The sequence below is a fragment of the Aquarana catesbeiana genome, linkage group LG03, assembly GCF_042186555.1.
Source record: "Aquarana catesbeiana isolate 2022-GZ linkage group LG03, ASM4218655v1, whole genome shotgun sequence".
NCBI classification, from domain to species: domain Eukaryota; kingdom Metazoa; phylum Chordata; class Amphibia; order Anura; family Ranidae; genus Aquarana; species Aquarana catesbeiana.
In genome coordinates, this window is record NC_133326.1 from 606,898,904 (window position 1) to 607,043,082 (window position 144,179).

General features: G+C 42.8%; 1 protein-coding gene across 1 annotated transcript; it reads left to right on the forward strand.

Annotated features, from left to right (window-relative positions):
- Positions 1 to 876: 876 nt before the first annotated feature.
- IDO2 (indoleamine 2,3-dioxygenase 2) lies at positions 877 to 88,142 on the forward strand (the record flags this gene model as incomplete). The annotated part of the gene is given in 8 exon segments (XM_073622205.1): positions 877 to 987; positions 8,263 to 8,381; positions 8,609 to 8,623; positions 44,072 to 44,171; positions 46,209 to 46,326; positions 48,961 to 49,012; positions 82,785 to 82,933; positions 87,160 to 88,142. Coding segments are annotated over 8 exon segments (1,020 nt in total), but the record flags the coding sequence as incomplete, so codon positions are not given.
- Positions 88,143 to 144,179: the final 56,037 nt, after the last annotated feature.

A 144,179-nucleotide genomic window follows, 5' to 3' on the forward strand; every position in this document is an offset into this window, starting at 1 on the left:
CCAAACCAGGTAACCAATGACCACTTGTGCATATACAAAGATTATATACTTTTTCAAACCATCTATCTAAATGACTGGGCTGGAGGTGGAAGCTTCCCCACTGGGGTTCCAAAGTTATGTAAAGGTATGTTGAGTACTGAACCTTGTCATGCTTCATTTAAACAATGGTTTGAAAACTGAGAGCAGAAACTAATTGGCTGCTATACCTCTTCCTTAGGCCCCCTCTCACACGGGCTTTCGGATCATGTCCACATGTCAGTTTTTCAGGCGAACCTGATCGGACACTCCATGCACTCCTGTGGAGCGGCGGATGTCAGCGGTGACATGTCTGCTGATATCCGATCCTGTCCGTGAAATCCGGACAGATGGAAACCCTATTTTCCATCTGTCTGGAGAATTGAACCGGATGGGATCAGATGAAAACGGACAGGTGGTCCGTTTTTATCCGATCTCCATAGAGGACAGTGGTGCTTTCACAGATCCATCTCCGCACAGTGAGCGGAGACAGACATGTCATCCACCTGCTCAGCGGGGGGATTGGTGGATCCTGTGTGAAAGGGGCCTAAGATTACATAAACTTGCAGAGTGTACATTGACAGTTAAATATGTTCTACCAGTTCCATCGTGTGTTAATTCCACAATGGTAGATATAAACTGATCTAAAAAATGTTTTCTTATTTTTCAAACAATGGTTTGAAAACTGAGCATAAAAAATGATTGGCTGCTGTAGACCACATTATTTTCTTCCTTCGATTATTTAAACGTGGTGAGTATAATATGAAAAGGACAGTTAAATATGTTCCCCTAATGTTTCACCAGTTCCATCTAGATATAATAACATTGGTTTCCCCTTCTTACCTTTTTTAGATGCCAGAGTTAGACATACAGCAACTGAAAGGACACCGGCAGAAGCGTCTGGCCAGGACAGTTCTTAGTCATATGGTCATGGCTTATGTCTGGCAGAATGGAGAGACTGGAGGAGTTAAGGTAAGAGTCTGTCTGCAGTAGGGATAGGCAACCTTTGAGAGGTGGAGATCTACCTAAACCACATGAAAAAGATCAAAGATCACTGGGTTTCGGCGCTTTTTTTTTTTTTTTTTTTTTCCTTTTAATAATTTACTTGCAGGACCTAACTAAATAGCAAAGAAAACTTATAAAAATACAATAAAGCAAATGTCATTGTAAAAATATAAACTTAGCCTTCCTTAAAGTGGGCAGTGTCAGTGGTATTTTTTTATTTATCTTTGCTTTTGTTATTACTTAGCAGCCCTAAATGGGCTGGTGGGCTTTGGTAAAATATCAGGGGTCTAAACAGACCTTTTGATGCCTCACTTTTGAGACCAAGAAAGGAAATTGAGTACACAATGACATATTTACTGGCTTACCCCCCCCCCCCCCCCCCCTATCGGCTCGCCATTCTGAAGATCTCCTGCAGCAGGCAGTGGGAGAGGAGAGAAGAGGAAGCCAGCAGCGCTACATGGGGGCACAAAATGATCCTAGAAAGTAGGGGTGTCAGGGCTGGCATTTACTGGATCTGATCCCTTGTATTTTCTTCCTGTGGCAGCTGAATGCCAGCAGGAGGGAGAGGAGGAGAAGCCGGATTTCAGCTGCCACAGAAGAAAAACACACAGGATCGGATCCAGTAAATGCCAGGTTCAGGGTTGGCAAGGAAAAGACGCAATCTAGCTGTCACGTGCCCATGATTGCGATCGCTGGTCCCTGTCACACAGAATACAGTTCCCTCTATCAGTCATGTGGTTGGAGGTTCTGGGGCTAGCTCCACCGCCTTGATGCAAACATATGACGCTTAACCTATACAGGGAACACTGATCAGCCTAATTATGCCATTTTTGGTTGATTTGGGGTTGTTGATAGTATGTGGTCAAACTTTTTTTTTTTTTTCTTTTTCAACTAAATCTGTCATGAGAAAAATACGGGAGGCTACCATTTCTGGCCTTCTTTATATTCTATTTGACTGGCTGTCTCTGGTTTAAATGCTTTCTGAATCTGCACCGAAAAAAGTATGCAACAATTCTGTTTTCAAGAAAGCTCATGGCTGCTACTGAAGCCAGCAAAGGACTTGTTGGCTTAACTTTATGATGGCAATTAAGTTAAAGGAAAAAAATATAAAAACTGTTAAATTTATAGCAGTCAACACCCTGGGGAAAAAAACTCCATACTCCATTGAGGTCCAAGCTTCAGATTCCAGCTTCTGGCTCCTCAAGACTTCTGGCGTCCTTCCCTGGTACTTTGATCTCCATATTACACAAACTAAGCCTCCAAGGCTTAGTCTAGTTGCATAGTCACCCTCTTAAGACATAGAAGAATATAGCTCTACTAAACACTGATTTACAGTAGTTGCACAAAATACAATTCTGTGTTAGAAACATTCACCCTCTATTTGTCCTAATTTACCATTATTACAAGGGGAAATCTTCCAATGGGGACACTATTTCTGGTGATGCTGGCGACCACCGACTCGCTTTGGAGGGATTTCTTCTCACTTTTTGTTTGGCTGTGTCACAAGAAGTGAAGAGGAAATCAACCAATGGGACAACGATAAAAAAAGATATTTGACAGGGGCTATAACCCTCCCTCATTCTACCCCAACTTTTTTCTTTTACTTCAATTACTTAGGCACTCACCTAGGTAGTTTGCCCTTTTTTTTTTTTTTCCATCTTTGCAGATATTCATACTATTTTCAAATCTAGCTTTTGACACGTGTGCCTACAGAGTTAATGTCATCAAACAGGTGAACGGTAGCAGGCTGTTTATCACTAATTAAAAATGAGAATAGCAAACAAAGACATGGTTAATTACAGTAAATCACAATTTATTTATATAGAGAAATTACTTTAACTAGATAGAGGCTTCATAATAAGGAACAAAGTGCCCATAGACCCGAATACCTGCCCGATTTTGGTCACATTGGGTGACTCCTTCAATTTCTATTGACACCAGAAGATGTCTGGCTGATCTCATTGGATAACCGTTTAGACAACCATTTTTTTTCCACTTCCGAATAGATGTTGCTGAAGATGTCGTCTCCCTATGGCACTTCTGTGACAATCTGACCTACCTCTATTGTTTATAATGAGCTTGGTTTGGGCACACACTGCAATCCAGCTACGCAATCTCTTATTTATTGGCTATTTTGTAGTACAAGTGAATATCTGCATTTAAATTAGACAAAGTGTTATGCCCTATACACACGGTCGGATTTTCTGACGGAAAAAGTGCGATCGGATTGTGTGTGGGCTCCATCGGAATTTCCGACACACAAAGTTTGAGAGCAGGATATAAAAATTTCCAACAACAAAATCCGATCGTTTAAATTCCAATCGTGTGTACACAAATCCGACGCACAAAGTGCCACGCATGCTCAGAATAAATTAAGAGATGAAAGCTATTGGCTACTGCCCCGTTTATAGTCCCGACGTACGTGTTTTACGTCACTGCGTTCAGAACGATCGGATTTTCCGACAACACTGTGTGACCATGTGCATGCAAGACAAGTTTGGCGAAAAATCCGACTGATTTTGTGGTCTGAATGTCCGATCGTGTGTACAGGGCATTAAGGGAAATTTTGCAATTGCTGCACGATCAGATTGTAATGATTGTAAGCCATCTTAGACACAAGGATCACATTACTACAGCTTGTATGAATAAAGTTTGATCTATGAATGAAGGGGTTGGACCCATCAATCATCCATCTGCATTCCTTTCATAGTTTCAATCATGGAAACTGTAGTAGTGGCATCTATGAATGGAGGAGCTGGGAGGAAAGGGTGGGTATAGTCTGTACTCTTGATGAATGTCTGTCACAACCCCTTAGTTCTATCAACCCCAGTCACAGGGGAAGATTACAGCAGCAGGGGTGGGGGGCATCATAGGAGGATTTCTTCAAAAGGGGAGGACGCAAAGGTAGGTAATGTCCCTTGTGCTGATGTTTGTTTTAGGTAAACAGAAGCATTTAAATACAGTTGTTAATGCATGTTACAAGTTTGACAGCTTACATTATTGTTCAATCATTTAATCATTTAAAAAAAGTTACTCCATTTGTGTGGAAGCCAAGCCATAGGTTAGGCCTAGATGCTTGGCCAGGCTGCAGTCATTATAACAAAAACCTCTGGTCCACTTCACAGGCTCGTTTCAAAACTAATGCTGCAACGGGTAGCTAGATGTTTTGCATTTGAGTGTCATTACCATTTTAGGACTGTTCATAATTCAGTTTCCAGTATTTGTTTTTTATATAAATCATTATCTGCATTATAAATGTATTCTTTTGGATGTCCGACTTAAATCTCTTTTGGTCCTTATATGATATAGTGCAGGGATATGCGATTAGCAGACCTCCAGCTGTTGCAGAACTACAAGTCCCATCATGCCTCTGCCTCTGGGTGTCATGCCTGTGGCTGTCAGTCTTGCTATGCCTCATGGGACTTGTAGTTCTGCAACAGCTGGAGGTCCGCTAATTGCATATCCCTGATATAGTGTGTTTTAATGAACTACCCATCAAAAATTGATATTTTTGTGCTTGTTAAAAACAGCCACCTGTTATGTTTGTCAGAGTCTCTGGTGCCAAGGCACATTGTGCAGACATACTCAGAACACCAAGGTCTGTGGCATAGTGGCTGAACCTATGGCACTGATCTCCTCTCCTCTGGGGTTCCAAATATATTCAAGGAGTCAGTGACTGAGTAATATAAGACTGAAACATAGTTTGATACACTGATCCTTTAATATCAGTCACCATTGTATTAAGGTTAATTTTGATCATGACCTGATCAACCATAAGCACAGTGAGGGGTGAGAGGCTTTCCCATCCTTGTATGAATCCCACTCTACTGGTCTGGAACCAGCTGTGATCTTGCCAATTTGGACAGACAGAATCAGCACAGGAGATGAAAGCTTTGTTTTCTACAAAAGATAGATTTTAAACCAAGCTAAGGATGATCTAAATTCCAAAATTATTAATATCTTTTGTATTTGCATTACCATGTATGCTTGCACCATAATTTATTTGAGAGGCACAAAACTAAGGTAGCCAGACACATTAGTGACATACTAAGAAAAGCCCTTCTATCCGGTTGCCGTAAAGCAGATTTCTTGCATTCTGGGCATTCATCCCTGGGTGCATACTGCCTTAAATGAAAGCGCTGCTGAGTACACTGTCCAGCTCCTTCCTGCTGAAGCAGCTGTCATCCTCTCAGTTTGACAAGCTGTTGGCAGCGGGGCCAGATGATATACCTGTGTCCTCAGCTCACCACTAAACACTGGAGCCCTGTGCACTTGGGCTAAACAAGCATCATCAGTTCAGTCACATTTTTTGCAAAAGAGAAGGATAACAAATAATTCTGTGCTGCCAAAAAAGAGGAATAAGCAGCTAACACGACCAGTATGATGAAGGCATATAGTAATAAAACAGAATATGTGTAGAGCTAAAAGTTCAACGTAAAAACAATGTCCAACTGATGTTGAAAGGTATCAAGGAAAACCCTGGAAGAGAAGTGCTCCATGCATATAGGACTCGTAAAATGGTCGATGTGACTTCGTGTGAGGAACAGATCAAATATGTGACATCTGGAGTGAACACAGAAGAGACACACCACCACCGACAACAGGGAGGCTTACCAGATCACGTAGACCCAAGAGGGCATATGCCCAACTGGGTCAAATCAGGCTTGGGTGGTGGGTGATGGTAGATGTTCCAGAAGAGTAGTAGGTATGAAAGTCCAAGGGCAGACAGGATGCTAGTGGGTCCCTGGCTGGTACAGGTCTTCCATTCTTTCTCATCCAAATCTGACAAGTCAGCAGTCCATTTCTGGTAGGTGCCCCAACGTGTTTTTAAATATACATGGATAATCTGGGAAGTTTACTACTCTTCTGGAACATCTACCATCACCCACCACCCAAGCCTGATTTGACCCAGTTGGGCATATGCCCTCTTGGGTCTACGTGATCTGGTAAGCCTCCCTATTGTCGGTGGTGTGTCTCTTCTGTGTTCACTCCAGATGTCACATATTTGATATGTTCCTCACACAAAGTCACTGAAATTATATCGACCATTTTACGAGTCCTATATGCATGGAGGACTTGTCTTCCAGGGTTTTCCTTGATACCTTTCAACATCGGTTGGACATTGTTTTTACGTTTGAACTTTTAGCGCTACACATTCTCTTTATTACATTTTTTGCAAAGTATAGCGCTCACCCCCGAAGGGGCCATGAAGAATGACCCAGGTATCCTCAGAGGCTTCTAAGCCCAGATACCAGTTCCAATCACATTGACAAACACGGGCTCAGTCTAGGGCAGTGATAGCGAACCTATTTGAGCCTGAGTGCCCAAACTGCAACACAATACCAACTTATTTCAAAGTGACAACACTGGTGATGATCGCCCACCCCAAGATGGTTTGCAGTCAGTTCAGCACTCCCCCGGATTCGGCGTCCAGTGTTGGTATGCCTGGCAGCAGCTTCTCCTTTTGTTGGTGCCTGTGATTGCCCTCCTCACTCTCGATTGTGTCCTCTTAGCTCCTCTCACTCCTCTCTAGCTGGTTCAACTCCAGGGGATGTTGTGGCTTGGGCTCTTTTCTGAACCACCTCAGCCTCCTTTCACTCTTGTCTCCACACCCTTGTTCTCCCTTTTCCCTCAGCCTTTATTTTTCCCGGGCTCCAGGCTGTCACTCCTCTTATTTTTGCAGGGCATGCTGGGGCTGTAGTTTTCCTTTAATTAAAATGGAGCCATAGTCTTCCGGGACTAAATGTCCCATGGTGCACTTGTCCTGGCTCCTCATTGGTCCTTGGCTGCAGGCAACCAGCAGTCCTCTTGTCAGCTCCTTCCTCTACTGCAGTGCAGAGGCTTGTATTAAGTTGCTATGGGCAACCTTTCCCCCACATTCCAAGCAGCCTTACTGGGCTCCAGCCAGAACTCTGGGAAACTTCTGCCCTGGCCTGATAGTGAACACCTGGGACATTCTCCCCACCTCCCCTCTGGCTGGCCGGCTTTGTTAATTTTGCTGCACAGCCCACTCACCGAGCCAACATAGAGCCGCGGATTGGCCCGGCTCCCATGACTGACACCTGTGCTGGCCAATTGCCTCCTTGAATGGGACCTGCCCAGCCCACCCACTGAGCCAACGCAGAGCCACAGATTGGCCGAAGCAGCGGATGCATGCATTGGCCTGGCTGCCATGACTAACACCTGCGTTGGCCAATTACCTCCTTGCACGGGACCTGGGCATCTCAGGGAGGCCAAAAGGCACGATGCATAGAGGGTGGGAGGGGGCAGGACTTCAAGAGGCCATGTGTGTGCTGCTGGTAAAGCCTGAGCTGAGTCAATAGACTGAGCACCAGCATATTTTTAAAAGGCAGTCTGGCACTTCTGTTAGAAACAAGAGAAAAGATGGTGGCCCTGCTTGCGTCCCCACAGAGAGGGCTCATCATGCCAGCTGTGGCACGTGTGCCATAAGTTCGCCATTACTGGTCTAGGGGATGTCTTTTTGTAGATTTATTGCAGTAAATAACAGAAGAGTGAGATGAGGGTGCAGGATACTCCAAAACACAAAACTAGGCCTACTCGCAATGTCCAAGGACAGCTGCTGTCCACTCAGCTTCCATGTGACACTCTTTGGTGACAAAATGGTCCTCCTCCAGCACAGTTCCCCTCCAGCAAATGTCTTTCAGTCCATGTTCCTCCAGGCCCTCAGCCAAGCCCATGCTAAGGCCTGACAGCTCTTCAGTACATAGTCTGCCTTCCAAAGGCAGCAGCCCCATAAGAATAATTTTCTTCTCCCCAACCAGCTTCTGGGTGCCTCCCCCTGAGATCAGATAAATATTCATAACTTCAGTGGCTGACGCTTCCCCTCAATTTCTGGAAGCTTCCTCCAGAAATGGACAAGAGCAACCTACTACCAAGCTTAGGGAAACCTGATCAGACTTAAAATTGTAATTGCTGCAGAGCCAAACATGAGATTAACCTAGCTAGTACAGGGAGCTACAAAAGCAATTTACATCAGTTTGTATGTCCATCTTCAGCTCCGCTCAATTCAGTTTGCAAAATGTTTGTTTGTGGACCTAAACTGACTCGGATGTATACGGATGCATGTTAGTTTATGCCTGCCCACACATAGACCTACAACGTGATTGTGAGTTTGGATCCATCTGAAAAACGGACAAACTAATTTAGACAGAACGCTGGTGTGAAGGGGCTCTATAGTTCCTTATTAGACCTGTTTATAATGAGGCTTTTCTATTCCATCAGGTGCTACCTAGAGCCCTGGCAGTACCCTATCATCATATCTCACTAGCTCTTGGTCTGCCGTTAATCATGGTTCATGCTGATCTTGTCTTGGCCAACTGGAAAAAGAAGGACCCACTGGGGTAAGATCACCTCTGACTCTTTGGTGTCATAAGGTTAATTTTAAGCACATAAGGAAGTCTTTATCCTTCTGTATTATTAGAACACATATGTTCTATTGTGAAATCTTACACAATAAACTCTTAAACACATTAAAAAGTTTATCATGCTGGGATAACCTCTGGAAAATGTCTGTCCATACTAATTGTTTGTTTCCTTCCTTCCCTTGCTCCTGGGGACTCTTGTGAAGGCCTCTGACAATAGAGTAAGTGAAACTAAATTACTTTTATTCAACTCTTTGAAGTACTTAAAGGTTTACTTTATTGGGGAACAGGGAATTTGGTACTGAATGCCATAGTCATCTGGGTGTATAAGATAAAATGCTGTGGGCACTAAAAAGTTAGTAGTATTTTGTACAGGTTCCTACCATGAAATTATTAATTAAAAGTTCCCATAGATATGAGGGTCACCTGTACCAGCCAATAAAAAATGGTTTGGGAAATCGCCACAAGTCTATGGAAAGGCTGCCGTTACTTCAAATAGCCCCTGGCAAACCAATCTTAAGAGAAAAAATTTTCATTGCTCAGTAAATTAACATGCGTTTTGTTAGCCATAGAAAAAACAAAAAAAAAAAAAACAAAACACTATCATGTGCAAAGAAACCCTTAGTGACCAGTGACTTCAAATTTTAGTGATGTCTATTAAGTTAAAGTGCAACTTCAACTAAAAATGAAAGTTCTTCATATAGTTTTCCTTTCCCCAGCCTCTGACTGACATGAATCCTTTTTGGGATAAGCATGTACTTTTTTTGTTTGTTTGTTTTTTTTATTTTTCCCCCTTTTTTGATAGGTACCTTCTCCCACCTCCCTAATTTTTGCCTAGTCGGGGGTAATGTCATACATCCCAGGAGACTGCAGAACTAGTCTTCTATTCTATGCGATCTTGCACATTTGTAGTTGGTAAACGGCTGTGAATCAGAAGTCAAAGCCAGCTCCAAATCCAAGATGGTGGTACTAATAAACAGTCATCAGAAGAATCTACAGGGAAAACAGCGCTGGACTCCATGGACTGGTAAGTATCTGTTTTTATAAAAGTCAGTAGCTACAGAATGTACCATTTTGGTTACAGTAGGGGAGGGTTAAAACCTCTGGTTTATGTGTGGGTTTTGTTTTTTTTTTTTTTTTTTTTTGTTTTTTTGCATCTGTGTCTCATTAGGAAGAATTCCCTTCACTTTCTGCCTTCTAGACTCAACAGGAATTAAGAGGATATCTTTACAATTTGAGGAGAACCCCCCCCCCCCCAGCCCTGGTTCACATGACTATTGTATACCAGATGTATCTAGTTTCCCTTTAATATCACACCCTTTAAACCTGCTACGTACCCCCATCCCTATTTACCCCAAATAATTGAGACCACACCCATCTGGAGTAAAATATTGGCCGTAGCAGCCAATTATCTTTATTAATAATAATCAATAAAATTAATTTCAATATCAACTTAACGTAACTGTATAAAAACACCTGACATATCAGTTAAATACTCCCGTTGGTCTTTGCAGGGAAAAACCCACCAATCTTAAACTCGATCCAATCAGGCACTGCGGTACCTTAACTAAAATAGGCCTCCAGCTGACATGCTAGCTCGGAGACAACAAACCAATTGACCGCAGTGCACCCAATAACCAATTCCAGCTAAAACCTCCGTTAGCTGGAATACCACCAACGGGCCTCATACTACTGATGGGTCCCAAACTTTACCATAACTCGGGTTTAATCCTTCACCCGCAAAGACCAACATCACGCCACTGCCACGACATTCCAACATTTGAAATTGTACCAACAAAATCCATATAGACCATACTTACCAATTTTAGGGAGGGAGGGTGGGAAGCTCTCTCTTCCAGACCAACTGAGCTGGGAAGGGACCTTGCCCCCTGTTCAGTTAATTTTTGCTCCACCCCTTCCTAATAACCTACCAATCCCAATTGTTCTAACATAAACATCCCTCAAACTATGTTCCACTGTTAACTCTGTCATGCCCGCCCTTTGCTTATTATTTTTATTTCTTTGCTCCGGGCTTTCTTGACTATTGTATACCAGATGTATCTAGTTTCCCTTTAATATCACACCCTTTAAACCTGCTACGTACCCCCATCCCTATTTACCCCAAATAATTGAGACCACACCCATCTGGAGTAAAATATTGGCCGTAGCAGCCAATTATCTTTATTAATAATAATCAATAAAATTAATTTCAATATCAACTTAACGTAACTGTATAAAAACACCTGACATATCAGTTAAATACTCCCGTTGGTCTTTGCAGGGAAAAACCCACCAATCTTAAACTCGATCCAATCAGGCACTGCGGTACCTTACCTAAAATAGGCCTCCAGCTGACATGCTAGCTCGGAGACAACAAACCAATTGACCGCAGTGCACCCAATAACCAATTCCAGCTAAAACCTCCGTTAGCTGGAATACCACCAACGGGCCTCATACTACTGATGGGTCCCAAACTTTACCATAACTCGGGTTTAATCCTTCACCCGCAAAGACCAACATCACGCCACAGCACACACCAGGGTAAAGCCTTACCCTTGTGTGCCCTGCCAAACCCTCAATGTTCGCTTTATCCCATCCTGTATTCCCAAAGCCCACATCGTTCAGGTGTACCCCATCTCTCCGCAAGTAACGCCATGTATCCACCTCTAACACCATGTGCCTGATAGCCAACCCACCATTCCTGACCACGAAACCACTGACTTCCTTGTTAACCATCTTACGGGCCCCGTTAACCTTGTCCACCGACCTCGCCAACCTCCATGTAGTACGTGCCACTATGTCCGACCACACAATCAACATGTGTGGAAAAGCCATCCTAAGTTGCCAAAATCAAACTTGATGTCTCGCACCAATTCTAACATTGACCTGAGCCCCAGATCATTGCTGCCAACATGTAACACCCACCCGTCAAGAGGCCTATCCATACGTGCAAATCTACACACCTACGACACCGTTCTACCCCATAGCATACCAGGCCCCCCAACCACCGGAGACAGGCTTCCTGTCTGGAAAAACCCCAACTGTCTCCCATCCCTTCTGGCATCACCTCTCCTCGCCCCCCAACACATATAGGGGTGGCCCACTGTCCAGACCAGGCACTGCATTTGACCTGAAAGAAAAGAACAAAAAAAAAAAAAACAAACCCCCCAATAAATCAGATAGACACCCCAACACATATAATCTTTTCAATGTACTCGTAGCCACCCTTATCCTAAAGGAATGGGATGAAAATTTTTTTTTTTTTTTTTTTTTTTTTTTTTGATCCCCCAAACCAAGTGCCTTAAACATTTATTGAAAATTTCAATGAATTGAAAAATGCGATAACGACAACCCATCCTGATGTACCAAAAGGGGGGACCACCCCACCCCCCCGGGCGTATGGCAAGAAACCCCCCGCACCAATTGTACTGGGCACAAGGGAGAACCTGGCAGTGAGAAAAAAAAAAAAACCTGCACCGTTATTCCCTTGCCCCGCTGATTCGTTTTAGATTTTGTAACCAATATGGACAATCTGTCCTCCCCACAACTGACATCCATTACACCCAATCCCCCATTTTTCTTTTTAGAGGGGCTGACTAATTCGCTAATTCGAAACGCCCCAAAAAACGCCAAGGCGAATGCCACCTTAAACAAAACTACCTCATAACCTGACGAACAAGTAACGTCTAACTGCGCCACTGTCCTACCTAATAGCTCGAACGAAACCGGGCGCCTAGCGTCCCTCCCCAACTTAGAACGCCAGTAAACCTTCAATGCCTGCCCAACCCAAAATTCCTTAGTAAAGTCAGATAAACCTTGAAGTTTTAACCAAAACGCCAGGCCTGCCAACTTCTTTTTCAACCCAGACACCGACACCCCCTCCTCCAGATTCCGGGAAACAAAATACAAAAAACCAACAACCAGAAATCTTGTTCCTCATGGCCTTCCACCACCTGTTGCAGCATTGATACCCAATCCTGCCATACACTGTTGTAAGCTGACCACGTCGCCTCGCTCACTGACTGTCTAATCCATCCCGCTACTCTTCCAAGGCCATCCTCCACAGCCGCTCGGGACAAGGGACCCCGTTCTGCTCCGCCCCTGGTACCAACTCCCGCAATCTGTCGCACTGAAAGCGAGATAGTGCATCAGCAATGACATTTTCCACACCAGAGAGGTGCACAGCATAGATGCACACATTCCGCTGCCAGACAGCGCAATACAAGGTGTCTGAGCAACCTTACCACCGGCGGTGATGCAGCTGAAACCTTGTTAATTACTTGTACCACCCCCAGGTTGTCCCCGTGAAATCTAACTTTCAAATTCCTGAAAGATTCCCCCCACAACTCCACTGCTAATACCACAGGGAACCGTTCAAACAGTAACATGTTCTTTACTAAACCTGCCTCCTTCCACGACTGAGGCCAAGGCCCTGCACTCCACTTACCTTGGAAGAAGGCTCCAAAAAAACGCAGAAACCACCGCATCTGTGTACAGCTCCCGATCCAAATTGCTAACTGGCCCTGACATCCACAACGCACTGCCATTAAAATTAGCCAGGAGCGTGTGCCGTACCTACAGGTCTTCTCTATGAGCCTTCACCAAGCGCACATAGTGCTTGGGGGACGTAACCCCTGCCGTACTTGCCGACAGCCGCCTGCAAAATACCCTTGCCATGGGCAAAATGCGACACGCCAAATGTAACTTACCAAATAAGGATTGCAGGGTGCGCAGCCGTACTTTGCGAAATCCCATTATTCCCTGAATCTCTGCTTGCAAAGCCGTCAGCTTATCTTCCGGCAGCCTGCCTCCATGTCTAACATGATGCCTAAGAAACTCGACACCGTCCGTGGACCTTCAGTCTTCTCTGGGGCCAATGGAATACCAAACTTATCTGCAACATGTTCCAGCGTAGCCAACAGGACCGCACAAAACTTCTGACTTGGGAGGGCCCACGCAAAGGAAATCGTCCAAATAGTGAATGATTGAATTTATTCCCGCGACGTCACTCACCACCTACTCTAGGAAGGAACTAAACTGTTCAAACAACGCGCAGGATATAGAACACCCCATAGGTAGCCAGCAATCTACGTAGTGTTCCTACTGCCAACAACAAACGAAAAACTCTCCGGGTGAACCGGTAGCAAACGAAAAGCCGATGCTATGTCAGCTATCGCCCTAAATGCCCCCCGCCCATACACCCAAACTACCGCTGCATCAAACGACGTATATGAGACCACGCAGACCTCTGGGTCGATGGCATCATTCCCCGAACCCCCTTTAGGGTAGGAAAAATTCTGAATAAGCCTAAATTTGTTAGGCTCTTTCTTCGGCACAACGCCTAGCGGTGCCATTACCAAATCCGATATTGGCAACGAAGGAAGGCCTAACAAAATTTTCTTCCCCAGTTTCTCCTAAACCATGTCAGCATGTTGTAAGGCTGACCGCAAATTGCATGACAGCGGGGGAGTATCCATTAAACGTGAAGGGATTCTAAAACCCTCCGCAAATCCCCGACCAAGTAACCGCGCTGCCTCCCTGTCTGGGTATCTATCTAGGAAAGGTTGCATCTTTGCCACTTTCACCGGCGTTCTCCCCTTTTTCCCCCAGGGTCGCCGGTACGGCCCTTTCCTTGTTTAAAAACCCCGGGACACCGTGTGTCCCCCTCCACAACCTGAACCTTCGTGCTTGTACTTGCACGACCCCCCAAATCTACAGGAACCCTTATTAAACTGCCACCCCTTGAAACAACAGAGCCGTCGGCCTAGCCGAGGTCATAAGGCGCATCCATAAGCTGATGTCCTTATGATCCCACTTCAAGGACAGGCGTATAGCCCTCCGCTGCCTAAAAACTGCTCGTCATACCGCAGCCAAGCTGTTCCCCTGTAACTCTGAATGCCACACCTATAGCGTCCAAATAGCCCAAACAATGACGAGCATTGCTCTGGGTTCTTTTCCCCAATAACACTTGCCAATACTGCAACGGCCTGCAGCCAATTCGCAAAAGTCCTGGGGATAAGCCTCTACCTCCTTTTCTCCTTGTCCTCCTTCTTGTTATCCTCCGGCTTAACCCTATCTAAGTTACATTTTACCAGCGGTAGGAGCGCCAAAATCTCCACGTATTCCCCTTTCCTAATTTTTCTGGAACTTCAGGTTTTAGGTGCGCTCCGATGGGCCCCTCAAAACCCACCTAAACCTCACATTTTTCTGCATCTGCCAGTCTCACCAAATCTTGTTTTTTCGCCCCTTCCCCTGTCCCCCCCCCCCCCCCCCGGCGGCTTAGGCACCACCTCCTGCACTGCCACCCCAGCGACCTCCGTCGCGGGCGCCGCTTGTTCCGTAGCAGGCACGGGGAGAGTCCCCGAGCCCGTTGACCACCCGACCCTTGCCCCCCGACCCCAGGATCCACCCACCGCCGCAGGAAACTGAATCCCAATTGTCCCCAGCTCAAATTTTTTACTAAATCCTTCAAACCTGCTCAGAATTCCTGCAACCCCAATTCCGCCGTAGCGCGGCCAACCGCCCACGCGGCCGGAGTGGGAGGCACAGTCGCATCCGACTGCCCCGCTGCTCCCTGACCCCCACTGTTAATCTCGCCCCCCTCCCCCACAAGATTACCAACAACACGTGAAGGAATAAACATGGACTTACCGAGATGCCTGGGAAGGGTCCCACCAGCCGAAAGTCCCGTCTCCACTGCAGCATGACGTCCCTGCTGCCCATCGTCATCCGACTGCGACAGCTCTCCTTCTGACCGGTCTTCTCCTATCTCCGCTTCAGTGGCCGACAGTCCTCCAGCAGACACCTCCCTGGCCGCCGGGGATCCGCGGTCCTACAGAGCTCCTCCTCCGAGCGCCGGATTCACCCACTGATTTGTGGGTCGCTTTTTTATGGGCCCAATGACATCTATCCCACAGTGCCGCACCAGGCCACTGCCCGCTTCTGTCCTCTCTCCCTCCCCTCTTACGTGCCCCCCAGCCCCAGCTTTGGGGTGCCTGGGTGCCGTTGCTGCCATTCTCCCATGCTGAAGCCCCCGCCCCTGCTGTGGAAACGCCAGGGGCCTGTCTCCCTGCTCCATCTTCGCTAGGCCCAGCATCCGCCTTGGAACTGCTGGCGCTACCCCTGGATGCTCCACGGACTGATGGCCTCTGCCCCCCCTTCTCCCCACCTCATGTGCCGCCGCGCGCTTCGCGGGAGGCCCAGAAACCGGCCTCCCTGCCCGAACCTGCTGTCTCTGCTCTCTGGGAGGGAGGGGGATAGAGGGATCTGGCTGGGAGCGAACCCCCCCTTTCCTGCGCCACCGCGCGCTTCGCGGGCGGCCCAGAAACCGGCCGACCCGCACGGAGCTTCTGACTCTGCACCCTGGGAGGGAGGAGTAGAGGGGGATCCGGGGAGAAACGAGCCTGGCGGCCTGGACCGCCGCGCTCGCACCGACTCACCCACCGCTGAAATGGCCGCTGAGGCACTGTCACCCAGCGCCGCATCCAGGCTGCTCTCAAGCCATCCAGGTCCCCTGGACGCAGTCCCGGCCTTCAATCTTGCAAACAGGGATTCACAGCGGCCATGCTGCAAGCTCTCTCTTCCAGACCAACTGAGCTGGGAAGGGACCTTGCCCCCTGTTCAGTTAATTTTTGCTCCACCCCTTCCTAATAACCTACCAATCCCAATTGTTCTAACATAAACATCCCTCAAACTATGTTCCACTGTTAACTCTGTCATGCCCGCCCTTTGCTTATTATTTTTATTTCTTTGCTCCGGGCTTTCTTTAATGCGATTTAGCATGTCAAATCACATGCCAAATCGGGGGCAATTTACAGTTATATATATATTTTTTTTTTTTTTTTCACTTTTACTTGCCTCTTCCCTTGCCAGTGCCACCATTCTCTGAGGGAGTGAAGAAAAACTGTCAGATGAAGAATTTGCAGAACCCAATACTTCAGAAGGTGTCCATTTCCTGGTGCTCTGCTGCACTTAGTAGTTCCTCCTGCTGGCCCCTACACTGCTACAGGACACAGGAATCAATGGATCAAACCACTAAGTGCAATGGGATGACCAGGAAATGAACACTTCTGAAAGTATTGGATTCTACAAATTCTTCAGCCAGCGGTTTCCCTGTACTACTGCAGAGAAAAGTGGCGTGGGCAAGGGAAGAGGTAAAATTAATTGTCGTTTTTGCACGGTACAGATTTTTTTTTATGCATTGAGTGTAACCACAGTTGTGTTAAAGCCCAGCTTCAGGGAAATTTGAAATTTAAATTGTGTATTGCGCATCCATTCCTTTACTCCTCAGTCTTGATCCCAAAACACCTGTCCTAAGCCATCCTGAAGTGTAATGGATCCGTCAGTTTCCTTTATGAGCCAAGCTAATTTCCTGATCTTGGGGACCAGACCTTTTTCCCCTGTAGGTCATCTTTTTGGGCTCTGGTCCCCTTACTGCCCTTGTGAGTTCTCCTGCCTTTGGAGCTTATAAGTAAGGACACCACCAAAAGTAGGTGTCCGCACGGATGGGACACCCAAAGAAAGACCCCAGGAAGTAAACAGAAGAATAGAGAAGGCTTTATCAAGGGGGTTTGGTGATATCTTAGAGTTGGACTTTAATACTTATGGAACCAACCTGTAATATGTATGGAGATAAGTCTCTGTAATCACTCTGACCTCACTGGCTGATTACTTGTTCTGGATCAGTAAGGGCCTGTGTCGAGGGGCTTTTGTTCACTTCATTCTGGTTTTGCATTCCCATACAAATCTATGGGAATGCCAAACACGCTTGAAGCAGATCAAATGCAGCTCAGAAGGAAGTCAGCTGCAGGTCGGGTGTACCTGTCAATAAATTCTGAATGATCTCAGAAGCTTGTCAAACTGATGCCAATGCCCCTAATTCTGAATGTATAGAAAAAAAATAGGCAAATGGCCGCTTGGGTTAGGAGGACAGCAGCAACAGCTTTCATAGTTCTCTCTGATCGTTTTCTCTAATAGCGTGTTTAAAGTCCAACAATGACCTACTAACCTTGTTTTTTCTCAGATAAACTCTTTTTTTTCCAGTAAATCTATATCTGAAGAACACACACACATTTCCCAGCACGATGAAAGATTACTGCATGCCGTTCTACAGATTTTTTTAGTTTCACACTACTCATTAGTCCATGTTTGTTTCCTATGCACAACACAGATTTTCTTTTAAGTGAAACATTTCTTTGTATTTTGGGGAAAAAATCTACATAGTTGATAAGAACACAGGATTTTTTTTATTTTTTTAACTTAAGGGAATATCAAAGACTTAGGTTTGTTAACTGATGTCCAAAAGAAGCAAAGTGTTACCAGCACATCGTTTAAAATGCACATTTATTGGGTACTCACCACAGCTAGAGGAAGAGAAAGGGTCCTTGGCAGTCCCACAAATGTTGCATAGTAAAGGTCCCTATGTGCATTTTAAATGGTTTGCTGGTAACACTTTGCTTCTGTGGACATTTCTGATGGCACAATCTGTCATTTTGTTCTCCTTGGCATCTATCATTGTTGATTTTTGTGGCTGCAAGGAGTGCATTGGATTCTGCAGACTTGTGATTTGACTGATGATTACCTAAAGCCACAGCTACCTTTTTTCCTTTTATCGCTTGCATTTTTTTTATTGTTTTCTTTTTTTTTTTTTTTTTTTTTTTTGTGCACTTGTGTTTTCATATGGTCCCCTTCCAAAGAGGAAGGACCATTCTCAGACCCCCTAGAGCACAGGACTCACTTAGGTCAAGGCACACTTGGGGACCTGGCGGACCCTGCTCTTCATTCACATCTGAAGCTGACCAATGAGTATGAGGTGAAGGGTTCTTCCAAAAAGAACCCCCACCCCCCAAAGCAGGGAAGGAAGGAAACTAAGGGCCACACTTCCTCCCCCTAGACTTCAGGGTGGGCCCGAAGACCCACACCCTACAATCCACTGAAAATATACATTCATAAAACAATAAAAAAAAAAAAAAAAATGTGCCAATGTAACGTGCAATATCTAGGCCTTGTGGCCTGGTAAAAAAAATGGCCCCTGTCTCAGTTAAAAAGCCTAGCCCATGAATCCTTGTGCAGACAAAAAAAATAGTGTGGCCTAGTGCCTTTTGTTTTCTTCCAACACATCCAATAATTTATCATCTGGCTCTGCAATTTTATATTATTTTGTGGAACATTTTCTTTAATTCCCTATTGAACTTCTTGATAGTTAAAAAAAAAAAAGGGGCACCAACGCTTTTGAGCTTCAGGTTTGTATGCGATTACCCACCTTGTACTATCCATGTTTCATAGAACCTACTAGGATGTATCAGTTAAGTTGGGTGTTTTTTTTTTTTTTTTTTTTTTTTTTTTGTGTCACCCCCCCTCCCAAAATATTGTAGTATGTTACACAACACATATTCACTCCCCCAAGACTATGGTATAAGCTGTTTAAGCAAACTGTATGTAAATTGGAATTGTTTTATGGGTTTTTGGATAGGGTACAGAAAGGTTGAAATCCCCTATCAGGTTATCTCTATGCTTCTGGTGACATACTGTATACCTGCACTTCCTCTTGAGGGCACACCAAGTTATGAGAACAAATTTCCCCAAAGTAGAAGGAATTCTCATCTCATGCTGTTCCCCCCCCCCCCCCCTGTAAGATGTAGAATTTTGATCTAATGTTCTGTCTGGGTGACATTGACAAGGACAAATAGAATGGTAAATTGTACTCAAAAGAAACTATCTTTGTCTATACCTATTTTATCCCAAGTGAGTGGTTAGCTGGATGTTAGATGGATGCTGGCTATTCAGAGCCTCTTCCTCATTTTATTGAGAACATGAAGGCAGCAAAAGGAACATATTGGTCATTGCTGATGTGATCTTTCACAGAGCAGGAGGGGATATGATTTCAATGTACAAATACCGTACTGGTGATCCCACAATGGGGATAAAACTTTTCTGCAAAAGGGCTTTTAAAAAGACTTGCGGTCTTTCACTAAAATAAGAGGAAAAGTGATTTAACTGGAAACTGCGTAGAGGATTCTTTACGGTAAGAGCAGTAAGAATGTGGAATTCTCTTCCACAAGCAGTGGCTTCAGCAGGGAGCATAGATAATTTCAAAAAACTATTTGGCACCTAAACGACCACAACATACATGGATATGCAATGTAATATAAAAGCTGCCCACACAGGTTGGGCTCAATAGACTTATGTTTTTTTTTTTTTTTTCAACCTTACCAACTATGTAAGCAGTATTGAATCTCTACCCTGGAAGGGAGTGGCTTTTGTAAATTTAGGTCATCTAAAGCTGAGCATAGATGTATTGCTGTGCTACCATGACCCACCGCAAAATATATTTCTGTTTCGAAAGTGATAGCGTAATTCTCCTTTCTCCATAGAAAAGAGACCCAAATCAAATAAAGATGTTGTAATATATTGGAAAAACTCATTGTATTATATGAAATTGTTTCAATTCTTGGAGGCACTTGGTTATCACTAAGTAGATAACTGCTACATAGATGCACAATCATCTATCTCTTATTACTCAGGTGCAGACACCCAGATGATGACAGTTTTGTATACAGAGATGATCAGATTCAAGTAGGGGGTGGCTTCAAGCCTGCAAATAACAAAGTCTTCAGGAGTGTGTAATTCATTTATATTAACAAGAAAAGAAAGCGCTGGTGTGAGATGAGTTTTATATGAGAATAAGTTTTATTGTGTGTGGTTTTTTTTTTTTTTTTTTTAATTCTTTATTTTTTGAATATTATGTATTACATGCCACATGAAACCATTCATTTAATCTTTGTGTCCACTCATATAACTCCTTTTTATCGTAATATAACAACATAACACATTTCCTTACAAAATGATTCTAAATCTCCTCTATTCCAAAGGCATGTATATTTTCCCTTTTCTTTTCCCGTACCCCCACCCTCAAACCCCCCAAAAAAAAAGAGCACTATCAAGGCGTACCCCTCCTCATTTCCATTCGATCCTACATAATCTACCTCTCCTGTTCTCTAATTCTATAATCCACTAGAGGGGACCATATCCTCCAATATTTCTCGTCTTGTTCTTTCAGCATCATAGTCAAGTTTTCCATTTGTTGAATTTCTATAATTCTGGCCCACCACTGGGTTTGGTCGGAGGGACTGTACTCTTCCATAGAGCTGGTATACAGGCCTTTGCAGCCGTGAGAAGATGTTTGAGCAGGGAGTTCTTATATTTTTCCACCGATAAGGGGACATCATTTAGTAAGAATGCAGCCGGGTTATTCCCAAGAGACACACCTGTGCTATTCTTAATCGTTTCCTCGACCATTTCCCAGAAACTCTTAATTTTCTCACAGTCCCAAAATATGTGTAGCATCGTGCCCTCCACCACTCTCTTACAACGCCAGCACCTATCTGAAGCCTGTGGGAAAATTTTTTGAAGAACTGATGGTGTTCTGTACCATCTAGTAAGGATTTTATATCCTCCCTCTTGGTATCTACTAGCAATCGATGTCTTATGTATAGATTTTAACATTTTAACCTTCTGTTTTTGAGAAAACGTTACCCCTAACTTTCTCTCCCATGAAATTGAGCTCCTGTGGGGCTTCCAGGCTCGTTAATATTTCATAAAAGTGTGATAGAGAGTGTCTCATACTTTCGCCGCTTAAGCATTTCTGCTCGAAATAGGATAACTCCCGTATCACTGGGTATGTTTTAATTTTTGCACGGATAAACGCTCCTAACTGCATGGCCATGAAATAATCCAGGTCCGATGCCACTTCTCCCTCTATCTCACCTCGTGTCATCAAATGGCTATCCCTAGAAAAGTCAAAGTTTTATTGTCTTATCAACACGAAATAAACAAAATAAATAAGGACGTGACCAGGTGCCAGTCAGAAGGCATTCTGGTTTCATAAGTTCAGATTGTACAAAAATTACAGTGCATTCTAGGTTTTATACATGGGTATCCTGAGGACAATTCATTACCGTATGGTTCTAGACATTATACATATATCAGTTCAAATGCAATTCCTGACGGCCCGGACCCCCCATCGGGCACACACTGTGTCCTCGGGCCGATGGAACCTATATGCCTAAGCTAATTGTCTGGTATTTCCAGTACAATGATGTCGATGTACATTCAAATCAATTAGATTGGCATTGAGTAGCACTTGTGCTCAGAATAAAGAGCTAGAATACTGGTGGTTCTATATTGAGAATTATGTGCAACCGAAATGGAGGTGTAGATAAGGGGGGAAAACGGGAAAGAAGAAGGCGAGTCATGAGAGGGGAGAGAAGAGTTTATGGGTAAGAGGGTGGGGGAGAGGGGGGTGGGGAGACAGCGAGCTCCGGTTGAGGGGTGAGAACGGAGTATTGTGGTTAGGCTTTCAGGAGGTTCTTGTCGCTGAGAGTCTGTTTCAGTTTCTCGGATGTGGAGTAATGCCTCCAGACAATAAGCTAAACATTAATAAATTGATAAATTTACATTAGTATAGGAAACATTTCCATGGGACCTAGATATACCATGAGGATAGTTGCCAATAGTCTAGGGCAGCTGTGCTGTGGGTCTCGGCGCGTTTTGCGAGAGATCTCGCTTCTTCGGGAGAAGCACAGGAAAGTGTCTGGAGATCAAAGGCATAAGTAAATGAATAAAGAAGCAACCATAAAAAATACCTTTTTTGTAATTAAATGTGTGAAATGTATATATCTTATGTGTTGTTCAACTTACAGTAGGTAAAATCCTGGCCTACTGGTACCCCATAGGCGGCTAGCTATGAAGTAGACAGGAAGTTGATATGTTCCATGAGTGTAGCCACACAAGGACAAAGGGACTTCAAAGAATAAAAAATGAAAATAAAATGCCACCAGTTTCACCAGTCTTCCCCCTGGAGCTGTCAAAGGGTGGGGAGATGAAACCCAGCGAGGAGCACATGGACCAGAGCCTGGGCAATGGATGTCAATCCATTGTAGGGAAATGCCCACACCTATACCAAATAAAGTCTTGCAAAACAAATGTGTGTGTGTGTGTGTGTGTGTGTGTATATATAAACCTATATACTGTAACTAGATCTAATAATACAGTATAATGTGACGAGAATGTGGGAAAAAAAAAAGGGGTTGCCTGTGTGCTATATAGGATTTAATTAAATAATCAAGTTTCTGGTCATTAAATCAGAAAGATAGTGTATGGTGCAAACGTGAATGAGATATTAGGCAATGTTGTGTGATAGCATAACTCATGTGCAAATGTAAGGAAGAAAGCAGTGCATAATAACGATGTATAAGAATCAATCTTTCATGTGTGTGAATGATAAATGAATAATGCAAAACAATCAATATCTATGTATGGATGGACCATGGTTGATGTGTCCGTGATAATAGAATTAAAAAAGGGTGACTCCTAAAAAGTGATGGCCCCATATAAGAAGGAACCACAAGAAGGAAGGTGCCCCCATCCCACGTGTCTATGCAAGTGGTCACAACACTCACTGCAACAGGGAGCAAAGACCAACCCAGCCATGGTGCTGGGTGGACATAAATATACCAAACACAGCCAGGAACATCAAATGTTAATATAAATGACCAAAACCCCAAATGGCTTGCCCTAGGAGTAAGACTGATATGCCTGGTGACCAGTTCAATGGCAGTCTGCACTGTGACCAAGCCAGGGTCTGGGCGTTATAGTCCAGACCGCGGTGCTGGCCCAGCCCATTCATTGTCATCATGATGGAATATCCACTAATAGGCTTGCACAGGGTGTGGAGAGGCAACACTGCTGATCCCCACCAAGTGCAGCCAGCTGGCACATCCCAGTTGCCTATTGCGATGCAGCTAGATCAGCTGCACTGCAACATCGCCGTGGTCATGCCCACACCCACTGGTGGTGAGTGAGCATGCGCGGCAATGCCAGCATGCTAACATCATTTATGGGATGCTGTGAACGTGGCGCTGGGTTTAGAAAAAGGTGACGACAATCCCGCTGGTCTCCAAGAAGCGAAAGGAGATCTAAGTGTCATGGTTCCTGCAGGGGACAATCCACACATCGCATCCCAGTGGTTGCGAATGTATAGGGTGCATAGGCAGGAAGCAGGAAACATAAGGGGGATTGCAGCTCCCAGGAAAGAACATGAAAAGGAACCAGTGGGAAGAAATAAAAAAAAAAAAAAAAAGTATTTTTGGCGGTTGCCTAAAATAAGGGAAAAGAAACACAAGTATATATACAGATCTCCAAACACTGTCATGTACCCAGAATAAAAGGCGATACCATACATGACAAATAACATGGGTCCCTTAGTGGAAGCATAGTAGACAGAAGATATGTAGAATAAATATATATCAAATCAAGACAACCCTAAATGGGTAAGAAGGACCTAAATGAGGTGACTTCATTCAAACCAGGGGCCTTGGTAGCAGCTAGTGAGAACCTCCACCTCATTTCTCTCTGGAGAATGGCCCTATCCAAGTCTCCTCCATGAGGATCCTGTGGGATATGTTCCAGGCATAAAAACTGCACTTTAGGGGAGCCATATGCATGATCATGGGCAGCATGCCTACCTATAGGGTAATAAAGATCACCTATCTCTATGGCATAAGTATGGTTGTGAATACGTCTCCAAAATTCCCTGAAAGTCTCCCCAACATAAAAGGCCCCACACTCGCACATCATGAGGTACACAATCCCCTGTGTTAGGTTTTTTCCAAAAAGTTTTGTAAATTGCCAATTTTCATTTGGTTAAGATGTGGTTTTTGCCCGTATTGATATACTTGCAGTATGGGCATCTACCACATTGGAAAGTGCCCTTGAATGAAAGCGTTTTGAGGCTTGGTCCAGCCAAATGGCTGTGCACCAACTTATCCTTCAAGGATGAAGCCCATCGATGCACTACTAGTGGTTGCAGGGGAACAAATTTGGAGATAACTGGATCGCTGGTGAGAAGGTACCAGTGTTTTTGAAGTATAGTTTTAAAAACATCATTATGAGAGCTATACCGGGTAATAAAACGAACATTCCTGTTCGTCTTAGCTGCCTTTTTTATGGAAAAGTAATGAGTCTCTAGTGTTACCCCTCACACAATTGTATGCTTTGGCCAAACATTTTTTACTATATCCTCTCACCCTAATGCCCCGTACACACGGTCGGATTTTCCGATGGAAAATGTCCGATCGGAGCGTGTTGTTGGAAATTCCAACCGTGTGTGGGCTCTATCGGACGTTTTCCATCGGATTTTCCGACACACAAAGTTGGAGAGCAGGAGATAAAATTTTCCGACAACAAAATCTGTTGTCAGAAATTCCGATCGTGTGTACACAAATCCGACGGACAAAGTGCCACGCATGCTCAGAATAAATAAAGAGATGAAAGCTATTGGCCACTGCCCCGTTTTATAGTCCCGACGTACGTGTTTTACGTCACCACGTTCAGAACGATCGGATTTTCCGACAACTTTGTGTGACTGTGTGTATGCAAGACGAGTTTGAGCCAACATCCGTCGGAAAAAATCCTAGGATTTTGTTGTCGGAATGTCCGAACAAAGTCCGACCGTGTGTACGCCCTATAAGTCTGTCTCTCAGCAAGCCTTCCTCAATCTCAAAAGCTTCAGTGGTGCTACAATTGCGCTTCAACCAAAGATACTGTCCATAGGGTATAGAATGTACTAGTGACACTGGATGGGCACTAGTGGTGTGCAGAATAGTATTGCCTGATGTAGGCTTGCAGTAAAGACCACCAGATGTCCATTGCCATCTTTTTGAACCATTATGTCAAGAAAAGGAATACTGTTCAGGTCATGTCACTGTAAACTGTAGATTCCAGTCATTTGAATTTAGTTTAGTAAGAAACTCAAGCAACAAATCGGGACTGCCATCCCAAACTATGAAAATATCGCCGATGTACCTGTGCCACAAAGAACGTGGCACGGGTACATCTCAAGACCATCGCTTGAGAATGCGTCGCTCCCACCCCCCCCAGGTACAGATTGGCGTACACCGGGGTACAACATGTGCCCATAGCGACGCTCTGCACCTGGAGGTAGTGGGAGCCCGCAAAACAAAAGACATTGTTGGACAAGATAAAGAACAGTAAATAAGCCACAAAATTGTGAAATTGTCCCTCTCGCCTATCCTTCTGATTTAAAAACGAGTTCATAACGTCAATACCCTGTTTGTGTGGAATACTGCAATACAATGCCTCAAAAATCGATTGTAACCAATAGTGCCGAGGCCGGGACTTGCATGTCATCAAGTATTTGTAAATGATGCAGGGTGTCTCGCAAGAAAGAGGGGATGGTCAACACAAAAGGACGTAAAATGGAATCGATACACAGGCTAGCATTCTCAGTTATACATCAATTTCCGGACACAATGGGACGACCTCGGGTCTTTCACAGTTTTGTGTGTCTTGGGCAGAGCATAGAAACATGCCTCCTGCAGAACTGGTGTACAAATGTATTCTCAAATCTGTTGCGAGATATGTTGATATGCAGTTTCAACTAATTGATAGAAATTGTTGCTTATCTTAGGGATCCTATCCCCACTGATTGGTTTGCCCCATTTTGTGTCTATAAAAATGTGTACGAAACTTTTGTCAGTGTTCAATATCCATCACTATGATGTTACCCTCTTATCGGAGGGTTTTATGACCAGATTTGTGTTATTGATTAAGTTAGTGCTTTTTGTTGTCCATATGATAAATTTAAATTTTGCCCGTTCCGAGGTTTTCATTTTTTCAATTTCTTGGGTAACTTGTTTAAGGAAGATTGTTAAACTGGGGTAGTTTTGTGTGGAAGGAAACATTTGAGATCTTCTTTTTAGATTGGTCTTAGGGTTAAAGGTTTCTTTATCAACCGTGTCCAATATCTCCTCGAGATCAATGATGTCAATAAGATCAAGCGGATGTCCTGTGCTGAGCTCCAAAGGGAATATCCTATATCCTATACTGGGGCAAGCCAGGCAGACCGGATCCATTCAAAGTGTCCTTTCTAGGCCGAATTGGATGGTACCCGGGCCTCGTGTCCGAAGAAACGAGATTTTACCTGTAACGCTTCCTCTTTTTAGAGAGCTGGACCCCGCATATTAGAAAATGGTTTTCTAGCCTAATTTCTAGCCGGGTGCTTTACGGGCCCAGAACTGCAGGATCTCCCTATTCGTAGGGGGCCCCAGTCTCTGACGTTTTTTTTAAACGGAGCCCACCGTGAGAGGTGAAGATTGGGTCTGTGTAAACTGAACCCTGCGGCTGGATAAGGTAAGAGGAGATTCCACAGAATTTTCTAATTCTAGTAGGTTTCTCCTTTAAGGTAAATGCATGCTATGCCTATTGTGACCACCGGGGGCTGCCAAGAGCACAAACCTTCACATGCTGGATTGTCTGTCTCAGTGTTTATGCTGCACATGTGTTTCACAGCGTCTAAGGCCGGCTGCAAAGGTAGGATGGAAAGGGGGATTTCTCATGTTTGAATGTTCCCCCCCCCAGGCTAGAGAGAGGCCACAGGGGTCTAGAAAGTGGTTATACCGCTCGGGCACCACTGCCTCAGGCCACCATTTCCGACCATTGCCGTTTAGGCAGGTCTTCACTACTAGCTTCTCTCCCCCCTCCCCCTCCCCCAGCCTTCCTCCATAGTATTACAGGAGAGTCGACCAGCGCGGGAAGTGCTCGTTTTTTTCAAAAATCGAGGGGGGGGCGGGACGTCAGCACAGGTGCTTAGATTCCCACTCAGGCCAGCTGCAGGCTATTAAAGGCACTCTGTACAGGTGCACACAGCCTTCTGAGAGACACAAGACTGAGCATTGGGTAGCAAGGCTTTTAGTCAGACTACATCGCTCAGCAGTCAGTGCTCATCTGTATACCTCACACCTTGTTGCTTTGCACTATGGGTAGAAGAGGTTCAAGCACCCCAAGAACCAGAGACCCTAGGGGATCTCATTCAGGTTCTGAGGGCCCCCTGTCAGCAGCATCCCCCCCCCCCCGATGGGCCAGGGACGGCTATCCAGGGAGAGCCGTTGGGGTCAGGAGCTACACCTGCTTCTGGCACTTCAGCCCCTGTATATATTACACAAGAGGTTTTTTTCTCAACCATTAATGGTTTAGAGGAAAGATTAATGGCCGTGATTACGTCTTCACTCAGTAGAAGAAAACGCACTAGGCCTTCCTCTGTTCCCCAAGACCCTCAGGAAGAGGAGCTCTGGGATAAAGGAGACTAATCTCTTTCAGAGGATCAGGATGGGATGGATGATTCCTCTTTGGAGGAATCAGGTGGAGAGGGACCCTCTGCGACTTCCCAAGAGGAGAAAGTCTTAGTCTTAGTGCAGATCCTTACTGGATTGGTCCGCTCCACATTTAAGTTGCCCCTATCTGAAACTGCTAAAGAATCCTCTTCTGCTTTGGGGTCACTGAAACCTTTCCAAGCAGCACAGACTTTTCCTGTTCATAATTTACTTGAAAAGCTCATTTATTCTGAGTGGGATCACCCAGACAAACGTTTTTTTCCGCCGAAAAAGTTTTCAACACTTTATCCGATGGAAGAAAAGTTTATTAAAATGTGGGGAATACCGGCCATTGATGCCGCCATTTCCTCTGTAAATAATAGTCTGACTTGTCAGACAATGCTCAGGGATCCTGTAGATAAAAAGATGGAATCCCTATTGAAGGATGTTTTCTCCTTAGCAGGTTCAGTGGCTCAACCTGCAGTAGCAGCGATTGGAGTCTGTCAATACTTAAGAGACCATGTTAAGCAGGTCATCAAAGTATTACCTGAACAGCAGGCCCAGGGGTTTGCTAACCTTCCAGCGGCCTTATGCTTTGTGGTTGACACCATTAGAGATTCTATCGTGCAAACCTCCCGTCTTTCACTGGGGTTGGTGCATATACGTAGAATCCTATGGTTGAAAAATTGGTCAGCCGAAGCACCATGTAAGAAGCTGCTGGCTGGGTTTCCATTTCGTGGTGCACGGTTGGATAACTATATCAAGAGAATCTCTTGTGGGAAAAGCACTCTCTTACCTGTTAAGAGTAAGCGTCCCTCTTTCAAACAAACTCTTTCCACAGTGCCGGGGGCTTCAGCCGCCAGGTAGTCTCGACGGACGCCTCCCATCTGGGTCCAGAGACAAGAGTCAACCCCAGGGACAAAAGAAGTCCTGGGGGAAGAAGCCTACTAGGCAAAACAGTAAGACCTCTGCATGAGGGGGCGCCCCCGTCACTCGAGTGGGGGGAAGACTGCGACAGTCCTCAGGGCTCTGGCAGGAGGATTTCCAGGACAGATGGGTAATCTCCACGGTAACCTTAGGGTACAAGCTGGAGTTTCAGGAATTTCCCTCTCCTCTGTTCCTCAGATCAAGTGTCCCCAGAGACCCAGAGAAGAAGCAGTCGCTCCTTCTAGCGATAGAGCGACTTTTGTCGCAGGAGGTCATTATGATTGTTCCCGCAAAGGACCAGGGATTGGACTTCTATTCCAACCTTTTTACGGTCCAAAAGCCAAATGGGGATGTCAGACCCATTCTGGATTTAAGGGATCTGAACCGATTCCTAAGGATTTAATCCTTCCGCATGGAATCAATTCAGACAGTAGTTCCCACCCTGCAGGGAGGAGAATTTCTGGCATCGATAGACATCAGAGATGCATATCTGCATGTGCCCATTTTTCCTGCTCATCAGAAGTTTCTGCGCTTCGAGATAGGAGGGCGCCATTTCCAGTTTGTGGCTCTGCCTTTCGGGATAGCCACTGCACCTCGAGTGTTCACAAAGATCTTGGCTCCTCCTCTGGCCATAAATGATCAAAGGTAGATAAAATGGATAGGGGGCGCTAGAAACTGAGATATAATATTTAAAGTGCAGACAAAATTATGCTTAATTTAAATACCGTAATTAATAAATTAAATGTATAAAAATATTGGCAGTAGAGTTAGTACATAACCAACCAAAAACAGTATATTGATAACAGTGCTAATGATAAATTTTCATAATACAGTGAATAATAATTCTAAAGTGACGTAATATCTTCCAATATGTGCCAATTTCTTGCCACTGCTATAAAAAGTTCCGTCACCAAAAGAAAGAAAATACACCTTGAAGTAATAGATATCTGCTTACCAGATACCAATGACCCCTTAAATTAAAGAGTCACTAGCGCTTATGCAGGATTGTGCCTGCTCACATGGACGGCTGGACAACTGGATGATGCTTTAGGCATGAACCCCTCCGGTCCCAAACGGTCTCCATAGTGTAAAACCATTTATTAAAATGTTACCTTAACATTAAAAAGCCAAATGGCCGCTTACATTTGTAGGTGCCTACCCGGCACTGGGGCTGCTCGTTTGTCAGGGTAAGGTTGGTGTCGGAGACCCATTGCATCGCATCAAGGACGGCGTGCGTTCCACCCGGCACGAGAGACAACCAGATAACCGGATGTAGGCGAACAATCATGTGACCACGTACCGCTCCGACGTACGTTTCGTTATGAACGTCCTCAGGGAAACGTATGTTGGTCACTAGGTTACGGGCTTATATCGAAAAAAAGGCGGGTAAATATGAACGTGACAGGAAGTCTTCCGTTCGTATCAATAAAGTTTTTCAATGGCATTAAATAAAAAAATGAAAAAAACGAAAGACATGCTCCCCCTGGTGGCTATAAACCATATGGATTTAATAGTCACTCTGGCTAAAAAGGTAATAGCTTAGCTAGCACTATTTCCTATTGCCATATGTTACTCCCCCTACTGGTTGTTTCCAAGTAGGCGGAAAAATGCCCCATATTGTCGATATTGTTATATTATGGATTTGCAATAAATAATGTGAAACTAATAAAAACATATTTAATTTTGGTTGGTCTAAGTTGAAATAGACAGATGGTTCAACCCTGTAATGCCGTGCAGCCAGTCTCGGTTTACATTAGCATGATAAATACCCATTAATGCAAGTTTGTACAGGGTAATCCCTAACACTAAATGGGTGCTTTATATAAAAAAAACACAAATAGAATCTAGTAAATCAAAATTATTAAAAGTAATATTAACCTGAACTCCCCATCAAAAGATTACTGATTTAGGCAGTTCATTAATAATGTACCTAACCATAGATAATAAAATTATAAAAGTTTGAATACATCACATTTGGCCACAAAAATAATGTATAATGAATGATTAATTGTGTTCGTAAATATTATCTTTAATGCCTACCCCTGGACTAGTCGTTAGTTAAAAAGCAGTTAAGGTCTAAATCTATATTCATTCCATGTGGTTGCATGGTTTGTAATTTGTAGAGCCAATATGTTTCGTTTTTGGATACAGCCCTTTTCATATGAGTACCCCTCCAATCTCTTGAAATTTTATCAATACCATAAAATGTACACAATGATGGATCACTATCATGACAGAGTTTTTGAAGTATCTAGAGACACTATGGTTGGGGTAACCATTTTTAATATTTGTGAGGTGCTCATTAATTCTTACTTTTAGTTGTCGTGTGGTTCTGCCCACGTATTGTAAGGAACATGGGCATTCCAAAACATAAGTAACGTGGTCAGAATCGCATGTAATGAGGGGTTTGATGTTAAATTCTTGTTGTGTTACTACAGATTTAAATTGGGATATCTTCTTCTTTGTACCCGGTTTCCTAGTCATTTTTCAAGCTTTGCACCTGGTACAATAATGGAAACCAGATCAGTTTAAAAACGTAAGTGATTTCTTTGGCGGGTCAGGTACATTGGGGGGCTATACGATTTCTAAGGCTGGGAGCCCTTCGATTAAATACATTTTTGTTTTTTTTAGGCAGGGAAGATTGAAGCTCTTTCTTTTAAGCAGAATAGGCCAAAATTTCTTAAAAATGCCTTCTACTGTTCTGTATTGTATAAATATGATGTATTCAAACCTTTTATAATTTTATTATCTATGGTTAGGTACATTATTAATGAACTGCCTAAATCAGTAATCTTTTGATGGGGAGTTCAGGTTATTAATATTACTTTTAATAATTTTAATTTACTAGATTCTATTTGTTTTTTTTTTTATATAAAGCACCCATTTAGTGTTAGGGATTACCCTGTACAAACTTGCATTAATGGGTATTTATCATGCTAATGTAAACCGAGACTGGCTGCACGGCATTACAGGGTTGAACCATCTGTCTATTTCAACTTAGACCAACCAAAATTAAATATGTTTTTTTTATTAGTTTTACATTATTTATTTATTGCAAATCAATAATATAACAATATCGACAATATGGGGCATTTTTCCGCCTACTTGGAAACAACCAGTAGGGGGAGTAACATATGGCAATAGGAAATAGTGCTAGCTAAGCTAACTATTACCTTTTTAGCCAAAGTGACTATTAAATCCATATGGTTTATAGCCACCAGGGGGAGCATGTCTTTCGTTTTTTTTTTTTTTCCTTTTTTTTTTATTTTTTTTTTTATTTAATGCCATTGAAACTTTATTGATCCGAACGGAAGACTTCCTGTCACGTTCGTATTTACCCGCCTTTTTTTTCGATATAAGCCCGTAAGCTAGTGACCAACGTACGCTTCCCCGAGGACGTTAATAACGAAACATACGTCGGAGCGGTACGTGGTCATGTGATTGTTTGCCTACATCCGGTTGTCTCTTGCGGCGGGTGGAACGCACGCCGTCCTTGATGCGATGCGATGGGTCTCTGACACCAACCTTACCCTGACAAACGAGCAGCCCCAGTGCCGGGTAGGCACCTACAAATGTAAGCGGCCATTTGGCTTTTTAATGTTACCTTAACATTTTAATAAATGGTTTTACACTATGGAGACTTTGTTTGTTTCCCATATATCCATTGCTTGAACGATTGGGACCGGAGGGGTTCATGCCTAAACCATCATCCAGTTGTCCAGCCGTCCATGTGAGCAGGCACAATCCTGCATAAGCGCTAGTGACTCTCTTTTTAATTTAAGGGGTCATTGGTATCTGGTAAGCAGATATCTATTACTTCCAGGTGTATTTTCTTCTTTCTTTTGGTGACGGAACTTTTTATAGCAGCGGCAAGAAATTGGCACATATTGGAAGATATTACTTCACTTTAGAATTATTATTCACTGTATTATGAAAATTTATCATTAGCACTGTTATGTACTAACGCTACTGCCAATATTTTTATATATTTTTATTTAATTTTTTATTAATTACAGTATTAAGCATAATTTTGTCTGCACTTTAAATATTATATCTCAGTTTCTAGCGCCCCCCCTATCCATTTTATCTACCTTTTGATCATTTATGTTCAAGTTGGGGAGCAGCTTGATTTATGTGTATTTATTATATATATTTTTTCACTGTTTGCATTTATGTATATAATTCACATTTTTTTTTTTTTTTTTTTTTTTTTTACCAAAATATTGACACCATTGGCGCGGAGGCAGTTGTTTTTCCTCCTCTGGCCAGATTAAGGGCTCAGGGTATAGCTGTCATAGCATACCTAGACGACCTGCTCTTGATAGACCGGTCGGTAGCCTCTTTTGAATGGAAACTTGAGGACCACAGTCGGGTATCTAGAACACCTGGGTTGGATCCTCAACCTAGAAAAGTCTTTCCTAAAACCAGTAAGAAGACTGGAGTATTTAGGTCTGATTATAGATACAAGCCAGGAGAAAATATTTCTACCCCAGGCAAAGATCGCTGCTTTAAGAGAGCTGATTCTGGCAGTCAGGACCAAGAAAGGTCCCTCTGTCCGCCTTTGTATGAGGCTACTAGGGAAGATGGTGTCTTCATTCAAAGCAGTTCCCTATGCTCAGTTTCATTCAAGAATGCTGCAACACAGTATTCTGTCGACCTGGAACAAGAAGGTTCAGGCATTAGACTTTCCGATGCACCTGTCGCATGCGGTGCTTCAGAGCCTCAATTGGTGGCTCATACCCAAAAACCTGCAGATGGGGAAATCCTTTCTACTGGTTACCTGGACGGTGGTAACAGATGCCAGTCTGTCAGGTTGGGGAGCAGTTCTGGAACAGTCTGCGGTTCAGGGGATATGGTCCAAGACCGAGAAGACCTTACCCATCAACATTCTGGAGATCCAGGCGATATATCTAGCCCTAAAAGCCTGGACTATCAGGCTACAGGGTTGTCCGGTCAGGATCCAGTCCGACAATGCCACAGCAGTGGCTTATGTCAATCATCAGGGAGGCACCCGGAGCCGAGCTGCTCAAAAGGAGGTGAACCAGATCTTAGTCTGGGCAGAGATGCATGTGCCATGCGTATCGGCAGTTTTTATCCCGGGAATAGAGAACTGGCAGGTGGACTATCTAAGTCGCCAGCAGTTACTTCCAGGGGAATGGTCTCTGCATCCCGACGTCTTTCGGGCCATATGCCAAAGATGGGGGTTCCAGATGTAGATCTCTTTGCATCCCGATTCAACAAAAAGATAGACAGATTTGTGGCAAGGACAAAAGATCCTCTTGCATGCGGGACGGATGCGTTGGTGATTCCATGGCATCAGTTCTCACTGCTTTACGCATTCCCGCCTATTCTGCTACTAGCACGACTCCTTCGCAGGATCAGGCAGGAAAGGAAGTCGGTACCTCTGGTGGCCCCCCCCGCTTGGCCCAGAAGGACTTTGTATGCAGAAATAGTAAGGATGACGGTGGGTTCCCTGTGGACCCTACCGGTACGCCCAGACCTGTTTATCTCAAGGTCCAGTGTTCCATCCTGCCTTACAAATGCTAAATTTGACGGTTTGGCTATTGAGACCCACATTCTGAAGAGTCGTGGGCTCTCAGGTTCTGTCATATCTACCTTGATTAATGCAAGGAAGCCAGCTTCCAGGATGATTTATCATAGTCTGGAAAGCTTATGTATCCTGGTGTGAATCCAGAGGTTGGCATCCCAGGAAATATAAAATAAAACGAAAAAAACTGCGCTTGGAAAAGAAAAAAGGAAAGAACAAACAAGCTGCGGTCTTAAGTGTGGCCCACCAAAATAAATCAAAAAAGGAAAAAACCGCGCTATAAAATGATATAAACAATGATCCAAATATAAAGTCTCACAAAAAATGTAATGAATAGCCCAGTTACAGTCCAGACAAAAAAGACGAGTATGTGATAAAAATTCTTCCAAAAGAAACAGTGAAGGTGGATACAGTTTAGCGGAACACACCAATATATAATGCGCTTACCAGACGTAAGCCATAAAAGGACGAGTGGCTTAAACCCAGCCTGGGCCTTTATATATATGCTCCAGATGAAACGGGAAAGGGCGCCCTCGTTCCGTAGATCCACAAATTATGATCCGAAAAAATAACAAAAGATATATAGCGTAATATTGTTTACATAAACACCACGCCAAACCAAAAAAAGAAGTGACACTCAATTGACCTTAAATCATGTGTAATCATATAAACTCCTATGCTAGATAGCTAGGACAATGTGGTAAGTATCATGCAAACATGCAAAAATAAAATCAAAGAGTCAAAATATGAGTGACAAATTATAAGTGGGTGAAAAATGCAACGACTCCCAAAATCTGCTTACCAGATGTAATTGGGCAGTCGGCGTGTATAAATCACCTCAAAATTTCATGAAAGATTTGTGAAGAGAGAAACTCTCTCACCAGGTGCTGAAAAAACTAATAGTAGGAGCTGCTTACCAGAAGGCAGACCCTCATATGCAAACCTAGTGAAATCAGGAACCCAACACCAAAAGAAGCAGACACTAAACGGACCTTAGGGAATGTCCCCTTACCAGACAAATCAAGCAGACAGGCAGATATATTGCAGTCTCAGCCAGACTCCCGAATGGATCAGTGTAATCACGTCTTGCCCTCTCAGTCCGGACTCAGCAGCACATATATAATGAAGAGCCAAATAGTGTAATACTGCATATAGTAGGTTTATTATAAAAAAGAATAACACTTACATAAATACGAGATTTAAAAGCGAAAGTAGAAACGAAGCCGGCCGGCCTCCGGACACACTCCCGTCCTCAATCGAACAACGTGCTGACGTCAGCACGTTGTTCGATTGAGGACGGGAGTGTGTCCGGAGGCCGGCCGGCTTCGTTTCTACTTTCGCTTTTAAATCTCGTATTTATGTAAGTGTTATTCTTTTTTATAATAAACCTACTATATGCAGTATTACACCATTTGGCTCTTCATTATATATGTGCTGCTGAGTCCGGACTGAGAGGGCAAGACGTGATTACACTGATCCATTCGGGAGTCTGGCTGAGACTGCAATATATCTGCCTGTCTGCTTGATTTGTCTGGTAAGGGGACATTCCCTAAGGTCCGTTTAGTGTCTGCTTCTTTTGGTGTTGGGTTCCTGATTTCACTAGGTTTGCATATGAGGGTCTGCCTTCTGGTAAGCAGCTCGTACTATTAGTTTTTTCAGCACCTGGTGAGAGTTTCTCTCTTCACAAATCTTTCATGAAATTTTGAGGTGATTTATACACGCCGACTGCCCAATTACATCTGGTAAGCAGATTTTGGGAGTCGTTGCATTTTTCACCCACTTATAATTTGTCACTCATATTTTGACTCTTTGATTTTATTTTTGCATGTTTGCATGATACTTACCACATTGTCCTAGCTATCTAGCATAGGAGTTTATATGATTACACATGATTTAAGGTCAATTGAGTGTCACTTCTTTTTTTGGTTTGGCGTGGTGTTTATGTAAACAATATTATGCTATATATCTTTTGTTATTTTTTCGGATCATAATTTGTGGATCTACGGAACGAGGGCGCCCTTTCCTGTTTCATCTGGAGCATATATATAAAGGCCCAGGCTGGGTTTAAGCCACTCGTCCTTTTATGGCTTACGTCTGGTAAGCGCATTATATATTGGTGTGTTCCGCTAAACTGTATCCACCTTCACTGTTTCTTTTGGAAGAATTTTTATCACATACTCGTCTTTTTTGTCTGGACTGTAACTGGGCTATTCATTACATTTTTTGTGAGACTTTATATTTGGATCATTGTTTATATCATTTTTATAGCGCGGTTTTTTTCCTTTTTTGATCCCAGGAAATATGTCATAGGTAGAATTCTTGATTACGGTTTGAAACGGAAGATTCCTCCGTTTCAGATCAGGGCACATTCCACAAGGGCTATTGGTGCTTCTTGGGCAGTGCATCACCGGGCCTCTATGGCTCAAATCTGCAAGGCCGCAACCGTCTTCAGTTCATACATTCACCAGATTCTATCAGGTGGATGTGAGAAGGCATGAGGATATCGCCTTTGGGCGAAGTGTGCTGCAGGCAGCGGTACAGTGTCCTCAGGTCTGATTGCACCCTACTTGGTCATGGTCCCCCCCCTCAGGTAGCATTGCTCTGGGACATCCCATCAGTAATTACTGTGGCTCTGTGTCCCGTGATGTTCGAGAAAGAAAATAGTATTTTTTTTAAAAACGGCTTACCTGTAAAATCCTTTTCTTTCGAAGGACATCACGGGACACAGAGGTCCTGCCCCTCTTCTAATACACTATATTGCTTGGCTACAAAACTGAGGTATCCCTGCAAGGGGGAGGGATTATATAGGGGGTTGAACTTCCTGATAGGGTGTGCCAGTGTCCAATCACCAGTGATACCCTACCCTGTTTCCTTGAAAATAAGACCTAGTGTGTCTGTCTGTGATGGCTGCAATATAAGCCCTACCCCCCCAAATAAGCCCTACCCTGTTACCCCGAAAATAAGCCCTACCCTGAAAATAAGACCTACAAGGACTTTAACTAGGGCTTATTTGGGGGGTAGGGCTTATATTGCAGCCATCACCGACAATCACGCTAGGTCTTATTTTCGGGGAAACAGGGTATATAACCCATCAGTAATTACTGTGGCTCTGTGTCCCGTGATGTCCTTCGAAAGAAAAGGATTTTACAGGTAAGCTGTTTTTAAAAAATCCTATTTTTACTATATTTGTCAGCTGTATAAACGGTGTCAGGAGTGGCATTGGATCTAAAGTACATAACCTTCAGTAGGACATTGTGTACAAATAAGTTGGTATCCTTGATAGCTTCAAAATGATCAATATCAGTATGGGGGCAAAAACTTAGACCCTTAGATAATAGTTGTTCATTGAAAGGTGCAAGACTGATGAAAGATTATGAATTTCCATCTCCGAGTTCTCTTTTGCCTCTGAAATAGGATTCTTTTTTTAACTGGGCCTGCATGCGTACTGATCCAGTACCCCTATTGCTCTTATTGAATTGGAGTCGACATTATCTTTGTTGATTAAAACATTGCTGGGGTCAGTTTCCACTAAAGTTATTGTAGAGCTGGAGCCAGAAGGGCTAGCAGCTACAGCTCCACTGGTAGATCTATTTCCCTTCAAGTTGGTGACAGGTGGCTGTCCTATGGCACCCTGATCGGTTCTGGGGCCGGGGCGTCTTTTAGAATCATCTTTTCTAACATTTTCTCTATATTGGGGGCGTTTATATCCTTGTCTCCTATGAAAAGTATCCATATTTCTAAATGAAGAGGAGGTAGCGGCATCACTGTCAGACATGTTCGCTCTTGATTGATCTCTTTGTTGTGTGAATACTATCGGGGACTGAGCACTACCTCCACACATCTCACACCAGCTCTTCCTTTTCTTGTTATTATACAATTTGGTGGAAAACACCAAGCCCTCCCTTTTTTGAGCTGGTTGGATATGGGAATGATATATATGTTGTTAAAACAATGCTGTAAGAACACTAATAGTTAGTATTCTTTTGTAGGACTTCTCTCTGGACGCATTTGCTATTTCAATTTTTTGCCCTCTGTATTTAAAATGGAACATTATCAGGGTTCTACTTGGGAACAAAAGATGCACGGGTACCAAGCCAAATACGGGAGAATTAATGGGGCATCTACAGATGTAATAGCCTTTTTCGTCAAGCTTAGAAAGCTAAAGGAACGAAAATCAACCACTTTCTGGCACGTAAAATTCTTGGAGCAATGTATTGGAGAAAAATGTTGCCCCAAGAGACTGAGTCCAGATATTCCCAAATTTGAGTAGTATTGACAGTGGTTTCAAGACCAAATGGGAAGAAAATCTGTTAGCGTGAACATTGATTGTCATTGATAAGGATATTAATGAAGTGCAACACATCAATATTAGCAACCAACCATCTTCTGTCAGGGTACGGCCTACCGATGGCAATCTATTCCACCCAGATGCCACGTTCTTTCGTGGCACAGATACATCGACGATATTTTCATCGGTTGGGATAGCGGTCCCGATTTGGTGCTTGAGTTTCTTACTAAACTAAATTCAAATGACTGGAATCTACAGTTTACAATGACATATGACCTGAACAGTATTCCTTTTCTTGACATAATGGTTTAAAAAGATGGCAATGGACATCTATCCAGTGGTCTATACCGCAAGCCTACATCAGGCAATACTATTCTGCACACCACTAGTGCTCATCCGGTGCCACTAGTACATTCTCTGTAGCGCCACTGAAGTATTTGAGATTGAAGTAGGCTTGCTGAGAGACAAACTTGGGGTGAGAGGATATAGTAAAAAATGTTTGGCCTAAGTATACAATCGTGCAAGAGGTAAGACTAGAGACTCATTACTTTTCCTCAAAAAGGTGGCTAAGACGAACAGTTTGTTTTTATTACCCGGTATAGCTCTCAGCATGATGATCTTAAAACTATACTTCAAAAACACTGGTACCTTCTGACCAGCGATCCAGTTATCTCCAAATTTGTTCCCCTGCAACCACTAGTAGTGTATTGACAGGCTTCATCCTTGAAGGACAAGTTGGAGCACAGCCATTTGGCTGGACCAAGCCTTAAAACTCATTCACTCAAGGGCACTTTCCAAATTCGTGTGTGGGGTTTTTTGTTTTTGTTTTTTTTCCCAAAAGTTTTGTAAATTGCCAAACACAGGGGATTGTGTACCTCATGACATGTGAGTGTGGGGCCTTTTATGTTGGGAAGACTTTCAGGGAATTTTAGAGACTTTTTTTACAATCATACTTATGCCATAGAGATAGGTGATCTTTATTCCCCTATAGGTAGGCATGTTGCCCATGATCATGCATATGGTTCCACTAAAGTTCCGTTTTAATGCCTGGAACATATCCCACAGGATCCATATGGGGAGACTGGGATAGGGCCATTCTCCAGAGAGAAATTAGGTGGATATTATCACTAGTGGCTACCAAGGCCCCTGGTTTGAATGAAGCCACCTCATTCAAGTCCTCCTTACCCATTTAGGGTTGTCTTGATTTGATATATATTTATTCTACATATCCACTGTCTACTATACTTCCACTAAGGGACCCATGGTATGTGCCATGTATGGTATCGCCTTTTATTCTGGGTACATGACAGTGTTTGGAGATCTGTATACATTTGTTTCTCTTGCACTTTTTTTTTTTTTTTTTTTTTAGGCAACCGCAAAAAAATCCTTTCTTTTTTCTTCCCACTGGTTCCTTTTCATGTTCTTTCCTGGGAGCTGCAATCCCCCTTATATTCCCTGCTTCCTGCCTGTGCACCCCATACATTCCCTCTGGGATGCGATGTGTGGCTGTCCCCTGCAGAAACCATGGCGCTTTTAGATCTCCTTCTGCTTTTCGGAGACCAGCGGGATTGGTGTCACCTTTTTCTCCCCCCAGCACTGCGTTCATGGCATCCCATACATGCCGTTAGTACACCGGCGTTGCACACTTGCCACCAGCGGGTGTGGGCGTGACCAGCGGCTTCGGCGATGTTGCGGTGCAGCTGATTTAACTTAATCAATGACACAAATCTGGTCATAAAACCCTCTGATAAGGGGGGTAACATTGTAGTGATGGATATTGAACACTATAAAAATGTGTATGAAACTTTTGTCTAACAAAAAATGGTACAAACCAATCAGTAGGGATAGGATCCCTAAGATTAACAACAATTTCTATCAATTAGTTGATACGACATATCAACAAGGAATTATTTTGCAACATATTTGGGAATACAGTCGTACACCATTTTCGCCGGAGGCATGTTTCTATGCTCTGCCCAAGATACAAAAATGTGAACGACCCTCCTGGTCATCTGGGAGGTGCCAGCTGGCCGCACTCGGTGGGGATCAGCAGTGCTGCATTTCCACGCCCTGTGCAGGGCCAACCCAGCAGTCTGGACTATAAAGCCCAGACCCTGGCTTGGTCACAGTGCAGACTGCTATTGAACCGGTCACCAGGCATATCTGTCTGTAAACCATATTGGGGTTTTGGTAATTTATATTTACATTTGATGTTCCTGACTGTGTTTGGTATATTTATGTCCACCTAGCACAATGGCCGTTGGTGGCTGGCTGTTCCCTGTTGCAGTGAGTGTTGTGACCACTTGTATAGACATGTGGGATGGGGACCCGTTCCTTCTTATATGGGGCCATCACTATTTTAGGAGTCACCCTTTTTTAATTCTATTATCACTGACACACATACCATGGTCCATCCATACATAGATATTATTTTGCATTATTCATTTATCATTCACACACATGAGAGATTGATTCTTATACATCATCGTTATTATTATGCACTGTTTTCTTCCTTACAACATTTGCACATGAGTTACGTGTTAATCACACAACATTGCCTAATATCTCATTCACGTTTGCACCATACATTATCTTTCTGAGTTAATAACCAGAAACATGATTATTTCATTCAATCCTATATAGCACACCAGCACCCTTTTTTTTTTTTTTTTTGTCACATTATATTGCATTATTAGATCCAGTTACATTATATGGGTTTATATATTCATTTGTTTTGCAAGACTTTATTTGGTATTGTTTGTTTGTTTTAGGTGTGGGCATTTTTTTTTTCATTTTTTTTTTTTTCTTTTTTTTTTTTCTTGTTTGAAGTCACTTTGTCCTTCTGTGGCTACACTTATGGAACATATCAACTTCCTGTCTACTTCATAGCTAGCCGCCTATGGGGCGCCAGTAGACCAGTATTTTCTTACCCACAGTAAGTTGAATATCGTATGATAAGATATATACATTTCACACATATTTACAGTATTTATTGGCGTATAACACGCACATTAATTTTAAGAGGGAAGTTTCAGGAAAAAAACAAAAATTTTAAATAAGGAACTTTGGAGCAAAAAAATAAGGGTCAGTGCCCATCTGCAGCCTCATCAATCCACATCAATGCAGCCTCACGATTGCCTTCATTGCAGCAGCCTCACCATTGCCATCAGTGCAGCCTGACTGACATCCACCTGCAGCCTAGAGGGGACAAGGAGGGGGCGGGACGAGCGCCGACAGATTACATACAAAGAGAATCTCCTATGATAGACAGAACAGTGGTCCAATGGTGGCCCAGGAGACAGGACTTCCTATTACAGAGGCTGCCAAGTAAACAGGAGATTCTCGCTGTATGTAATCTGACTGCGCTCGTCCAGACCCCCTCCTTGTCCCCTCCGAGGCAGCTAAAATTGAAGTATTGGCGTATAACACGCACACGCTATTTGCACCCGATTTTCATGGTAAAAAAGTGAGTGTTATACGCCAATAAATACAGTAATTAAAAACAATCTTTTATTTATTTTTTTTTTTTTTATGGTTGCTTCTTTATTCATTTACTTATGCCTTTGATCTCCAGACACTTTCCTGTGCTTCTCCCGCGTCGAGACTCACAGCACAGCTGTCCTAGACTATTGGCAACTATCGTCATGGTATATCTAGGTCCCATGGAAAGGTTTCCTATACGAATGTAAATTTAATGTTGATCTTATATTTTTGTACAATGTGGTGTTTTTAAACATCTGTTAAATTGTTTATAAAAAAATGTACATTTTGTGTTTGAGGTGTGACTCTCCAAAAGTCCCATGGGCCATTTTGTTTTTTGTTGTGTGCATAATTAATTTATATCTTCATTTTCATGAAAGTTCACATTCTGCAATTTGGTACATTGTACTGCTTGTAAACAACATGTTAAATTCTAGGTTTCCTTTATAAAGGAAAACTGCTGAAAATGGAACTATCATTACTGACCTTCCTATGAAAAAATTACTTGTTTTTGAGTAAGGGACCTGAAAGATGCATGCAGATCAGAGACGCAACTGTGCAGTCAGATCTTCTAATGTGCATACTTGTAAGGCAGTGTAGCCATTTGCTTCTCTAGCAATGAAGAGTGAAACACTGGCTGCAGTTGCCCTCTTTAGCTTCTGCCCTGCAGTGCTGGTTCAATTGACTGAGTCAGGCAGCACTGCACTGTGGAAACTGTAGTCCAGGGGAGAGACTCTACTGCAGGGTTTCATGGAACCCAAGTGTTCCGTCCAGAGGTTGCCAGGGGTTCCTTGAGCAATGAGCAATTTCTGCCTCTCACATAAGTTCCCACTGACATTGATCCTTTTCGCTGTCTGTAAGGGGTTCATTCTTCCTAATGATCACAAGTGTAAGGAGAATTCTTCCTACTGACTGTCACACTAATGTGTCATGAGATGTAGATATACAGTAGTCATTTTTAGCAGGGGTTCCCTGAGACCGGAAAGTTATTTTAAGGGTTTCTGTGTGTTAAAAAAGTTGAAAGGCTCCTCTACTGTAATCAAGAGCTTTTGAACTACATTTCCTAGTGAGAAATTTCCAGGAGGAGGGCTAAGAGCTACATTTTGTCAGGCTGTACAGGACACCGCTATCTCTTGCTGTGAGGGAGACCAGTGAGTGCATATCCCTGCTACATATCTGTAGCCTGAGTGGGATCCAGTGAATTAAGTTTGGTGTTTCCAATAGCCAGAGTCACCTGCGTGTAGAGCAGAGTGGACTAATAGCTGTGTGATGGGATGGTGAGCTGCGATATCACTGAGACTTGTGAGCTGCTGTGGTGGGGATTTACTATCTGCTGCTAGAGATACTGAGCCCTTTAGGAACTGACCATACAGCCATCTAGTAGCCTTTTTGCTGCCTGCAGTCTTAACTGGGAATATTCTTACATGCACCAATGTTACAACTAGGCCCCAACTCTAGCCAGCTGAAGAGTTGGAACTAAAGACTTTCCCTTTACTTTACAGCTGCTACACAGAGACCTTCACCCATTGCTTATGCTAAGAGGTACCTCTCAGGGAACATTCCACCATATTGTGGCCATTCTCCTGCGCTCTAGACTAGTTTTAGTATTATTCACATTGCAGTTCATGCTTATATGCACAGTTTGTTGCTGAATTTGCTGGTTCATGAGTTAATTCCAGTCCAGTGGTACAGAACTCTATTCTAAATTACCTTGGCAGAGTGATTATATTGTAGCAGAATGTGTCTGAACCTACCTTCTTTGTGTTCATTTATGCTCAAACAACCATTTTATTCTAGCCCATACCAATACATTAAGTTCATTTCCCACCAAACGGTCTTGTGTCTATTTCTTGGTGCCAATCCACAGCCAAGTTTAAGGTATCTATATTCTTATTCTTAAAAGTGCTTGGCAGTAACTTTGATTCAACCAGGTGTGTCAGAGGGGCTGAGGGTGTTCTTGGAGTTGAGGCACAGAACAGAGAACCCAAATTACCAAGCGGCTCTTGTTGGGGTAGTGCTACTGCAGTATTTTACTGAATGCTGAAACTACTGGATTACAATGACGGCTAGGGACCTTGTGTTTTCAGGAGAAGGGGATCAGGAATGGCAGCCTCTAGAATTCCTCAACAGAGACTTCCTTTAACTGCTCAGTTATTGGTAGTGAGGCTGGTGTCTGTTGTAATAATCATAATGTATGATCAACATTGCACAGGGGTATGGCTCTGCATAGCTCATGTTTCTTATGTCTTGTTTACAGGAACCTGTCCACCATTGTGTCACTTCCAGGAGGTGACAGTCTTCAGGGCTTTGTTTTGGTCACCTTGCTGGTAGAAGTGGCAGCCATCCCTGCAGTCAGGGTAGGTAGATTACAGGAATGAGTGAAAAGTCTATTCTTCAGACTGCTACTGTGAGATCTTATCATAGTGTGATAAAATGTGCTAAGTAAATAGATCCCGGTGACGTCTATGAAGTGTAGTCTGCCTGGATACAGTTATGTGTTTTCTGTTTGCTTTCACCACCACCGATACATTCAGCTTTTTGTGAACACTATACAGTTATTGATGACATCAAGCATTGCTGACTAATTTGAACGCCTTTGTGCTATTTTTTACTGTGTACAAAGAGCTTGCGGTGCACTAAATAAAACAAGGCAAGCTGATGATGAAAGCCAATGTCATACTGGAAGGGTCGGAGGCCTTAACTATTACACAATGCACAAGTGGTTTGCACTCCTGCCTTGCAGAACTGGGGTCCTTGGTTTGAATCCCAACCAGGATGCTACCTGCTTGGAGTATGCATTTTTTTTTTTCCCTGCGTTCGCTCCCACAATAAATATACAGTAGGTTAAAAAAAAAACTTGTGTCCAAATTGCCCCTAGCATGTGAATGTATTATATGTTAGAGGCCTTAGATTGTAAGCTCCATGAGGGCAGGGAGTGGTGCAAAAGGACAGTATGTAAAGTGCTGGGTATATTGTCAGTGATTATATAAATACCTGAAATATTCAAATAATATCCAGCAAGAGTGTGAGAGCATTCAACAAAAACTGGATGAGCGCTTAACCTGGCCATGGATCAAAATTCAGCCGATTCAGCAGAGAAGTCTCCCTGCTGTCAGAATACAATAGTTCAGTGGGGAGAATTCCCCCATGTGTATCAAATGTGTGGATGGGGGAATCAAGTCAGTATTTTTTTATTTTCTCAACTCACTGGTTGAACAAAAAAAAAAAAAAAAAACATGCCTTTATACATTCTAGATAACTTTTCTCACCACTCTTACCCCGGGAGGGGATTGTGTGGCCTGTAAATATAACAGCCCTGCCTAGTCAATAGCCCCCTACCCCCACCCCCCCGCTTCCAGACAGTTTATTTTCCTTTATTTGGCTGGGTGACTGAAGATCAATAATACTTATAGATATGATTGCTGGACAATGAAGCAGGAGTCTGATGACATCTCTCTGCCATTCAGCTCTCCCCACCAGTTGGCATGTTCCTGGTCAGTTCATGTCAATGCAGTGCATCTCCCTGGCTCCAAGCATTGCCCCATTCTCATCCAACCTGAGCTCCACTATGCAATGGATTACAATAGGCTGACATTTTTACTTTTATTTGTATTTTTTCAGCCCGACCAGGATTTAGTTTAAGCATATTTGATAATTATTAATGCTGACATAAATATTTAAAAGCAGACACTAAAACAAAAAAGGAGCCTTTTATGTTAACCTTTGTTTTGTAGAACACCACCAAAACCAGACCACTGAGTAGGCGAACATTGCCTTCCAGATCTTGCATTATAGCTCTGATAATGCCTTGTGTCTCAATTGTACAGGCACAGATTATTTCATTGAGACGTTCATTAGGGCTAGTGTAATCTCCAACTTCCATCATAGATGGCCTCAGTATCTTGGGTTTGGGCACTGTAGAGGCTCCTTGGAACAGGGGTCTCCAAACTATGGCCCTCTAGTTGTTCAGACACTACAATTCCCATCATGCCTAGTAATTTCTGTGAATGTCAGTTTTACAATGCCTCATGGGACTTGTAGTTCTGCAACAACTGGAGGGCCATAGTTTGGAGATCCCTGCGGCCTGGAAGATAAATAAAGGTACGTGCAGCCACTCCTTTCTGCAGGGTTTTTCATTTTTTTTATGCTAGGTCAGAGGTCATAAAATCTAACAATTGCTACTGTATCAATTACACATACAGAACTATGCCATTTATAATACTGTATAAGACTAAATATTACAATTCTTGTGAAAGAGTAGTTGTCACTGGTTCTTTTAATGTTTACCGCACCACAATACCTTGTCTAGATATTGATATCTTTAACACATAATAAACTAATAAGGTGTATTCAGTGTGATTTAGTTTGATAAATGATTGCTGTCTTATTTGCAGTCTGTCATTCAGGCAGTGAAATCTGTGGAGTCTGATGATAAGCAGACACTGCTTATAGCTCTGCAAGACTTGGAACGCTCGATAAACAAGATGAATGAGGCTCTCCATCTCATTTATGGTTAGTAAGCATACATTGTTCCTAAACCCATGCTTTACCACCCCTCTATATTTAATTCACTTCTCCTATTTTTATTCCCAGCTATTTATGCCCCTCCCTCTGTTCTTATCTGATTTATACCAACCAAGGAAACCTTTTTCTGATGCCATTTTTAAAAACCGGTCTGCGACATGCCCAATTAAAGCTGATTTATTGGAAACTCATCATAGAATTGCTGTCTAACCAACTTACAGCTCCAGTTCCACTCACTCCTGAAGTACGGTATGTCTTTTAGGCCTCATGCACACTGGACATTTGTGGATGTTTTTTACAGCTGCTGTGTTTGGCTTCAGAGGTTTTTTTTCCTGCATTCAATAAACTCTCCAGCATGTTATCATATGTGTCAATGAACACATAGGCTGTTATCAACTGTTTTTGGCAGGGGAGTTTTTTGACTGTAAAAAAAAACCCCAAAACTAGTGTGTTCTGAGAGGAGCCAGCAGTTTTTAATGTTAATGATTCCATTGATTAAAAAACAAAAAAAATGCTAAAAAATGATGGAAAAATTGAAAAACACTAAACACTTTAGCAAAAATGCTACTTGCATTTCTATAACATTACTATAACGTCCAGTGTGCATGAGGCCTTAGGGTTACTAGAAGAGGAGCTTTGGCTAGATTGCTAGGATTTTCCTGAATTAAATCCTATTTTTGGTGCAAAAACAAACCGCGTCTAAGTGGATGCGGGCCCCCCCCCCCCCCCACACACACTCTCTCTCAATGGATTAATACTGTTAATCGATTCTCCATTATGAAAAAGTAATATGTGAACACAGGAGTTGCTCCCACAAATACTATAAGATATGGGAGGTGTGGTGTAACTCAACCCAAACTTTAACTGCTTAATGGTTGACATTGATTTATCTTAAAAGCAAAGTATCTGTTGGAGATTTGAATGTATCTAATTACTTTCAGATGGTTACTATTGATTGTTGCACAGATGCACAAAACAGGAGACGGTGTTTGTTAAAGAGGAGGTCCGCCCACCCCTGCAAAAATTAAAATTCAGCAGCTACACATACTAGAGCTGCTGAATTTTAATAGGACACTTACCTGTCCTGGAGTCCAGCGATGTTGGCACCGCAGCTGATGTTTCCAAAGTAAACTCATCCATCTATGCCCCCATGCTTTAATTTGTTGAGGAATAACTTTGTAAAATGCCCCCTAGCATTTCTGCTTGTGGCCATCTTGAGAAAGGGCAGATGATTTATGTAGCTTTCATTTCCTGGAATCCATCTGCCCTTAGCTCAGGTGTGCCAGTGTTCTGCCGAAAATTCCAACTCGCCAAAATCTCCTACCGCGTCACTTCTGAGACTCTCCAGCAACAATACTTGGAGATTTCGATCAGTTGGCTGTTTTCACAGAATACCAGCAGCGCATACACTACGGGACATGATATAATGAGTGGACATTGTTAGTCCACCCACTAGTAACGAACAACATGGCTGCCTCTAAGGCGGCGACAACTTTTTTCCTCCTTACCCAGTGTACAATGTTCACTCATTATATTGTGTCCTGTAGTGTATACGCTGTTTGTGTTCTGTGAAAACAGCCAACTCATCAAAATCTCCAATTATTGCTGCTGGAGAGTCACCAGAAGTGATGTGGTTGGAGATTTTGACGTGTTGGAGTTTTCGGCAGAACACCAGCAGGAGGTTGTGCATAGCTGACAAAACCCCTCCTCCAGATGAAAGAAGAAAAGTTGTCCATGAAGGCTCCTGGGATGTATGACCTCATTATAGCCTAGGCCAGAAACCAGGTAGCAACTGAAGAAATGTTAAAAAAAAAAAAAAAAAAAAAATGTCTAAAACAAGAAACCATAATATATCTATCTATTTACTAAATCCAGCAACATACAGATTAAATCTAGCTAATCTAGTTTAGCTTAAAAGCTAGAAACAGCTTAATTATGTAATGGCTCCCATAAGAAAATTTCAATAAAGGGCCTATGGTTTTCCAACTATCATATTGGCAGTGCCTTTCATAGCATTGATAGGTGTAGTAATAGACATAAAATCCAGTTGATTTTGCTCAAAGATCATCTTTGCCTCTGTATATCTTTTAAATGTCAACATAGCAATTAAAAAACTCAGTTTAACTGCTTCCCGTCCACGTCATTGTGAAATGACGGGTGGGCGGGAACCTTTTTATTGTGTGTCATATGACGTCCTCCCGAGAATGCGCCTTACGCGGCGGCTCTGGTCTGAACTCGGTCGTGATCTGTTACCAGTTTGTGTCCACCGGAGTTAAAGACAGCCTTGGGTGTCATCCCTCTGGCGGTTGTCACCCGGGTGTGGCCCACGCATCCCCGCACCCCCCTCCCCCCTTGCGACGCCACTTTTCTGCTGCCTTAAATACCATTCGCTTCTCCTAAAGGTAATTTTCTATCTCTACACTTTTAGTATGTTATATAAGAAAAATGTCCTGCTTGCTGCCTCTTTTGTACAGTTAGCAGCAAATTTTATCTTCAATACTAATGAGGGGTAACGCATGCAAACCCAAGAAAAAGAGGCATAAAATGGCTTAATCGGTAGAATTTACCTGTGTCATTATGTTCTACCTGCCAGTCACTCTTCTGTAATTTGTTCTCCTATAGATTATGTGGATTCAGATGTGTTTTATAGTACAATACGCGTATTCCTGTCCGGGTAAGTTACATGAATGAATTTATTGGAGAAAATTTGCTAAAGATAAATGTAGAAACTGTTTGTATCTACAAACCTGAAACAAATCTTGCCCAGTGTATGATCTTTCTTTTTAGTTATTTTCTTTTCTGCTGTGGGGCATCTCAAATTGGCAGCAGAACACATTTTATCACTTCAGCTCTTGTAACTTTTTGGACCAGAGCATTTTTACATTTCCACTCTGGGCCAGTTTATTCAGTAATAACCTAAGATAACAAAGAAATCCACACTTTTTTTAAGGGGACAAACTATGCTTTTTTAGTCTTGCAAAAAAATTATATTCTATGTAATCTATAGACCTACAATAGATTTTTTTTTTTCCTATTTTGACCAAGATTCAATTAGAAATTGGTGATTTTACTGTACATAAAAAGTATAAATTTTTACCCTACAATTTGTCTACTGACACCAAAATTGTTACTGGTACTAAGAATGGCAAAGTTATTTTCAATTGGAAAGAAAGACATTAATTTTTTTTTTTTTATGCATCACTGAAAAAAAAATTAATAAAAAAATTTAAATGTTAATGGTAAAAAAAAGGAAAAATAGTTAAGGGAAAAAATGATTAGAGTAGATTTAAATAGGTTAGTAAGGGATTATATAGTAATGCACTTTATTTAAAACAATCTTTGTTTACTCATAAGATTTCTTTTAACTGATTTCATATGCGGGTAAAGCTCACGTGTGATTTACACAAATATACATGTATTAGTAACTATTTAACAATATTACACTGTATTACTGAATGTTACTTGCAGACTTTCTAAAAGTGTCATTTTGCACAGGAGTTGCTGCATTTTGACAGTAATTCATTGCCATTTTGAGAGCCAGTAATTGCTGGTAGTAGTGAGGTGGGGGGACGAGGAGCACTAGGCAGGTGATATGTGCTTGAAGTGTTATTTTGTTAGTCAAATCATTTAATGTTTATAATGTATGTCCAGGCATGGCCCAAATTTACACTCGAGCCTACCACAGGACAGGGCGTTGCTAGGTTTGCAAAAGATCTGGGGCTAGAGCCCATAGCAGCGGTCACCAACCTTTTTGCATGCCCGTGGGGGGGGAGATTGGCGGTAAGAAATTTTTCACAGGCGATGGATGGTGTTAGCGCTTCAGTCATCATGGCACCATGGTTGATATGCTGTCAGGATGATTGTAGTGCATTATTTCTATTGTTACATTCTAATATATAATGAAGTGGTTCAACTCACCATACTGCAGAATCAGTGGGAGCCCTGGGCGTGTCACTTGCCACATCTCCTGCCACCAGATGCAGCGTGTCACTTGCCACCGTCACCTGCCACTAGATGTGGATTGTCACTTGCCATGTCGCCTGCCACCAGATGTGGATTGTCACTTGCCACTTTCACCTTGCAGATGTGGATTGTCACTTGCCACGTCACCATCTGCAGATTGCCTCTTGCCACGTCTCCTACCACCATTTGCAGATTGTACCTTGCCACATCTCTTGCCACCATTTTCAGATTGTCACTTGCCACGTCACCTGCCAGCATTTGCCGATTGTCACTTGCCACATATCCTGGCACCATTTGCAGATTGCCACATCTCTGTCCACCATTTGCAGATTGTTACTTGCCACATCACCGGCCGCCAGATGTGGGTTGTCATTTGCCAACTGATGTGGATTGTCACTTGCCATGCCAGCCAGTGCCACCAAATGTGCATTGACGCTGCATTGGTGGCAGGCTGACAGCACTAGTCCATTTAGTGAGCAGGAGAGAGGTGATGCGGGGCGGGCAGTGAGAGATGTCATGTCGCTGCTCCCCGCTGCACCTCCGACATTGAAGCAAGAGGGTCTGGCTGCAAAACTCCACAATGACAGGAAGCATGTGACCTCCACTCCACTGTGCTGTGAGAGGAAGAATGCTGATGTGTGGTGGGCAGAGGGAGATGATGATGTCATCTCTCTGCTGCTCGCCGCACCTCGCTCCCAGATTGAAGAGGCCAGGCTGTGAAGAGCGCTGATGTGGAGCAGGCGGAGAGAGATGTCGGAGGAGAGACTCGGGGCTATGGGCCCCAGATTCGGGGCTATAGCCCCAATAGCCACCCCCTAGCAACGCCCCTGCCACAGGGGCATTTCTTGTTTGTTGTTTTTTTTTTTTGTTTACTTTCACTCTCAGCCTGAAGATTGAAAAAATCATCCACATTCTCTGATGGAAAATCGCCCAGGTCCATGTGATTTCAATGGGAGTGATTAGATCCCCATCAGCTTTTGTGAAAGCCACAGTCTCTGCTTTATAAATAGACCCTTATATGTTTGGTCAGCTTTAGTCTCCTTTTACAGTAAGTTAATCAAAAGGTAAAGAACAGTCCCCACAGAATTCCTAAGAGCACTGGCAGGGGGACCAAGAAGAGAAGGATTGGGGCTCCTCTGTGCAAAACAATTGTACAGAGCAGGTAAGCATGACATGTTAATTTAAAAAAAATCTCAGGCCTTACAATCAGTTTCATTAGTTAATCCCAGGGGTTGGGATGCAGAAAGAGCAGCTACCCCAGGGTCAGCGGCATCATGTATGTGGTGGGCTGAGCCACTTTTCACTCCATTGAGGCAGCCTGGCACTGCCCCCCAACTTTCCCTTATGAAGACCGCACCAAGCTAGCAGGCAAAGTCTGGGCTGCGGCAGGCAGGAAAAAGCAGGGAGTCGGGTGCCAGGGAAGACTGGGACACTGGAAAGGAGGGGCCAAGAGGGTGAACAACAGTTTGGCATCTTCCCCATGGGCACTGAATGACCATTGTGCCAGCACTGATTAAGCCTATTTGGATTTCTGGTTATGTCAATTTGGTACTGAATGTGTCCTGTATACAGTATCCGACAAAAGTGATTACACCCCTCACATTTTTGTAAATATTTTATTCTATCTTGTCATGTGACAACACTGAAGAAATCACACTTTGCTACAATGTAAAGTAGTGAGTGTACAGCTTGTATAACAGTATAAATTTGCTGTCCCCTCAAAATAACTCAACACACACACAGCCATTAATGTCTAAACCACTGGGATCAAAAGTGAGTACACCCCTAAGTGAAAATGTCCAAACTGGGCCCAAAGTGTCAATATTTTGTGTGGCCATCATTATTTTCCAGCACTGCCTTAAGCCTCTTGGGCATGGAGTTCACTAGAGCTTTACAGGTTGCCAATGGAGTCCTCTTCCACTCCTCCATGATGACATCATGGAGCTCATAGATGTTAGAGTCCTTGCTCTCCTCCACCTTCCGTTTGAGAATGCCCCACAGATGCTCAATAGGGTTTAGAACTGGAGACCTGCTTGGCCAGTCCATTACCCTCAGCTTCTTTAGCAAGGCAGTGGTCATCTTGGAGGTGTGTTTGGGGTCGTTATCATGTTGGAATACTGCCCTGCGGCCTATTCTCCAAAAGGAGGGGATTATGCTCTGCTTCAGTATGTCACAGGCATTCATGGTTTCCTCAGTGAACGGAAGCTCCCCAGTGCCGGCAGACCATGACACTCCCACCACCATGCTTGACTGTAGGCAAGACAAACTTGTCTTTGTACTCCTCACCTGGTTGCCTCCACACACGCTTGACACCCTCTGAAACAAATAGGTTTATCTTGGTCTCATCAGACCACAGGACATGGTTCCAGTAATAAATGTCCTTAGTCTGCTTGCCTTCAGCAAACTGTTTGCGGGCTTTCTTGTGCATCATCTTTAGAAGAGGCTTCCTTCTGGGACGACAGCCATGCTTTGATTCGGTGTGCGGCGTATGGTCTGAGCACTGACAGGCTGACTCCCCCCACCCCTTCAACCTCTGCAGCAATGCTGGCAGCACTCATACATCTATTTCCCAAAGACAACCTCTGGATATGACGCTGAGCATGTGTACTCAACTTCTTTTGTCGACCATGGCGAGGCCTGTTTTGAGTAAAACCTGTCCTGTTAAACCGCTGTATGGTCTTGGGCACCGTGCTGCAGCTCAGTTTTCAGGGTCTTGGCAATCTTCTTATAGCCTAGGCCATCTTTATGTAGAGCAACAATTATTTTTTCAGATCCTCAGAGTTCTTTGCCCGGAGGTGCTATGTTGAACTTCCAGTGACCAGTATGAGAGAGTGAGAGCGATAACACCAAATTTAACACAACTGCTCCCCATACACACCTGAGACCTTGTAACACTAATGTCACATGACACAGTGGAGGGAAAATGGCTAATTGGGCCCAATTTGGACATTTTCACTTAGGGGTGTACTCACTTTTATTAGCGGTTTAGACATTTAATGGTTGTGTGCTGAGTTATTTTGAGGGGACAGCAAATTTAGACGGTTATACAAACTGTACTTTACATTGTAGCAAAGTGTCATTTTTTTCAGTGTTGTCACGTGAAAAGATATAATAAAATATTTACAAAAATGTGAGGGGTCTACTCACTTTTGTGAGATACTGTAGATGTTTCTGGCTGTGATAGTACAGCACCAATTTTGTTTCTGCCAACATTTTTATGGTTGTGTAGGGTACTTTCACTGTGTCTCAGTGGACATGTTAGTACAGTACTTATTGCATTGTAGGCATGATTCCGGCTGTGTTAGCACAGTACTGGTTGTGTCTGTGGACATGTTTCTGGCTGTGCCAGTAATGTACTGATAATGTCTGTGCACAAGGTAGCTAGCCTAATAGAGAAAAAAGCTTAAAAGCATGGGGTTGGGTTTTTAGCACAGTACTGGTTGTGTCTGTGGACATGTTTCTGGCTGTCCAGTACTGTACTGATAATGTCTGTGCACAAAGTAGCTAGCCTAATAGAGAAAAAAAGCTTAAAAGAAAAGTATGTTTTTTTTTTTTTTTTTTTTTTCTGAATCATACTTACCTAGGCGGATGCAGCATCGGTCTGATGGCTCAAACACCAGAAATCGCTCATTTCTCAGGGTTCCCTGAGCAGAGAGCTAGTACTGTCAGTCACCAGCTCTCTGCTCTGCCCCGCCGTGCTCACAGGAGGGCTGAGCTGTGGAGGGGGTGGGAGCAGACTGCTAAGGCTCTCTGAGAGGCCGAGCTGGGTGCCAGTCCAGGCATGTGTGCGGTTCTCAACTTCATTGTTGCGGTCTTGCCTGAGCCTGGACCAGCTCTGTGATGTCAGCCGTCAGTGGGCTTCAGCCCACTGTCTGCTGAAAATGGGTCACAGGAGTGCAGAATGAACTGCACTCCTGTGATCCACAGGAGACGTACAGCCAAACTTCATTTCTATATGCATGTGCTCCAATGGCAGCTGCATGTCATTTCTCATTGCAGGATTCCTAATGGTAACAATGGCAGAACATGCATGTGCAGTGATAGTTGGCACACGAGAGAGTGGTAATGTAAGAAAGTGACTGGGAGATGGGGACAGCAGTGTGTCTACTAAAAAGCACCTTCATGATCACCAAGTATTCTTTTAATGAAAACTATACACTAAAAAGATTGGAAATGGCTTTTGAAATTTTAAAGCTTATATGAGAGTATAGTAATTTGGTATACATCTTCTTTTAAAACAATTTTTTAAATCATTACGTTACAGTGAAGTGCCGGCATCTGGCTTATTAGTGGTGATGAGTGGCTTCTTAACAGGGCTTACTTTGGAGGGCCCTTTTATCCGTTCAGTTTTTGGTAGAGGGGTGTAGGTAAATTACACGATCATCAGTCAAGATAACAGTAATGTTTCATTTAAAATGCATCTATATATACCTTACTTAAGGACAGATTTACTTTACTGTAAAAAAAAAAAGGACAGATTTGTAAGTAGATTGATAATCTTCCAGCTTTTAATACTGAGCATAATTAATCATTTTATGCACACTAGTCTTCTAACCAACATCTCTTCTGCTGATGGTAATAGTTCTGAACAACTCCATCTAGACACCGTTTGCTACATTTTTCAGTCAGGACAAGGGAAAGTAGGGAGACCCCAGCCAGTAGCTTGTGGAAACATTTTTAAAAAGGTATGAGTTCTGAAAAAAGAACACAATCACAAGATTTCTTTAAAGTATTTCATGATCTTTATTGCCTCCCAACACTTAACCTGGGACACAAGTGCTCCAGCCTTCTAGGCTTCTTTAGCACAAAGCTTGAGCTTTTTCACATGTAAATATGGCAGTCATTCATAAGCCCTTTTCTCCTTTTGAAAATGCGTATTTGCATAGAAGATAACATTTATTAAATCTTAGTCAACAACAAAACCATTAAGCAAAATAAAATGAAAGTGCCATACCACTGCTAAGAGGTTCAGCTATAACTTCATTCCAATAAATCTCTTTCAAACAAGCTGCTGACAAGGACCATGCTTGAAATCATACTGGAAAAAAACACTAAAGGTCTCATTCACATCGGCTATCTTTTGGATTGTCCCCCTGAACTTCTGTAAAAAAAAAAAAAAAAAAAGTGTGTACCTGAACCTATTGGCAGAGGTGTGGCGTTTCAATTTTAATTTTTTGTTACATTACACTACAAGTCAAGGAGGCCGTGGAGATCCTCTGGGGTGTAAAAGCTGTCTAGGAACAAAATCATTAGTATCATCAGCATAAATTCTTTGAGATATCAATACCAGTGAGATAACCCTATGGGCCCTGCACTATTTTTTTTCCACTTTCCTCAACAATAAAACCACATCCTTCCTTGCATTTTCCAGACAGCTACTGTATATAAAAATAACAGTTAGAATTTAATTCACTATGGACGACACAGACAATTTCATCTCAGACCCTATTTATACATACATTTTATTGTGCTCTGTTATTATTATGCAGAATGAATATAATTCCAACAGTTTGTGCGCTTTTACAAAATTAAGGTAGATTATACAGTTAGAATACAATTTAATACAGGAGGATTCATAGGACCCAGCTTGTGAGAGCTTACAATCTAACCTAAAAGTCAATTTTTTTTTTTTTTTGGTAAAGTTGAGAGAGGTTTTCCTATTCCCAAGTGATGAGTTTTTAAAGGTTTGCCTGAAGGCAGATCATCTAGGAGATAGCAGGATGAACCGGGCTAGTGAGTTCCGTAGTAAGGGAGAGGCTCTGGAGAAATCCTAGAGAGAAGATGATGAGGGTACCAGAGAGCAGGGGGACTTGGAAGGAGCGAAGAGGATGGTTTGGGTGATATTTTGAGACAGTAAGTGATGTAGCTTGGGGCAGAATTGTGGATGTTGTAGTTATTTTTATTTTATTTTTTTTTGTGTTGGGTGAGCGAAAGCCAGTGGAGGGACTGGCAGAGAGGGCTGGCGAACACTGAGTGGTTGGTTAGATGGATGAGTCTTGCAGCAGCATTCATAATAGACTGAAATGGAATAGCCTGCATGGAGGAAGGCCAACAAGGAGAGAGATGCAATAGTCAAGGTGATGCATGTGGTATATGCTATAATAATTGTTATCAGTCATGTAATTGCTATTTTCAGGTCTTTTCAGATCTCATTGCTGAAAGTGTATCCATACCCAACAACAAAAATTGAATAATATTGTTGGGGTTTACATACACTTAAAAATAGTGATCGCAATGACAAATAATGATAATCTCAGATATATGGATATTTTAAATATGTTAATAAATGAGCTCTTTTGTACTGGAAGAAGCGGACAGTTTTCTATTTTTCTTTTCCATTTCATAAAAAATGGGTTATTGAAATTCATAATTTACAGTATTACCAACTTTTTCTTAGAACTCCTGGCTGTCATCCAGCCCGAGTATTGAACCCTAAAAAAATACATGCTACTGAGATCAGATTCAGAGCAGTTCTATAAATGGAATTTGTCCACTTCCTTGTTAATTGAGGGATATTCCAGATTACAATTACTCATGGACAAAACATTTCATGGGCAGATAGTGTCCTACAGGATCTCAATGCCGATATTTAGTTGTTTTCTAAAAAAAACTGCACAAAAGAATGCATTCTAATTTTAGAAAGAATTAGAATTAAAATGACCAAATATATCTCTTTCCCATATTTCAAATGAGTTTTACATTCCTGTTATAAGGTTTCATAGTTTATGAAAAGCTGCTTAAAGTAGTTCCAAAGCCATTGCTTTTTTACCTAAATGTATTCACATCATTAAGATAAAGTCCCGTTACTTTTACTACTATCCCCAGGGCCATCTTTAATATTGATTGGACCCTGGGCAAACATTTTCTTAGGCCCCCCAAGAAATCATTCTAAGCAATCAGTGTGTAAAAAAAAAAAAAAAAAAAAAAAAAAAAAAAAAAAAAAAAATCCTAATCACCTCCCCATTGTAGTACAGTGGCTGCCTATCAATACCTCATCATCAGTGCCGCCACTCAGTGCGGCCTATCAATGCAGCCTCATCAGCGCACATCAGTGAAGGAGAAAAAAAATACCAGTTTGCAGATAAAAATTTCATTTGGGTACAGTGTTAATTGCGTGGTCATGTGTCATTCAAAGTGTGACAGCACTGAAAGCTGAAAATTGGCCTGGGCAGGAAGGGGGTGAAAGTGTTCGGTAGGCAAGTGGTTAAACTTGCAGGGGGTCCATGGGTCACATGTATGCGGGTTTGCAGCGCACGTTTGTACAGGCATGACAGCCCATTCATTTGCATGGGCTGCTGTGCCTGCATTTCCCGAAGGAAAATGCAGCAGCTTTTCCACTTTGCGATTTCCATCAGTTCTCGCACCTGCACTGCAATTTAAGATATGTGGGGGTGCCATTAAGAATAAATAGCAGCTTTGCATGTTTTTAAACAGCAGCATGTTTTGATTCTGGGTGCGGGAATTGGTGCAATTCCTGCACATGCTGCTGTTTAAAAAACATGTGGGACTGCCATTTATTTCACCCCCAGGCATCTAAAAATGCAGCGCATTTGTGGGTGCGGGACTTGCAGGAGAATTATATGGTGAAAAAAATAAATGGGCTGCTGTCCCAGCGCAAACGCGGGCCACAAACCCACATAGATGGAAACCAGGCCTAAAGGAAGTCTATCAAGCAGTGTTGCATTTCACTATGTCTATGTGTGGAACAGGTGCCAGTACCACTGGTGTTCCATGCTCTAATGCTCCAATTGTGATCAATCCAGCCACAGCCAGATCAGGATTTAGTCCACGCTCACAGACAGACTATTTGGGATGAAGGACCTACCTGGTCCTGGCCAGCCGGGCTCACCATTCGCTGGCTCTCAGCACTGCGGGCACCTGCTCCCTCCCACTCTGATCCCAGCTCCAAAGCCTCTAGCTCTCACCACGACTTCCGGCTGCCACTCCCTCCCACTCTGATCTCAGCTTCTACCCTGCAGCCTCCCGAGTCCTGAACATACGCTCTACATGGTGCAGGGTCAGAGCATCAGTGAAGCTCCTGGCCCCGCCCGCTCTCTGCTAGCTGGGGAATGATACAGCGCAGCACTGCCTGTCTCCTGTCCTATATCCAGTCGCTTCGCAGTTCTAGTTGGGCTTCCAATTTGCAAGCTTAAGCAGCAACTGCTTTGGGCCCCTCAACAATGACAGTGCCCAGGGCAGCTGCCCCTTTTGCCCTGCATTAAAGACAACCCTGACTACCCCCCCCCCCCCAGTATCACTTTATTTATAAGGGCTTCCCCAGTTTGAACTTAAAGTAAAGCACTGCTTCAGACCTTTGAGTTCATAGCTCATTGTAGCTACACAAGTATATAGTCTCTAGCAGGGATTTAAAGTAGAAAACCTCTTTAAGGAGATCATAGAATTTTAGATTTATTTCTGATACAGTTTGATGCACATGTGCCCATCTGAAGTTGTGTGTGTGTGGACTGTGCCTCAAGTTAAGTAATACAAAAGTGCATCATAATATTCCATGGTGCACTTGAATAGAATGTAACTGCATTCATCACCAAAGTCACATAGACCTGTAACCTTATAATCTCTGGGGATCATTGCAACATTGAAGTTCCGGACATTAAAGATAAAACTTGCAGTCTTGTCATTCGATAGTTCTCAGAAATAGCTTACTTATTATTGCACTCCAATATTGCTTGCCTACCAGATACATACGGTACATATTCTTGATGATGTCTGTCCAACATCCTGTACCACTGACTGGCTCGGTAGACAAGAATAGCCTTGTACAATAAAGAATTTGAGAGCAGTTTTATAATAATGGAGTGTCCATTGGTATATGAAGACCATTTCCAAAATATGTACTATTGCAAAATCTTACAGTAACATCGTTGCCTCTTTTTTTTTTTTTTTCATCCAAGATTGTTTAAGCTTGTAAAACAATACAATGGGATTGTGTATAATTTTGATTTAAAAAAAGGCAATTTCATCTCCATTTGTAAAAAGCCCAACTATTTAAGGCAAACGTTTTTGATGCAGGAAGGAATAAAAAAAAAATTAAAGCATGTGTCAATTTAGGCAAAACAATTCATTGTGGCTCCATCGTTGAGAATGTGGATCAACATAACTCTTTTACCTGTTTAATAACTCTAAGGCTGGATTCACACCTATGCATTTTTAGTGCTTTTTGCATTTTACAGATTTGCACTACAGTCCATCTAGCATGGTTTCCTATGGAACATGTTCTGTAGTGCAAATCTGCAAAATGCAAAAAGCACTAAAAATGCATAGGTGTGAATCCAGCCTTACTGGGGTAACAAATGTGGAGTAAAATAATATTTATTGCTAAGTAATATTTCATAGCAGCATGAAGCTAGCATTAGTCTTATCTAAAGTGTGGTCCACTACCACAAATTACACAATCTTTGGCCCTTTGGGGCGTGAATGGGCTGCCCTAACTCAATGCATATTAATGCGCAAAACCAAGGTGTGCTAATGTCCCTAAAGCTGTTTTTATCGGTCAGTCACTGGCAAGATTCCTTCATGTTCAGGCTTCCAGGAAGAGAGATATGTAGAATGCTCTTGGTCACATCATTGTGAATGTGGGGACAGTTGCACAACATTCCCTATAAGCCTTCAGTCATGCACAAGGCATGCTCTGGAAAGTGAAGAGCAATGGGTTGTGACAGGGAAAGTTGTGAAGATGGACACTAAGCTGAGGGAGGAACTGGGGCCAGCAGTGGGCTCAACCAGTTTAGCAGAAGTGATGCTAATTTTAATAAGCATGCCCACTATTTAGGCAGCGCTGATTTTATAATGTCAGTGTTGTCTGAAAGTACAAAGAAATGTTGTGGAAACCAGTCACCTTGCTGAAGGAACTGATGACTGGCCTCCTCAACAGGAACTAAAAAGATGACATTCTTTGAAGGCTCATTTTTAAATGATGACTTCAATAGAAGGAAGCAAGAGATCTTCAATGCAACAACATAGTGTTAAAGTTAGACATTTACTGCAAAAATAAGACAATTATGTTTTGCCTGGAGATGAGCTTTAAAAATATGGAATACCTATAACTGAAACAAAGTTAACTTATGTGATGTGTTTCTTTATATCCGTAGTACTTATATTCAACCATTTTAATGATTTGGTTCATCAGGTATGATTCACATTGTTGTAATTCAATCATAAAAAAATAATATATTTTAAAAATGAATCCAGTCTACAGTGAAATGGTGCAATTATCTGTGCTCAATCAGTGAAAGGTGATACACAAACAAAAGTGCTTCAGCAGGAGCTCTCCCCAAATCAATACACAATTCTTACCAGAAAGATTGGATCTCAGGTTATAGAGATCAAATTCACTCTCACAAATATCAGCCGAAGAAGATGTTCCACTCCTCAGGACTGAATTCATTTTTAATATATATAAAAAAAAATTACGATTGAATTTATTTAAAGATTTGGAATATGTGTCACTTATGAATAAGTGATAATCAGGTTGCGCACTTATATATTTTATTTACAGATTGGTCGTATATTCAGGCTTACATAAGTAGCAGCACCTTTTTATATTATAATATTTGTTTCACATTTTTCATAACATTTTTTCATTTTTATTATTGCTTTTCACACTATTTGGGTAAGCGCAGAATATTTTTTTTTTTATACAATTACTTGTATAATATGATTCACACTGTTACATACATAATTTCTCACTTGCTTTCCATATTTATCACTTTTTGTATCTCCAAAAACAAACTGCCAATTTACAAATGGAGGTTGATTTTGAAAGATTTCTAAATGCTTTTTAAGACCAATGTGTTTCAACTACTTCACTACCGGGCCACTTCTGGCTTTTCTCTCCTACATGTAAAATTCATGATTTTGAAGCTAGAAAATTACTCAGCCCCCAAACATTTATATACATTTTTAAGCAGAGGCCCTAGAGAATAAAATGATGGGTGTTGCAATTTTTTATGTCACACGATATATTTGCGCAGTGATTTTTCAAATGCAATTTAAAAACATAAATAAAAAAATACACTTTTTAATGAATTTTAATGCAAAAAAAAATTACTGTGTATATACTCGAGTATAAGCCGAGGCACCTAATTTTACCACAAAAAACTGGGAAAACTTATTGACTCAAGTATAAGCCTAGGGTGAGAAATGCAGCAGCTACTGTAAGTGGAAAAGAGGGTCAACAATGCCCATTTGCAGCCTCACTGTGCCCATTTGCATGCCTCACTGTGTATATCTGCAGCCTCATGTACCTGATCTCCAGAACACTGGCGCTGTGACATTCAGTCTAGTCGGCGGTCGTCCAGTGTAACAAAGCCCTGCCTCCTCCATGTCCATGATGGAAAACTGATTCAGTTTCCCAGTAGTGAGTCAGTGTTCCGCCTATCACGGACGAGGACGAAGAGAAGGCGGGGCTTTGTTACACTGGACGGCCGCTGACTAGACTGCATGTCACAGCGCCGGGAGATCAGGTGCATGGGGCTGCAGATGGGCACAGTGAGGCAGGGAGACTTGAGTATAAGCCAAGGGGGGCTTTTTCAGCACAAACAAATGTGCTGAAAAACTCGGCTTATACTTGAGTATATATGGTATATAACCCAATTTTTGGTAAAATATAAAAGGTGATGTTACGCTGAGTGAATAGATACCTAACATGTCATGCACACTCGTGGAATGGTGCCAAAATACAGTACCTAAAATTCTCCATGGGCAACTGGCCTAGGATTATTGCTCTCGCTATAATCTTCATAGCAATACCTCACATGTGTGATGGGAACACCGTTTCCATGTGCAGGCGTGACTTGCGTATGCGTTCACTTCTGCGTGTGAGCACGAGAAGACAGGCCCACAAAAAAATTCAATTATTTATTTTATTTTGTTTTTAACACTGTTCCTTTAAAAAAAGTTTGATCATTTTTATTTATATCACAAGAATTGTAAACATCCCTTGTGATAGAAATAAGGCATGATGGGACCTCTTTATGGAGACATTTGGGGTCTGCCTTTCAGAAAAAAAAATGGCGTTTTGCTACCCTTGGGTGTTCTTTTTTTATTTCTCTGTTTGTTATATTAAGAAATGGAGTTACCCTTTTTACTTTCTGTATGGTTTCTGGCACTCCACGTAGGGCAGATTCTCTACTGCAAACTGTATATGTGGCAATCTACGATGACAAAGCTGGAGTGTGCTCCACTGGACCACTGATCATCTCTCACTGGAGTATGTAACATATCCTTATAGATTTTGTAATGTCGTAACACATTATGTACAAATGTTTGCATGTGTAATTTTCTTCTTTTTCTACAATAAAAAAATTGTTGGTGTTAAAAAAAAAAAAAAGAGAGAATGGCAGTGTTTACACTCGCCAGACTGGAAGTGACCTCATTACGTCGCTTCTGGCCTCCCAGGACCTTAGAGATGGCCGGGGACCATCTGGTCTACGGCCGGCTCTATGGTAAGCCAGTGGACCCGCCAGATCGCATACTGGGCTAACCCGATCACATAGGGCAACCCCTCCTGCTGCCTGTAAAAGCAAGGCAGCTAATCAGCCACCAATGGATATTACACAGACCAGGCTTCAAGCATCTCTGCTTTTATTCATCTCCATTACGTGTTGGATCAAGTTTACACAAAAGGGTAAGATTTTTCTGTTTTTAATTTAGCCTACAGGAAGTAACAAGGATACTGCATTTTTGGCAAGATAAACCTGCATTTTCTGTACTTGCTGAAAATGTTCTTAACCTGAAAGGAAAAAAAAAATGAATGCAGCCACCACAGCTGTTCTATGGTTTAAATACGCTTTAACGGGAAGTTGTGGCAGTATTGTGTAGCATGCAGTTTTAGTTCCCAGACTCGTTTTGTGCTGTCTGTAATTGGAGACTGATGTTTGGTTTTAGTTCTTCATTCCTTTTGATGATGCAATAATATATTTCCAGAATACTCAAAGCACAGCTTCAATCTCCATTATTTGTTTGTTCCCCCGGAGCAAACATCTCAAGATTTTATCTGTAACAGTCATGGCTACCATCATCCCTCTATATCATGCTTATGTTCCCAATTCTACAGGATACAATATGATACTGGTGGGATTATGTTTGTCAGAAAAGGATTGAGTCACTTTAAAGGACCAATATGAGTTTTCTAGGCTAAAGGAGAGGAGTCTTGACTAAATAGTCAGATCTTTGTTCCTCATACTACTCCTTTTTTTTTTTTTTTTTTTTTTTTTTTTTTTTTTTACAATTTATATATATCTTAAATCTTGCCAGCTACAGTCTTCATTTCTCTGCATGCCTGACATCCCTACTATCATTATGAGTGATTTTAGCATTCCCCTTGTGACCAATGACCCTGCTGTTGCCAAAATGTCTCCCACTGACCCCTCTTATTTGCCATCACTTTTTTCATCTCATCTTCTGCTTCCACTCTGATCACACTCTTGTCTTGACCTTACATTTCTCTCTATTGTACTATTTCAGATTTATCTAACTGTCCTTTTTAATTCTTCAATCATAGCCTACTAAGATTTACCCTTCCTGCAAGCTCCCATTTTACTGACAAAATAGGAAACACAACTGCCTTTTCAGCGGCTTCACACTACCCCTGTGCGGTCCCACTGTGCTTTGGGCAAAGCACAGCTAGCTCACTAGTTTCTTGCAGGTTAGCTGTGCTTTCTCTTAGACTACTATGATGTCCTGCAGTTTTGGTGCAGTCTCAGGAAGCGCACCAAAGGTGCAGCATGCAGGAGTTTTCGTGCGCTTTCTGAAACCACAGGACCTCAAAGTCTATTGGAAAGTGCAGCTAATCTGCACGAAAACCACGGTTAGCTGCGCTGTAGCAAAAGCACAGCACAGGAGTGTGAAAGGGGCCTTACGATATAACACAGCGTCTCAGTCCAAACCCTTTTCTTAACATGCGCTCTAATTAGCTTCGCTCCTTTGACTGAACTTGCATAGTTACTGTTCATAGTTAATCGGGTTGATAAGACACTAGTCCATCCAGTTCAACCAACATAGAAAAAAAATACACAAATTGAAAATCTCCATATACACTATCCTATACCCACAGTTGATCCAGAGGAATGCAAAAAAAACCCAAAAAAGCATGATCCAATTTGCTCCAGCGGGGGGGGAAATTCCTTCCTGATTCCCCCCCCCCCCCCCCCCCAGAGGGAAGCTGGATACGTGGATCAACTTTACCTACAAAATGTTAGTAACCAGCTATATTATGTACGTTTAGGAAATGAAATAATCCAGGCCTTTTTAAAATAATCCACTGAGCTGGCCAGAATCAGCTCTTGAAGAGTCTACTCCACATTTTTAAAGCTCTACTTGAAGAAGCTTTTCTGTAGTTGGTGATTAAGGCTCCATGCACAGTGGTTTAAAAAAACTTTGCTTCTACAGTAGTTTTGCGTCCTGCCTGTAGAAGCAGCTCAATGTTATTCTATATGTCCATGTACATTAGGATGTTAAGAGGCATATTTTGAGTTTAACGTTTAGAGGCAGAAATAAAGACCCTTCTGGTTCGCGTTTCTGATTGGAGCTTGGAGGCAGAAAAAACGTAAAACTCTCCTAAACTTGTCTAAACTTTGTACAAAAAATGCTCTATATGAGCGTTATTTTTACTCCCGAGAGAACACTCTCTTTTTTTTTTTTTTTTTTTTTAAGCCCAGTGTGCATGGAGCCAAGATATCTTTTCCTCCAGACCTAAAGAGTGCCCCCTTGTCCTATGTGATGACCTTAAGGTAAATAACTACACAGAGATCACTATATGGACCACTTATGTATTCATATTTCATACCCCCCCCCCCTTAATCTCAGTTACATAGTAGGTGAGTTTGAAAAAATACACAATTCCATCAAGTCCAACCTATGTGTGTGATTATATGTCAGTATTACATTGCATATCCCTGTATGTTGTGGTCGTTCAAGTGCTAATCTAATAGTATTTTCAAACTATCGATGCTCCCCGCTGAAACCACCACCTGTGGAAGGGAATTCTGCATCCTTGCTGCTCTTTTAGTAAAGAATCCGCTATGCAGTTTAAAGTTGAACCTTTTTTCTTCTAATTTTAATGAGTGGCCATGTGTCTTATTAAACTCCCTTCCATGGAAAAGTTTTTTATCTCTATTGTGGCATCACCAGTATGGTATTTGTAAATTGAAATCATATCCCTTCTCAAGCGTCTCTTCTCCAGAGAGAATAAGTTCAGTGCTCGTGACCTTTCTTCATAACTAATGTCTTCCAGTCCCTTTTATTAGTTTTGTTGCCCTTCTCTGTACTCGCTCCATTTCCAGCACATCCTTAGTGAGGACTGGTGCCCAGAACTGGACAGCATACTCCAGGTGAGGCCGGACCAGAGTCTTGTAGAGTTGCAGAATTATCCCTTAATCTCTTGAGTTAATCCCCTTTTTAATGCATGCCAATATTCTGTTTGCTTTGTTAGCAGCAGCTTGGCATTGCATGCCATTGCTGAGCCTATCATCTACTAGGACCCCCAGGTCATTTTCCATCCTTGATTCCCCTAGTGAGTAGATTGCATTCATATTTTTGCCACCCAAATTATTTAAAATTTTTCCACATTAAACCTCATTTGCCATGTAGTTGCCCACCCCATTAATGTGTTAAGATCTACTTGAAAGGTTTCCACATCCTGCAGAGAAGTTATTGCCCTGCTTAGCTTAGTATCGTCCACAGATACAGGGATTGAACTGTTTACCCCACCCTCCAGGTCATTTATGAACAAATTAAATAGGATTGGTCCCAGGGCAGAACCCTGGGGGACTCCACTTTCCACCCCTGACCATTCCGAGTACTCCCCATTTATCACTACCCTCTGAACTCACCCTTGCAGCCAGTTTTCAATCCATGTACTCACCCTATGGTCCATGCCAACGGACCTTACCTTGTACAGTAAACATTTATGGGGAACTGTTTCAAATGCTTTTACAAAATCCAGATACACCACGTCTACGGGCCTTCCTTTATCTAGATGGCAGCTCACCTCCTCATAGAAGGTTAAGATATTGGTTTGGCAAGAACGAATCTTCATGAATCCATGCTAATTACTGCTAATGATACAATTTTCATTACTAAAATCTTGTATATAGTCCCTTTATCATCCCCTTCAAGAGCCTGCATACTATTCATGTTAGGCTAACTGGGATGTATTTTGGCCCTTTTTTAAATATTTGTGCTGCATTGGCTTTTCCCTAATCAGCTGGTACCATTCCAGTCAGTAGACAGTAAAATTTAGGAACAATGGTCTGGCAATTACTTGACTGAGTTTCCTATTGACCCTCGGGTGCAAGCCATCTGATCCCGGTGACTTATTAGGTTATCTTGAGTTTTTCAAATCTATTTCTAATTCTGTCCTCTGTTAGCCATGAGGATGCTTCCTGTGATGTGTAATGAGGATAAACACTGCAGTTTTGGTTGCTGAAGCCCCCCCGATTCACCCCGTGAAGACTGAAGAATAAATTCAATACATTCACAATCTCACCATCCTTTGTAACCAGATTCCCTTCCTCATTCTTTGAGGCCAATATGGTCTGTCCTCCCTCTTTTACTGTTTATATACCGTATATACTCGAGTATAAGTCGAGGCCCTAATTTACTACAAAAAAATGGGAAAAACTTATTGACCCGAGTATAAGACGAGGGTGAGAAATGCAGCAGCTACTGTAAGTGGAAAAAGAGGGTCAACAATGCCCATCTGCAGCTGTATACCTCCCTGTGTTCCTGTGCATGTGTCCTGTGTATATGTGCATGTGTCACCTACCTGTGTCCCTGTGCATGTGTATGTGTGCATCCTACCTGTGTCTTGTGCATGCCTCCATGTGCCGCTTTGCACCGATCAGCGTGTCATAATACAATTCGGCCATTCTACTGTTCAAAAGCCGCGCCTCCTCCTCGTCTGTGATAGGCTGACCGCTGACTGCTGGGAAATTGAGTTTTCCGCCTATCACGGACATTTCTCTCATCCTCATACCACGGACGAGGATGAGAGAATGTCCATGATAGGCTGACAGCTGACTGCTGGGAAATGGAGTTTTCTGCCTATCACAGACGAGGAGGCGACGCGGCTTTTGAACAGTGAATGGCCGCCGAATGGTAATAGCACACGCTGGCCGCCGTCTGCCTGCATAACACGCTGATCATGTAGGCAGACAGCGGTGACTCGAGTATAAGTCGAGGGGGGCATTTTCAGCCCAAAAAAAAAGGCTGAAAATCTCGACTTATACTCGAGTATATACGGTACTTAAAGAATTTCTTGGGATTTTTTTTTTTTTTTTTTTGCTCTCCTCCGCTTTGTGTCTTTTGTGTTCTATCTTAGCCGCCCCAATTGCACCCTTACATTTCTTGTTGCATGCTTTGTAAAGTTTGAATGCCGATGATGATCCCTCGGCCTTGTATTTTTTTTGAAGGCCTTCTCCTTTGCTTTTATATGCATTTTTACATTGGAGTTGAGCCACCCAGGACTTTTGTTCGCTCTTTTAAATTTATTTCCCAATGGGAAGCACTGGCTAATGCCTTATTTAATATGCTCCTAAAGCAAACCCATCTCTCCTCCGTGTTCTTTGTTCCTAAGATTTTATCCCAATTAATATAGCAAGGTTCGTAGTTGGCTCTTTTGAAATTCAGTGTCTTTGTATTCCCCTTATGTTTCCTATTTCCACATTAAACCTCATTTGCCATGTAGCCATGCCGTGTGATTTATACTGAAGCTAATTGACCTGTGATCGCTGTTTCCCAAATTGCCCCGTATTTCCACATCTGTGATCAGGTCTGTATTGTTGTAATCAGTAGGTCTAGTTATGCTTTGTTTCTAGTTGGTGTGTCTACCATCTGACCCATGAAATTGTCCTGCAAGACATTTAGGAACTGGCGAGCCTTAGACGATTGCGCTTTTCCATCTGCCCAGTCTATTACACATACTAGCTCATGCACCGCATACTAGCTCATTATGAAATGCTTACCTTAGAACAAGAACTGTTGCAGCGGTCCTGGCACACCGATGTGATCGGTGACATGTCATCCCGGAGCCGGTAATGGCACAGCAGCTGAAGAAATGGCACGAGCAAGCCGTTTCTTCAGTGCGAATGTGCCGATGACATCCGTAAATATTTGCTTGCAAGTTTAAGAGAAATTCACAGTACCTACAGGTAAGTCTTATTATAGGCTTACCTGTAGGTAAAAGTGGTTGTACAGCGTTTACAACCACTTTAACTCTTCAGTATCTAGCAAAGCTTCAAATATCAGGTTGGAGTACATTGACATATTAGACCATCTTGCACAATTCTGGCCTGAAAGTCACTGGTGAATTTCAGACCCCAGTAATTCTTTACACCTTGGTTGTATACACTTATTTGCATCTTTGCATTTCCTAAAAGGTAATTTAAATGCTTTGAACAGTTAGGAGGAATAGAATAATTAAAGCGGAACCACACTGCATCTGAGCAACACAAACCAAAAATGCTATTTAAATCATTTTTAATATTCAAAGCAAACTCGGGCATCCATCCATGTCTCCATGTTTTTATATTGCTAAGAAATTACTTTGAAAAAGGTCCCTTAGCATTTTTAGCTTTTAGTGTCCTGAAGTCTCCTGGGACGTGTGACATAATTTGCCTAGGCCTGGAAGCAAAAAAGTAACTGAAGAAATGTAAACAAAAATAGTAAATATGACATACTTTCCTATCTATTTACTAATAGGGATGGGCGGACGGTTGGGCCTGAGCATAGGTCCGTGCCGAACTTTGGTTGTTCGGACGTTCGAACAATATGCAGTATTCGCGGCAAATTTAAAAGCCGCGGAACCCCGTTAAAGTCTATGGAAAACTAACATGTAAAAAAAACAAAAGTGCTCATTTTAAAGGCTTATATGCAAGTTATTGCCATATAAAATGTGTTTGGGGACCCGGGTCCTGCCCCAGGGGACATGTATCAATGCGAAAAAAGGTTTAAAAAGGCAGTTTTTTCAGGAGCAGTGCTTTTATTAACGCTTAACCACTTCAATACAGGGCATTTTCACCCCCTTCCTGCCCAGGCCAATTTTCAGTTTTCAGCGCTGTAACATTTTGAATGACAATTGCGCGGTCATGCAACACTGTGCCCAAATGACATTATTATAAATTTTCCCCCCACAAATAGAGCTTTCTTTTGGTGGTATTTGATCACTCCTGCGGTTATTTTTTGCGCTATAAACAAAAGAGCGACAAGTTTGAAAAACACACCATATTTTTTACATTTTGCTATGATAAATGTCCCATTTAAAAAAAAAAAAAAAAACTTTTTTTTTTTTTTTTCTCAGTTAAGGCGATATGTATTCTACATATTCTTGGTAAAAAAAATTGCAATAAGCATATATTGATTTGTTTGCGCAAAAGTTTTATAGCGCCTACAAAATAGGGGATAGTTTTATGGCATTTTTATTATTATTTTTTTTTTTTTTACTAGTAATGGCGGCGATCTGTGATTTTTATCGTGTCTTTGACATTGCGGTGGAGATATTGGACACTTTTGACACCATTTTGGGGCCATTCACATTTACACAGCGATCAGTGCTATAAAAATGCACTTATTACTGTATAAATGTCACTGGCAGGGAAGGAGTTAACACTAGGGAGCGACCAAGGGGTGATTCTAACTGTGGGGGGAGGGGACTGACTTGGGGAGGAGACCGATCGGTGTCCCTATATACAAGGAACACACAATCAGTCTCCTCTTTCCTTAATAGATGTGGATCTGTGTGTTTACACACACAGATTCACGGTCCTGCTCTGTAACAAGCGATCGCGAATGCCCGGAGGTCATCGCGGCCGCCGGGCACACGCATCGGCTCCTCAATGACACGGCGGGCGCGTGTGCGCACCCCCAACACCGCCGGGAAGCCGAGGACGTCATATGACGCCCGCCCAGGATGGGAGATCCTATCTGCGGACATCATATTTCTATGGGCGGGTAGGGAACGGGTTAAAGTGAAACAATGAAAATGAAATATTCCTTTAAATATTGTGCCTGGGGGGTGTGTTTAGAACCGTACACAACAAAATGACATTTCTAAAAAAAAGTCAAACTGCTTGCGGCTGTAATGAATTGACGGGTCTCGGCAATATAGATAAAACTCATTGAAAAAAAAACGGCATTGGTCCCCCCCAGTCCATTACCAGGCCCTTTGGGGAACCCCGAACTAAAATTTAAAAAAATTGCGTGGGGGTCCCCCCAAAATCCATACAAGGCCCTTGAGGTCTGGTATGGATATTAAGAGGAACCCTACGCCAAATTAAAAAAAAAAATGGCGTAGGGGTCCCCCTAAAATCCATACCAGACCTGTGCCCAAATTTTTAAAAAATGGCATGGGGTCCCCCTCAAAATCCATACCAGACCTTATTAGAGCACGCAACCTGGCAGGCTGCAGGAAAAGAGGGGGTGATGGGAGAGTGCCCCCCCCGAACCATACCAGGCCACATGCCCTCAACATGGGGGGGGGTGCTTTGGAGTCGCCTCCAAAGCACCTTGTCCCCATGTTGATGGGGACAAGGGCCCCATCCCCACAACCCTTGCCCGGTGGTTGTGGGGGTCTGCGGGTAGGGGGCTTATCGGAATCTGGAAGCCCCCTTTAACAAGGGGACCCCAGATCCCGGCCCCCCCATGTGAATTGGTAACAGGTACATTGTACCCCTACCAATTCACAAAAAAAAAGTGTCAAAATAGTAAGTGACACTTTGGGACAAGTCCTTTATTAAAAAATAAAAATGTCCCGTGTAAATCTCATGCTGCCTAACGGACCGAAAAAAGAGTGGTGGTGCTTCTTCTCGATGACAGCTGTCATACAGCTAGGGGCAGGGCCACTCAGTGACGTGAAAGGGTGACCCCACCTTCCACTGACTCCACGTGGCGTCAGAGGGGGGGCGGGGTCACCTGTCTACGTCACCGGGTGGCCCCGCTATCAGCTATATAACAGCTGTCATCGAGAAGAAGCGTCACTTGGTGGGAGCCTCCCATGGAGGCGGAGCTGTTGTGGCTTTTTTTTTTTCTTTCTTCAGTCCATCAGGCGGCGTGAGATGGATTTACATCGCGGGACATTTTTTTTTTTTTTTTTTGATAAGACTTGTCCCAAAGTGTCTCTTGTCATTTTTACTATTTTTGACACTTTTTTTGTGAATTGGTAGGGTGTTACCAATTTACATGGGGGGGAGCTGGGATCTGGGGGTCCTCTTGTTAAAGGGGGCTTCCAGATTCCGATAAACCCACCGCCCGCAGATCTCCACAACCACCGGGCAAGGGTTGTGGGGATGAGGTCCTTGTCCCTATCAACATAGGGACAAGGTGCTTTGAGGGTGACTCCAAACCAACCTCCCCATGTTGAGGGCATGTGGCCTGGTATGGTTCAGGAGGGCCCCACCCCCTCTTTTCCTGTGGCCTGCCAGGTTGAGTGCTTGGATAAGGGTCTGGTATGGATTTTGGGGGGGACCCCTACGCCTTTTTTTTTTTTTTTAATCTTGGCGCAGGGTTCCCCTTAAAACCCAAACCAGACCTGAAGAGCCTGGTGATGGACAGGGGGGGAGGGGGAGCCCATGCCGTTTTTTTCAATGAGTTATCTATATTGCTGAGACCCTGACAATTCATTACAGCCACGATCAGTTTTAAATTACTTTTTTTCCTTTTAGAAATGTCCTTTTGCTGTGGTACTGTTCTAAACATGGGAAAACTGCGCCACTTTACAGGCATACTATAGACACCCCCCAGGCACAATATTTAAAGGAATATTTCATTTTTGTTTCACTTTAAGCATTATTAAAATCGTTGCTCCTGAAAAAAACGGCCGTTTTTTTAAAACTTTTTTTTGCATTGATACATGTCCCTTGGGGCAGGACCCGGGTCCCCAAACACTTTTTATGGCAATAACTTGCATATAAGCCTTTAAAATGAGCACTTTTGATTTTTCATGTCCGGTGTCCCATAGACTTTCACGGTGTTCGTCCGAATTTTTTGCCTGTTCGCAAGTTCTTGTGCGAACCATACCGGGGGGGGGGGGGGGGGGGGGGGTTGTTGTTCGGCTCATCCTTCTTTACTATAATGTTGACAGGTTTGGTTCGGCTAATGTTGACAGGTTGACAGGTTTGGTTCGGCTCATCCTTATTTACTATGATGTTGACAGCACAAGAATTAGGCTCTGTTCACATCTAGGCGTCAGGGATCGCGGGCAGAATTGCCGCAGTTTTGCCCGCGATCCCGAATCGCTGCAAATCATTGGACGCGCTCGCGATCCCCCTGTCGCCTCCAATGGCATCCCGATTGCGGCGCGATTTTGCCACGATTGTCACCTGACGAATCGAGGTAAAATCACGCAAACAGTATCGCCTGATGTTGAAGGATGATGTCCCCATGCATGGTTAATACTGACCGATGTTATATAACCATATTTTCCCAGAGCACAACTCCCTTTAGTGATCAAATAAATCTGGAAGAACATTTCACATTTAAAGCTTTGCTCATTGTTGGATTATTTTCTGTCTTGTCCTAGATACAACTATCTGGAGAGTATCATATTGTCCGCCAAGTGACTTGCAGAGTCTTGAGGTTTTAGTGCTCAGGTCATAAAAATGGAAATCCAAATGTTAGTTATGGATTGCTCCATAATACCTGTCATCTTTCTGCTATTGTACACTGACCTCTGAGGAACTATAGTATATTTTCAGTACGAACACATCCGAGTCATGATAACATTTACTTGAATCAAACCTTTCCTGAGAGACATCTGTCTTGCACATTCCCTCCTGTAAATGGTAGTTATCTGGCTTTTTCACTGAACCCTTGATTCATTAACCGCTTCAGCCCTGGAAGGATTTACCCCCTTCCTGACCAGAGAACTTTTTACGATACGGCACTGCGTCGCTTTAACTGACAATTGCACGGTCGTGCGATGTTGCACCCAAACAAAATTGACGCCCTTTTTTCCCACAAATAGAGCTTTCTTTTGGTGGTATTTGATCACCTCTGTGGTTTTTATTTTTTGCCCTATAAACAAAAAAGAGCGACAATTTTGAAATTTTGAAGAAAAATATTTTTACTTTTTGCTATAATAAATATCCCCCAAAAATATATAAGAACGAATTTCTCTGCAATTCTAAATGATTAACTACCTCTCGGCTATATAATGATATATAATGGGCTCGGGAGTACTTTTCTCCAGGGTCAGAATGCACCCCCCTTCACTATCCTCTATTCTTCTTCTTTCTATCATCTCTTCTCTCTCTCTTTTCTCTCAACTTGAATTTGCTTCTAAGGGCCCTTGGACCAATTATGGCCCCATTCGGAAGTTAAACTAGTAGGTTTTATCTAGTAGTGGTAACAAGGGAAGATGGGGATCCTCCCCCCATGGTTCCCAGTGCTGCATGTTGGAGTACACCTGCGCACCACCTGGAAGTTTTTTTTTTTTTTCGGTTTAGGTTTGACCATACTATATAAATCTAAAATGAGGATGATGATACATAAAACCTCACATAAATATAGGATAATTCGTGATGCAACCAACTCATAACCAATTTGTTAAATGTACAATTACTTCCTACTACGATGGTAAATGTTGATCTTGTACTTGTTAAAAATTTTCTGTATAAAAAATAATGGAAAAGAAAAAACACATTTCTTTCTCAGTTTAGGATGATATGTATTCTACATATTTTTGCTAAAAAAAAATCGCAATAAGCGTATATTGATTGGTTTGCACAAAAGTTATAGCGCCTACAAAATAGGGGATAGATTTATGGCACTTTTATTATTAATTTTTTTTTTATTAGTAATGGCGGTGATCTGCGTGTGTGGTTGTGTTTTTTTTTTTTTTTTTTTTTTTGTCATGACTGCGACATTATGGCGGACACATCGAACACTTTTGACACTATTTTGGAACCATTGTCATTTATACAGTGATCAGTGCTTTAAAAATGCACTGATTACTGTGTAAATGACACTGGCAGGGAAGGGATTAAATACTAGGGGGCGATCAAGGGGTTAAGTGTGTCCTAGGGAGTGATTCTAACTGTAGGGGGGATTGTCTCACTAAAACATGACAGAGATCACTGCTCCCGATGACGGGGAGCAGTAGATCTTTGTCATGTTGCTAGGCAGAACAGGGAAATGCCTTGTTTACATCTCCCTGTTTTGCCGCACCGTGACACGATCGCAGGCCCCTGATGGACATCGAGTCTGCGGGACCCGCGGGCACGCTCACGGAGTACACGGCAGGCGCGCACCCCGCCAGCGGCGCGAGCCCACTACTCCACGTTTTAAAGGGGATGTACCTATACGCCCATTTGCCCAGCTGTGCCATTGTGCCGACGTATATCGCAGTGCGCTGGTTGGCAAGGGATTAAAGCAGTAGTAAAGTCTCTCCCTTTTTTTTTTTTAAAAAAAAGGGTCCCCTGGCAGCTTTAAGCCATAATGTACTAGTATGCACTGCATACTAACGCATTATGACAGCATACCTCCCAACTTTTGAACTTCAGAATAAGGGATGCTTGAGAGAAGTGTCCCTACGCACGCCGCTGCAAAAACGGGTGTGGCCAAATGATTAAGAGTGTGAGGGCATGGTAAACAAAACCTGGGCTTCCTGCTTTGATTGCTGTGCCACAAGCAAGACTCTCAGACACAAACCCCAGTACAATCATTTAAAAAAAGAATAAAATCTCCATTACAAATGGTTTTGCACACACTGTGGAAGAGTGTGTTACACAAAGTGTGGAAGGATTCAGAAGTGCGTTTTATACAGAGTGTGAGGTTCAGGAATGCGTTATGTACCGAGTGCGATGTTCAGGAATGCGTTACAGAGTGTGAAGCTCAAGAGTATGTCTCATACAGAGTGCGAGGTTCAGGAATGCGTTACGTACAGAGTGTGAGGTTCAGGAATGCGTTACGTACAGAGTGTGAGGTTCAGAAATGCATAATGTACAGAGGGCAATGTTCAGGAATGCGTTGCGTACAGAGTGCGAGGTTCAGGAGTGCGTTATGTACAGAGTGTCAGATCCAGCTTCGAGGTTCGGGAATGCGTTACGTATGGAGTGTGAGGTTTAGGAATGCATTACGTACAGAGTGCGGGGTTCAGGAGTGCGAGATTCAGGAGTGCATTACATACAGAATGTATGGTTCAGGAATGCGTTATGTACAGTATGCGAAGTGTAGGAGTGCGTTACGTACAGAGTGCAAAGGTTCAGGTGTGCGTTACGTACAGAGTGCGAGGTTCAGGTGTGCGTTACGTACAGAGTGCGAGGTTCAGGTGTGCGTTACGTACAGAGTGCGAGGTTCAGGTGTGCGTTACGTACAGAGTGCGAGGTTCAGGTGTGCGTTACGTACAGAGTGCGAGGTTCAGGTGTGCGTTACGTACAGAGTGCGAGGTTCAGGTGTGCGTTACGTACAGAGTGCGAGGTTCAGGTGTGCGTTACGTACAGAGTGCGAGGTTCAGGTGTGCGTTACGTAGAGGGTGTCGGATCCGGCTTCGCACTGCGGGGGCCCCCGCCACTATACTACTCTTGGCCCCGTCTGGGGGCCCCAGCGTCCACCCTCCTCAGCCTGCCGCGGAGCACCAACTTCACCAGACCACACATGTCACTACCGCTTTATGGTGGGCAGAGTCAGGTGGAGGGGCCAGGGTGCCGCTCTGGTGGGTGGGGTCAGGAGAGGCCGGGTGCCATTCTCTGGTGACCAGAGTCAGGAGGAGGGGCCGGGTCCCGATTTTGTGGTGGGTGGAGTAAGAAGGGGGGCCGGGTGCCGCTCTGTGGTGGGGGAGTTGGGAGGAAGGGCAGGGTGCCGCTCTCTGGTGGCAAAGTTAGGAGGAGGGGCAGTGTGCCTCTTACCGGTTGGGCGAGGTCAGGGAGAAGCAGGGTGGCGCTCTGTTTGTGGGGTGGAGTCAGAAGGCTGAAAGCACATATCGGCCCGCCCATCCCCAACATCAGAGGCTAAATTTGACAGCTGCACTTTCCCTCATTGCACCCTTACCCCTGCCGGCTTGCCCACCAATGCCTGGTTTTCCCACCAATCCCTGGCTGTGCTAGATGTTACAGCACTGCAGCAGGTCCTGCTCTGCTGTTAGCATAATGGAGTAATGTGGGACAAAGCCCCTGTACTTTGGGACCGTGGGACAAAGGTGAACATGCGGGACAGTCCCACCCAATCCGGGAATGTTGGGAGGTATGTGACAGACTTGCCTACAAACAGAACCTTCCAGCAATGCGGCAGCTTCCACCTTCGCCTGGTCTTTCTTCCGGGTTTGGTATCTTCAGCCACTTGAATGGGTGACATCACTTCTGCGCATGCAGAACAGAGCGTTCCATAAATGAGGTCTGAGTTGTGTATGTGAGACTCAGATCATATTACTCGCTGACAGGCATGGGTAGATTTATGACAGAAGAGACCTCTAGGCTCTCTACTGTTATAAAAACCCTTCCTGTCAGTGATTTTTCTTTTTTTTTTTTTTTTTTTTTTTTTTTTTTATCAAAAAGTTTTATTAACCACTTCAGCTCCGGAAGGTTTTACCCCCTTCCTGACCAAGCCATTTTTTGTGATACGGCACTGCGCTGCTTTAACTGACAATTGCGCAGTCGTGCGACACTGTCCAAAATAAAATTGATGTCCTTTTTTTCCCACAAATAGAGCTTTCTTTTGGTGGTATTTGATTACCTCTGTGGTTTCTATTTTTTGCGCTATAAACAAAAAAAGAGCGACAATTTTGAATTGCTATAAAACCAATCCAATAAAAACGAATTTCTTCATCAATTTAGGCCAATATGTATTCTGCTACATGTTTTTGGTAAAAAAAATAAGCATGTATTGATTGGTTTGCACAAAAGTTAGTGTCTACAAACTATGGGATAGATTAATGGACTTTTTATTTTTTTTTTTTTTACTAGTAATGGCAGCGATCAGCAATTTTTAGCGGCACTTTGACATTGCGGTGGGCAAATCGGACACCTAACTGACACTTTATGGGGACCAGTGGCACTAATACAGCGATCATTGCTTAAAAAAAAAATGCACTGTTGTCGTACTAATGACACTGGCAGGGATGGGGTTAACATCAGGGGCGATTAAAGGGTTAAATGTGTTCCCTGGGAGTGCTTTCTTACTGTGTGTGGGGTGGTTTAACTGAAGGAAGACAGCGATCCATGTTCCTGCTTAGCAGAAACACAAGATCTCTGTCTTCCTTACTAAGCAGAAACACAAGATCTCTGTCTTCCTTACTAGCAGAATGGCGATCTGCCTTGTTTACATAGGCAGACCATCGTTCAGCTTCTCTCTGGACAATCGCTGGGTTCCCGGCAGACATTGGGTCCGCCAGACCCGCTGATTGGCTCCCGCTGTGTCCAATCACGCACAGGTATGTTATTTTGCGCTAAAGAGCTGCCCTGCTGCAGTATATGTGGGCAGTCCTTAAGTGGTTAAAGAAATAAAACACAGAACAAAAAACAATACAGATAAGACAATGCCAAGACATCCTCCCAAATACAAAATGAGCAACTGCAAACACAGTATGTACAGTACCTATAGAGAAGAACATGACAAATAGCGAGAGAAAATACAGCCCAACTTAGCCGTGATTTTTCTAATGACTGACTTTACTACCACTTTAATGCTTACACCACTAACCTGAACCGGTATACAAGTTAGTAAAGTCGGAGCAAAGTCGGGTGTCCTTATTTACATACTTATTTCAGGTAAGTCTTGGGGGGCATCCTGAGTACCAGTGCATGGCACTTTAACAAAATAGGTATCTAAAGGTGAAAAGCTGGGCACCAGTAGTTGTAGGGATGGATTTACTAAAGGCAAATAGATGGTGCAGTTGCACTCATTTTCCCCAGAGCTTGGTGAATATGGTAAAGTTCTGTTGATTTTCCATAATTCAGTCATGTGTTTTTCCTTGGACCTGATTGGGTATTCTTTACAAATTGAAGCTTTACCATATTTACTAAGCTCTCGGGAAAAGGACTGCAATTGCACTTCCAAAGTGCACAGTCTATTTGCGTGTATTATTTAGAACTAATACACACTGTATGCATTGACAGACATTTTGCAACATTGTAAAATGTTTGTCACCATAGGGACACACAGGAAACTGTTTTGTTAACACAGGGTCAAGACATACATCCACCTTGCTTATTAGGCAGTGTAGCAACAGCAGTACACTGATAAAGTCATCCTTCTGCTCTTCCCTCATCAGTATGTTCTGTCAGCAGAAGTGCACTCAGCACAGCATGATTGGCTCCTAATTCTGCCCCTTTTATTACACCATCTGACTGACTATAGGAAACTGATATCAAGACAGATTCAGGCAATGTACATATATAACTAAGCAGCTTAAGTGGAGTTCCACCCACTTTTACAACTTTATCCAAAATCGAGTGGTGGAGGGGTTGTCATTCCTTTAAGATAGGTTTGTTTTTTTTTGTTTTTTTTTTTCTTTACCTTTTATGGAGTACCTTGTGTACTTCCGCTGCAGCATCACCACAGCCCAGTGTGTCAAGTCCTCTTCTCCCCTGCTGCCTTCTGGGACCTTAGTGTGTCCCAGAAGATGACGGGGTCATTCAGGAAGTGCCGCGCAACTCTCGCATGTGCAGTAGGAAACCGGCAGTGAAGCCTGAAGGCTCCACTGCTGGTTTCCCTTAGTTGGTATGGCGGCGCCTGCACCCGATCCGATGGATGGATCGGCCTGGGGGGGGGGGGGGCTGCCATCGTGCACTCCCTGGACAAGTAAGTGTCCTTATTAAAAGTCAGCAGCTGCAGTGTTTGTAGCTGCTGACTTTTAAAAAAAAGTTTTTTGCAGCTGTAACTCCGCTTTTAATAATTGTCTGGTGTTCAGCTTTATATTGTCTGTGGACATCAGAGACTCTTCGCTAGATGCAGTCTTTTTTATAGATAGATTGTGATGCTGTACACTATTCCACCACCAATAACTAAGATACACGATTTATGCAAGGACAGAAACCATAAGGATCCTGTTGGACTGCAGTGCCAAGCAAGGCAGTAGCCTGGAACTTTTTAATATAAGAAGGCTGAAAAAAGGAAAAACTGTGTTTTATAGTAAGCAATCACATCCTTCTATTTTCTCAGATCCTCTTGAAAATTGAACCTGATTTCAGTTTTGCCTTCTTCCAGTTTTTATGAACGTTGCAGTAAGGTTGGCTATTGTCCGGTCTAAGGCCTGGTACACACTGTCAGCTTTTTTTCGTTCAGCCAGACAGATCTCTGTACTAATGCGGTATTAGTACAGCGATCTTCCCGACTGTACTATTGTGTTCTGACAGGGGGATGCCCCCCACCAGAACACAGCGGTCAGTGCTCTATGCCATAAAAAAGGTGCCTTTGTGTCACCACACAGTGTGCACCGGGTCAGCAGAGCACCCTGCTCCCTGCCCGAGCCGACCCAAGATGTCAGCAGAGCACCCCGCCCCCTGCCCGAGCCAAGATCAAAATCAGCGTGGAGGGAGGAGTGAGGAGGGGGAGGCTCACAGCGGCAGTGGATGGATCAATACAGGAGCATGCCTTGTTCCCATCCACTGACAATTACGGACTGGACGGGGACAAGTGCAAAGCTCATATTTTTTACACAAAAATAACTCTGTTCTGGGGGGGGTCCAGACACCCCAAACACCCCCTTGTCTACGTCCATGATAAGAAGGAATGTTTTTCAAGTAGTCAGCAACATGTGTGGGTGGTTGTATGCCACCCATAACAGCCATGCTGCCCTAGGACATGGTATATGCCGGCTGTGCAAAGTTCAGCCTCAGTAGATCGGATTGCAGGAAATTCAACTTGTAGCTCTGTACAGATATCCGGAGAAAGTAGTGAGCCAATCGTATAAGCAGGAAATAAGATTTCTGTGGTGGTCTGAAGCAAGATCTGAATCTTTTAAGCTTTAGATAATTACAGCATCTGCAATCTGCAGATTGAAATGGGAAGTCATTTTAAACTCCAACTCCACTTTTCCAGGGCTCCCAGCATTACGGCTTCTAATCCAATTATTGTGTACTTCTGTCAAAGCTGGAAGACACCTACCCGGATAATCTAAATGAACTCCATTACATGCAGTTAGATCGCAAATGTGTCCTTCAAGGTGCAGCACCTATTCTTCATCCAGGCTAGTGTCCAGTCCTGCACCTAAACTAACACACTCTTCTCAACTAGCTATTCAGTTATTTATCCCCTTTGCTCGTTTTTCTTCAGCTTTAAGACTTTGTTTTCCATGATATTTTTAACTGCCTCCTCCCTTTCTCAAGCCCCCCTGGAAAATTCAATTAATTTTGGAAACATCCTAAATATTCCCCTGGGGCCCTACAAACATGTAACCCTTAAACCTCAGAACTCCGTGCACTATGTTTGTGCAGGAGGCCACTGTCTAAATAGGGCAAGAGGAACAAATTGACATCTGCATACATTTATTTGCGTTAGGGTGTCCTACGCTGAATTTTTTTATTTTTTTTTTTTTTGTAGATTGGTGTATAGGCTGGTAAAAATCAGCACATTGTATGGTTTGCCAAGTTAGTCCTAGGTTCCACTGCTATTAATATCAAGTGCTTATGTTTTCAGGACACCTTTGTCTTAAAAAGATATGTATGTTATAGACCTCGCACGCCCCGTGCCTCTCCCCCACTGGCACTCCCACAAAATATTTACCAGTGAATCTCCCTTCTATCACAGCCTCTGATTTTTTTTTTTTTTTTTTTTTTTTTTTTTTTTTTTAACCATTAAAATGTTAAACTTTTTTAAATTCATTTTGTTTATTCTTTTTGCTTTTAGTGTTAGTTAAAAATAGCACAAATGAAAAGAATGCCTTTATTTTATTTGTAAATAACTTTGTACGTGAATTATAATTTTAGCATAATTTTAAAATGGGAAGAATTATAGAATAAAATATTTATCGATTTGTGCGAAAACTCAAGAGACTAATTTCAAAATGTTTACCCCGTGGTACAGAACGCCAGTGAAATTGAAGAGAATTTTCCCTGACTCCTCTGACTTGTGCTGGAGATGTCAGAGAGATAGAGGTACTGTACTACATATTTTTTGGAAATGCCCCAAACTAAAGAATTTCTGGACAGAGGTTGGACACATTGTCCAAATTTTTATGGATGGTACAATATCAGAAGATCCGGCCTTCTCCTCCATGCATCTCACATACCAGAAAAGGTTTATAAGGAATCTATTACTCGTCCTCTTTTAGATGCCGCTAAGGCATGTATTCCTCTGACATGGAAATCACCGTTACCCCAGACAATAGGGATGTGGTTACTTAAAGTAAAAGAGATTAACAAATTAGAAGACTTGGTTCTCTCTGCACGACATCAGCAGGAGCGTTGCTCTAGGACCTGGTCACTTTGGAATGTCTATGGCCTCGGTGGAGGGAAGCACTCTCCTTGACAATAATTTGAGCAGCTAGAGTGGATATCTAAGGTTTTCATCTCAATTTCCCTTTTTGATATGTGAGCACACCTGAGGTTTACTCCCTTGGAGGGGTTTTACTTTCCTTCCCCCCCCCCCCTTCTTCCTTTTTCTCTTGTCTTGGTCTTCATTATATATTTTTCCTTTCTTCCCCCCCCCCCCCCACTTTTTTTTTTTTTTTTATAACTGTATAAAACTGACTGGGACGAGTCTGAGACTATAGGTTGGCAGGATATAGGGTCTTTGGTCAATTATATTGTGAAGGCGTTGAGTTATTCTAGATAGTGACCCAATTTATTGCAAAATTTAATGTTGTGTTCTTATTGTGAGATGTTTAAATTTGATGGTGTGTTATTCTTTTCTCCTGTGTACGTTCTCGAATTTGTCTTATGATTGAATAAATAAAATAATTGAAAGGGGAAAAAAAAAGAAGAAAATTATTTAATTTTTTTTATTTTCATTAACAATTTTTGTTTATTGTAACAAACACTGATTGTATTAGAAATAAGCACATTTGTATTAAGTAATGGGCCTGAATAAAAAGCAGCATAGCAGAAATGTAGCAGAAATGTAAAAACTGTTTTGGTCTACAAGGGGTATTCATGTACGAGAGCTGAAGTGGTTATCACTGAAAATCAGGGGTGTATGCAGAATGGGGGATCCCAAGACGTCTTGGGATCCCCCATTCTGTATACACCCCTGATTTTCAGTGATAAATTATTCACATCTATAACCCTTCAACACAGAAACCTCCTGGAAACAGATTATACAACATAGAATTGACCCACTGAGAGGCACTCTGAAAGCTTTGATCAGCCTTAAAAAGGGTCATGGGAAAATTTAAATTGAGTGGGCTTTCTGTGCTTTGCTGAATGGCAATGTTGTTCTTCACTAAATCATCCCACTTGTTGCTTAGAGTTGCTTTTGATCCAGCAGTTATTATGCTTCTCTATGGAAACTAGAACAATCCCTGAATGTACCCCTAAATGTAGGGGTTCACGTATTGCTGAATAAAATGGGTATTAATTTTTTTTTTTTTTTTATAGCTGGAAGGATAACCCCAACATGCCAGAAGGTCTGATCTATGAAGGTGTGTCAGAGAAGCCTCTTCACCTCTCAGGGGGCAGTGCAGCACAGAGTACAACCTATCATGCTTTTGATGAACTACTGGGAATTCAACATAGGCCTGACAGCTGTAAGTCTGAGGGTTTTATCATTGGTCTCAACGCTGGTCTGATTGCAATAGAAAATGTATACAAGGGAACACATTTTTTTTATTGAAACGTTTTTAGAGTTTTTTTTTTTTCTACATTTACATTAGATTGAATAGAAGTTTGGGAGTCTGGACCCTAACCAGAACTCACCGGAGGCAAGGGAGCAGGTGGACTATCTCTGTACAGTGTGGGAAAATACAAATAAAGTATAAACAATTCTAAAAATTTACAAAAAATGTATTGATACAAAGTACAAAGCAATAGAATTAAAAGCACAGGTGGCTTGTTCATACATAGTACTTCGATTAGTTTCGCGGGTTTAGCCGCTTCATCAGGTAATACTTCTGTAAGTAGATAAAGTAGATATAAATCTGACTGTATTGTCATTGACTTTGTATGGAAAAGTTTATATGAATGGTACAACTGAATAGGAGAGGGCAGAAGAGTAGTGAAGGTATGAGGCTGCTTCCCCTTTTTTTTTTTTTTTTTTTTTTTTTTTTTTTCCCTTTCCTGGGATTCATGTTTCTCACCGCAGTTTATCTGACCTCTCTGGTCTTTTTTGGTGTTTGGTTCGTCGCTCCCACTCATTGGATTTTGGTTTCTACACTTTATTCATTTGTTGCACTTCCTTCTGTCTCCTTTCCCTCTCCCTTCATTTACTTTCCATACATATTTTTGATACCACCCACGTGCACTTTTTTTTCATCATGATCATTACACTTTTGGGATGTTCTCCCTCCAACACTGGCACCTTTTAACCTTGGCATTTTTACATTATGTACATTATTCCACCGACTCCAGCCTATTGATCTATTAAATCTCCCCCAGTCGCCGCGAGAGGCTCCACTGGGTACACCTTGTGCTCTGCTTGCACCGGAACTTGGGTAAGCAGCCTCATAACTTTTACTTTTTACTACTCCCCTCTCCTATTCAATTGTACCATCCATATAAACTTTTCCATATAATTTGGACTTTATTGTCATCAATTTTGTATCTACAGTGGCTTGCGAAAGTATTCGGCCCCCTTGAACTTTTCAACCTTTTGCCACATTTCAGGCTTCAAACATAAAGATATAAAATTTTAATTTTTTGTGAAGAATCACCAACAAGTGGGACACAATTGTGAAGTGGAACGAAATCTATTGGATATTTTAAACTTTTTTAGCAATTAAAAAACTGAAAAGTGGTGCGTGCAAAATTATTCGGCCCCTTTACTTTCAGTGCAGAAACTCACTCCAGAAGTTCAGCGAGGATCTCTGAATGATCCAATGTTGTTCTAAATGACTGATGGTGATAAATAGAATCCACCTGTGTGTAATCAAGTCTCTGTATAAATGCACCTGCTCTGTGATAGTCTCAGGGTTCTGTTGAAAGCGCAGAGAGCATCATGAAGACCAAGGAACACACCAGGGAGGTCCGTAATACTGTTGTGGAGAAGTTTAAAGCCGGATTTGGATACAAAAAGATTTCCCAAGCTTTAAACATCCCAAGGAGCACTGTGCAAGCGATCATTTTGAAATGGAAGGAGTATCAGACCACTGCAAATCTACCAAGACCTGGCTGTCCCTCTAAACTTTCAGCTCAGACAAGAAGACTGATCAGAGATGCAGCCAAGAGGCCCATGATCACTCTGGATGAACTGCAGAGAACTACAGCTGAGGTGGGAGAGTGTCCATAGGACAACAATCAGTCGTACACTGCACAAATCTGGCCTTTATGGAAGAGTAGCAAGAAGAAAGCCATTTCTCAAAGATATCCATAAAAAGTCTCGTCTAAAGTTTGCCACAAGCCACCTGGGAGACACACCAAACATGTGGAAGAAGGTGCTCTGGTCCGATGAAACCAAAATCGAACTTTTTGGCCACAATGCAAAACGATATGTTTGGCGTAAAAGCCACACAGCTCATCACACTCAACACACCATCCCCACTGTCAAACATGGTGGTGTCAGCATCATGGTTTGGGCCTGCTTTTCTTCAGCAGGGACAGGGAAGATGGTTAAATTTGAGGGGAAGATGGATGCAGCCAAATACAGGACCATTCTGGATGAAAACCTGTTGGAGTCTGCAAAAGACCTGAAACTGGGACGGAGATTTATCTTCCAACAAGACAATGATCCCAAACATACAGCAAAATCTACAAAGGAATGGTTCACAAATAAACGTATCCAGGTGTTAGAATGGCCAAGTCAAAGTTCAGACCTGAATCCAATCGAGAATCTGTGGAAAGAGCTGAAAACTGCTGTTCACAAATGCTCTCCATCCAACCTCACTGAGCTCGAGCTGTTTTGCAAGGAAGAATGGGCAAGAATTTCAGTCTCTCGATGTGCAAAACTGATAGAGACATACCCCAAGCGACTTGCAGCTGTAATCGCAGCAAAAGGTGGCTCTACAAAGTATTAACGCAAGGGGGATGAATAATTTTGCACACCCCACTTTTCATTTTTTTATTAGTTCAAAAAGTTTCAAAAATCCAAAAGATTTCGTTCCACTTCACAATTGTGTCCCACTTGTTGGTGATTCTTCAAAAAAAATAAAAATTTTATATCTTTATGTTTGAAGCCTGAAATGTGGCAAAAGGTTGAAAAGTTCAAGGGGGGCGAATACTTTCGCAAGCCACTGTACTTGCAGATGTATTTCCTGATAAAGCGACTAAACTCGCAAAACTAGTCGAAGTACTATGTATGAACAAGTCACCTGTGCTTTTAATTCTATTGCTATGTACTTTGTATTAATACATTTTTTTGTAAATTTTTATAATTGTTTATACACTTTATTTGTATTTTCCCACACTGTACCGAGATAGTCCGCCTGCTCCCTTGCCTCTAGTGAGTTCTGGTTAGGGTCCAGACTCCCAAACCTCTATTCTATTTAGTTCGGATGATGGTACAAATGTTTACATATTATATTCACTAAATACTATATTCTGAGGCCACCCATTTTTTTCAACCTTAGCTTGTATTATATTATATTACAATTACATTATACACGCCCTTCCATAAGGATTCTCTACCAAAATCATATAGACTATATAGTATAGAAATATTCCCATCATGGCAATTGAGTTAAAGAATGCATGTATATACACCTTGGCTCATTTAATATATACTATATTGTCAAATAAATTGGGACGCCGGTCTATACACGCACATGAACTTTAATGGCATCCCAGTCGTAGTCCGTAGGGTTCAATACTGAATTGGCCCACCCTTTGCAGCTTCAACTCTTCTGGGAAGGCTGTCCACAAGGTTTAGGAGTGTCTATGGGAATGTTTGACCATTCTTCCAGAAGGGCATTTGTGAGGTTGGGCACTGATGTGGATGAGAAGGCCTGGTGCGCAGTCTCCGCTCTAATTTATCCCAAAGGTGTCCTATCGGGTTGAGATCAGGACTCTGTGCAGGCCAGTCAAGTTCCTCCACCCTAAACTCACTCATCCATGTCTTTATTGATGTTGCTTTGTGCACTGGTGCGCAGTCATGTTGGAACAGGAAGGGGCCATCCCCAAACCATTCCCACAAAGAAATTGTTTAAAATGTCTTGGTATGCTGATGCCTTTGGGGGTATTTGAGATGTACATTTTGTAGTGTATTTACCTTTAATGGAATCATTGGTCTTTTTGACATTTTACCTTTTACTTGGTAATTTTTTTTTGCATACAGTGTTCTTTTGCACATGGCATTAAACAACAAATGTATCCCTGGGTTAGCTGTCATTGAGCTTTAAGGATTGAACTAGCAGCATGCCCATCTACTGCAAGGATACTTTCTTTCATCATGGAAAGCACTTGTAATTTCTTCCCCAACCATATTTCTTTTTTACACACCCTTTTTTCCCAGACACTTTATGAAACACATGTACTGTGGAGAAATGATGTTTAGGACTGTTGGCAATATAACAGTTAATTTTTGGTTTTATAACAAAGGTGCATTTTTCCTTTCTATCCTTTTTATATTTATTTTGCATTTCCCTTTTTAAGGATCTCAACTTAAAGTACTATATAAAGTACTTCCTAGGCCATGAAGGGAAAACCTGGCCATGAAATTTTAACAGCAAAAAAAAAGTATCAAGTACAATGCTCAATTGTGGTGTTGCAAGTGCACTAAAATGGCTACAATTACCCTTAGATCTGTCTGTTAGGGTAGCAAAATATTCCAGGGTGTTTGGCCTACTTTTAATTGAAGTTCTGTTTTAAACTTTTTCTTCTATAGTGGACTTTCTCCTGAAGATGCGCCATTACATGCCACCAGCTCATATGGGCTTCATTAAATGGGTTCAAGAGGCTCCTAAGCTCCCTGCCTATGTACTGAAGTGTGAGGACCCGGCTCTCCTCTCCATTTTCAATCAGTGCATCTCTGCGCTTACTGAGCTCCGCTCCTTCCACATCCGCGTTGTCTCTAAATATGTGACCACAGCTGGAATCCGGGCCAGGATGAAGAAAAACCAAGAAGTAAATCGGGAACAGGAAAGGGGCACTGGTGGATCCTATGTTATGACCTTCCTGAAAAGTGTCCGAGACACCTGCAAAGAGGGAACACTGAGGCACAATATACTTGGAAATCACTGATATCCTGATCTAATCTCCACCAGTGACTTATACAAATGAAAATTCCTTTTATAGTATATGGAAATGCTAGGACCTCTGTCAGCTTTTTATTGCTTCGCTTTGTCTGCTTGATTTGCCACATGCATGAATGATGAACTGAGACACATGGATGCTAAACAAAGGACGAGAGTTGCGTTAATGTATTGTACTTCATCTGATACATTTTCCTGCATAAATATTGTGGGTAAATCAATCGTTACAAGAGTGTATTCCCTGCGTCTATACTCCGAATAACAAGTCTATGTAGTATCCAATTTCTTTTAAGAGTCCGAGAAGGGAGTGAGTTATGATGTGGCCAAATTCATTTTCTTTTAATACTTTATTCGTCTTTTAGAAGGGCAGGCTTAATCCCAAAGATTAGTGATGGTTGGTATTGATTTTTTTTTTTTTTTCCACTTGCTTGTTTTGTAATTAAGGGAGTTTGACTCTGTTTTACTATGTGATTATGGAATTGTTTTTGATATATCTCAGAGATATTTTAGATATTGGGATCTTTGATTGCTATCTATTCTGTGTTACGCGTGTGTAATTGTATTTGTAAAAATACTATTAAATATTTATAGGAAAAAAGGGCAGTCTGGGAATATGTTGATTCGTTTTTGCATATATTCTGTACAGAGAATGCATTAAGGTGAAAAGCCTTCAGGGTATATAATAGAATTTCGAACATTCTACTGTTGTTCGAAAGTAGTTCAAGACGACCTTTAGTTTAAACATTCGATTTTGGAATGAATGGCCTTCATCAAACGAAAAACCACATACCCTGTTGGAATTTCGTACATCTGAGAAAAGAATTCCATCCTGTTCAAATTTTCTCATCACTGAGGTCAAACAAAGGTTGATTTGACCCCACTAATGATTAGAATAATGAACGCGCTTTCTTACAATGTAAAATGTAGAACAAAATTCTACTAGGGTATATCCATCTTTACAAAAATAACTTGACCAGTAGTGGTGCCAGCATCCATCTGTCCTAATGGGCCTCACTTATCAGCAGAAATCTTCAGTTGCTTACCTTAACTACTTAGTCCAACAGAGAATGGGAGATAATGCAGGTTGAATGTTTTGGGTAGCAGATTTTTGCTTAAAGATATTTGGATAAGATAGATCACTAACAAATTCAAACTTCCATCCAGGCACAATAAAAAGGTGCATTTTAAAGTTAACCTGTGCTTTGCCCATGAGAGCAATGCGAAAGGTTCATGTCAAAAGTAGCTCCACCAGCAGCTTATATTTACCTTTCATTGACATTGCTCTGTGGTGCTACAAAGAAGGTTAGCCCTGTGTAAGCTCTAAGTTACAGCATCACAGGGCTGAGAACTCTCTTCCCCGCCCCATGTGACATGCTGGGTGCATGAGCAGCCTATCACCAAGCATTGCGCTGTCACTTGGGGAGTGAGTCACATGCTCTGTCATACCCAGAAGTACAAATTATTTCTACTGTCAGCTAAACCTAAAAGTAAGCAAAGGTGAGTATTTGTTGCTGCTGACCATTAACCCTCCTGGCAGTATTCCCGAGTGTGGCTCGGGGTTAAATTTCAGTACAATTAGCGGTAACCCTGAGCCTCGGGATTGCATTGCAGAATCCTGGTACAGTAAACTTACCTTGTCACCAGGATCCTGCGATGTCCCCCCGCTGTGCCTGTGGGCTGTGTCCTCCGCCCGATGCTCTGTGTTTCGGGCTCTGTTCCCTGCAAGGATCGCGACGTCTGGGAGGGGAGCTCAGCGGCAAATTCAAAAAGTACAAAAAACCTAACTCATACAGTACACTAATATTACATTTTACATTACTGTATCAAAAAATTTCACCTCCCCTTTGTCCCTAGTGCTTTGTTCAGTGCCTGCATGCACTTTTATATTATATATACTGTTCTTTCTGGCTGAAAACTTGAGATTGTCCATGGCAACCAAAAAGTGTCTTTACGCCCAAAAGTGGTTTTAGACCAGCTAGAAAACAGCGATTAGTAAAGTAGAACACAGAATTGAGCGATAGTGAATCGTGGAGAAATTTATTTTATTATTATTATATTATTTTTTATAATTGTTTATAGCTATTTATTATATTATAAATTATGATTTCGTGTTTCAAACTTTATCATACCCGGGATGTCTACTAGACTCTTGTTTGGACAGATTTAAGTGTGTTATTACTAAGAATTAGAAGCCTACAATATAAAACGCCAAATTTCTATGCAAAACAATGTACCGTTTTTGAGATTCAAAAATCTGACATAATCATACCGCCAGGGAGGCTACAGTGCATTGCTTGCTTTCCTCCATCCTGCACAGTATCCATTTTATGTGTTTCCAAATGAATAGGGTTTTTTTTGCACACAATAATCTAACCTGATGCAAAGTGCAAGCCTCAGTTCACACTATGAACAGCATATGAATCGCCCAAGAACCGCACCGCATTCCTGTTCAATTCACATGACATTTAGTACAGTGCCATTTGAGCCTATTCATTTTGAATAGACTCAAATCGCACCGCATCACACCAATGTCAAGCATGCATCAATTTTGGAACGCGACTGCAACCCTTTGCGACCTGTGTTTAGGGTGTTGTTAAGATTGCACTGACACCTGCTGCAGATTGCAAGGGCAGTGTGATTTGAATGCAGTACGGGAAACATGCAATAATCGTGAGTTTCCCACAGCCCATTGTAGTGTGAACCAACACAGAATAGTGCTCTGAAGTAAGCTATTATATCACATATTTTTATAAATGACATCCACTGGGGAGCTTACTGTTATATATCAGAGGGAACTATAGAAGAAAAAAAAATGGTTATTTTTAGTGCAGGAGGGGAGGATCAGGGAGCTGACAGGCAGGGAGTGGAGGGAGAGGAGGACAGAGGGAGACAGACACAGCAGAGCAGGGCTGCGGATGACAAAGACACATACTCTGACCAGTGTCAGCGCTCAGCAGCCCTGATATATTGTGGTCAGCCTACGGGGGGGAGGGTATAGCCAGGCAGGGTCAGCCAGGTATTACAGGTGTTACAGGGGGCCAAATGACACAGCACAAGCACTGTGATGCACAACATGCTTTAAGGGAACAGGATCAAATTTTTTGGGGGGTTAACAAAAGCTTTAAAGCTACAAAACAAAGCCTATTGGGCATACCCAGGCTTAGAGGATAAAACAAAAGACATAAAAACAAGAACAAAGAACAAACCTATCAACTATTCACTTGGCAACCAAAATGTCGGATATGAAAATGGCTCATTGGTATAGGTGTAAACAAAAAAGGGCACCACCTGATGTGCACTACCCTACAGATGCCCTCAACAGGTCAGTAGAAATAAATCAGAGGGGGGGGGGGGTGGATCTCATGGGGGCATCCCCAGAGGGGTTTGTCCCCATGGAGGTGACCCAGATATCCCATGTTTTGGTGAATTTCCCAGGACAACCCCTAGATTCATATTCATATATATTGAACTTATACAGCGGTATTGCTGCGTTAACCAGAGCTTTCCAAAAATCAAGAGTAGGTGCCAATGGGGATTTCCATTTGAGCAGTATAGCCTTGCGGGCATAAAACAATAGCAACCCTATCAGTGTTCTCATCGCTCTGGACATGGCCAGTAGGTGAACCAGACCAAGTATACAGACCTCCACTGTCAGTAATACAGAGATCATAGTGCTGTCACATCTATTCCAACACAGGTGGTCAGACACTATAGCTGGCTACTGTGTTTCTTCACCTATAGCAGCCCCCTATTCCATAAGGCCTGAAAAAAAGGTTGAAAGCCCCACCTGGCCAAATGAGGCAGTCTATCCAAAGGATGGATTGAACTTCTTAAACAGGTTTGAATGGATGTAGTAGGATGAGGCCAGGTTATAGAAAGTCCTGAATAAGAAAAAGCAGGAGGCTCAATGGGCATGGACTGGACTGGCATAACCGGTGCAGAGGCTGACTAAATCGCATTGCCAGGTGTAGCGACTACCTGAATCTCATCACCAGGTTTAGCAACTACCTGAATCGCATCGTCAGGTGTAGTGGCTGTGGAACTTGGGGACAAGTTAGCCTGGCTGTGCGTCCAAGGGAGTTTAGCGACAGGCAAAGGTAGGGGTAATCCAGGAGGCTTAACTTCTGAGGACTTAGAGGAAGTTTCCAAACAGGGCTCAAGGCTGCGAGACAGCGGGTAAGTTTGGCTTCTAGGAGGAAAAGGTTCAGCCTGTGGCAATTGACAGGAGAGGTGGCCTGTAAAGAATTCAATAGACTTGTCAGTGTCTTTTGCTATAACACAGTCATATAAAGGCAAATGGTTATGCAAACTGGAGTCATACTTGCAAACATTGTCATGATCAGGATCCAAATAGGACTGCAATAAAGGCACATGACTGGTACTGGCCACACAAAAGTTATAAATGGGCAACTGGTCAGCAGTTTTACTGCAGTTCTGGATGCAGGTCTGGGCAGGGCCGATCCTAGGGTCACCGGCGCCTGGGTGCAGAAATATTTCTGGCGCCCCCACATGGGCGTGGTCATCTTACCAACTCCTCCCCTTTACAAATGTTTCTATGACAAGGCAATGACTCAAACACAGAGATGCTCTCCTAAGAACTCTTTGTTACCCTAGGATCCTCCCATGATCTTTTAACAATAAAAAAAAAATACAGGAAGAGCTTACACTGAGACCTGGAGGGGAGTCTCTCTGATGCACACAAAGAGGGCTTCTGTTAGAAAGAACCCCCAGACATAGTACAGGAGATGATCAGAGACTGCAGACATAGATCAGGAGATGATCAGAGACTGCAGACATAGATCAGGAGATGGTCAGAGACTGCAGACATAGTACAGGAGATGGTCAGAGACTGCAGACATAGTACAGGAGATGGTCAGAGACTGCAGACATAGTACAGGAGATGGTCAGAGACTGCAGACATGATACAGGAGATGATCAGAGACTGCAGACATAGTACAGGAGATGATCAGAGACTGCAGACATGATATAAGAGATGGTCAGAGACTGCAGACATGATAGAGGAGATGATCCGAGACTGCAGACATGATACAAGAGATGGTCAGAGACTGCAGACATGATACAGGAGATGATCAGAGACTGCAGACATAGTACAGGAGATGGTCAGAGACTGCAGACATGATACAGGAGATGATCAGAGACTGCAGATATTGTACAGGAGATGATCAGAGACTGCAGACATAGTACAGGAGATGGTCAGAGACTGCAGACATAGTACAGGAGATGGTCAGAGACTGCAGACATAGTACAGGAGATGGTCAGAGACTGCAGACATGATACAAGAGATGGTCCGAGACTGCAGACATAATACAGGAGATGATCAGAGACTGCAGACATAGTACAGGAGATGATCAGAGACTGCAGACATAGTACAGGAGATGGTCAGAGACTGCAGACATAGTACAGGAGATGGTCAGAGACTGCAGACATGATACAAGAGATGGTCCGAGACTGCAGACATGATACAGGAGATGGTCCGAGACTGCAGACATGATACAGGAGATGATCAGAGACTGCAGACATAATACCGGAGATGATCAGAGACTGCAGACATAATACAGGAGATGGTCAGAGACTACAGACATAATACAGGAGATGATCAGAGACTGCAGACATAGTACATATTGGCCGATCAGCCCTCTCACCTGACCCAGCGATACAGCAACGGTTCCTCTGATCAGGAGTCAGCTCACTCTGAATTGCCCATGGTGACTCCGCTGTATTCCTGCAATGACTCCATTCCTTTCAATGCCAGCGATGGCGCTAGGCTGTGTGGCTTTCCCTCTGGTGGCGCAGGGCAGCGGGGTTCTCTCTCTGATGGTGTTCTCTCAGCACTGTCCTCTCCCTCTGGAGTCCTGGGTGTACTTCCCTGAAAGCTTTCCCAGGCTCCTGTCTCTCTCTCTCTCTCTTTCCCATTCAGCTGAGCATGTTGTGTGGGCTGCAGTTTCCGTGTTACAGTGGGGCTGCCAGTTCTCGGGACTATATGTCCCACAATCCTCTTCTCTGCTCCTTTTTTCTTTTCCATTAGTACAGACCCCCCAGGACAGACCCCCCTCCATTAGTACAGAACCCCCTCCATTAGTACAGACCCCCATATTAGTACAGACCCCACCATTAGTACAGATCCCCCCTCCATTAGTACAGACCCCATTAGTACAGACCCCCCCCCTCCATTAGTACAGACCCCCTCATTAGTACAGACCCCCCCATTAGTACAGACCCCCCTCCATTAGTAGAGACCCCCATATTAGTAAAGACCCCCCCCTCCATTAGTACAGACCCCATTAGTACAGACCCCCTCTCCATTAGTACAGACCCCCCAGGACAGACCCCCTCTCCATTAGTACAGACCCCCCTCCATTAGTAGAGACCCCCATATTAGTACAGACCCCACCATTAGTACAGACCCCCTCTCCATTAGTACAGCCCCCTCCATTAGTACAGCCCCCTCTCCATTATTACAGCCCCCCCCTGCACTAGTACAGCCCCCCCCTCCATTAGTACAGCCCCACCTCCATTAGTACAGCCCCACCTCCATTAGTACAGCCCCCCCTTCATTAGTACAGCCCCACCTCCATTAGTGTAGCCCCCCTCCATTAGTACAGCCCCCCCTTCATTAGTACAGCCCCCCCCTTCATTAGTACAGCCCCTCCATTAGTACAGCATCCCCTCCATTAGTACAGCCCCCCCCCCCTCCATTAGGGTACATATATACACCCGGGCGGCAGCTGAAGAGGAGAGAACAGTGTGCAGCCAGCCGCGCCGCCCGGGTGAAGAGCAGAGGAGTTTAAAATAGGCAGGAGTGGGAGACACAGAGCAGAATGTGTCGGGCACATACCGCTCCTCCGCTCCCTCCCCCCCGCGCGACATCACTGTGCGGCTGGTCTCTCTCCACGCAGAGACCAGCCACTCAGGAGGGAGGGGCTTGAGCAGCACACACAGCGGCGGCGGCGGCGCCTTTCTTCTTTTAACACCGGCGGAGAGCGCCGCCGCCGGACGCGATCAAGAGGAGGAGGAGGGAAGGGAGCACTCCGGCGCTTCAGCGCCCCCACCTCTCTGGCGCCTGGGTGCACTGCACCCCGTGCACCCCGTCTAGGACCGGCCCTGGGTCTGGGACCAGGACCTAATCTCCTCTGTAGCCCAGTCTATGTGTGGGTTATGAAGTTTAAGCCAGGGATACCCTAAGATAAGGGGATAAGCAGGAGATGAGATCAAGTAGAAGCTAATTATCTCCCTATGAAATTCCCCATTGGTCAGAGTAATAGGTACAGTGCACAAGGTGACCAGGCCCATGGACAAGGGAGAGTTATCAACAGCTAAGACTGAAAAGGGTCCATGCACCTTAGTCACAGGAATCTGTAGACGGTGTGCTAGGTCCCTATCAATGAAATTGCTGGCAGCACCAGAATCTATGAAAGCTGAGAGGTGATGAGAAAACTTGGCAGAGCTAAGTTGTACAAGAACAAATAATTTATATCTGAGGGAAACTGACACAGTATAGTCTATAGAGGCAGACCCCACCCGCACTAGACTCTTGGCATTTCTAGGCTTATTAGGGCAGCTGGCAACAAAGTGGCCGTGGTTGCCACAGTATAAGCAGAGTTCCTGAGATCTTCTTCTAGCCTTTTCCCCAGTGGATAAATGAGTAGTGCCAATTTGCATGGGTTCATCCTCCAGGAGAGGTTGAAAGGGCTCAGGAAAGGTCAATGAAGAATAAGAAGTAGACGGTGTACTGGGGGGGGAAAGAAACAAACCTCTCTGTACACCTTTCCCATAAACACCTATCTATACGGATGGCTACTTGCATGGCCTCATTCAATGACTTTGGTTCAGGGTAGTGTACTAAGGAGTCTCTAATGGAGTCTGATAAGCCTAATCTGAACTGGCTTCTTAGAGCTGGGTTATTCCACCCTGAGTGAGGTGCCCAGCAGCGGAAATAAGAACAGTATTGTTCAGCTGTGTGTTTATCCTGACGCAATGACCTAAGGCTAGTTTCAGCTGAGTGGGCACGGTCAGGATCATCATACAGTAAACCTGAGGCCTTGAAAAAAAGCTTAAACTGAATTGAATTAATTTTGATTCTACCCTGAGACCTGAAAATTATTTTAAGGGTTCCTCTAGGGTGAGAAGAGAGGCTGCTCTAGAATGTTACTTGAGTGACAGCTCTGAGTCTCCTTGGGCTACTGACGTCACAGCAAAGATGGTGCCCAACAGGCTTATGGATGTCTACACAGACATCAGTTGCAGTTGGAACTTCAGCCTAATTGTCCCAGTACCTTTACCCAAATCTAATTTCTATCTGTTAAAAAAAATTTTCTCACTATATGTTGAATATTTACAATAAACTACAGCTGTGATATTTTTTAATTACCGCTTCAATCTATTTACAGACTGTATGTTTTTTCCCTAATCATTTCCAAAGTTTTGTGCAATATGAGGTACTTTTGCAATAAATAGAATGCCATTTGGAGACAAGCAATGTTCTATTCCCGCACATGAGGGTGTTTTGGAGGAAATAGCTACAATTTTCTCAGCATCAATTTGCATCATAACAAGTTAACATTGTGAATCTAGGCATATAGTAACATGTGGAAGCGATCATGAAATGCAGTGGTGTTTGTTTTATTATGAAAAGCATGAATGGCATCTCCCAGTGGCGTTACCTCTTCCGGTAACTAAAGGCTATTCCTAGTTTTTAAATGCGTGATGTGGAATGGAATATAGAATTACATGTGTGACAATGTTCTGAAAACAAGTAATAATATACAAGTATTAGTTAAATTAAAAAGAACCCGGGTACTCCAGTTTCCTCCCACACTCCAAGACATGCTCATAGGTTAATTGGATCCTGTCTAAATTGGCCCTAGTATGTAATATGTATACAGTGTGAGATGGGGACCTTAGGCTCCTTTCACACGGGGCTGTCCATTTTGATGGACTCCGCTTGTTCAGCAGGGATCGATCCGTTCATCTCTGCTGAGCAGGCGGATGACAGGTCCGTCTCCGCTCACTGTGCAGAGACGGACCTGTCAGAGCCCTGGTGTCCTTTATGGGAGAAAAAAAGGATTCGCTTGTCCATTTTCATCCGATCGAATCCATCAGACGGATGGAAAATAATATTTCAATCCGTCTGGATTTGACGGATCAGATCGTGCCGGATGTCATCTGACATGTCACAGCTGACATCCATCGCTACATAGAGGTGCATGAAGCATCTGATCAGGTCCGCCTGAAAAATGGGCAGGCAGACCTGATCGAACAGCATGTGTGAAAGGGCCCTTAGATTGTAAGCTCCTTGAGGGCATGGACTGATGTGAATGTAATTTATATAGATATATACAGTGCCTTGAAAAACTATTCATACCCCTTGAAATTTTCTACGTTTTGTCAGGTTACAATCAAAAACATAAATGTATTTTTTTGGGATTTTATGTGATAGACCAACACAAAGTAGCACATAATTGTGAAGTGGAAGGAAAATGATAAATGGTTTTCAACATTTTTTATAAATAAATATCTGAATAAAGTATCTGAAAATACTTTGTAGAATCACATTTTGCTGCAATTACAGCTGCAAGTTTTTTGGAGCAAATCTCTACCAGCTTTGCATATCTAGAGAGTGAAATCTTTGCCTATTCTTTGCAAAATAGCTCAAGCTCTGTCGGATTGGATGGAGAGCGTTTGTGAACAGCAATTTTCAAGTCTTATCACAGATTCTCAATTGGATTTCCGTCTGTGCATTATAACACATGAATATGCTTTGATCTAAACCATTCCATTGTAGCTCTGGCTGTATGTTTAGGGTCGTTGTCCTGCTGGAAGGTGAACCTCTGCCCCAGTCTCAAGTCTTTTGCAGACTCAGGTTTGCTTCTAAGATTGCCCTGTATTTGGCTCCATTCATCTTCCTATCAACTCTGACCAGCTTCCCTGTCCCTGCTGAAGAAAAAGCATCTCCACAATATGATGCTGCCACCGCCATGTTTCACGGTGGGGATGGTGTGTTCAGAGTGATGTGCAGTGTTAGTTTTCCGCCATACATAGCTTTTGCTTTTAGACCAAAAAGTTCAATTTTGGTCTCATCTGACCAGAGCACCTTCTTCCACCTGTTTGCTGCGTCCCCCACATGGCTTCTAACAAACTGCAAATGGGACTTCTTATATCTTTCTTTCAACAATGGCTTTCTTCTTCCCACTCTTCCATAAGGGCCAGATTTGAGGAGTGCACAGCTAATAGTTGTCCTGTGGACAGATTCTCCCACTTGAGCTGTGGATCTCTGCAGCTCCTCCAGAGTTACCATGGACCTCTTGACTGATTCTCTGATTAATGCTCTCCTTGCCCAGCCTGTCAGTTTAGATGGAAGGTCATGTCATGGTAGGTTTGCAGTTGTGCTATACTCTTTCCATTTTCGGATGATGGATTGAACAGTGCTCTGTGAGATGTTTGAAGCTTGGGATATTTTTTTTATAACCTAACCCTGCTTTAAACTTCCCCACAACTTTTTCCCTGACCTGTCTGGTGTGTTCCTTGGCATTCATGATGCTGTTTGTTCACTAAGAGCCCTTGCACACTGGGGCGGGGGCGGCGTCGGCGGTAAAACGCCGCTATTATTAGCGGCGTTTTACCGTCGGTATTCGGCCGCTAGCGGGGCGGTTTTACCCCCCGCTAGCGGCCGAGAAAGGGTTAAATACCACCGCAAAGCGCCTCTGCAGAGGCGCTTTGCCGGCGGTATAGCCGCGCCGTCCCATTGATTTCAATGGGCAGGAGCGGTAAAGGAGCGGTATACACACCGCTACTTCACCGCTCCAAAGATGCTGCTAGCAGGACTTTTTTTACCGTCCTGCCAGCGCACCGCTCCAGTGTGAAAGCCCTCGGGGCTTTCACACTGGATACACAGCAGCGGCACTTTCAGGTCGGTTTGCAGGCGCTATTATTAGCACAATAGCGCCTGCAAACCGCCCCAGTGTGCAAGGGCTCTAAGGTTCTCTAACAAACCTTTTGAGGGCTTCACAGAACAGCTGTATTTATACTGAGATTAAATGGGTTGTAAACCCTCGTGTTTTTTCACCTTAATGCACCCTTAAAGGTGAAAAAACTCCTGTCAGTCACCGGCCCCCCCAGCCCCCCTGTTTTACTTACCCGAGCCCTGGAATTTCCAACAGTGAGGATATGCTGTGCATCTCTCCGGGCTTCTCGGCACTTGATTGGATAGATTGGTAGCAGTGCAGCTATTGGCTCTCGCTGCTGTCAATCAAATCCAATAACACAGGCACCGGGGGGGGGGTCGGGCCGAGTCCGGACTCGGGAGCACGCCCACAAGAAAACACCCTCGGGAGAGTGCTTCTCCTAGGGGGTTATCTGATGTGGGGAGGAGCTGCGAGAGCCACCGGAGGACCCCTGGAATCGAGGATCGAGGCCGCTCTGTGCAAAACGAGCTACACAGTGGAGGTAAGTATATGGTTTTTTTTTTAATTAAACAAAGAAAAGAAAGCTTTACAATCACTTTAAATTACACACAGGTGGACTCTGTTTACTAATTAGGTGATTTCTGAAGGCAATTGGTTCCACTAGATTTTAGTAAGGGGTATCAGAGTTAAGGGGGCTGAATACAAATGCACACTTTTCAGATATTTATTTGTAATAATGTGTAATAAAATACATTTACGTTTTTGGTTGTAACATGACAAAATGTGGAATATTTCAAGGGGTATGGATAGGCATGGAAGGCATTGTGTGTGTGTATGTATGTATATATATATATGTATGTGTGTGTGTGTGTGTGTGGCCAGGAGCTGGATGGATATATATATATATATATATATATATATATATATATTCCTGCAATCAGGAGACACTGGGGGTTATTTATGAAAGGCAAATCCACTTTGCACTGCAAGTGCACTTGAAAGTGCAGTCACTGTAAATCTGAGGGGTAGATCTGAAATGAGTGGAAGCTCTGCTGATTTTATCATCCAATCATGTGCAAGCTAAAATGCTGTTTTTATTTTCCTTGCATGTCCCCCTCAGATCTACAGTGACTTTACTTTCAAGTGCACTTGCAGTGCAAAGTGGATTTTCCTTTAGTAAATAACACCCCACTGTGTGGCTTTGCTGCGGGGGAGCTTTTTCCCTCTAGTGTCAAGTTTGACGCGGACCTGTTACCTGCTTGCTACAGAGACAAGGCAGAGCAAAGCATCTTGGAACATGTAGTCGAAATGGATGGGATTGGCTTCTTGCTGAATCATTGGGAACTACAACTACCAGGATGAGAGAAAAAATTCTGGACAGCCGCACTCCGAAAATTAGCCTTTATTCATAAAAAAAAGGATATCAAAAATACATGCCACAGCAGAACACAGGACAGAGGATCTGACGGGTTTCACACGGGTCCCTGGGTTATAAACAAGTTAGGGACTGTAGGTTTGTTCTTAAGTTGAATCTATTTGTAAGTCGGAACGGGTACATTTTTTAAGTGTAGCTCCAGCCAAAAAAAATATTTTTAAGCTTTTTGGATGGCATAGGGAAGGGTTATTATCACCCCTGTAACATTTGTTTTGCTGTCTGTGCCCCTGTTCAGAAGATTTCACCTCACTTTCCGTCCCAATGACAATTGGATTTTGAAAATTTTGGGTTGTTGTGGAAACAAGCCTTGGTGATAAAGCATCAGTGGAAGTACCTTTTCCCCATAAAAGCTCTTACAGCAGTGAATTTCCCTTCCTAGAGGTAGATTTCCTCTCACTTCCTGTTGTCTCCCTCCATTTGTAAGTAGGAGTCGTTTGTAAGTCGGATGTTTGTAACTAGGGGACCCCCTGTATCAAACAGTGCTTAATCATAGCTAACAACCACAAAAATTTGTTTCATATAAATACTTATCTATATTGACCATGTGATCAAGTGAATGATTGATTGAATCCAATCAACAAATTCCGTGGACTCAAAGAGATGACTAAAATGTGTGGTTGAGTGAGGTGCTCATAAATATATCTAAGTGAAGGAAAAATAAATGTGTTAGTATAAACCCAAAAACCAAACAAGAAGGGGTTTATATGAAAAATGAATATAAATTCTTATTAATTCTTATTGAATCCATGTGCCTATGTATATCAATATGGCCATATCCATAAAAAATGTGTGAAAATATTTGAATGTATATGTGTGTGTGTGTGTGTGTGTGTGTGTGTGTGTATAAATATATATATATATATATAACTAAATAAACAGTGAAAAACATCTTTGTGTAAAAAATGTACATATATATATATATATATATATATATATATATATATGATGAATGTACAAGAAATACATATTGTTAAGTGCAATTCTCAACTGAATTGCCTCTAGTTTATATTGCTTTGCCAAATTTAGCTCTCAAAGAAGTAAGACACAGAATCAGGAGTATCTGTATATCAGTTCCGAGCATTAAAGGGTCCCGTACTGAACTGACCTGCTTTATTTGAAGCATTTATAAGGCTGGTTACAGAAACATATGTTTCAGCAAATTTCCATATAAGGTAACAAGCAGTATATTTCAACATACATCACGCTGGACTTTCATCTGGAAAACCTCAAGCTAGTCTTGCAACATATGCTGACACGTACACATAATGCAGAGAAATGAAAAACAACTTAAGTAGAACTCTAGTCCATTATTTCCAACCTTATCAATTTCCCCCTTTGACATCATCCCCTCCACGATTCTGGGTCCTTGCAAACAAGTGAACAGCCGATACTTCAAAGAGTACTATCCCTGACCGCGGGTTGTCAGAGGAGGATAAGTCTTCTCTATTTACCCTCATCCCTCAAATCCATACCTGCATCTTATAAGCAAAGAGAATAGAAAAGGGGTGATGTCAAGTTACCCTTTTTGTCATTAGAGTTCCTAATACCTTTCTCTTTCTATTCTGTCTGTTCGTGCCTTAATCTTCCTATATAAGCAACAGTTTTCACGGTAAGCAGTACAAAAGCTAAAATTAGAATAAGTATCGGATTGAGCATCCAGTTAAGAATTTCCGTTGCAGTGGGTGACCATCCAGCAAATACATCATACCAATGATGTGTTGTTTCATCTCTTATTTGTGAGGATAAATGTATTAATTTCCCTTTATCTATAACCACAGATATTAGAAAACACATAGAGACACAAGAACATACCCTTCAAAATAATCTAAGTATTTCGGACTCATTAATGATATTATAAAAGGTGTAATATCAGTAAGAATATTTAATCTAGAATGGACGGTAGATAATCTATGTGCATCTGGTTCAAAAAGGAAAGTGTCATTTTGCCATTTAAGCACTTTAACATTCTTTACGCATCCTGAAAAAGGGGCCGTTTTATTTAAACTTTCCATAGTTTCCTGATCATTTGTGACTAAACAAATATGTTGTGGTCCTATCTCCATAAATCTGTTTCCTACACCTACTGGTAATCTCTGAAACTTACATATGTTAGATTGATGTTTCAATAAGCAAGGTTCATAGACTGGAGAACTTCTTCCACAGACTATTCCCTTATTAGTTTTAGCACATAGACTTAGATCATGAGTCATGTTTTGTGTATCTACATAGTGTCCATAAATCTCAGGGTACCAAAATTCAGGTAGATCCTTTCCTATCAGGAGTGGCATCACTATTAACTTACACATTACCTGGACCTCCTCCACTTTGTATACATCAAACCTTCCAGCACACCATCTTTCCTCACATTCAACTTCTTTTCCTGGTACTTCAAACCATATACTTTCTAAATTTAAACCCTTGAAATAGTTCATCCAAGTGCGATAATTCCCTAATCGTAGCTCATCTCGAGCTCTATTAATTTGAATGTGATAAGATAGTGTAGAAAAAGCACATTGAGTAATGTTTATGAACTCCTGATTTGCTTTCCACAACTCCAGACTGGCTAGTGCTGTGTGATTAACCATAATATTGAGATATTTAGTTAATTGTACCTGGCTAATTTGTGTTTCGAATGTTGTAGGTAACCATTTGCTTGTGATTATTAAACTATCAGCTATGTGACTTCCTGCACGTTTCCACTTATTTTGTATCATTTCCATCTGTATGCCATTCATTATTCCCATTCCGGTTCCTGCAGCCCAGAGAACTGTATCATACCATTCTCGGCGATACCTACACTCTGGTAGCTGGGGAAAAGTTACATTAAATTTGATTTTTGTTTTCTGTTGTGATACCGAAACATTTATGCAAGATCTAGGAATAGGAGTTAATACAGAGGATTCGAAGATGGTGGGTAGAGCGTCCTCTATCTTTATATTGAAACCATAATGTTGCCATTGTATATATCCTCCTGTTGTGTTTTCCCATTTCCTTACTGGTACAAAATACCATGCTGTACAAATATAAGTTGCAGATTGATTGGTACTAAGAGGACCTATTAGATTGAATTGCCCACTTCCCCTTGCTGGTCTAGGACCTTTTCCCTTTTGTGCTGTCTCGTATTCTTTTGAATTCGGAGTTCTAAGTAACTGTAGTAATTTGTCTTTTACTTCTCTCCATGTTTCAGATGGACCTAACTTATGACATTTATGCGGTGTGTTATTAAAGGGCCATGTTAAATTGTCCCTCCAATGGAAAGTTATGTTTACTTGTGCTTGTGATTTGGCTTTTATCCACACTACTGGTGATTCCATATTTTGTATCATGTAAAAAGGACCCTCCTGTCCTGACACCGTGAAATTTCCTACCGTATACCATTCGTAGTAAGGATATTGCGTTATACTCTTATCCTGATTTACCCATCTAAGATCAGTACTATTTTCATGAACTGTTACATTGATACCGGGAGTCCATGTATAAACAAACATTTGAAAACATTCAAGCACTATTATCATAGTTAGAAGGATCTTCATTCTGTTTCTCTCGGTTCAAGACTCTTTTTGCAGTGTGATGCGTGGATCCAGGCTGCTTTTCCTTCCAATTTCACTGAAGTGGCTGTGGTCAAAAGCACTTGATAAGGACCTTCAAATCTAGGTTCCAATGTCTTTCTGGTGTGTTTCTTAACATATACATAATCCCCTGGTAGCAGTGTATGTGTACCTGCTATTGAGTTAAGGTCTGGAAGAGAAGAATACACACTTTTGTGGATCTTAGTTAGACGTTGTTGTAATTGTATCACTTATGCAGTCAAACTATCACATTGCAATTGTATACTCTGTGGAAAGTATAGACCTAATCTAGGTGCATTCCCAAAAAGTATTTCATATGGGGACAATCCTGTTTTCCCTGTTGGAGTGTATCTTATGGAGAACAAAGCCAAAGGCAGGCATTCTAGCCATGGCTTGTTTAACTCTTGCATGGCTTTTTGTATTTTCAACTTTATTGTCCCATTTACTCTTTCCACTGATCCTGAACTCTGTGGGTGGTAAGGGGTGTGGAAACTTTGTTGAACCCCTAACATGGTCATCACATTCTGCATGATTTCTCCTGTAAAGTGTGTCCCCCTATCTGATTCTATGGTTTCAGGAAGACCAAACCTGGGTATTAACTCAGTGATCAGTTTCTTGGCTGTGGCTTTTGCTGTAGCTGATTTTACTGGATAGCTTTCGGGCCAACCTGAAAATAAATCGATACACACGAGGACAAATTCAAAGGGGCCGCTCTTAGGCATTTGTATGTAGTCAATTTGCAGTCTCTGGAAGGGGTATTGGGCCCGGACCTGGTGTTTTCGTGGGGTTTTTACTCTCTGTCCTGGGTTATTCAGGAGACAGATTTGGCAGGCTGCACAGTAGTTTCTCGCAGTACTACTGAATCCAGGGGCGAGCCATCCTTGGTTCACAATCCTATACATGGAATTGGAACCGACATGTGTGGTTAGGTGAACTGCCGCTGCCATTGCTGGGTACAGAGAGGCAGGTAGGCATACTTTGCCTCCTTCCCTCCATACATTGTCAAGGTCTGGTGCTGCTCCCATCCTGACCCACTTATCTTTCTCGCTCTCCCCTGCTTGCTCCTGTAATTTACTCAGCTGCTGCCATGTTGGTTCTGGGATATTCACCTCTACCGCTGCTAAGGTCTCAGGGCTTCCTTCCCCTAGAGCTGCCTGTTTTGCAGTCAAATCTGCAAATGCATTTCCTTTTGCCTCAATTGTCTTTGCGCTCGTGTGTGCCGCTATCTTCATAATGGCCACTTGTTTAACCTTTTGAAGATTGTTCAGGACTCTCTTAATCCCTTCTCCATGTTTTACAGGTGTACCTGCTGCTGTCAGATAACCTCTGGCCCTCCATATGTGGCCATAATCGTGCGCTACACCATAAGCGTAGGCAGAGTCAGTGTAAATATTCCCTTCTCGTCCTTTTAAATATTCTAGGGCTTGTTCTAAAGCTTTTAATTCTGCTTCTTGTGCTGACATGTGGGCTGGTAAGGGCTATGCTTCAATCACCTGTGTATCAGTCACTACAGCATACCCTGTGTGATATTTACCCTTATCATCAGCAAACCTACTGCCATCTATGTACAAAGTGTGCTCAGCGTTTAAGATTGGTGTATCTGTAACATGTGGGAATCCCATTGTCTCCTGTTCCATGAGCTGAAAACAATCGTGCTCATCTATCTCTTTAAACAGAAGAGTGTCAGTTTCCTCATCTCCTTCCTTATTAGCACTATTATTCCCCCTTGCCAAATCTGGTGACTGAAGAGGCAAAAAGGTGGCCAAATTTTAAGGTTGTACAGCGCTGAAAAGTGACATTTGGAGGTAAAAGTAAAGTACACTGTAACCTTAATTGCCTAGTCATTGAAATGTGTTTGGGCTGAACTTGAGACAAGATTGCATGTATGTCATGTGTGGTGTGCACTACAACTGGATTGTCTAGAACAATTTCTGATGACTTATCTAGGATTATCGACACCGCTGCTACCGCCCGTACACAGGACGGTGAACCTCTGGACACTGGATCTAATGCTGCTGAAAAGTAAGCGACGGGTCTTTGTTTTACATGTGCCTGTGTCAAAACACCTGTGGCGTCTGATGTGACCAATCTTGTTACAGTAGTAACAGGTAAGGGGTTTGCGAGAGGAACCTCTACCTTGCTCTTGGGGACCCACAATCGCATTGATTGCATGACGTTTCCTCCCTTTGGTTTCTGCTAAGTCCGCCTCTATGCCTTGTGCCTTCTGTAACAACGACCCTCTATCTCTAATTGCCCTCCACTCTGGTGTGCAGGCTTTCAGTCTTTCACTTATCTGTGGAATTAATCCTTCCATAAACTGTCTATTGAAGGCTCAGATCGTGACTGGCAGAGCCAAATCCAATCCCTCATCTGCCATCATACTTTCCATAGATAAGTAAAATTCTGATACAGCCTGTCCTGGCATTTGTTTCATGGGTGATATTGACCCCCTCTCCTGTTGTTTTGCCTGACAGAAAGCTTCTAATCTAACAATAAAAGGGGCCCTTGAGTCTATGTGTCTGACGTGTCCTGCCTCTAGATTGCCATCCTCGTCAGCTCGGTCTGCAGGTCGGTGCGGACCTATTTCGGTCATAAACTGGTTAAACAGGGTCAGAGTCATTTTATGTCTGCATAAATCCTCCCCATCCTGCCAGGTTGCTTCATGTGTATTCATTAACTGTGTCACAAATCTACAGAAAGCAGCTGGCTTTGCTACCGGGTCTGGGGCGCTCTGTATTAATGCCATAAGAGTATCTGCTGACCAAGGCTTCCAAGTCCTTATTTGCATCCTACGAGTAATAGTAGGTGGGGCGTCTGGATGGGCTGCTTGTCCAAATTCTGGATTATTTACCTGTACAATGCGTGTATCAGTGCGTACGGGGGCTACAGTTTCTGAATTAGGTTTTTGTGCCCCACAATGCACACATTCTATTGCCCATTCTGGATTCTGTGCTCCACAAACCCATCCTCTCCCCTCAAGTACAGGATATATCTTGTGTGGTTTACGTTCTATGTCAGTATATGGGGGTGGGATGGCTGTGCTGGGGTCAATCAGAGCCTCAACATTTTTTTGTTCTTCTATCTTTCATATCCCAACCATCACAATCTGGATTATATTTCCACCCCTCTTCTTTCGCTCTATTTGAGACCTTAATTAAGCATTGAACCTGACGCATCCATTGCTTCTCTAACACCTCTCCTTGTCTGTCCCTTTTTATTTCACTCCATACATCCGGGTCTAAAACCCGCTGCTCCTTTCACCTTAAATTTACGAAGGACATCCTTTAAGTCCCGCGCTTCATCCTTCCCATAGATGTTTTTAATTATCTGTGGCACCGTATAATGTGCCACAATTCCCTGACGGGGTTTCGTGTTCTGCTGGCCCATTCTGACAGTCCGTGCCTAGGTAGCGTGTGGGACACTTAGTGTACAATATAAAACACTGAAAAAGCTACACTAGTTCCTCGTTGCCTTCCTCCTAGGGTGCCAGAATACTAAAAACCTCTCCGGATGTGATTTCTGAAATCGAATTACTTTATATGCTAGCCAACTGACAAATATTATGACCAGACTGACGACTACAACATATACAAGCATTCCTTTAAGTGACCAGGTATCCGACTAGATCTCCGGGCTTATGGAGACCTTATTCCCCCCCGTATCTGGGATTCCTCTCGTGCCTTCTTATCCCTGCTTTATGGAGCAGACAGGGCTTATACTCTCAACCCACCTATGGTTTATGAATTAGATGTGAGGTTAAGCATAAGCGTCAGACCCCCCGGAAGGGCGCATTCCGTTGCTTAGTTCGGCAATCCCCTTCTAACTCATACCATCCTTGACAAGGCTCATTCACTTTCTCAACAAGACAGACAGACAGACAACAAATAATTCCAGCAATATAAACCAAAATATGCAGTAATTCTAGACTCACCACTACAGAGGCTGGTGTTTTAAAACCAGGAGAACCGTAACTGACAGAACGGATAGGCACAAATCAGGGGAGCACAGAATATAAGAAAAATAAAGCTTTTTCTTACCTGGCCAGGTTTTCAATCTGTGGTTCCCGGAATGCCTGTCCTTTTGTTCCGTCAGTCTCATTCATCCACCTCTTGTAGTATCATCGGTAAGTCCCTGTTTTCGGGCGCCAGAAATGTTAAGTGCAATTCTCAACTGAATTGCCTCTAGTTTATATTGCTTTGCCAAATTTAGCTCTCAAAGAAGTAAGACACAGAATCAGGAGTATCTGTATGTCAGTTCCGAGCATTAAAGGGTCCCGTACTGAACTGACCTGCTTTATTTGAAGCATTTATAAGGCTGGTTACATAAACATATGTTTCAGCAAATTTCCATATAAGGTAACAAGCAGTATATTTCAACATACATCACGCTGGACTTTCATCTGGAAAACCTCAAGCTAGTCTTGCAACATATGCTGACACGTACACATAATGCAGAGAAATGAAAAACAACTTAAGTAGAACTCTAGTCCATTATTTCCAACCTTATCAATATGGATAAGAAATGTTTTATCACATACATATATAAAAAAAAACATATTGGATGTAATGTGTACTAGGTTTGAGGATAGTGAAAAAATAATAATGTGATGAATTAATAATAATGATGAAGGTATTCATAAATTAATAGACACAACCTAAACAAAAATATATGTTAAAAGGGAACATGTGATTACATATGCTTTAAAAACAATAGACCTCTTTTGTGTGTCGTAAAGTCACAGATATCAAGCAAGAAACTCAACCCCCATACATATAGCTGTGTGCATAGACCATGAATACGGGCTAACACCAATAAACTAGACTAGGTTTACTGACACAGGTTACTTTGTATCCTAATACCAATCATTACCAAAAATCAATATGAACAATACATTACATTTAAAAGCATATTTATACTTCAAATAACATAAAACACGCACAGGATTTATAATGTGTGCCAATGATCACTCCTACCCTCCTGTCCCTATCTAAATAATGCTCAAACTATCTAATGTAAATACTATTCATTTTGTTATAGTGTGCAGATAATATTGTGAGCATTCCCATCAAAATAAGTAAAGGGAAAGGAGGGAGAAAAAAGGAGTAGTCATAGAAAAAATGAAGTAGAACCCTCACCTCACATATATAGTTGGGAGATTTGGACCACCTAAATGACAGCATAAAAATATCAATGGCATAACTACAGCAATAAACATAGCAATATATGGGGCATTAAAAGGCTGGATGTTAATTCAGATGTATATACATTTTATAAATGTATCATGAATGTATCATAAACAAGGCCATCCATGGATGACATGCACCTGCGTATAAATACACATGGATGCATGTTACCATGACCACATTCAAAACAATCCCCAAAATCCAATACCGGTCATATTTGAAACAATCACTAAAATGATCACTAAAATATGGTCCTGGCCAAACATGTCAAACATACACGTGGCGATCTAAAGTAGAACCTAGGTGTCCAAAATAGTAATAGTAAACAGATAGTTAATTAATAGATGTGTACTATATAATAAAGAGCTCCCCATGGGGACGATACACCCCCCCCCCCCCCCCGCCTAAATGGCATAAGACATGTAAACCTCGGGCTGCTCCTGAACGATCGAAACCGTCCGATGCCAGCCCATGGCATTAGACTGGAACATGCACGCTCACTGAACCAAAAGTAGACCCGGAGCTAAACATATAATTCATAATTACTAAAAAAATGAATGAATATGTCATGGTTTCTCAAATAAATGGACAACAACCCAGGGCCATGGGGCATAAAAAACTAGATATTTGAAATGTGTTAGTATTAATCGAAGCTACATGTGGATGGTCACTGGTGCGTGCATACCTGTCTATGCCCCAACAGTGAATGAAATCTAGTTTTAAACGATAATGTCCAACATGTACACAACGATGCAGAGCATCGGACACCTGAATAATGAAAAACGAAAAGATAATCCACACATGGAATAAGGACAGGTCCTTTGTTGAAACCATCACTAAAATATGATCCTTGCCAAACATATCGGGCATACACGTGGCGATCTAAAGTGGAACCTAGGTATGAAAAATAGTAATGTATGAATAGTTAATTAATAAATATATACTATATGACATAGAGCTCCCATATAATTGCATATACCAATAAATGATGGAGTGTCAGGGGAACAGGTGTCAATGTAGACATTTTTGTCTGGGCTGGATGGGGACGATGCACCCCTCGTGCCTAATGGCATGTAGACCTCGGACTGCTCCTGAACGATCCAAAAAGTCCAATTCCAGCCCATGGTATCAGACTGGAACATACATGTTCACCAAACCAGAAGCAGACCCGAGGCTAAACATATAGTTCATGATTACTAGAAATCATGTCAAGAAATTAATAAATGTATCATATACGTGGCTTCTCAAACAAACAGACAACAATACGGGCCATGGGACATAAAAAACTGGATTTTTAAAGTTGACACCTGAATAATGAAACACGAGAAAGATAATCTACAGATGGGATAAAGACAGAACCCTTAATAACCAAGTCACATAGTTCACTAGGTTAATCGTAATAGTGGGAAACATCCCACTCAAATTTTAACCTTGTCGGGCTCCTTGTGTGTAAAGTGAATATCCAGAACACTTCACGTTTGCAAAGTGTTCTAAATCTGTCTCCTCCCCTCTTGGGGACTACCAGATGGCTGATGGGAAAGAACAGACCTCTGGGAGAGGCTATAAGAGAAAAGGGTTGAGGCCTGGCGCGCTCTGAGCTGAGCTGCAGCTGAGTCAGAGGGACATCTGTGGGTAGCACCCCTTGGCTATTCGGCGGCAGCCTGGAGGCTGTTTCTAATCCATCTATCCTGCAGTGACATCAGATTCGGGTGAGCCGTAGCGCGGTACGGCGGAGGCCGGACGTCATCCCCTGAGCCACATTCCTGAGAGACAGCCATCATCATCATTATCACATACTTCCCAACATTTCGAGATGGGAATGAGGGACATCTACTAACAAATGTATGTAGGCATAGGACACGCCCTCTGTCACACCCCCTTAAAGGAGAATTAACCAAAAAAAAGGTTAATTAAATCCACAAGGACTTTTTTTTACCACTACTATTCCTTTTTATTGACTTTTAAAATGTACAAATGCAGCAATTTAGAAATTAGATGAAAGGTTTAGCACAGGGAAACACTTTTTGAAAGATAAAAAGTGCATTTTATATACAGCTATATAGATCAGACCAAAATGAGGGACATTGCTCCAAATCAGGGACAGTTGGGAGCTATGTTATCATCATCATCATCATCATTATCATCATCATCTCTGGTTCCTGTGTGGTGAGCGGGTAATAGCCCAACCTTATAGACACTGTATATAGACATCATTGTCTCCTGCACGATCATCCTTAGTGCCAAGGATCTAGGCCAAACATCATAGACACTATATACAGACATCTTTACCTTCTATCTTCCAAATTCTACTTGTAGTTCTACAAAGGGCAACATCTTTAAGTCAGTGATCACTGTGATTCCAGTTGCAGTTTGTTCAACACAGGAAGATTAGGTTTTTTGTTTATTTACAACCACTTTCAACTGGATTACCTCACAGTAATATGGCACTACTTCTCATCTCCTCCCCCACTTTAGGGATTTTTTCTGCTGAGCTCACAGAGCTACAATTCACCAAGAAATCTCTGAAAGAGCAGGTTGAATCTCAATACAATTTTCTTACTTCAAAGGTTCTAACATTGTATTTACTATTCTGCATCTATGTGTTGAGGAAAAGAAGAGAGGGGTCTGACACCAATAAGAGCCATTCCTCTGCCCTCCTGTAACCTGTTCAGGCATTGTATGTGCCCTTGCTGTGTATAGAGATTATAGTCCTCGCTGTTGAATGGTTAATATTGATATGTGATTGCCATTTAGGTATTAATAACACTCCTATAAGAATAACATTCTAAACTGTAAACTTGTGTTGATTTTCCAATCATTTCTACTTCACTAAATAAACAGGTTAATTGTTTTAATCAATTCTAGTGTACCTATTTCATTGTTATTATTACTCAAAGGGAAAATGTATGAATCCAGTGTATCAGAGGTGACAGAGGACTTGCAGGGTCAGGGCAACCAGAGGGGTACTGATTTAACCAGCGACGCTCCTGAGGGCAGTGCTACATCTATCTATCTATCTATCTATCTATCTATCTATCTATCTATCTATCTATCTATCTATCTATCTATCTATCTATCTATCTATCTATCTATCTATCTATCTATCTATCTAGATATATATATACTAATACATAAGTTGTCGGGGCTATATAAATACAATACATAAATAAACAAACTCAATAGGTAGTGATATCCTAAGTCAGACTGTTTTATACAGGCCAGTCTTATCCAATTTTAGCCAAACATTGCCTGACTCCTACCTGTACTCTTCCCTGCACCTGTTGGATTTATGACATTTTATAATACTTTATTTAATTTATTGAGCCCACAGTGCACAAGAACAAAACATCAAAGTATTCCAAAAAAGTGCAATTAGGGTGTGTCTTATGACCATTCCTCACCTAAAGAGGAAGGACCCTTCCCTGACCCCCCAGGGCACAAGATTCCTAACGGTGGCAAGGTATACTCAGGCCACCTAGCTAAAAGGCCCAGCGGACCCCTCTACTCGTGATCAGCCAAACGCAACCCTCCAGCTGTTGCGGAACTACAAGTCCCATCATTCCTCTGCCTTTGGGAGTCATGTTTGTAACTGTCAGCTTTGCAATGCCTCATGGGACTTGTAGTTCTGAAACAGCTGGAGGGCCACAGGTTAAGCACCCATGCTCTAGTCTAGATGACTAGAGAGTGTGGTATTATGGCAAGGCCTTTGGGCGATCCCACAGCTGGAGAGGAATTAATAACTCTCATGATTCTATCTATAAGTGAAATATAATGTTTTGGGTGAACTAATCTTTAAAATCACGGATAACAAAATGTATAGCATTTCCGAATATAGAATATTTGCATACATCATGTAATTAGCTTAGAAAATGCTAATTTATTTATTATTTATTAAAGCAGAGACATTAAACGTATTAACCAAGCCATTTTAAATAACACCATGGTATTACATAAACTCCCCTTTCGCCACCCTGACATTGTAGGAATTAATCAAGAAGTGAAATTTTCCATATACTTACTTCTAATGTCATAAAATAAAAAGTGTGCATACTTCTTTTTCTATTACACTGTAATGGAATTTTTATTTATTAGTGTCTTAAAGGGAATATTTACTGAGTAAGTAGGGAGGCAGTCTTTGCTTTCACCCACTTCTGAAAATGATAGTTGTTTTGTTTCTGATCTCATGGCTTCAGTACTTTTTGGTTCATCAACCTAAAACCCCAAGCATACAAAGCAGAACTGTAATGCAGAACTGTAATGCACAGGCATGGCAAGAATAAACACCAAAGGCCGTGGTTGTTGGATCTAGGTAGAAATGCATTTGTGAAGGAGGATGGTGGGGTAGTTTACATCAGAGCAAAGGGGCAAAAATAATAAGTGGATTTGGTCTTAAAACAGAACGTCACGTCTAGAAATGGTAGGCGGTTGTTTTTCAAAGTGATTTTTCAATATAATAAAGCATATGAGTGAATATTAAACATGAATTAAATAATGGTTTCAGTTTGTGCTGCTCAGATTTAGTTAGGTTCTGCTTTAAAGTGCACTTATTTTGTTAGAGTAGAACTTTACCGGAATATATTATATTTTAAATTAAAAAAAACTGTTAACTAAAATTATAAAATGGCAATTTTAAAACACATTACTTACCTTTGCATGCAGTTTAAAGTTTTTTGTATTATGTTGAAATTCCTGAGTGCCTAGTCTCTTGCCTCATCAACATTTTTAATAAGGGCATAGGATTATCCACCTATTAACTTCCTGGTTTACGGTGCCGAACCTCACAATGAGTTCCCGCACATTCGGTGTTTTAGCAGGAGAATGATTTAGTTTACACCTTGCCCATAAGATTATCGATGTGTATACAATATGATGCCCCAGCTAGTGCATGAACCATCAATCCTGCGCATGCACACCCTGTAATCTAGCATGGAAATCATATTGTTTACATGTTACTGATACTATAAAACTAGAGCACTGGGTGCATATTATTATTATTATTATTATTATAAAGGATTTATATAGCACCAACAGTATGTGCAGTGCTTTACAACATGAGGGCAGACAGTACAGTTATAAAAAAATTTGATACAGAAGGAATCAGAGGGCCCTGCTCATTAGAGCTTACAATCTAGGACATGTACAGTATTGCAAACAAACAAAAAATATATGCAATTCTGTTAAAGGAGGTGGTAAATAGTTATATTTGGAAATGTGGAAAATGTGGGTTAAAGGTTCTCTAGATTGGAATTTTTTAGAGCTGCTATATTTAAACTTATTATCTGGCACTTAAAGTGTATCATACATTTCATATTCCTGCTATGTGTCTGTTCTTTGATGTACTTGTGTTAAAAAGTATCCTGTTCTCCTTGTATTGCTTCCTTTGTTGGAAGTACCTTGATCCTGCCAGTCACCCTGCTTTCCTATTTCAAACTGATAATATTAGATATGAGAACACATCCATTCCAGTGTGGTGAGTTTTCAGGTTGTGCTGGGAGCGCTGCACAACCAGCTAATGGCTTCAAGCTTTGATTGGTATATTCTGGCACAGTGGTGGCTGGTGAAGTTTTAGAATGGGGGGGCGCCAGACCCAGCCCTTCCATTTTGACCCCTCCTACTTCAAATAAACCACACCCCTTTTATAATCCACCCACTCCATCCCCGGTATTCCACCCATAGTGTCAGGAGTATTCAGCGCAGCCTCACAGGACATAGTATACAGCTCAGCCTCACAGGACATACAGTATACAGCTCAGCCTCATAGCACATATAGTATACAGCTCAGCCTCAAAGGACATATAGTATACAGCTCAGCCTCACATGACATAATATACAGCTCAGCCTCACAGGACAAATAGTATACAGCTCAGCCTCACAGGACAAATAGTATACAGCTCAGCCTCACAGGACATATAGTATACAACTCATCTTCACAGGACATATAGTATACAGCTCAGCCTCACAGGACATATAATATACAGCTCAGCCTCCCAGGACATAATATACAGCTCAGACTCACAGGACATAGTATACAGCGCAGCCTCACAGGACATATAGTATACAGCTCAGCCAGGGCTGGACTGGGACAAAAATTTGGCCCTGGACTTCATCCAGACCGGCCCACTTTAATTTTGCAAACACACACAAAAACAGTATATAAACTATACGCAATTGCGCAAAAAAATAAGTAAAAACATTCCACTGTATGTATAAACAGCTTTTTTTTATTATTTAGAGAAAAAGATGCATTCCAACATTACAGACGCCTTTAGAATGAAATGTGTAAGTTACACTCCGTTCAATGGCAGGTGTCATAAATAAGGAAAACAGTTATAAATAACAACTTACGTTTGAATATAATATTAACAAGAAACAGTTCAAACAATAACTTGTGGGAATCACAAACATAAAAAGACAGGGAAAAATCCACTCTAACATACAATGCGAATTACCAAGGCAGTATAAATGCCAGTACTGCCACTGGTCACTGATGAACTCATGTACTGCCACTGGTCACTGATTAATTGAATGTACTGCCACTGGTCACTGATGAATGAATGTACTGCCACTGGTCACTGATGAATTAATGGCTGACCAGTGGTCAGTCATTATTTCATCAGTGACCAGTGGCAGTACATCCATTCATCATCAGTGATCATGACCAGCAGTGACAGTACATTAATTCATCAGTGACCATGACTACCAGTGGCAGTACATTTATTCATCAGTGACCATGACCAGTGGCCGCAAATTCATTCATCAGTGACCATGACCAGCAGTGGCACTAGTAAATTAATTCATCAGTGACCATGATCAGCAGTGGCACTAGTAAATTCATTCATCAGTTACCGTGACCAGTGGCAGTAAATTAATTCACCAGTGGCATTAAATTATTAATCATTTACCGGGACCAGTGGCATTAAATTAATCATTTACTGTGACCAGTGACATTAAATTATTAATCAGTTACCGTGACCAGTGACATTAAATTATTAATCAGTTACCATGACTAGTGATATTAAATTATTAATCAGTTACCATCACCAGTGACATAACATTACTAATCAGTTACCGCAGTTACCGTGACCAGTGGCATTAAATTATTCATCAATTACCATGACCAGTGACATTAAATTACTAATCAGTTATCGTGACCAGTGGCATTAAATTATTCATCAATTACCGTGTCCAGTGACATTAAATTATTCAGCAATTACCGTGACATTAAATTATTCATCAATTACCATGACCAGTGACATTAAATTACTAATCAGTTATCGTGACCAGTGGCATTAAATTATTCATCAATTACCGTGACCAGTGACATTAAATTATTCATCAATTACCATGACCAGTGACATTAAATTAATAATTGACCAGTGGCATTAACCACTTGACGACCGCCTCACGCCGATTTACGTCGGCAAGGTGGCACGGACAGGCAAAATCACATACATATACGTGATTTGCCTTCCGCGGGTGGGGGGTCCGATCGGACCCCCCCCGGTGCCCGAGGCGGTCGTCTTTTGTCTCACGGGGATCGGAGGTGAGGGGGAGGCCATCTGTTCGTGGCCCCCCCCTCGCGATCGCCGCCGGCCAATCACATCATTCCTTTGCTGCTGTATGCTAAACAGCAGCAAAGGAAATGATGTCATCTCTCCTCGGCTCGGTAATTTCCGTTCCGGTCCGAGGAGAGAAGACAGGTATGTGAGTGCACAACACTACACACACACAGTAGAACATGCCAGGCACACAAAACACCCCGATCCCCCCCCCGATCCCCCCCCAATCACCCCCCCCCTGTCACAAACTGACACCAGCAGTTTTTTTTTTTTTTTTCTGATTACTGCATTGGTGTCAGTTTGTGACAGTTACAGTGTTAGGACAGTTAGTATTACCCCCCTGTAGGTCTAGGATACCCCCCTAACCCCCCCTAATAAAGTTTTAACCCCTTGATCACCCCCTTGTCACCAGTGTCGCTAAGCGATCATTTCTGATTGCTGTATTAGTGTCGCTGGTGACGCTAGTTAGGTACCTAAATATTTAGGTTCGCCGTCAGCGTTTTATAGCGACAGGGACCCCCATATACTACCGAATAAATGTTTTAACCCCTTGATGGCCCCCTAGTTAACCCTTTCACCACTGATCACCGTATAACTGTTACGGTTGACGCTGGTTAGTTTGTTTATTTTTTATAGTGTCAGGGCACCCGCCGTTTATTACCGAATAAAGGTTTAGCCCCCTGATCGCCCGGCGGTGATATGCGTCACCCCAGGCAGCGTCAGATTAGCGCCAGTACCGCTAACACCCACGCACGCAGCATACGCCTCCCTTAGTGGTATAGTATCTGATCGGATCAATATCTGATCCGATCAGATCTATACTAGCGTCCCCAGCAGTTTAGGGTTCCCAAAAACGCAGTGTTAGCAGGATCAGCCCAGATACCTGCTAGCACCTGCGTTTTGCCCCTCCGCCCGGCCCAGCCCAAGTGCAGTATCGATCGATCACTGTCACTTACAAAACACTAAACGCATAACTGCAGCGTTCGCAGAGTCAGGCCTGATCCCTGCGATCGCTAACAGTTTTTTTGGTAGCATTTTGGTGAACTGGCAAGCCCCAGCCCCAGGCAGCGTCAGGTTAGCGCCAGTAGCGCTAACACCCACGCACGCACCGTACAGCTCCCTTAGTGGTATAGTATCTGATCGGATCAATATCTGATCCGATCAGATCTATACTAGCGTCCCCAGCAGTTTAGGGTTCCCAAAAACGCAGTGTTAGCGGGATCAGCCCAGATACCTGCTAGCACCTGCATTTTGCCCCTCCGCCCGGCTCGGCCCAGCCCACCCAAGTGCAGTATCGATCGATCACTGTCACTTACAAAACACTTAACGCATAACTGCAGCATTCGCAGAGTCAGGCCTGATCCCTGCGATCGCTAACAGTTTTTTTGGTAGCTTTTTATTGAACTGGCAAGCGCCAGCGGCCTAGTACACCCCGGTCGTAGTCAAACCAGCACTGCAGTAACACTTGGTGACGTGGCGAGTCCCATAAGTGCAGTTCAAGCTGGTGAGGTGGCAAGCACAAGTAGTGTCCCGCTGCCACCAAGAAGACAAACACAGGCCCGTCGTGCCCATAGTGCCCTTCCTGCTGCATTCGCCAATCCTAATTGGGAACCCATAGCTTCTGCAGCGCCCGTACTTCCCCCATTCACATCCCCAACCAAATGCAGTCGGCTGCATGAGAGGCATTTTCTTTATGTCCTCCCGAGTACCCCTACCCAACGAACCCCCCCAAAAAAGATGTCGTGTCTGCAGCAAGCGCGAATATAGGCGTGACACCCTCTATTATTGTCCCTCCTGTCCTGACAATCCTGGTCTTTGCATTGGTGAATGTTTTGAACGCTACCATTCATTAGTTGAGTATTAGCGTAGGGTACAGCATTGCACAGACTAGCACACTTTCACAGGGTCTCCCAAGATGCCATCACATTTTGAGAGACCCGAACCTGGAACCGGTTACCGTTATAAAAGTTAGTTACAAAAAAAGTGTAAAAAAAATAAATAAATATATAAAATAAAAAAAAATAGTTGTCATTTTATTGCTCTCTCTCTCTCTCTCTATTCTCTCTCTCTTGTTCTGCTCTTTTTTACTGTATTCTATTCTGCAATGTTTTATTGTTATTATGTTTTATCATGTTTGCTTTTCAGGTATGCAATTTTTTATACTTTACCGTTTACTGTGCTTTATTGTTAACCATTTTTTTGTCTTCAGGTACGCCATTCACGACTTTGAATGGTTATACCAGAATGATGCCTGCAGGTTTAGGTATCATCTTGGTATCATTCTTTTCAGCCAGCGGTCGGCTTTCATGTAAAAGCAATCCTAGTGGCTAATTAGCCTCTAGACTGCTTTTACAAGCCGTGGGAGGGAATGCCCCCCCCCCACTGTCTTCCGTGTTTTTCTCTGGCTCTCCTGTCTCAACAGGGAACCTGAGAATGCAGCCGGTGATTCAGCCAGCTGACCACAGAGCTGATCAGAGACCAGAGTGGCTCCAAACATGTCTATGGCCTAAGAAACCGGAAGCTACGAGCATTTTATGACTTAGATTTCGCCGGATGTAAATAGCGCCATTGGGAAATTGGGGAAGCATTTGATCACACCGATCTTGGTGTCATCAGATGCTTTGAGGGCAGAGGAGAGATCTAGGGTCTAATAGACCCCAATTTTTTCAAAAAAGAGTACCTGTCACTACCTATTGCTATCATAGGGGATATTTACATTCCCCGAGATAACAATAAAAATGATTAAAAAAAAAAAAAAATGAAAGGAACAGTTTAAAAATAAGATAAAAAAGCAAAAAAATAATAAAGAAAAAAAAAAAAAAAAGCACCCCTGTCGCCCCCAGCTCTCGTGCTAAGGCGAACGCAAGCGGCGGTCTGTCGTCAAATGTAAACAGCAATTGCACCATGCATGTGAGGTATCGCCGCGAAGGTCAGATCGAGGGCAGTAATTTTTGCAGTAGACCTCCTCTGTAAATCTAAAGTGGTAACCTGTAAAGGCTTTTAAAGGCTTTTAAAAATGTATTTATTTTGTTGCCACTGCACGTTTGTGCGCAATTTTAAAGCATGTCATGTTTGGTATCCATGTACTCGGCCTAAGATCATCTTTTTTATTTCATCAAACATTTGGGCAATATAGTGTGTTTTAGTGCATTAAAATTTAAAAAATGCGTTTGAAAAATCGCTGCGCAAATACTGTGTGAAAAAAAAAAATGAAACACCCACCATTTTAATCTGTAGGGCATTTGCTTTAAAAAAATATATAATGTTTGGGGGTTCAAAGTAATTTTTTTGCAAAAAAAAATAACTTTTTCATGTAAACAATGAGTGTCAGAAAGGGCTTTGTCTTCAAGTGGTTAGAAGAGTTGGTGATGTGTGACATAAGCTTCTAAATGTTGTGCATAAAATGCCAGGACAGTTCAAAACCCCCCCAAATGACCCCATTTTGGAAAGTAGACACCCCAAGCTATTTGCTGAGAGGCATGTCGAGTCCATGGAATATTTTATATTGCGACAAAAGTTGCGGGAAAGAGACAAATTTTTTTTTTTATTTTTTTTTTTTTTGCACAAAGTTGTCACTAAATGATATATTGCTCAAACATGCCATGGGAATATGTGAAATTACACCCCAAAATACATTCTGCTGCTTCTCCTGAGTACGGGGATACCACATGTGTGAGACTTTTTGGGAGCCTAGCCGCGTACGGGACCCCGAAAACCAAGCACCGCCTTCAGGCTTTCTAAGGGCGTGAATTTTTGATTTCACTCTTCACTGCCTATCACAGTTTCGGAGGCCATGGAAAGCCCAGGTGGCACAAAACCCCCCCAAATGACCCCATTTTGGAAAGTAGACACCCAAAGCTATTTGCTGAGAGGTATAGTGAGTATTTTGCAGACCTCACTTTTTGTCACAAAGTTTTGAAAATTGAAAAAAGAAAAAAAAAAAAGTTTTTTCTTGTCTTTCTTCATTTTCAAAAACAAATGAGAGCTGCAAAATACCCACCATGCCTCTCAGCAAATAGCTTGGGGTGTCTACTTTCCAAAATGGGGTCATTTGGGGGGATTTTGTGCCACCTGGGCATTCCATGGCCTCCGAAACTGTGATAGGCAGTGAAGAGTGAAATCAAAAATTTTCACCCTTAGAAATCCTGAAGGCGGTGCTTGGTTTTCGGGGCCCCGTACGCGGCTAGGCTCCCAAAAAGTCCCACACATGTGGTATCCCCATACTCAGGAGAAGCAGCTAAATGTATTTTGGGGTGCAATTCCACATATGCCCATGGCCTGTGTGAGCAATATATCATTTAGTGACAACTTTGTGCAAAAAAAAAAAAAAAAAAGTGTCACTTTCCCGCAACTTGTGTCAAAATATAAAATATTCCATGGACTCAATATGCCTCTCAGCAAATAGCTTGGGGTGTCTACTTTCCAAAATGGGGTCATTTGGGGGGGTTTTGTGCCACCTGGGCATTCCATGGCCTCCGAAACTGTGATAGGCAGTGAAGAGTGAAATCAAAAATTTACACCCTTAGAAATCCTGAAGGCGGTACTTGGTTTTCGGGGCCCCGTACGCGGCTAAGCTCCCAAAAAGTCCCACACACGTGGTATCCCCATACTCAGGAGAAGCAGCTGAATGTATTTTGGGGTGCAATTCCACATAGGCCCATGGCCTGTGTGAGCAATATATCATTTAGTGACAACTTTTTGTAAATATTTTTTTTTTTTTTGTCATTATTCAATCACTTGGGACAAAAAAAATAAATATTTAATGGGTTCAACATGCCTCTCAGCAATTTCCTTGGGGTGTCTACTTTCCAAAATGGGGTCATTTGGGGGGTTTTTGTACTGCCCTGCCATTTTAGCACCTCAAGAAATGACATAGGCAGTCATAAACTAAAAGCTGTGTAAATTACAGAAAATGTACCCTAGTTTGTAGACGCTATAACTTTTGCGCAAACCAATAAATATATGCTTATTGACATTTTTTTTACCAAAGACATGTGGCCGAATACATTTTGGCCTAAATGTATGACTAAAATTTAGTTTATTGGATTTTTTTTTTAACAAAAAGTAGAAAATATCATTTTTTTTCAAAATTTTCGGTCTTTTTCCGTTTATAGCGCAAAAAATAAAAACTGCAGAGGTGATCAAATACCATCAAAAGAAATCTCTATTTGTGGGAAGAAAAGGACGCAAATTTCGTTTGGGTACAGCATTGCATGACCGCGCAATTAGCAGTTAAAGCGACGCAGTGCCAAATTGGAAAAAGACCTCTGGTCCTTAAGCAGCATAATGGTCCGGGGCTCAAGTGGTTAAATTAATAATTGACCAGTGGCAATAAATTATTCATCAGTTACCGTGGTCAGCGGCATTAAATTAATAATTGACCAGTGGCATTAAATTAATATTAATGCCACTGTAGCATTAATATTAATTTAATGCCACTGGTCAATTATTAATTTAATGCCACTGGCCATGGTAACTGATGGATGAATAATTTAACCATGACCAGTGGCAGTACATTTACAGTACAGATTAACCCCCCCCCCTCCCACCGCCATGCTGCATATTCAGTTACTTTATAATTTAACCATGACCAGTGGCAGTACATTTACAGTACAGATTAACCCCTCCCCCCCCTCCCCCCGCCATGCTGCATATTCAGTTACTTTAAGTAACTGAATATGCAGCATGGCGGGGGGAGGGGGGGAGGGGTAAATCTGTACTGTAAATGTACTGCCACTGGTCATGGTTAAATTATTCATCAGTTACCATGGCCAGTGGCATTAAATTAATAATTGACCAGTGGCATTAAATTAATATTAATGCCACTGGCATTAATATTAATTTAATGCCACTGGTCAATTAGTAATTTAATGCCACTGGCCATGGTAACTGATGAATAATTTAACCATGACCAGTGGCAGTACATTTATACAGTACAGATTTACCCCTCCCCCCCCCCATGCTGCATATTCAGTTACTTACTAATTACTATTATTATTAGAAAAGTTATTACTATAGTGCTGCTTACTTGAATGATGACACTATAGCCTTGGTCTCTGTCACTGTACTTGCTGGTGGTGGCTGCCTGCAACTTGGTCTGGTATGGTTCTGATCCGATTCCGAATCCTCCTCCTCGGCTTCGGCTCCTCTAGGTTGCAGACTTGCAGCCAGGCTTGCTTTGCTACGCCCTGGCTCCGCCTCCTCCTATGTCCCCGGGCTGCCTCCGCCCTCCGTCCGTGAGTGACGTCACGGCACCGGGACAAAGAGGCCGCCCAAATGGCTATATTGTTAGCTGTTAGGGGGAGTGCCTGGGGGAGTGATAATGCCTGTTTTTTTGTGACGCCGGCCTGCCCGCCGAGTGCAGGAGCGGAGCCGCCCGGCGACGCTCTGACGGAGAGAGACAGTGACACAGTCACTGTCTGACAGTCAGAGTCATTGGTGTAGTGGCCCGCTGCCAATCGGCCCACCGGGAATCTCCCGGTAGTCCCGATGGCCAGCACAGGCCTGAGCTCAGCCTCACAGGACATATAGTATACAGCTAAGCTTTAAAGGACATATAGTATACAGCTCAGCCTCACATGACATAATATACAGCTCAGCCTCACAGGACAAATAGTTTACAGCTCAGCCTCACAGGACATAAAGTATACAGCTCAGCCTCACATGACAAAGTATACAGCTCAGCCTCACAGGACATAGTATACAGCTCAGCCTCACAGGACACAATATACAGCTCAGCCTCACAGGACACAATATACAGCTCAGCCTCACAGGACATATAGTATACAGCTCAGCCTCACAGGACATATAGTATACAGCTCAGCCTCACAGGACATAGTATACAGCTCAGCCTCACAGGACATAGTATACAGCACAGCCTCACAGGACAGAATATACAGCTCAACCTCACAGATCATGGTAAGATAGAGAGAGTCTCCAATTCCTCAGCTCAGCTCACCGCTTGCTCCCCTAACATGCCCTTAACATGGGCATCTGATTGTCTTACCTGTTTTAAACTTGTAAACACCAAATCTCAAAACGAGGCTCTGTCCTTAAGTGGTTAAGCTCTAACGTATGGTAATACCAGTGGCAGCTGGTGCTCAATATTTTTTGGGGGGGAGGGGCGGCAAACAAACCTGGCCCCCTCACTCGCACTAACACCACCCCCCCCGTGGGGAGACAAACATAATGGGGGCGATAATCCCCCCCGCAGGAGACAGACGGGAAGGAGGCGATCCTCCACGGGAGACGGGAAGGTTGTGATCAGAGGCCTAAGACTCCCGGCCAATCAGGTCTCAGGACCCGCTTCCTGATTGGCCAGGAGGAGAATCAGGAAGACAATAGCGAATATTAATTCGCTATTGTCACACAACTGGGTGGGCTTAGGGCGCAGTGCTCTGCTCCCTGAGCCCACCCTTTTTTGAAGCCAATGTAATCATGTGCTTCAAAAAAAAAAAAACATTGAAATCCATGTGTTCCGCTCACAGAGGGGCAACATGGCGTCCTCCCGCCACAGAACACCTCAGACATCGGCTCCCTCACCGCCAGGTCCCCTTCCTCTGCCTCAGACAATGGCTCTGACACTCACGGGGGTCACTGAAAATCCTCCTCATCCATCCCTCAACATCCACAATCTCAGGGCAATTGCCATCGACATCCAAGATATCCATTGCTGAACTGCGGATAGACATACATACACTGACTGACAGGGTATATGAAGTGGAGCAAGTAACAGCGCAACACGATCTCGTACTCCGCAAGGCTACAAGACGGATCGATACCCACACCCTTCATTTGAGAGACATCCAGCGTCATGTCGAGGACCTCGATAACAGAGGTTGCCATCATAACCTCAGGATTAGAGGAATGCCTGAAACTATAGACAACGAACGTCTCTCTCCAGCTGTAACTAGCCTGTTAAATGGTCTGCAAATGCAAAATAGACCTCCACAAACTCAGATTTCCATGGAAAGAATACACAGGGCTCTATGTCCTAAAGACAGAGATTCAGATCCCCCGAGGGATGTCATCTGCTGCATTGTGGATTACAGACTCAAAGAGGAAATTCTACGGCAAGTGAGAAGCAGGCAGCAGTTACAAGATGAAGGAACGAAAATCCAGATATTTCAGGACTTATCCAGCATAACACTGCAACACCGCAGGGATTTGAAACCTCTACTGGATGTGCTGCGCACAAAAGGAATCCAATATAGGTGGAAATTCCCCTTCTGCCTCTCGGCCACCCGTCGGGGTCGCACAGCCCTGCTAAAAGTTCCGGAAGATCTGTGTTTCCATTTTGTGACGCTCTGGGCATCCCCCTGGTGGATGTACCTAACTGGTATGCAGAATTTCGTCACTCGACTGTACGGAGACATACACTGCAAGAGGAGCCCATGGAGGCACAAGATGCACGGTTCCTCAGAAGAAGATCCCCATCAGGAAATAGACGGTACAACTCCAACCAGGGTTCGCAACGGGGCACTAGCCCCTCTGGCTCCCCTCACTCTCGAAGAGCTAGGTGGGATTTATTGAAAACGCACATACCATGGATCTCTCTCATGACTGTTTGATGCCACGATCCAGCACGGTTATTTGCCCTACAGTTATTGTTCTGTTCCTCTCGTGTTTAATCGATGGCTTTGTTTTGTTCCCTAACACTAGCCTAAGAAATTGAGTGTGACAAAGCCGCCTTGGACAGATGTACTATGGCGCCGCCGAGATGGCTGTGTGCGATGCCTGCTCTCACCCCCGATGTCGCCGCCCTACCACGGACTCTACATCAAATGTCCCTCCAAAGACTAACACTGCTCTAACGTGACCATCCGACACCTCCAACTGTACTTTCATATTGTGCCTGGTCTTCTTCGTCCTCGCTCGATTCTAGCACCTCATAACAAGACAGACTTGTGCCTTCAGGAAGTCGTATGTTCCTCCTGAGGAATAATGCCCTGCCAATAAACTCTATGTAGTTTCAATAATTTCTGATTAACCAAGCATGTAATGGATTGGGTAATGTATAACCGGCATACATACAGATGGATTGCTAAATACTAGTGCACGTGAGGTGAATGTCCCAATTAGACACAGATAGGTAGTTGGGGTTATGACACTGCAGTGACCTAGTTGAATCGGTGTGGTCTGCAACGTAGCACAATTGATTTGTAGTGCATACTCTCTGCTCGTAGCAAATAGGATGCCACCATTCACTGTTTGGAGTACAGAGAGACTGTTTGACAATTGTCTCTCCTTCCGTCTAGGAGTGTCTTTCTTCCCTCCTAATGACCTTTGCTGTCTGTATCATGGCTCAGCAAATGACGTTGGCAGCTCCAGTCCTCTGGTTTCCCGGTGGGCGGAAGTGGGGGGAACTACAGGTTAATAGGACACACTGACTGTTATCAGCGCTTTGCGACTCAGTAACGTAGGATTGACTACAGCCATAACGAACAAACACCTCTACAGGCTTATCCAGCAGAGCACTAAGTTACCATAGGTATAGATTACACACATGAATGGACAATTAGCAAGAAGCGAATGACCGAAGGGTGACTTGGCTGGGTGACAACCCTCATCTTATCCGTATACTATAGGCTGCTCATTGATTTGAGTTAATTATACAGCCATAGGGCAAGGTCTAGCATAGCTTTCCAGTCACACAGAAGTCTTCTGAGGCTCTCAGTTCTAGAGACATGGGACCTGTACATTTAGGATCGATCGCGTTTCTCCAGTTGTATACTCCCACAATATACCTACAAATTTATGGATGTATATTAATACACATGTATCTTTGGAACATGGTGGGGAGGGGGCGGTGGCAGAAGGGTGCGCGGCTGGTTGAAAGGATTGGGCGTAATGCTAATCTCGGCCCACTTCAGAAATATGCTTAAGTTGCAGGAATTTTATGATTGTTGATCTTAGTGTCTAAGCAATGTTTTTTTTATATACAGTACAAGATTAATTTCATGCTTTGTTTTGGTTTTATTCATAATGTGCATCAATGCCTCCAGAATCTTGACAGGCATAGTTACCTTTAAATCACATACATGCCTTGCCCACCACCTCCACATACTCGCACACCACATGAAATGCTCTATAGCCATATAAGATATAGCTGATGTGTCAGGACCCAGTCATAACCACATACACCCGAACACTGGGCAAATGCCTATCTACACGGTTCCATTGACTAGCCAGGATATCCACACTCACCACCTCCTCCACTCGGCAATTCCTAACACACCCCTCATGGTGGTTTTATTTACTCATACAATCACTATCCTCCACTCACATACCTTTAGGACTGGTAACGGCGGGTTAGCTCGCTATTGAGAAGTATCCTTTGTGCTAGGTACTTGCCAACCCCCACACGGTGCAGTGGAACAGTTTGAACCTGAGTTCAAACCAGATTCCACTGGCGACACACTCTACACAGTTAACCCTTCACCCAGTAGGGAACATCACCCACCTCACAGGTGACGCTTTGCTCATTAAATATGTGCGGGCTCAACATCCCAAAGAAAAGGTCTCAGCTGTTACACACTTTGAAGCAAAATAAAACTCAGATAGCATTTATTCAAGAAACTCACTTCCGCTTGGACAACATTCCAAAACTCTACAACCACCATTACCCAATGGTTTACCATGACTCCAATGAAGAATCAAAAACGAAAGGTGTTGCAATTTTGATAGCAAAGAATTGCCCCTTACAGGTATCAGAGGTTAAAAGAGACACTAACGGTAGATATTTGTTCCTCAAGGGAACCCTCCGTAACAAACCCATTGCATTAGCTAACTTATACGCGCCTAACAAGCAACAAGTCCTCTTCTTCCGTGAAACTTTCCAGCTGCTAACTGAATTTCATTTGGGCATCCTCATTGTTGGTGGGGATTTCAATGTGGCACTCTTCCCTTCCCAAGATTCATCCACAGGAGTGTCCTCCATGCCATACAGAGCCCTCAGAGCTATCAAAAAACACCTCCGAGAACTGACTTTACACAAAACTTGGCGAACCCTACACCCAAATGAGAGGGACTTCACGTTCTACTCCTCCCCCCTCAAAAAATACACAAGAATTGACCACTTTTTCATCTCCCAGAATGACCTATCGCTCCTCTCAAAGGCCTCCATTGACCCAATGGTACTCTCAGACCATAACCCCATATCTATCACTCTAGACATACCGGCAGTACGAACCAAAAACATGATCTGGCGCCTAGATAACTCAATCCTAACAGACATTGAATTCACTCAGAAACTCACTACACAACTCACACAATACTTTGCTGAAAACGGCACGGAGGACTCAAAACAATCCAGCATTTGGGCAGAGCATAAATGCGTAATACGTAGAGAAATCTTCGTCTTAACACAAAAATTGTTCTATGAATTCGGAAACAAATCAGAAAAATTATTAGCCAGAGCACTGCAAACTAGGAAAGCTACAAATACTATACACACAATCAAAGAACCCACAGGCACTTCTTTCGTTTCGTCGGAAGATATTGCCAACCAATTTGTCAACTACTTTTCTAAACTATACAACTTACCCTCCACAAATACGACAGGTTCCACCTTAGAAAGACAAAAGGCTTTAAGAGATTTTTTTAACGCAATACTGCCCATCCCCTATTACACCGAGGATGCGGCAAGTCTGGAACACCCCATTAGTACAGAAGAAATTACGCCAGTTCTAAAACAACTTAAAACGGGTAAAAGCCCGGGCCCAGACGGTCTGACTGTGAGTCATTATAAGACTTTCCACGAAATTCTTACCCCCCAACTCTCTAAGACATTTAATGCTCTCTCTTACTCTTCACAAGTCAATAAAGATCTACTAGAAGCCCACATCACGCTCATACCTAAATACCTAAGCCAGGTAAAGATGAGACGTTAGTATCCAACTACAGACCTATATCTCTCCTCAATGTCGACATGAAAATGTATGCCAAAATTCTTGCAAATCGTATACCCCCTCTCCTCCCCAAACTGATCTCACTCGACCAGGTCGGATTTATCCCCGGCAGGGAGGCCAGGGACAATACTATAAAAGCTATCAACATCCATCATTGGCTATCGACATCCTCCAAGCAAGGTTTCTTTCTGTCTCTTGATGCGGAGAAGGCGTTCGACAGGGTGGCTTGGGACTATATGGTGGCAGCGCTGCAGGCTATGGGGTTTCCAGCACACTTCATCCAATCAATCCTTGCGCTATACGCCACCCCCACGGCCAGAATCGGGGTAGATGGCTGCCTGTCGGACGCCTTCTCCATCTTGAATGGCACTCGCCAAGGATGCCCCTTATCCCCCCTCATCTTCGTACTAACATGGAACCGCTACTGCACAAACTTAGGGCTAACTCAAATATAACAAGCATTGATATCAGAAACAAGCACTACAAAGTTGCGGCGTACGCCGATGACATTCTTCTTTTTCATTCCTAATCCTTCAATCTCTATATCTAACCTGCTACAGGATTTTACCCTCTTCCACAAACTATCTAACTTAAAAATAAACTTTATGAAAATCCAAAGCACTCAATATCTCCCTCCCACCAACAATAGTATCTCAATGCCAAGCAAATTTCCCCTTTAGCTGGGAACCACGTGCCCTTACATACTTAGGTATTCTAATCCCCTCCAAGCTAGCCGAGCTCTATGACAGAAATTACTCTCCCATACTCCAAACTATAAAGAATGATCTCACCAAGTGGACTTCGTGGCAGTTCTCTTGGTTTGGGCGAATTGCCATACTAAAAATGAACATCTTACCCCGTATACTGTATATTTTACAAACCATACCAATCAAACTACCATCAGCATTTTTTACAACTTACAAGAGACTTTGCAGGAATTTTATATGGGCACACAAATCTCCGAGAATAAGCTGGGATAGAATGATTCTTCCCAAACTAAAAGGTGGGCTAGGCCTCCCAGATATTCATAAATACCATGCGGCTTGCCATATCACCAGATTAATTGACTGGCACATACATACACACGCTAAAGACTGGGTCGCAATTGAGGATTCTTGTGCCCAGATCCCTCTCTCCCACATACCATGGATTGACGCCAAAGCCACCCCTAAGGAACACTCTACGCACCCACTAACAGGACCTATGCTGAATAGTTTCAGAAACACATGCCAGTCTCTGAAACTGACTCCTTCACTGGGACCGATGGCTCCTCTGATTGGTAATCCCGACTTCCCCCCTGGTCTCCCAGAAAACAACGTGCATCTCACGAACACAGAACATACAATGAGAGCCCATCAATTCTTTCAAAACAATTCAATCATCCCTTTTAATACCCTATCTTTTCGATTCCCAGATAGTAATATCCCCTTTTTCAAATTCTTGCAAATAAGACATTTTCTAAATAACACCAAACCCATCACACAATGGTGTAGAGAACAAAACCCTTTAGAAGAACTATGCTCCACTACAAGTCATCAAAGACACCTAATCTCGACCGTATACTCACTGCTTTTTGGTGACATCGACCACAAATCTAACGCGGTTAACCAGAGATGGGAAAGGGAGCTTAAGTTAGACCTCCCCAAAGAGGAATGGGAAAGTATACATGAACATATCCACAAAGGTTCTATTAACATCTCAGCACAGGAGAACAATTACAAGCTGTACTCCAGATGGTACCGTACCCCTGACCGAATCCATGTATTCCAGGTATCACTGATGTGCTGGAGATGTAACTCTAGTGTGGGCTCCCTTCTCCATATATGGTGGAACTGTACACACATAAAACCATTTTGGGCAAAAGTACATAACATGAGCACTCAAATCACTACTTACACACTTGACTTTACTCCCACTCAATATCTACTACACCACACTTCGATACCGCAATCCACCTACAGGAAATCTCTAATGCTTCACCTCATCAACGCAGCTAAACAATGTATTCCTTTGCGATGGAGATATACAAATCCACCCAAAGTATCCGATTGGCTGAAACGTATTGCGAAAATAGCAGAGGTGGAAGACTTAATACATCAAGCTAGAGACAACCCAACAAAATATCGGAACACATGGGCCTGTTGGTTATACTTTAGAGATTCCCCGGAGTTTCAGGTACTTATACTTGACCCACAACCTGGATCCACACTGGGAACTTACTGACGTTTTCCATATACGTTACACCCCTGGCCAGGGCTAGAGTGTTCGCCCTACCCATACCCTCTTATTTTAGTTTCTTCCCCCACATCGCACATATCATGATCTCATCCGCATCTCAAATATAGAGCTATCAGCATATAACGCAGATAATGAATTTGCGCCTTTTTATCCGGCATTGGATCTACCCTTGAATATATGGCTAAACTTAAAACTTTTATAGCTTACATTCCCCAATTTAGACTCCAACTTTCTTATAGACATGGGAAATGCAACACGTTCTACAGGATATAGAGGAAACTTTACTCCACCTCGTGGACCATCACTGATAGATTTACACATTAGGTGGCTACTACTCTCCCCCCCTCGCACAGTCTGTTCCCGTTAGGGGTGCTTGGGCGGGGAGTGGACTTACCTTGGTCTGCCTGACTTTACTGGATACACCCTCTGATCTCCATCCCAAGATGGTTCATATTATCTTTAGGCACATTCTAGCCTAACGGAATAGTTTAAGACAGTTAAATATTTCTTGACTTTACAAGTGATTTATAGTAAATATTCTAACTGATTTATGAATAAACTTTACACCATTTACTATTATTCTGTAATCAAATTTGGATTGCCTTAATCCCAAAGTTTGAAGGTCTCCACGACAAACTTGTTGTTACATGATGTACTTTTGGACAATTGTTTCTATGAACTGTTATGTCATTTGTACAACTCATGCTTTCTTGAATAGAAAAAAAAAATTTGGGGGAAAAAAAAGGTATGGTAGAGAGAAGTATAAGGGGTGTCGAGGGGAATGACGTTAGGGTGGAGATGCGTAAAAAGGTGATGGGGAGATCTGGGTAGGGTGGAGAGGAGAATAAGGGGTAAAGGGTGATCAGGATAGGTCAGAGAGATGTATAAGGGGTGAGGGGTGGGGATAAGGGAAGTGTGGAGAAGAGTATAAGGGCTGAGGAGAGACCAGGGTACGGTGAGAGGAGTATAAAGGGTGAGGAGGGATCAGGTTAGGGTGGGGAAGAGTGTAGTGCTACCCCCCGTAAGAGCAGCTGGATCGGATGGATCCTCTGTTTTTTGCCTCAGTCTTCTCTAAAACCTCAGCCCCTCTAACACACCAGGTTAAGTGTACAAACATATAACATCACAGGAAATCACTCAAAGTAATACTTACTACCCAATAGTAGTGCTATATCAAAGAAAATAGACACCAAACCAGATAATAAATGCAAACATATATTGCCATTCAATATGACTGGTAACTAGGCAAGCATAAAATAGTTAATGGTAATAACACCATTTAGCATACAAAGTGTTTAGCAGTAAGGGCTAGGCATAAGATGACATTTGGCTTCCAGAGCAGCATAAACAGTAGCAAGGGCACTTCAAGTGCAGCAGTGGTCAGTAGTAAAGTTTAATCTACCGAGTGCTGGAACTATACTGCCAGAGCGCATTTATGGTGGCGATGCTAGTCCTAGAGCGACTGGGTATGCACTTTCTGAAAGAAAAGAAGGATGGTAGCGGAGGGGCAGCAGAACAAAGGGGACTTGTAGAATAAATGTTACAGGAGTGACAGTCATTTGAGATGTTCTGCTGCCAGCTATCACTGGGGCCCTTTAAGAGCGTTGGTGCATTTAATGACAGTCCCAGTTAAACTGTATGCATGCAGTATAGGTACAGTATAGTCCGGGCACGGGTGCAAAGGTGCGTTAAAGGTTCGGTATACGGTTGGTAGAGGTGCAGCTTAGGTTTGGAATAAGTTTGGTACAAAGTGCAGTATGGGTGCAGTTTGGATTGGGTACACTTGGGGTTTATTTACTAAAGGCAAACAGACTGTACACTTTGCAAGTTCAGTTGCACTCATTTACCCCAGAGTTTAGAAAATGAGGTGAGGCGCTGCTTATTATCATCATCCAATCAGGTGCCAGCAAAAATGCTGTTTTTATACTTCCCATGCACCTGATTGGGTATTCTTTACAAAGTGATGCTTCACCGCATTCACTAAGCTCTGGGGAAAATTAGTGCAACAGCACTTGTAAAGTGCACAGTCTATTTGTCTTTAGTAAATCAACCCCTTGGTGTCCTGCTCTCAGATACTCAGTCCCTGCTAGCAGTAAAAGCAATGGGAATAAAGCCCTCTCACCAGTCCCCAGGATGCTAAACTGACCTCTCACTGTAGAAGATTGGTCTCTCCATGAAAGCCTCACTTGATCAGTGGTGGGAAGCAGAGGGTAAGTGGACGCTCCAGTCTACCTGCTGCAGTGGTGCAGGTGCTGTGATGTGGGCTGTGCGGTGCTGCCTCCATGTGTCTTAACTCCCAGTCTTAGGCTCTGATTATCACTGCTATGGTCTCCCACTGGCAGGTAAATATCCAGACAGAACTGCCCCCTCTCTAACTCACTTGATGCCAAAAGAAATCATTTTACTGGGCAGTTTAATACAGATCATCTCTCCACTCCTCCTACTACAAAGTGCCTATTGGGATTTGAAGTGTAAAGAGTTCATTCACCCCATTTAATGGCTGCCATCTCAAACTACAGCTCTCAGGATCCACAATGCTCTGCATGGAAGTCTATGGGCTTGCTTGGTTTTAGCTCTCCCCTGCTGGCTGGAGGAGAATGGTGCAGCATAACATCAGTATCTCAGTAGAGAGAAAGAAAATGTAAAAGCAATGTCTCTTTCTCCATATTGCTGTAGCCCAGCACTTGGCTACAGGGGTATAAAGGGTGAGAGGTTCACAGTGGGGGTTAAAATTACTCATTTCAAATGACTTTTTGTTCAAGCACCATGTCAACGTCTTGACTTTCGTAGAACAAAACATTCCACCAAACATTCTGGGTACCTTTCATAAATGCATAAGCATAAGACTAGTTATGATTTTTCTTGGCTGGCAAATTCAGCAAATGGAAAATCATTTGTTCCAATTAGATTCCCAAAAAAGTTTCAGCTTTGTTCATCAATTTTTTTTTGCTTTATCTGGTCAAAACCAATTGTCAAATCATCTTCTTTAACTCATGAATAATCAAAAGAAGTTTCTGAAAATTACATTTTTCAAATTAAATTCTACAGCTGTATGGCCAGTTTAAGAGAAAGTACCTGCTTGCAAGTCTGAGGCTTAGTACAAATGACTGTGTGGATGATGTGCCAACTGCCAATGGCTGGTTCCCAGATATAGCTGGCATGGTGGACTTTGTTCTCAAGGCAAGAATGTTTATGGAATGTCTGTAGATCCGTTTATTTGCCACTCACTCAAGAGAGGATGTGATCTGATCTATTAAATTACGGTTAGTGCCTGATTATACCAGCTGCTGAAACCAGTTCTATTGTGTTAGAATCTCTTGCAAGTCTTTCAGTACTCCCCTTAGACTACATGACAGATACTTCCCACAAGTCACCCGAGGACAGTGGAGATCCTGGAACTGTCAAATGAGATGAGGACGACGTGACAAAAACAAAATCAGAAAGTCTCAGTGGCACAAGAATTCTAAGAAATACTGGGCACTGAGCAGTCTGTTGATGGGAACTTTAGAACCTGTCACAGAAGAGTGTCAGAAGGACAAGAGATAGAGGATAGAACCCATTCTCAGTTAATATGTCCGCAAACCAGACTAAATAATCATTCTCATGGATGAATTTGTGATGATGACAACTTCCAAATTTGTATACAACAGGCTACCTGACTAAATAAAGTCATTTGAACATATGGTCATAAGTTATTTTTACCCCTATCATCACTCAGTAAAGGAAGGAAGGAATGGACTATATAGGCATAATTAAAAGCAGTTTTGTATACAAATTTTATTTATAGCAACAGATATTGACATAGACATGTATAAAATACACATACATTAGTGAAAGTGATTAAAACTAACATTTGACCAACAATTGGTCTTAGTGGCGGCCCATCCATACGGGGCGCAGGGGTGCCGTCCCCCTAATCCATGCATCCAGCCCCTAATCTACATGCAGGGCGCCGGACACATGGATTCCAATGGGGATTTTCTTTTTTTTAGACACACATGGTTAAAGCCAGAGGCTCTAATTGGCTTCTAAAAAGGGTGGGTTCCGAGCACAGAGCACTGGGGGCGCACTCTAAATAGGGCAGGCACCAGGATCCAGTGCTGTAAAGGGTGCATATTATCTTCACTGAGATACTTCAGGTAGAGGATTCACCCCAAAAAAATGACCCTCATTGTAGCCAATCTGAAAGCAGCCAACTGTAGAAAAACAATTCACTCCAAAAAGTATATAAGTCAGTTCTGGGATGTAAATTGGCAGTGGTACAGAGGAGGACAGTCAGACATAGAAAACAAGTGCTAGGCCAAACCTACACAAAGCTCAAAGGATTATTGTCCAAAGTTTATAGTATGGTGCTGAAAGAACCAGTGGGGTGCCAGTGCCCATTTTTACTCATACACAGGGTAGTCTTCCTTCTCATACATACCCAATAGCTCAAAAGGGAGATTTGTATAGCGTTGATAGGGGAATCTGTTATATTTGCTAGATCTGTTATACTTTTTTGTATAACAGCTTTATTCTGTCTCCTTCAGTGGATCCTGTACTTCAAACTAAAGCCAGACTATATTTGCTCTAGACACTATAGGGCTCGTTCACATTTGCAGTGAGGTGTGGTGCCCTCTGAAGAGTGATATCGCCTCCTCATCTCCTGATTTAACCCAGTAATCCCACACTACGCTGCACTCTGAGTTGAAAATGCAGTGCCACGAAGCAAAGCATGTTTACAGCCCTGTCTGACTGTTGTTTTACAGTTCGGTTGGGCAGCCAGGGGACAGTACAACTGTGGCTCAGCCACCCATGTTTACCCCCCCCCCCGACTTTCCGTCTGAAGAGTCCATACTTACCCCATTCTATCATTTTCTCATCAACCCATACCTATATGAATAAAGCAAGTTTTACTTACTTAAGTTTTACCTTACCATTGTGATCAATGGGCAGTAGAGATGTAAAGAGGTGATATTTCAGTGAAGACTGTGAACAGCACTGCTTGTCAAACTGCACCCAGAATTAAAAATGCCGTGGCCACAAAGCAAAGCATCATGACCATGGCATGTGCATAGCCCGGCCGACTGTTATTTTACAGTTCGGGTGGGAGGCGTTAAAACTGCTCATCTGAAAGAGACTATACTTTCCCCATTCTTGCCTTTTGTGTTCAACCCATATCTATATACGTAAAAGCAAGTTTCACTGATGGTGGGAACACTATACTTGGGTGTAGCAATGTCCCAGGCCTCCTTCGGTCTAATGAGAACCTTCAGGGCCAGAGATAGCTGACATCCTTCTGTATATGGTGGGTTATGAGGCATAGTGGGTGCAAGGTAGTTAAAGTCATTGGGCACTAGACACTTCTTGAATGCAAAAGAGATTTTTATTTCTCTTAATAGAACTTTGGGAAAGAGGGTTAGGGCCAGGACACCCTTAGGTAGTTGCAAGATTAATTGGCAGACTCCGAGACTTCAATGGGAGGACAGCAATGCAGGGAAAGATAGATACCTAAATTGCGCACACTTGTGGAAAGGTGCCAAACTTCAGTACTTATAAATTTCCATAGGTGACGCTTTAAAATTTTTTACAGGTTACATGTTTAGAGTTACAGAGGAGGTCTAGTGCTAGAATTATTGCTCTTGCTCTAACGATCGCGGCGTATGTAACCTGTGTGTATCTGGCTCTGATACTAGCCAGTGCCTCACCAGCCACTGACCTCACCGCACATCCCTGCTTCACATGAGGGGATATGCCTCGATGGGGCAGTAGAAGGAATAGGACATTCTAGAACCCAAGACAGGGGTGAAAGGTGGGAGAGAAGAGTAAAGAGAGAAGCTGCTCAAAATTCACGTTGGGCGGCAAAGAGGAGGAAAATAGAGAGGAGGGGAAATCTTGCCTGGGAGGAAAGAGGGGGGAAGAGGAAGGGAAACCCACGAGGGCCAGCCGGTTACAAAATACAAAAAATGTCCATCTAAATGGTCAAATGGAGAGTAAAGAATGGTCTAAATTTAAGTGGTCCTTATAGGGTATCCAGGGATCCCAAATCTCCCTAAATTTGGTGTGGGTGTCAGTAAGTATGGATGTGAGCTTCTCATGGACCATGGTTTCCACGAGCCATAACTTAACTTCAGTGAAATGAAGGAATGGTTGTCACCAGGCTCTGGCCAGGGTCTGCCGGGCTGTCAAGAACTCAGACCACACCAGTTTCCTCTGAGCTTCAGTCAAGAATGGGATTGACTTATGAAGCAATGCTTCCCAGGGATTGCATGCAAGAGAAACATTTAGGACCGTGCAAATCAGTGCATTGACCCGGGACCAAAATCATAGGGCTTTGGGGCATGTCCACCAAATATGAAGGAGGGTGCCTGGTTCCCTGCATTCCGAATACACAGAGGAGAAGCAGAGGGGACAAATTTGTCTTTCAGTATCGGGGTCATTTACCAACGTGAGAGCAGTTTATAGGTGTTCTCTTGGGCGAATATATTATGAGAACATTTAGAAAAGTTTAGCCAGATTTGGTTCCAGGCTGGTTGGTCTAAGGCAGCGGTTCTCAACCTGGGGGTCGATTGCCGATTTGCCAGGGGGTCACGAATGCTGGCCGAGACGGACCCGAAGTTACTGTGTTACACCGGAGTCTGTCCATCTCGGCCAGCGAGATGTCACTTCTGGGAGAGGAGAGACCGCACGGAAGTGACGTTCCATCAGCGCCATCTTGGTACTCTCGTCCACAGTGAGGCTACACTTAGAAGTCGGCAAGAGGACATCTTTTTATACCCACCGAAGTCCGCTTGCTGAGGACGAGTCTATCAAGATAGCTGCGACAAAACACAGACGGCTTGCTGATTCTGATGGAACACCAGTTATTTGGTAAGTCAGAGATAGCATTTTTGTACATCAATTGCCGCCACTGTGCCATCAAACGCCACCATTGTGCCATCAAACGCCGCTACTGTGCCATCAACCGCCGCCACTGTGCCATCAAACGCAGCCACTGTACCCATCAATTGCCGCCACTGTGCTATCAAACACAGCCACTGTGCCATCAAACGCAGCCAGTGTGCCATCAAACGCCGCCACTGTGCCATCAAATGCCGCCACTGTGCCATCAAACGCCACCACTGTGCCATCAATCGCTGCCACTGTGCCATCAAACGCAGCCACTGTGCCATCAAGCGCTGCCACTGTGCCCATCAATTGTCGCCACTGTGCCCATCAATTGCTGCCTTTGTGCCATCAAACGCAGCCACTGTGCCCATCAAACGCAGCCACTGTGCCCATTAAACGCAGTCACTGTGCCATATCAAATGCTCCCACTGTACCATCAAATGCTGCCCCCGTGCCATATCAATGCTCCCACTGTGCCCCGCCGCCCGCCCGCCATCTACCTGGCACTTACCCTGTCTCTCGGTGGGGCATTTTATTCATTTGTAACTTATATGTTAAATAAATATTTTGGGCTGTATATTACAGATTGTTTTTGTGATTAATCACTACGCTTTAAGATGTTAAATTTGTAGGAATAAAAATACATCCTGCATATCAGATATTTATATTTCGATTCATAACAGTCGCAAAATTACAGCAATTAAATGACCAACGAAAATAATTTTACTGTTAGGGGTCCCCACAACTTGGGAAATTTTATCAAGGGGTCACGGCACTAGAAAGGTTGAGAACCACTGGTCTAAGGTCTTGCCCAGATCTGCTTCCCACTTTGAAACGTATGGAAGCATGCAAGGGCACAGATTGTCCATTTTGGCTGCATAGAGATCACACACAAGGCCTTTCAGGGAAGGATCCTTGCGAGGTTAGGCGTTTGCAGGAGTCCAATTGGTGCTTAAGGAGGTTGCGGATGTAGGGGTGGATTTGGATATTACTGAAAAACTCAACAGATAGGAGTTGCCAGTGTTTCTGCAAATATTCAAAAGATTTGATGCCGTGAAGGGACAAGAGCTTGTAGATGTATTTAGTCCTTTGCCCTTGCCACCTTCAGAATGTCAACGGGTTATCGTTAGCGAGGGGGGGACTGGGGTGTATCCAGAATGCCCATAACGGGCAGATGTGGGGAGAGCAAGCAAGTGGGGAATTTCACAGAATCCCACATGCACAACAAATTTAGCAGGGTCGGGTCAGAAACAGAAGGCCAGGAAGGGGACGGAGTTCAAAGGAGGTTATAAACAGGAAAGGGTGAGCATTTCAATATTGTTAGATGAGCCCAAATTGGTGTTTCTAGAGTAGCATGAAGAGAAACAAGGAAACAAGAGGTGCAATCTATGCTGCAACATAATAGAACTGAAGGTTAGGGACAGTCAAACCCCCACTGTTCTGTGCCTGTACAAAACCGAGGCAGATAGTCTTGGTCGCCCACTAATCCACATGAAGCAGAGCACCTTATGTTGTTCCATGTGCATTATATGGTTCAGTATGGGAATAGGTAGAACTCAAAAGTAGTAGGGGGAGTTTCGATAAGTATGTGGTATGTAGGGCGTGATTCCTTCTGAACCAGGAAATCTGCAGGGAAGCCCAGGAAGTAAGGAGGCCAGAGGGGCGTTTGATTAGGGGAAGATAATTAGCCCAGTACAGGGAATCATAAGATGAGGTAAGGTGAATATCGAGATATGGCATTGAACGTGGCCAGGAGACAGTATAGTTGGTTCGAACACCCTGAAGCTGGTCCGGAAAAGGAAAGGTTCATAGCTTTGGATTTATTCTCATTGACACAGAGTTGCAAGATAGAGCCAAAGTCGGAAAGAGGAGCAAGGAGTCTTGGCAAGGAAATATGAGGTGAAGAGACATATAATAAGATATCATTGGTGAACAACAGGACTTTATGGTGCTCTCCCGTAAGCTCAAGACCTTGGATGTCAGGGTGGATCCATATAACTGCTGTTAAAGGTTCTAGTGCCAAAATGAATAAGAGGAGAGAAAGGGGGCATCCCTACCTGGTCATTATGAATCAGCCGTCCAATGAAAGAATTTAATCGAAAGGCTAACATTTTTGCAAGAATCTTAATGTCTATATTCAACAGGGAGATGGGGCGATAATTGGACAAAGTGTGGGGGGGTCTGTGTCTGGCTTCGGAATCATGACCGTTGTGGCTTTCAGGGGTCTGGGGAAAAGGATTGTTCAGTTTTCAGGTGGCTGTAGACAGACTGTAGATGGTGGCTGAGGAGTCTGGAAAGTTTCTTATAAAAGAGGGCGGTGAAGCCATCAGGGCCTGGTCACTTACGTACCTTCAGATTATGTATGGTCATCTCTTTTTTCTGTGTTCAGATGTCCTTATCCATAAGATTGTGACAGTGGGGAGGCAGAGAGGGCACCGTAAGATAGTGAAATAAGGCCTGCTCCTGATCCACCAAAAAAGGCTCAGAAGCAGAATAAAGGTGGGACAGGTGATGGCAGAATTTGGCTACAATCTTCTGGGGGTTACTAGACAGAATGTGGCAGCAGGTGTGAAGGGCAATGGGTTTGTGCCGCAGGACAAAACAACACATGCACTGCACCAACATGGGGCCCGGTTTATTGCTGTGTGCATACATTTTCTGACTGGCCCAATGCAGTCTTGGGCATATGTTTTGTTCTGACTTAGCCTTATCTAGTCATGCTTCAGTTGCAGGGGTTGGATCAAGTTTATGCAACTGAGAAGCGGATGCAAGAGCAGATTCCAGTTGGAGCTTGTGCTGCTCTTTTTCGCAATTTCGCCGAGAAGCAATTTGATCAAGATGACCCTGCACAGCTGTTTTGTACGCCTCTAATTGGACTGGACATTAGGCGCAAAGTATTCTACTGTGACGGAGGGCAGTTGGTCAAGCACATCAGGGTGCGATAAGAGGAAATCATTAAGAGTTCAAGCTAAGGATTTTGGTTTTTGGAGCAAAGATCGACAGGAGAGTACAACTGGGTCAGGGTCCAACCAAGGTACAGTAGGAAAAGACACCTTGAGAAGATCTGGGATAAAAGATCTATGGACCCAGATGTGATCAATGCAGGTGTAGGGGCCATGGAGGGAGGAAAAGTAAGTGTAATTTCTAGAGGTTGGGTGCAGTTCGCACCAAGCGTCAACCAAATCAGTTTGAGAATAAAGATCAAGAAAGCCAGTCAGGAGAAGGTTAAGTCGACCCCTGGGAAGATTTGTCAAGAGCTGGAAGAGTACCAAGATTGGAGTCCCCGCAGGGAAAGCTAGTGCCCTTAGCGTGGGATGCTATCAGCTCTCAAAAATGGGACAGAAAAGGGAGGTTGGACACATTGGAAGGGTAATATGTAAAAATGATCACCTCCTTACACCCTGGAGTGAGTCTTGAAGCAGAAGATATCTGCCCTGAAATACCTTTACGGAAGGCTACAAGCATACCCCTATGTTTAGGAGAGCGGAAGCTGCATAAACTGTTAGAAAGGATGAATGAAAGAACCGAGGAGTTGAGTTGGTGGAAAAATGTGTCTCCGGCAGAGAGACCACATTAATGCCCAGAAATCGGGAGTAATTAAGGCCGTTCGCCTTTTGGTGGGTAAATTAATGGATGGATATTTGAAAATAAAAATGTACAGAAATCTTGGAGTTCCTATTTGGAAATCACTTCATACCTACCACATCTGCAGGTGCACTCTGGAATCACATAGGCTGAAGTTTGCCAAAGAGGCCTTCAATAGGTGCAAAAGAACCACCAGTCTGAGGAAGATGCAATAAATATCTTAATACTGCTGATTCTGGAAATAAAATGGTTTATAAGTGAGACTGATGACCCAGGGGAGGAAACTACTGTGTGATGACTAAGGTTGCTCAGAGGATTCAATTTCTCCGCAGGGACTGAGTGAACTCACAAAGATTAAAATATAACAAACTCTTACCTGTCTAAAATGAATGCAACATAATAGCGCTTCTGCTCTTTAGCTTAAAGAGACCCTGTCACCAACTTCAAAAAATGCAGGCAAAAGCACAGAAAATCGAGTATTTGAAATGCTTACTTTCAGTATTTTTCCTTTTCCTAACATTTTTCTGATCATTTGCAATATGCCTCTGAATTTGTTAGCAAATGTGACCACTTCAGCTAGAGTCAGTTGCCCAACACAGCCCTCCCTCCTTGCATGCCATTGCCCTCTCTTCATCTGGAAGTGTCTAATTACTGTCTGTGCTGGGTAAGCTCCTCTGCTCCTCCCCTCAGCTCCCTACATAACTATTTATCTAGCTATTGGGGAAGGAGTAAAGGTGACATATAGAGCATGGGGTGTAATATAGAGCATGGGGTGCGTGAGTGGGGGGCAATCTTCCTACTGCTCACCAATGTAAGGGGCACTTTTTCCACTGACCTCCAGAGAACTGGTTATATCAGGGGTACCCCAAGACCTGAAAATTGTTTCAAGGGTCCCTCTAGTGTAAAGGGTCATGAAAATTTTTTCAAGTGTCCCTCTAGGGTATAGGAAGTCGTATGACAGTTGTATGACAGTTCCGGGTCTACTGGGGGTGCTGACATCACATCCAAGAAGGTGGCACACAGCAGAACTCTTGGAGCTTTTTGGGGGCTACACAAGGGAGGATTTTACAAGTAAATAGCATGCATAAAATATATTACTGTATATGCAATCACCGGCCACTTTATTAGGTACACCTGTTTAATTGCTTGGTAACACAACTTGATAATCAGCCAATCACATAGCAGCAACTTAATGTATTTAGGCATCTAGACTTGGTGAAGACGACTTGCTGAAGTTCAAACCAAGCATCAAAATGGGAAAGAAAGAGGATTTAAGTGACTTTGAACGTGGCATGGTTGTTGGTGCCAGATGGGCTGGCCTGAGTATTTCAAAAACTGCTGATCTATTGGGATATTCATGCAAAACCATCTCTAGGGTTTACAGAGAATGGTCCAAAAAAGAGAAAATATCCAGTGAGCGTCAGTTGTGTGGACAAAAATGCCTTGTTGTCGTCAGATGAGAATGGGCAGACTGATTTGAGATGATAGAAAGGCAACAGTAACTCAAATAACCACTTGTTACGACCAAGGTATGCAGAATAATATCTCTGAACACAAAGCAGGAAACTGAGGCTACAATTCTCACAGGCTCACCAAAATTGGACAATAGAAGATTGGAAAAACCTGGTCTGATGAGTCTCAATTTCAGCTGCGACATTCAGATGGTATGGTCAAAATTTGACATAAACAACATAAAATCATGGATCCATCCTGCCTTGTATCAATGGTTCAGGCTGCTGGTGGTGGTGTAATGGTGTGGGGGATATTTTCTTGGCACACTTTGGGCCCCTTAGTACCACATGAGCATTGTTTAACCGGCACGACCTACCTGAGTATTGCTGCTGACCATGTCCATCCCTTTATGACTACAGTGTACACATCTTCTGATGGCTCCTTCCAGGAGGATAATGCACCATGTCACAAAGATCTAATCATCTCACCACTGGTTTCTTGAACATGACAATGAGATCACTGTACTCCAATGGCCTCCACAGTCACCAGATCTCAATTCAATAGAGAACCTTTGGTAATGTGGTGGAACGGGAGATTCACATCATGGATGTGCAGCCGACAAATCTACAGCAACTGCGCGATGCTATCATGTCAATATGGACCAAAATCTCTGAGGAATATTTCCAATACCTTGTTGAATCTATGCCACGAAGATTTAAGGTGGTTCTAAAAACAGAAGGGGTTCCAACCCGGTACTAGCAAGGTGTACCTAATAAAGTGGCCAGTGAGTGTATTCTAAAAAAGATGTTGTCACCACTCCTCCTGTAAGAATGTTCATATTGTTCACTTACAGCTCAATTCAAGTCAGATTCACATACTTATATCATATAGGATTCAAAAACAGATATCATTTTTATTTGATAATTACAGTAAATAGTTTTTTACATCTTTCTGGATTTCAAATATTTGTTATTACTCTTTAGTGAACATGTCACTAATGTCTAAGTTTACACTTGCATTTGGGAAGCGGTAAAAACAGACAGTTGAGCTGCATTTTTACTGCCCCTAAAGCTGTAAAGCTGGCCACAGATGGACTGAAATTATCGCTGCTGATTTCCGATCCATCTGTGGCCTTTCCCGATTGACCATATTAGAATATAGTTCAATATTGGAAAATTTTTATTCGATCAGGAGTCCTGCTGTCAGTATATAATAGCACAGCAAGGAGGATTCCTTCATCCACCTCGCTTGTTTGGATGGGACACACACAGGGCAGATAGAAAAAAAAGCAAGTCATTTATGGAAACCCTTAAGCTGCAAAGGCAGTTGAGGGGGGGTTGTATACTTGCCACAATTGCAATGCTTTGTTTCAAGTGAATGGGGCCACCCTGCAACCTCCCAACAGTGAGAAAGTGACATAAGTCCACCACAGATTGCCCTTCAGAGGGAGATGCTAATGTAAACGATCCCCTACAGAAACACAAAATACCTCCTGCAAACACAGTGGCACTATCACTCTATGTATATAAAATTACAGTATATAGCCATGTACCAAATCAGCACACTTGCTCTTTTTTTATCAGTTGAATCATCAATTCTCTCTGTCAATACTGAGGGCAAAACTCTTTAATTTAGCATTTCCTATTGTGCAATATTTCCTTAACAGTCAGCAGCCTTTGTTTGGAAAAAACTGTAATTGATGGCTTTGGAAAGGTTTGATATACTCCCCTGTTATGTCAGTACTCTATCCCTCACCTCTAACTTTACCGGTAATGAAAAATGAGGCTAGGCTCAGAACTTTATTGCACTTGAATTTCTCATCTAGCATTTCCTGGTCAGGGACTACAGTGCTTCCACTATGTAGAAAGAATTCCACAAATTCATTGCTTAACATTCTGTTTGACTTTTACAATAAATATATATTATTAGAGCTT